Raw genomic sequence first — 124,050 nt, 5'->3', positions numbered from 1 at the left:
CTGGGTCCCGGATCAGCAGGGCTATGCCAGAGAAGCCCAGCCCGACATAGGGAAGCCAGCACAAGGTCCCAAAAAGGGGCATTATGGGGGGGTGTCAGGGAGGGGCTGAGGGGAAGGGGGCTTACACAACATCCAGATCCCATTCGGCTCTGTCCTGCAACACCCCGGTCCCGGCAGACACAGTGGCAGAAGGAAACATGCACACTGTGTCCTTCTGCTATCCCTCCTGGTGTGGCCAGTGTCCTCCCCTCCCAGTAGTTTTATATCCAGAATAAACAGCTGCATGTCCTCCTAAGAAGCTGGTGCCTCTCTTTTGGTGGAAAGCTAGAGAACATCTCTAGAACTACATATACGGAGGTGAATGGCATCTCTCCTTATGCTCCCGAGAAAGCAGAGCCCTCTTCCATTCCCCTCATGCAAAGGACGGGCAGGTGGCAAAAAACAAATGGCTTCCCTGAGGCCCAGCAGTTCAGGTAACAACATAGAAAGGATGGGCAGCTCTGTGTTCCTCCTCCTCCTCCTCCCCATTTTCCTTATGAGGAGCAGGGTTGAAACAACACACTGCTGCTGTTAATATTCTTGAAGTAAAAAAAAAAAAGATGAAGGCGGGAATTACACTCACACAACTTCTGATGTGCGGAAAACAGGAAAAGGAAACTGTTTTCAAGATTTGCAGTGGATTCTAGATCTTGCCTGAAAGCCAGCAAATCTCTTGTCAATCACAACCCTGACTTCACTTATTGGCTAAAAACCTGAAAGGGTGGGGATTGGAGCTACAGGCTTTTAACAGAAGTTGCAAGGGGTAGGGCTGATGTTTTGGTGTATATCTCTTGAACCAGACCACCTAGAAACTTATTTTTTTTAAAAAATGAAAGCTATGAGTCCAGAGATTAAGGTGACTCACCTGGAGACCCAACGAGGACCCCCTGAAATGGAGTCTCTGGGCAAAAAACAAAGACTTGGCAACCCTAGCAGGAAAACAGGAAAGGTGTCAGGGAAACCTTTGAGGGCATTTCTTACAGCAACAGGACATTCTCTCTTGGCATCTGTGGGCTTTAGTTGCCACTGCTGCAGCTGGATGCCATTTTATGGCTGCTGAAGGGATGCGAGTTGAGCACTGGGCCCCAAGCTGTGTTTGAGGAAATAGCAACCACTGTTGCTCACCTCCTCCTCACCATTCAAATGAGTGTCCACACAGGGCCTTCTCTCAGTCCCACCAATGAAAACAGCTAGGTTGGTGGGGACTAGAGAGAGGGCATTCTCAGTGGTGGCCCCCACTCTCTGGAACTCCCTCCCGTTCGATCTCCGCCATGCCCCTTCCCTGGATACATTTCGCCGAGCCTTAAAAACTTGGCTCTTTGGACAGGCCTTTGGGATCTCCGGGGTGGGCTAATTTTTCTATGATTGTTTTAAATTGTTTATTGATTGCCCTACATTGTTTTATACTGCTGCTATTTAAAATGGTTATGGTTGACTGCATTGTATTTTATTCTGTATTTATATTGTATTTTATTAATTTTAATGTGTACGTCGCCTAGAGTGGCTTCGGCCAGATAGGCGACACAAAAATTAAATTTTACTTTACTTACTTTACTGTTGTGAATGTGAATTGTTCCAGAATGATGTACAAGATATAGCTATAGTCAGTCTTAACAGATAGCTAAAAGATGTGCAGGGTACAGCTGTGCAGCCCCCTTGAGCATTGCAGAATGCCAGACATCATGGAGGGAGGGAGGGTATGAAGAAATTGCTTCCCTTCCTCTATTACACCACTGCCTAAGTAACTGCCAAGGCCAAGCAGTAGACAGGTGTAACAGCTTACAACAACTGTGTTTGTATAGCTTACAGGGCTTTGCATGTTCAGTGTCATCTTTAGGCCCCCAATGTGGTTTGGGGACTGTGCCATGATTTTGAATAGAAATAATTTACCATCGTATATCTCTCTACCAGTTACAATACACTGCCTGTCTGTGTCTGAGTTTTGCTTTAAGATACTTTCTATGGACTGATCTACATGACTAGTTTGGGGTCATTTCTCGAGTTGGGCAACCCTGGGTTTCATCATTGGCGATCACTTGTGGCTGAGTAAGATTGTCTTCCAAAGTTTTGTTTCGGTTGGAAGACGCCTGTGCGTGAATTTGTTTTATGTGGGGAGATAGGCGCACAACGATCAACACACAATCTTGACGGAAAAAGGCCTTGACCCAATGGGATGGACACCCCGACGATTGGAAGACTTTTATCTGCTGCAGACTTCATCCGCCTTCACAGCCGTTGTAACATATGCATTGTTATCCTCCGCCTGTTCTGCCATTGAGGACATTCTTGGATTGTTCTTTGTCTGGTTCCTCATCCTGAGAAAGTTAGTTCAGGCTGCCCGACATCTTCTGCACTGAAGACAGATGCAAAAAAATGCATTCAGCTTCTCTGCAATCTCCTTTTCCTCCTTTAGCATACCTTTGACTCCCTTATTAAAGTCGAACTACCTCTCTAGCTTGTCTCTGGCATCTAATGCATTTAAAGATTTTGTTGTTGTTGTTCTACTTAGAGTAGGCCCATTGAAATTAATGGACCTGTGCCAGTCATGCCTATTAATTTCAGTGGGTCTATTCTGAGTATGACTAATGGTGCATACAAACCTTTATGATCAGGTTGGCCCTGATCCAGTGTTACTTATTCACATACTTTATATCCCACACCTTTAACATGAGGATTAGGCCTCGTTTTGCTGCTCAGCTCAGGAACAGTAACCCATTCAATTGCTACTGTTAAAGCTTTAGCTTTCCATGGGGATGAAACCTCAGAGGTTAAAGCCATGAACCAGCCTAGAGAATATGCAGTTATCCCCATACATCTGGTGGTATTTGTCTTTTGCAAGCTGCAGGCCCCTGACGCCCCACTCTGGGAACCTTCAAAGGCAGATTATGATATAGGATTTTTTAAAATGGGGGGAAATGGGATCACGTTGCCAGGTGCTTTCATGGCCTTGGAACTGGACAGGCCTGATGAAGCTCTCTGGATTTTGGCCAGTAACAAGAGGAACTTCAGGCCAATTATACTTTCCTCTTTAAAAAGGAAAACTCCCAAAGGTCTAAATTCTCATTTCTTTGGAAATTGTTATTAAATGTGTCTGCCAGCAAGTAGTATCCAAAGCATGACAGGTTCTCTCGTCCCAATAACAAGGAAGGGCAAGAAACTTTTGGCCTCTGCCCTATCATTTCTTAGGAACTTCCATCTATTAACTGCACTCCTGGGGAGTCAAAAATGCATCCAGTGTAACACATCTGCAGAATGCACGGCTGATAAAAAGCATGGGAGTTGCCAGCAGTTACTGTGTCAGGGTACAGCCCGTTTGACCCAGAAGAACTCATGTCTCCTGATGCCAGTAGCATGGAGGTATGGCTAAAGTAACGCACTGATGACAGGAAGGCACTCTGCACATGTTAAAAAAAATTGGAAATACAGAAATAGCCATAGCCTAAAACAGGTCTGCGTTCCACCAGGGTCTGCAGCAATCACATATAAAATGCTGTGTGTGTGTTTGGAGGAAAAGGACTGTGTTGCTGGAGAGCACAAAACCTTTCCTACCCACCCTCCCATGTTCTACCCCACCCATGCACACTGCCACATTGGGTGCTCTGGGGCATTCCGTTGTGGAAAATATAAAATGATGGCTGCATGGCATCGATTAGAACTCCAAGGTCACTCCAGTTGGACAAATGCTACTTGGACAAATGCCAAAGGTCTGAAGGCCACAGATCCATTGTTTAAACCAGGGATGGGAACCTGTGGCCTTCCCGATATTGTGAGACTCCAGCTCTCATCAGCCCCAGTGAGCATGACCAGTGGTCACAGATAATGTAGTCCAGTGACATTTGGATGGGTTCCCCACTTCTGCTTTAAGCCCTGGTCTGTGCTAATCAGGTATAATGTGGGAAGATTCTGATTTTCGGGGGAACAACAGTGCATGGGTGAGAGCAAAGAACCTTCTGTGGTAACATCTCCCACCCTCAACTCCCCCTTCCCCCATGCTTCAGCCAGCAGGACCCACTTCTGGTATCAGAGCCCCACTGCTGGAGAAACTGACATCAGGACAGAAACTGATGAGCCAGAGAGGTTAGCTTTTTTTTCCGGCTGTTCCTTCCTTACCTGTCAAGAATGTGAGGAAATTTTGTTTTCCCAGGGGCACCTGGTACTGTCACCTAATATTTAATGAATATTTATCTCTTTAAATACATGCTTATAAAAGCATTTTCTATCAAAAATGCATTTTGAATTTTTTTAGAAGAGAACTGTGCTGAAATATTAGGGAAGTGTGAAAACTAATGGACAGCTATGGTCCTATCTGCTCAGTAGTCAGGGATGTATAGATCAGATCGGTTATATTATAATTTTTAAGAACCAAATATTTCAGTCATCTGACTTTCATGCCCCAAGGGCCATCACATGTAACTCTGGATTTTGGCTGTTTCACTTTCAATTTTTCATTAGAAAACAAAAGCCACAATGGTGGAGTTCTATTTCTTTGAAAGTTGCTGATTAATTTGCCTGTCAGTGGGATCCAAAACACATTAGAACGTTGTACAATAAGCAAGGCCAATTATTTTATTGTATCAGGTTTACTGCATTTTATTCTGTCCATTTCCTTTATTTTTTGATGTTTCATATTGTGTTTATTTGATATTCAGGTCATTTAACTGGATGGAAACAATAATTTGTCTGGCATTTTTGGCTGCCGCATTTTAATTTTTACTAGCGCTGATCCAACAAGGCTACCCCAGCTTTGTAAGCAGTGAAAAGGGGCAGTATTTCAACTTCCCAGGGGCATGAGAAAGTCTAAGAAGAAAATAATTTTTAAAATTTCACTAGCAGGGTGGTGGAGGAGTAATACTATTCATGAAAGCAGCAGCATTTGTTTCTTTAATTTCACAATTTGGAACCTGTATAATTTCCCCCACCTCCAATGTTGCTGGACTACAACTCCCATCATCCCTGAAAAGCCTTCATTGGAATAACACTACATTGGGATGTAGCAGCATTTCAGTAGCACTGATGGGGGTGGGGTGGGAAAATGGCAGTCCCCACCGTCAAATCAACTCATTTGAAATGTGGTGTTGGAGGAGAGCTTTGCATATACCATGGACAGTGAAAAAGACAAATAATTGGGTGTTAGAACAAATCAAACCAGAACTATCACTAGAAGCTAAAATGATGAAACTGAAGTTATCATACTTTGGACACATCATGGGAAGACATGATTCACTAGAAAAGACAATAATGCTAGGAAAGACAGAAGGGAGTAGAAAAAGAGGAAGGCCAAACAAGAGATGGATTGATTTCATAAAGGAAGCCACAGACCTGAACTTACAAGATCTGAACAGGGTGGTTTACAACAGATGCTCTTGGAGGTCACTGATTCATGGGGTCGCTATAAGTTGTAATCGACTTGAAGGCACATAACAACAACACAACAGTTCATTGCAAAGGTGTTGTTGTAGCACCAACAACAAAAGTAGTGGTGGAACAATTCATTCAAGAACTCCCCAGAAAATCTGCTACTATCACTTATCACAATAAGCCTGACCCCCTCCCCCAGCTGAAAATGCTGAGATTTTATCCAGTCCCAAAAATGTATTGTGTTTTCTCCCTCCCTTTCTTTCCCCCCCCCATCCCCCCACCCAAGAAAAGCTGAATTGAAGGCTCTGGCACAACTCTGTTTTTTTATGAATATCCCCCATGAAATCTCTTGCTGCATCATTCAAACTTTGACCAGAGTTACCTGTGTCGGGATTATTCTTATTTTAGCATCTGCACTGCTTGCTTTCCCTCTGGCCCCTTCAGTTTCAGCATTGTGGGCTTCCTGGAGGCAATTTATCATTGGCGGACAAGGCAGCCTAGAAGATGCTGGCCTGCAGCAAGAGGGGAAATCATGAGCGTATTTCAAGTTACTGGTTTCTCACAGTGATGCATATACTGTGGCAGGGGGACCCTCTGGCGACAACGGTGAGTATTGCACATCATAGGTCGGGGAAAAATGGGCCGCCTTCGCAGAAATTCCCAAGGGCTCGGTTTGAGACATAGTTTCTCTTTGGAGACTGTTTCTTAATTTATTGCAGAATTTCTAGCCCACCTTTCCAGTTCCAAAGAACTGCTCAAGGTGGTTAAAATCAATTATACAAAACTAAATGCTTTTTTAAAAAAAACATATAAAATTAACAAGTATTAAAAAGTAAAGTCAAATAATAAAGTAGGATTGGGGGCAGAACACAGTTAACAATTGGACTGGACACTTTTCTGAATTTTGTGCTGTAGTTTTTGTTCAAAAACGCGCCCAACACGCATATTTTAGAGAGAGAATGTGTTCAAAATTGGGAGCCTATTGTAGCAGTGTGCTGAGCTCAGTGGCACTTACTCTTAACTTTATTTTAAAATATACCTTGAACCTCCCCTTCCAACCAGTATGCTCTTTCCTATTCCCACATGTTTTCAAAATATATTATACCTGTGCTAGTGTTTCACTCACCTGCAGAAAGAGAGGAGCAGATATTGGGCCTGGAAGTTGGACCTGGACCTGGAAATTGTTGGAAAAGAGGGTTAAGTTTTAAAATGGGGAGTTGGGAGGCTGGGGCAGGCCCTATAGAAAATTGCCTTCCCTCTGTTTTTTTAGTTATTCCCCCTGAGATTTATCTCATTTTCAGGACTGGCCCAACACATTTTGCTGCCCGAGGAAAATAACAAGATGACACCCACTCCCAGGAGCTGCCTTACAAAATGGCCTCCTAAAATTCTCCAAGCTACTTGTTGGCAGCAAAAAGGGTGTGTGTGTGTTACCAGATATTCTTCGGGTTGGTGGCGGTGAAATTATCCAACAGTTTTTCTCAGGAAATCATATTGTGAGAAATTTTGGCTCACTTAACGTTGAATGTACTCATAGTTCATATTGCCAGCTCAGACTGGTGGAAGAAGCAAGCAGTAGGATAAAGACAGCAAGGCTCAAGTCCATTGCTTCAACAACATTAACAGTAAACCAGATGAGATCATATCAAAACTGGATCTATAGCTGCACCCAACATTCACAGATGGTGAATTTTGCCAAATATTCTAGGGGAGAGGGCTTCAATTCTCCAACAGTTTATGAGGAGGTTGAAAAAAATGGTCAAAATTCCTTTCTGAGTAATTTTGGCTCAGTCCTAGAGCTAAGTGAAAGTTGAATCTTACTTCAGCTTTGGCCATGGAACAGTGCCCCTGAGGGAGGTAAGCTAGATTTGGGAGTGCAGGGCAACTCTATCCTATAACACCTCACTGCTGTTCCTTGCCTGTCAGCGTCTTGGCCTAATGATAGGGCCTTCCCTGCTCATTCCTCTGGAGACCCTGAAAGCAGTGGCTGGTGGCTCCATGTCAGTGGCACACAGGAATCCTCTCCGGGTTTTAGTCTGAATTTTCACGGAGCTCCCCAGGGTGCTGAACCCACCATTTCAAATGGGACAAAATAGGAATGTGCTAGAATTCTCCCAGTTTGGATTTGGTACTGAATTTTCCATTAATTCGCTTGCTAGCTATAGTTGTGGATTGGATTTTTATGTAGTGATTTTCCACAGCTATTTTCAGAAATGGATTTTTAAAAAAAATCTGTCTAAAACATTGATATTAATATTTTTTTATAAATATTTCCTTTCAAAACATCAATAAAAAAAAGGTAAAGGTGTCCCCGCACTTGTAGTGCGAGTTGTTTCCGACTCTTAGGATGACGTCTTGCGATGTTTACTAGGCAGACTGTATACAGGCTTACCCCGCTTTAACGTGTGGAATGGGACCGGAGAGTATACTTTAAGCGAAAATAACCTTTAAGTGAAGCAATTGTCTTCACTTGTACTGCACGCAATCACCACTAGATGGCAGCGGTGTCATGCCAATAAAGTATACGTTATTGCGAAGCGCGAGAACGTTAAGCGGGGTATGGGGACGAATGGAGCATGTACGTTATAGCGAGGCAACATTAAGCGGGGCAACGTTAAGTCAGCAATGTTAAGCGGGGTATGCCTGTATATGGGGTGGGATTGCCAGCTCCTTCCCCAGACTTTCTTTACCCCCCAGCATATGCCGGGTACTCATTTTACCGACCACAGATGGATGGAAGGCTGAGTGGACCTCGACCCCTTTTACCAGAGATTCGACTTCCTCCTTCCATTGGAATCGAACTATGGCCATGAGCAGAGCTTTCGGCTGCGTTACCGCCACTTACCACTCTGCGCGTATTAATATCAATGTTTTTTTCCAAGGGGAGGAACAGATCAGTAAAAGCAGCGGCTTGTGGACAAAGAACAAACTTGAATCAATACCAGCCTGTGAAGTCAACTGAATGCTTTCAAACCGGTGCCTGCCAATGGATCCCATCCCTAGAACAAAATCAAATATTATTTTTATCCCTAGGATGAGGGAGGGGGGTATAGATTGGATTGGTTAATGGACATGTATTCCTTCCACCAGTGTGGCAGGTGAAGATTGCTGCATTTATTTTTTCTGTGCCTGCCAGCACAGTTCAGAGTAATACAGGTGAAGATGTCATAGACCAGAACTCTAATCTTCAGATTTTGGTCATCAAGAAGGTCATTTCAGCAGCCTGGATGGATCTACCAGAAACAATCCAACCCTCAGTGGCGACAGTGCCAGTGAAAGGTGGGCTGATGCCAGTACAACATGCATGTCTTGTGATGAATGCAAGCCAATGAAATGCACTGTCTGCTGAGATTTAGCATTGGAGAAGTTTGGAGGTGGCGGGGCATATTAGTAACAAGCCTCTGTAGTGGCAGGGGTGACTTTAGAATTTGGAGAGTTTCGATTTGCCCTGTGAACTGTAGGAGTTCAAAGGGGCTTGTGCTATTTTGAGCTGGCTCCAAACCTCCAAATCTGAAGATGTATGTTCTTTGAAAAATGCACATACCTCAACACTTCTGTGATGTTGCAGGCACACTTACCGGGACATTCCTCTTTGAACCATACACAGCAGCTGTTTGAAGCAGGGGAATGCCTTGGGGAATCCTGATTTGTGTGTGTATGTATTGAGGTGAAGACAGTAAAAGTAAAACCTCAAGCAAAGTTTTAAAAATGTGCTTGGAAAACATTGCATTTACATTTGAAATTTGTTCACCATCCCCAGTTATGGCTGCTTTGAAATGTTAATTGAAAAAGAAAGAAATAATAAACTTTAAAACTACTTAAATTGGAAAAAAATGATACTTAATGCCTCAAAATTCACCATCAAGATGTTGGGCGGTTAAGATGGGAACAAAAGAAAGGGTTGGCCAATGATGAATGTATCCCCCTTCCCACTTCTGCAAATGCAAGATTGGAATAACCTTTAAATTCTGGCCTTTGAACAACTGCACCTTAGCTACTCTGGATTTGCACTTTTGCATAGCTGAGCTGAGCCCATTTCTGTTACAGGAAAATGAGTTCGTCCCTGTTTTACAAGGCTTCTGTAAATATCCCCTAACAGCTCCAATAAAACTAAGTGCCTTCCATATGGAGACTATTTGCACAAATATTTGCACAGTGGTTTAAACAGGCATTCCCTGAGCTGGGATCGGTGGAGTCTCAAAATGTGGGTTTAACCTGGTAATAGTCAGGCTGGCAATAAACCTTTGATTCCTCTGTCATTGGGTTTTAATTATATTAGAGAAAGAAGCGGAAACTACTAGTTCTCAAACTATGATTCAACCATTAAATTTCATTCTTCTCCCAGAGAGAGAGGAACAGGCTTGATAGTCATAAACCCAGATATTTTGACTGTACCTTTAAAAGGTCCCAATGATTATGCTGCTGTGCCTTTTGTCTCATCAGATTAGGGTCAGGAAACTTCACGCCCAAAGGCCCTCCAGCACTCTGGCCCAGGGACTTTTCCCATACTGCATCTCCTATCCTCAAGCTACATCCCTCAATTGCCCTTCTCCACACCCTGGGAAGTTGCCTATAAAGGAATGTGGAAGCCGTCCCTTTCCCGACCTTTGGATCCTCAGATGTGGATGGACTACAACTCCCATCAGCCCCAGCCAGCATGGCCAATGGTCAGGAATTATGGGAACTGCAGTCCAGCAACATCTGGGCCCTTCAAGGTTGGGGATAGGCTCCCCTGGGCCATGTGCATTTAAGTGAAAGTGTAATATAGGCCTGAGATGGGAGTCCTGATAAGAGGCCTTTTAGATCAAATGCAAGGATTTGAGAGACCCCAAACAGGGGCCATTTCAGGGACTGGAGCAGTGTAGCAAAAATTTCCATCAGGTTGGAGAAAGAGCTTGTTTGTGCCAGCAGGTGCTTATGCCTTCTTTCTTTTTTTAAGCTTTCCTTCTTGAACTTCCTTTTCCCCACAGTGCCGAGGTGACAACAGCAGAGCTCTGCTCTCAGTGGCCCAGCCACAATTTTTGTTCTCCCCAGAATGCTCTGGATGCAGTATCATTCTGGGGGCAACAAAGTGGCTCCAGGGTCACTGGGAGAGGAGTTCTGCTGTGGCTGCTGCCACTGTCTGTGTCAGAAAAAAGGTTTTAAAAATAAGGACCACACACATACAAAAACCTTGGTAAAAAGGCACCTTCTCATCTGTGAACGGGATGAATTTTGGGAGGCCATTTATAATAGCCCTACAGGGCACATAAATAGGGATGGATGTATCACAGTGTAATCTTACAACTATTCAATTCATTGAACATTGAATTCAGTGAGTGATTACTCCCAAGTTAGAATTGCAGCCTCAATCTATTTCCAGTCCATGACACTTTTACATGTGTTGATTCATAAGTCTGTTTCATCCAGTTTCTGCAAAAAACAAAAATCTGCATTATAATTTTAAAAAATTAAATAATTTATTTTTAAAACATGTCTTCTCCCAAAATATGCATTTTGATAAGCTTTTAAACTCTGTTGGAACATATCGGAAGTATGAAATGTGATGGGTAAGTTCTGACCTACACATCAGCCTGCTGGATGCTGGTCATAGAATCACAGAATAGTAGAGTTGGAAGGGGCCTCTAAGATCATTGAGTCCAACCCCCTGCAGTGAGAACAATCCTCTTCGATACTAGTTCACCCTGCAGAAAGCACATCCTCAGTCTGTGTGTAACTCCACAGAAGCCCACAGGTTTCCTTATTATCAGACAGGGAATTGCATGGCCATTTATTTCCAGAGTTAGCAAAGCAGTTTAACAGGTGGTTCATTGCTGGAACCTGGGAAAGCATTACCTAATAAAACTCGCTCTGCCCTTTCCCCACCCTCCACCACAAACACAGATTTCCACCTCCCACGGTGTCTTTGGCATTCTGCCAGATCAGCTAAAGGTGAAAAGAAGGAGTGGGCTTGGAAAAAGTGAACAATTTCTAGCAATTCAGAACAGGACCAGCCCAACCATGCAGTAGCATGGAGTGACCTTGAAGGGTGAGGCTTGAGGTATCTGAATGGTGCAGGAAAAATGCTTAAGGTCTATGTCAATTTTACATTTGGCCATTCGTGAGTCCATTCCCTTGTACTCCAACAGTTGTTTTTTTTTTTAAAAAAATGCAAATTAATTTAACATGAAAATTTATATTTAAATATGTATTTGAATACAAGATGCATATTTAAACATTTTCTCTAATATATGCATTTCTAAGTGTATACTAACAAAAATATGCATTTTAAATACCGTTTGGTATGTTTTTGTGTTGACAACTAGGGCTGTGCACAGAACCCCCCATCCGATTTGTAAATACAGATCAGGCTCAATCTGGTTAGGGCAGATTTGGACCTGATCTGATCTGATCCAGATCTAAATCTGGATCACAAACTGGATAAAGCTCCAGAAATCCCATTGGCTTACATTGCCAAACCAAAATGGCAATAACCTTCTTGTTTTTTAATGAAAGGACATGAAATATGGAGACATGGTAGCTATATAGGAGATTAAACCTGCCAAAGAGGCAGAGTGTCAACAGCAGTAGTGAATGAGAGAAAAATAAAAATTATAATCACTGTTGTTAGCTATTGGAAGTTATCATTATCATCTCAGAATGCTGGCTGGAATAATTCTTATAAATGAGAATAGAATTAAATAAAAACTAACATAGGCAACAAACATTTTAAAAAGGTATATAAATAAGGATGGGATTGGGATTGCTTGGGAAAGAACAGAAAACATACAAAAGCTAAACAAATGCCACCTAGCCCCCACCAAACATTCCAAGAGACAGAACTTACAAAAGATTTCTGCACTTTAAGACTTTACCCCTTCCAAGCACTGTGATTGGAGAGTGTTGGGTGGGGTGATAGCGTTCTAGCTTTCCTACCTACCTCCCTCCCTCCCCACCCTGGTGTTCTCCTCATATGTTTTTTGTGGTGGTCTCCTCATATATTTTTTGAATTGCTCCATTTCAGAGATACCCTGTCTGGGTTCATTAGAGACTATCTGGAGCTACAGATCTGTACAAGTCTCTATGAATCGATTCAGGACTAGTCAAACTGTTCTATAGAGATCTCTGTAGAAATGTGTAGTTGCTTCAACCAGAGCTTGGAAAAGTTACTTTTTTGAACTATAACTCCCATCAGCCCAATCCAGTAGCCATGCTGGCTGGGGCTGATGGGAGTTGTAGTTCAAAAAAGTAACTTTTCCAAGCTCTGCTTCAACGTGATCTGGAAGAGGATACAAATTCATCCAATTTGTTTTATGATTTTTGATTTGTACAAATACAGTGCACAGCTCCTGGGGCTGCCTTGAAGGGCAGTCCAAGCATGCTTAGAGCTGCTTTCTTGAAGACCATTTCTCAAAGTACATTCTTTGTAGCTAGCTAGGAAAAGAGTATGGTTTCAAGTTTGAGCTGCTTCGGTTTTTTAAATCAGCATTTGTTAAGAGAGCAATGGTGGACAGAGTGTGTCAGTATCTTTTTATAATATCTATTTTTTACTTAATCATTTGCATTTTTTGTGAATGGGGGAGGCAAATTGTGAGGAGAAAAAGTGGATGGCTTCTCTGTGTTGCAACTTTCAACATGTGTGTTATTGGAACTGTAGAGTTTGTGTTGTCTCTAGGTTTGAGAGAAATATGGAGGTTTTGCATTCCTGTTTTTCTTTAGGTTTAAAAATGCCGTGTGTGTGTTTGGTTGGCTACTGTGAGGATAGGATGCTGGATTCGATGGGCCTTTGGCCTGATCCAGCGGGCCCTTCTACTGGGGTGATTATAAGACGTACTGTTTATGGAAAAGATACTTGTTGTGGAATTGTCTGATTCAATACAAGCAGAGGTTCTTTAATGGTGAGGCATGTGCATCTTGTGCATGCTCATGCAATTTATTTCTGAGGAGTATAGTTCCTAATGTCTCTTCTGCTCAAATGTGTGAGAGCAGGCTACATTTGTGAGTGTCATGGGCCCCAAGGAGAACGTTTGGCAAGATTGGGAACATGGTGAGTGGGTTGCAGATATTGAGGAAGGAGTTGGGGAAATCCTGGGTTAGACATTTTCAGAACCCTCTGGAAGCTCCATGTCTAGTAAGCTTAATGTTGCCAGTCGTCTTGTCTCTGACAACCAAGGAGGAATTCTCCCTGGCACACAGCCCAGACTTAGCTGATGAGCAAATAGAGCCAGGCCAGAGTGAGTGCAGAATTCAGAGGGAGAGTTTACAATCTCTCCAAGGTTATGCCAGCTGGAGAAAAGAGGTTTGCAGTTAGACAGATTTCTTTCTGCTCTTTGAAAGAGCCCCCATCTTGCAGCACAAGCTAGAAAGTGCCAGAATAACTACTGCAAGTAGAGTGCCCACCCATCTCTTTTATATTTAGAGTTGCTGGATGTGATAGGTTTGCTGCCTTCGCATGCCTAGTCTGTTCCTGTTCTGTATCTAGAATTATGCCTAGAGTGTTTGATCCTGTGTTCCTATGCTGACTTCTGGAATAAACCTTCATGGAAAACCCAGTTTTGAATCCTGAGTCTGATTCTCTGGTTGGGAGCCAGGACAGTGACGAGGAGTTGGTGGTGCTAATAGGTAAACACTTTATCCTGATTCTGTGTACCAGATTTTTTCTTTTATTTTTAGGTTAAGCCTTTTTCCTGATTCCAAACCCTGGGTCCTCTCTTCCAATGCAAAATTGAGAGCAGGCAGGCAGGAGAGAAACTTTTTATTTTGTTTGTTCATTTTTTATCAGTATTATGTTTATATCCATTCCACCTTTCCTCCAAGGAGCTCAAGGTGGCATTTATGGGACTCCTTTTCCCCATGTTATCTTTACAGCAACCCTATGAAATGGGTTAGTTTGAGAGACAGTGATTGGCCAAAGGTCACACAAAGAGTTTCTTGGCTGGTCTCCAAGGCCCTAGCCCACAATATTCTTCTAACTCTACCTTATTCTTCATTCTGGGAAAAAGATGTATAAGTTAATAAGCTGGGAGGAGGGTGTGGAATAATATTTTCCCATAGGTCTGAAAATTTATGGTCCCTTGTTAACCGTCCTGTGTGGCATCTTTAAGATTAACCAGACTGAACTGATTAACCAAATCAGGCTGTAATCCCATATATACTTATCAAAGAGCAACCCCCATTGAATTCAATGGGGCCGCTTACTACTGAGTAATGGATAGTTTCTTTGACCCACACTAAACATTTTGACAGCAGGGACCCTTTCTGAACCAAGATAAGACACTTGTGCTAAGTATTAATAAAATGGCAATGTTTCAAGTGTCTACTGTTTCTTTACAAAGGAGAAAGATAGGGAGAAAGCCAGAACAGGTGGGGGCCACACAACTTTTCTCCCAGCTGAGAAGCAACTGTGACAGCAGGGAACCCTTCTGAACCAAAGTAAGATACTTTTCAGTTTAGCTAGGGGCTAACTATTTGTAAAATTGTAGTGCTTAAGTCTTCGCAGTAGCTTTGCAAGGGAGGGGGATGGGGAGAAAACCAGAACAACTTGACCACCCCCCTGTGATCACCATTGGGCTCGCTCCCATGACATCATAGCAGCCCCACCAGCTCTAGTGGGCATCAGCCACCATCGCCTGCTGGAAAAAGCAAGTTTTAGTCTCACGGCTGAAGTTCAGCAAGGAGAGTGCCTGTCTAAGCTCATGCACGAATGTCATGCATAAAAAAAAAATCCCAAACAGATACGGAAGTGGGGCTAACTGCATTTAAGAATGGAAAAGAGAAAGAAATGGAAATGGGCACATTTGTTCATCTGTTCCCCACCAAAAAGCTAGAATACTTAGACTTGCCTCACAGCTAAGAATAATTCTTCCCGTTTCTAAAGCTTCCTGCCTAAAACCTGAATGAGGGTTATAGATTTTAATATCATCATACTAGGGCTGTCTATTGTTTAAATAAAGTTATCAGTATTTACAGATTAGAAACATCTGGTAAAATGCTGCCCTTTCCCCTGCCCTCTTAGAGCATTGGCTGGGCTACTAAAGAGGAAGCTACAATATAAGCCCAGCTACTGCAAGTGCTGAACTAGCCAGATGCATTCAGCAGGTAAGTGAAAGACTTTTCTTTCTTTGCTGAGTTAGCAAAGTTAGTCCCCTCTGAATTAGCAAAGTTAGTCCCCTTTGAATTAGCAAAGTTAGTCCCCTCTGAATTAGCAAAGTTAGTCCCCTCTGAATTAGCAAAGTTAGTCCCCTCTGAATTAGCAAAGTTAGTTATTAGGAGAAAGAGTGCATAAAAATAAATATATTAGTAAAAATATCATTAGAATGCATTATATTAGGTGATTTGCTTGCAAAAATGCATACATTGGTCAACAAAAATTTGTTTATTAGGAGAAATTTGTACTAAAATGCTGACGAATTTTCCTGAGGATTTTTTAAAACATAAAATTGCAAATTACTGCAGAAATGTGGAGAACTCAATTTAAGATTGGAAAAAATTATTTATTTATTTATTGCACTTGTATACCGCCCCATAGCCGAAGCTCTCTGGGCGGTTTACAGCAATCAAAAACATTAAAACATATATACAATTTAAAACATATTTTAAAAACAATTTAAAACACAATTTTAAAATTTAAAACAATATAAAAACAATTTAAAACACATGCTAAAATGCCTGGGAGAAGAGGAAAGGCTTGACCTGGCGCCAAAAAGATAACAGTGTTGGCGCCAGGCGCACCTTGTCAGGTAAGCATTTTTCAGTAATATTCACATTTTGGCAAGCTATTTCTCCTAATATTATGCAGTTTTGTATGTTGCTTTCACTAATTTATGCATTTTTATGCAGACTGTCCCCAAATATATTCTTTTTAAAAACACATTATTTGATTGGGCTACTACCTCACAAAATTTGGAGAAGTGTGAATTTCAAAGCAACAGTGTTTCAGTTTATGTACTGGTTTGAAACATGTGAATTGAATAATTTCTCATTAAAATACCACAAAACCATATTCCTCCCCATTGCTAGCCAGGTGAAGGGGACATGACAGCAGAATTCATATATTGTAATGCAAACTCTGGAAGAGTAGTTGTAGATGTTCAAGAGGCAAATGATCAGAGCAGCGTGTGGGACGGGGTGAGGGAAAATACCTTGAATCTATAGACTATCTGACTATCTTCTGCCATTTTGCAGCCATGGCAAACAGACTGCTGCTGCTTTGGACCTGGCTGGCACTCCTATGCGGTGAGTTTGGTCCTAACGAGGAACCACAGGGGGGACACTGCTTGCACTTTTTTCTCTGTGGGGCAGCTGGGGTTGTTGACAGAACAGGGATTTGCCCAGAGCCTCTCTGCTTGTATCCTGACAACGTTCTCCATGGAAAAAAATGATTCCAGTGCATGATCGTGGCTATCTGGCACAGAGCCTAGGGTCCTGTTGGCTGTGCTAACACATGCTCAGCCCCTACAATGGCAGGGAACCTGTTGCAGATGTTGGACTCCAACTCCAATTAGCCCCAGCCAGCATGGCTAATAGTCAGGGATGGTGGGAACTGTAGTCCACCAAGATCCAGAGGACACTGGTTCCCCATCCCTGAGGTCAAGAATTTACTCTGCAAACTCTGCTGTGAGTTAACACTCTGCTAACAATCCGAAGCCTTGATATATCAGAGAGGGAGCAATTGTTCTTCCATATCTATATCTATCCATCTAAATACACACACAGACATACACCATAATTATTTCCGTTATACAACAATGTGAGTAATATACAACATATAAGAATATACTTAACATAATAACAATATAATGTAAATAATATATAAGAATGTACTTGACATAACTAATATCACAGCAGAGCACTGCAAACAAATAGTCCTTGAACAATTTTTAGTGATTTTAAATCATAATAAAATTTGACCATTGCTCTATAAATCTGTTTGGTTGCCCATTTCTCTCTCTTCTGAAATACGTATGTTTCAATAATGTTACTATATTCCAAATGCTTTCAAACCAATCAAGAATTGGTTGTGCTGTACTCTTCTTCCAGGCTTTAGCAATAGTCAATTTTGCCACAATCAGTAAATTTAAAACAATTTTCAAATCTGGCTTTGGGACTATATCTTCCAAATAATATGTTGGGGTCATTTTAGTAGCCACTCATTTCTGAAATAGGATTTCAAATAGTGATCCAATATATATGAATTAATGCACAACTCTAGAATATGTGCAAACAATCTGACCATCACACACCCAGCATTTACCTTGTGCTGTTTGATATATCCTTCTTAGTCTATATGGGGTCATATACCAGTGATATTGAACATTGTAGAATTTTTTCTTTAAGTATGTAGATATGAGCCATAGCGGTATTTTAACCCATATCCATTATTCCAAAGTCAACTCTGGGTGAAGGTCTCTAGCTCATTTCCTCATAAAGGTTCCAGTTTTGGTATTCAATTTCATCATCATGGAATAATTATACCAATTAAGCCTTTATTATATTCTGATGTTAATAAGATTTCACATTAAGTTCCCTCCCTTAAAGGTCCATATTTCCCTAACAAGATCATGCCTGCCTTTTTGGAAATATTGATATAATCTGTTCATCAGATGAATAATTTCTGTAGATGATTTAATCTCTTGACTAGATTTTTTTTTTTTTAGCCCAGTCCACTTCTGCTTGGTGCTATGGTGACAAGTCCCCAAGCATACAATTTATATGTGATATAAATTCATTATAAAATAGTGATATATGAAATTATTAATCTGGGCTGATTGTGTTCCTTAATTTGAATCAAATTTAGTATAAACAGATGGTTACCTTGCTAACTATCTGTGCCCAGTTTTCTCCCTGAAACCTTAACATTGCCTTTGATTGCCTCTGTAAAATATAATTTTCTGACCTGTGTAACTGGATCCAGTTCATACCAGTCCTTAAGAGATGCTAATCGTACAGCATCATCATAATTTCATAAATTCAGAGCTCCCATTCTTCCATATTTAGTTTTTTAAATATAGTACACTTTCTGCCACACATGGAGGTTTTTTTATCCAGGTGACATCCAAAATAATCTTATGCCATATTTTCAAGGTATTGTATGTTGTGGGACCCATAACGGAATATTCATAAATAGAAACCTCTGTATGTTATTTATGTTGACTATTGCCATTCATCCCATCCAGGAGACTGGCAAGGTGCTCCAGTATCTAAGTTCAGATCCCATCTCTTGGTTCAATTTATCATAATCGATAGTAACTAATTGTGACAGGCCACAGTAACCCATGTTCCAAGGTATTTAACAAGTTATTTGTCCAAGATGCGTTCATTATTCCTACTTATTCTTTTTCCATTTCTTCATCTACATCTAAACCTAACTGTTCAGCTTTTCTGGGATATATTTTATATCCAGATATTTCCCCATAGTCATCCAAGTTCTTCTTTACATATTTACATGAGATATTTGGACATGTTAGTGTTAAGATAATGTCGGCAGCATACAGTAACTTTTTTGTATGCATTAAGCTGGATTGTATTCCATAAATTTAAGAATTTTCTCTGATCAGTTCAATAGCTAGAGCTAGAGAGTTTCAATAGTTAGATGAAACAATAGGGGGTGAAGATGTGCATCCTTGCCTGGTTCCTCTAGGGAAAAAAAGGTTCTGACAGATGACAGTTCACAAATACCTGGGCTGTAGGGTTTTTCATATAGAAGTTGGATCCAATTTTTAAATGTATATCTTTCCCAGGTAACAAATAAAGGTTCAAGCAATCCTACATTCTTTCATTCCAATTTGATAAGTAATTCCATTTTCCAACAAAGCGGTTATCTCTTTCCTACATTCCCTGACCCTAATTATCTGTACTAAATTCCAAACTTTAATCAGCCAGGTTTCCAGTTTGGTTGGTTCTTATTTTTTTCCCCATGCTCGACATAAAGTCATGTGAGCTTCTGTTACATGATGAATTAACATTTTTTGATCTTCCTATCACTTCCTTGATAACCAAATAGCATTATTAAAATGTTCCTTTAATTAATCATTTTTTCTCCATTATCAGTACTGATGATTTTTTGTAAGATGGGACAATCAGATCAGTCTGTACACAGTACGCCATATGTTGCTATGTGATTATCCTAATTATCCCCTCTTTCTGCCTTTCAGGGTATTGTGGAGCAAGTTCCCATGGGAAGGAATTTGTCACAGCCTTCCTGCAGAATTATTTGGCAAACCAACCCAATCCCAAGTTTGAGCTGCTTATCACTGGATATCATCCTGCAACCACTGTCACAGTCACAGTAAACAAGTCTACATTCCAGAAAACAGTTTCTGTCAATGAGAAAGAGACAGTGTCAATTGTTATCCCAACCTCCTTGGAGATGATGGGATCCAACATCTTTGATGGGACTGTGCAGATCCAAGCTGACAAAGATGTCTTAGTCTTTTCCCATAATTATAAGACTTGTTCAAGTGGTGCCACAGTTGTGTACCCGGTTCAGCAGCTGGGTACATTGTATTATGTGGTAACCCCAGTGGGGGATCAGTCAAACACTTTCAAGGAATTTGTAGTTGTAGCCTATAAATTTCCCACTCAAGTTACCATTCACTTGAAAGGGGCGGTGGTATTCAAAGGGCAGGTTTATGCTGCAGGGAGGAAGCTTGTTGCTGACCTCAAAGCCTTCCAAGCAATCCAGCTGCAAAGCTCCGTTGATTTATCTGGTACTAAGGTGGAATCAGGTGCACCCGTGGCTGTTTTGAGTGGACACAGCTGTGCTCTGAAATTCTCATTTTGCGACCATGTTGTTGAACAGCTCTTGCCTGTTTCTAGCTGGGGCACCACCTTCATAGTTCCCTCACTATCCTTCCAAACTAGATTTGATATTGTGTATGTAGTCGCCTCCCAAAATTCTTTGATCAAATACCAATCTGGGCCCACTCAAATCTCCCGTCGTGCAGTGGCTGGGCAAGTCATCCAGTTTGAAACGAAGCCTTCTCAGCCACTTTACTTCACTGCCGATGCAGGGATCCAAGTCCTTTTCTTTTTCACTGGTAACAATAAGCAGTACGACCCATTCCTCATCAATGTCCCAGCCTTAACAAGCTACTGCACATCATATCACATTGATGGGATAAGGGAGTTTGATAATTTTGCTGTCATCATAGCTAAATCTGTAGATTCCAGTGGGGTCATGTTAGAGAAGAACGACATTGCAAACACCCAGTGGAGACCAGTCCCTGGGACAGAATATTCTTTTGCTGAAGTCAGTTTGGGAAAAGAAGCGAGTGCCCTCTCTGTAGAACATCCCAGCACTCCTTTTGGGCTCTTCATCCTTGGAGGTGCACACCAGAATGGCTATGGCTCTGTGGCCCTTTGCTCTTGCAGTAAGTATCCTAAATTGTGCACCTAATTTAGACTTCTGTGCTGTGAATGCATAGTTTGACTGTATAGTTAAAGTAAGCTACATCTTTTTTAAATACCATATTCCTTGCCTGCGGCTTCTTCCACTTCCTATGTTTTCATCTTTTTTCCCTTCAGCATTGCATGCTGCATTTTAACATTTGCTGCATGTTCACAGTTGGGCATTGCCAAGCAACCTTATAGGCAGCAATTGAAGGGCCACAGTGGGACAGGGAATGGAGCTTTAGGTGGCACTGTTGTAGGGTCTAGAATGGTTTGCTAGTTTCCGCTGTTCCATTCAGACCAGAATACTTTCCCAATATAGATTAATGAACTGCCAAATAATCTTAATTTGATGAATTCTGACTTTCTGTATTATTACTGGGACCCAAGCATCCCAATTTTTTTTCCAGAGAGAAAAAAGGTGACTAGAAAGCTGCAGTCAAAGTCCAAGACTGCAGTAACTGGCTGGCTGGTTGAAATCATTATGTGAAATCCCTCTCTCATATTAGCCCCTCCTTAGTTCACTGTCTCCTCTAGCTTGTGTCCTCCAGCCTCTCGCTCATTCACCTACCTGTTTTTTTCCTCCATTGCCTTTATCATTCTTTCAACCATCTTGTATTCCTCTTCCCTGTCTCTCAGGGTCTGCTTCCACTCCTCAGCCTCCCTGAGAAGCCTACTCTCCCCTTGAATCTGTGTAAGACCTTAATCCCAGCCAAACTGACAACTTCCTCTTCCTCCTCAGAAGGCAAGTTGAAAACGCCTCAATTGCCTTGTTCCCTGAACACTTGGAATGCTCATGTGCAAGCAGATAAGCAGCTATTCAGAAGTCTATTTTACTTTGGTATATCCTTTGACTGCTTGTGGTATCCTCTGCTAGTTACTGACAGTCCTTATTTTTGCAATTGTTCCACTCTAGAAACACCAGTATCTCCCTGCAGCTTGATCCAGTGCAGGAAGAAGGAAAAATGTGAGATCATAGAAGGCCGCCCGGTGTGTGTGGCAGAGTCTGAATCCACCTGCAGAGCACAGGGAGATCCTCATTATCTCACCTTCGACGGAAGGAAATTTGACTTCATGGGGACCTGTACCTACACTTTTGCCAAGACTTGCAGCCTGGATGAGATGCTTCCTTCATTCAGTGTTGAGACCAAGAACGAGAACAGGGGAAATACTCGTGTTTCGTATGTCGGCTCTGTGACCGTCACAGTCTATAACATCACCATAAAAGTGGTCAGAAATGAGAATGGATTTGTGAGGGTAAGAGTGGAAGACAATCTTATTTCTGTTTTTCTCTTGCTTTCCTAAACTTCCTTTGTTTCCCAAGAGTAAGTACATCAGAATCTATTCTACTTGCTGCTTGCTTTTTTTTTTTTGCACGCTATAACGGGAGGAAAACGATCTCTAGGATATCCCCCCTCTCACACATGCACACCTGCTTGCTAACCTGAACTGGCCACTGTGCCGCCTGTTGAGGTTCCAGTGAGCTGCCCACTCTTTTAGATTGAAATGATTTTCCCTTCAAAATTCTCACTTCTCTGAATTTTGTAATGCAGCTCTCCAGCCATGCAATGTGTGCCAAAATCCATATACTAGGTGAAAATAACATAAAAAATGCATTATCTTCGGGAAAACTTTTCTGCAAAAATATGTATATTAGGTAAGCTTGCGTACAAGCAGGGAGAAAATTTGCACAAAAACATTGATGAATTTTCATGAGGACATTTTAAAGAAAACATGCAAATTGATGGGGAAATGTGGAAAACTGAACTTAAGAGTATTAAAATGAGAAAATGAGAAGATCCAACACTGGCAGATGTTCCCATCCCTACTGCCAAGGCACAGAAAGAGGACCTCTCCTGTTGCAGCCATTAGTCATGGTAAAAGGGAGATATTAATGACAATGCTGCCAAGTATGACCCCCCTCCCCCCAAAAGAAAAGAGTATTCCTCCATTGTTTGTGGAAACTGATTTTTCCGCTACACCCTGACCAATGCAAGCTGTCTGATTCAGGTGTACTATCAATAAGCTCTAATTTTGAAGTGAATTTGGGCCTCGCTGCTTATGCAAAACACCTGAGGCGTTTCAAAAGAAAGCAAGAGAAGTATGATGAGGTTTGTCAAAACCCTGAGCTGCCTTATACCGAGTCAGACCGTTGGTCCGTCTAGCTTAGTACTGTCTACACTGACTGGCAGCAGCTCTCCAGGGTTTCAGGCAGGAGGTTTTCCCAGCCCTACCTGGAGATGCCAGCAATTGAATCTGGGATCTTTTCCATGGAAGGAAGATGTTCTAGCACTAAGTTACATCCTATATACTACAAAACATATCTTGCACCACTGAACTACACACTATGCAAGTTCTGCACATCCCTGTTAAAGCAATCTATCTTTACTGAGGGGTGCGTGTTTCCCAAACATCTCTATTTTAAGTCCGTCTTGTTCAGAAAAACATATGATGGCTTTGTAAGCAGGGGTGTAGTAGTCTGGGGGAATGGGGTGTGTGTCTTAGACCCTTTAACTTTTGGGAGCAGGGTCACAGCAGGGCTCCTTGTCTCCAGTATCCTACTGCATGAAAGGGGAGTGTATTAACCACTGAGAAGAGTCTTCTAACATGCTTCCTTGTCCTTTCCTGCTGATTGGAGACAATCAGGGTGAAAGGAAGTGAGTCAAACCCTGAGAAGTCTCTTCTTAGCAGCTGACATTCTTCTCTTTCATACTCATTGGTTCCTAGGGATGTCAGTTGTTGTTCTCAACCCACCAGCACAAAAAAGGGGGGGAGGGGTGTGGCTGTGACTATCATGTAGGGACCTTGCTATTCTGAATTTGCCACTGCGCTACTGTTTGTAAGAAAAATGGGTTGTATGTCCAGTTAAGTTTTACTCTGTGTAGACCTACTGAAATAAACGGGTCCAAGTTAGTTGTATTCATTAATTTCAATGGGTGTACTCTGACTAACATTCGATACAATCCAGTGACTCCTGCTGCTGTTGGCTTCATCTCACTTCTGTCTTGCAGGTGAACAACCAACGGTTCCAGCTGCCCATCTCCCTGAATGAAGGGAAACTCCGTTTCTATCAGAGTGGGAGCTCTGTTTTCATTGAGGCCGATTTCTCACTGAGGGTGTCCTATGACTGGAATAGCTTCTTAGCAGTGAAGATCTCAAGCAGCTTTTCAGAAAGTGTGTGTGGCCTTTGTGGCAACTACAATGGAGACCCTGCTGATGACTTCAGCACCCCTGAAGGGTCATTGGCTCCCAGCCCTGTGGAGTTTGGGAAGAGCTGGAAAGTGGAGGATGGGGACAGGTTCTGTTGGGATGACTGCCACGGGGAATGCAAAAGCTGCTCACCACAGCTGATTGAGCAGTATAAAGCTGAGCCATTCTGTGGCTGGATCAGTAAAGGAGGGGATGGCCCATTCAGCAAGTGCCATTCAGTAACTGACCCAAACCCCTTCCTGGAGAATTGTGTCTATGACCTCTGCATGAACGATGGCCTGAAGGATCTGCTGTGTGAGGCACTGAAGAGCTACGCAGTTGCTTGCCAGGAAAAGGGAGTTGCTCTCTCTGACTGGAGGACCCTCACTGGTTGCTGTGAGTGTCCCTGAGAAAAGTGTAGCAGATTTTGCTTTAGTTGTATCGCTAATATGCTTGTCCTCAGATGTCATGAAATTCATCATGTCTAGCCAGGGCATTTCATCTTCTGCAGTTCTGCGCACAAGGACTTACACAATGAGCCCAGCTCAGAATTGGATTCTTGAGGGGGAAAATAGCTTATACAAGACAAGTTTCTTGTCCTCACTGTTACAGAGACATGGTTTGAAGTGACTCCAGAATGAGAGGATGATAGAGGCAGAATCTCTGTTAATTCTCTAACTGAAAAAAGTCACCCATTTGTATAAATATAATGTAGATGCAGCACATCCAACATGAAAACCAGACTATATTAGTCAGGAATAGGGAACCTGTGGCTCTATGGATGTTGTTGAACTTCAACTCCCATAAGCCCTAGCCAGCATGATGGACAGTAAGGGATGATGGGCATTGTAATCCAGCAACATCTGGAGGGCCAGAGGTTCCTTATCCCTGATAGAAGTGATCATAGCAGCAGCAGCAACATCCACAATAGCATCTGCAACCACAGGGGAAATTTGCTTTTGTTGATCTTGATGGCCATTTCCATGTAGCAGCAGCAGAAGGATTGAGTTAGATGGGCTAGGAAGGCAAAGTGAAGTCCATTATTACATCTGTAAAGACAACTTCCTCCAAGAAGCTCAGGGAGGTGCATATGAGATTATCCTGTTTTATGTCTGCGATACCGTGAGAGGTAGGTATTCAACCTTGATTGCGGCCCCTATCAAGAATGTCAGTTGCCAGATGGCATCCAGAAATGCCACCCTGTTGGCAACCCCACCTGTCCTGCTGCTGGTGACCCTCATTCAATGGACTGGCCTTTGATTTCCAAGGCACCTGTGCTAGAATCCAACACTGTATTTTAGTCTTTAAATCTGTCACTGTTGACTGGCATCTTTTCTCTTTTGACAGCTGAATCTTGCCCTGAGAATAGCCATTATGAAGCCTGTGGGTCTCCATGTCCTGCTACCTGCAACGACCAAGCTGGGCCACAGAACTGTTCCTCGTGGTCCTGCGTGGAGACTTGCCAGTGTAAGGAGGGCTTTGTGTTGGATGGTGGGAAATGCATTCCCAAGGCTGCCTGTGGGTGTGTGTTTGAGGGGAAGCCCATCTCTCCTGGTGAGCAGTTCTGGGGAGACCACACGTGCACGAGTCTCTGCATCTGTGAACCACAGAGCAAGCAAATGAAATGCCAGCCTGCCAGCTGCAAGGATGGGGAACAGTGCAAGGTGGAGAATGGCATCCAGAACTGCTACCCAACCAGCTATGCCACCTGCTCTGCTTCTGGCGACCCCCACTACATTACCTTTGATGGCCTGAGGTTTGACTTCCAGGGCACCTGCGTCTATCAGTTCACCGGGCTATGTGAGAAGCAGAAGGACCTGGTTGATTTCCTGGTTCTTGTCCAAAATGAGCATCGAGGCAGCCAGTCCGTGTCCTTCACCCGACTTGTAGAGATCAAGGTTTATGGGACATCCATGGTGATTAGCAGAGACAACCCTGCAAAAGTCATGGTGAGTTAATCATAGAAGTGGGGAGCCTCAGGGCCAGAGGCCAAATTTATCCCCTCAAGCCTCACACCACACCCTCTCTCCAACCACATCCCTTCATTCCAAGCCACGCCCTTCAGCAGCCATTTCTCCATTTTCTCACAGTATCAGTTCTGTCTATTGTTGGTGAAGTATTTCAAGAAGAACAGGTTGATGGATTCACTTGACCCTCATAGATCCCTACAGCAAGGGTGGGGAACCTCAAATCATCAGAATGGTGTGTTGTGTTGTAAATCTCTATGCTCTGAAGCAGCCATCCTCATCCTGGTGCCCTCCAGATGTTCTTGGACTCCCATCAGCTCCAGCCAAGGGTCAGGGATGATGGGAGTTGTAGTCCAAAACACCTGAAGAATATGACGTTGGGGAAGGCCGCTCCAGAGACATCATGGATTACAAAGACACTGCTGATATTCTGAGCTCTCCCTTTTTGAATGGGCCTCTAGGTGAACGGCTTGCTGACCAACCTGCCGTACAGCATCGGAAACAACAAAATCTCCATGTTCCGGGTAGGGCAAGAGGCAGTGATCCAGACTGACTTCCAGCTGACAGTCACCTTTGACTGGGAAAGCCGGATCACTGTGACTGTGCCCAACACTTATGCTGGTGCCCTTTGTGGTCTCTGTGGCAACTTCAATGGCAACAAGCAAGATGAGATGACCACGAAAGATGGTAAAGTGGCTCCAAATCCATCAGCCTTTGGTCAGAGCTGGAAAGTGCAGGAGGTTCCAGGCTGCAGCGAAGGGAACCAGGGAGAATGTCCTGCTCGGTTGGCCATACAGAAACAGCAACGGCAACTCAGCAGGGAGTGTGGGCTCATCCTAGCCGAGAGCGGCCCTTTCAGAGAGTGCCACAGCAAAGTGGATCCAGAGGGATACTTCCAAGATTGCGTGACTGATTACTGCTTCTTTGAAGGCCAACAAGCTGTGATCTGCCAGCTCATTGCCAGCTATGCAGCAGCATGCCAGGCAGCTGGGGCAACCCTCTATCCTTGGAGATCTGACACCTTTTGCCGTAAGTTCACATAATCCTGAATTATTCCCTGAAATGTCTCGAATTTTCTTAGAGAGAGCACATGGTAATTTATCTGAAATGACACACACAGACACTAATATTGCTTCTTTGTTTTTGTGTCATTTCAGATAAAACCTTATGTCAAACCTCTCCCAGCTGAAAGAGTCACATAGGGGTGTTGCATTGCCCCCATGCTAGGCCTTCAGTTCTTGAGGGATCCGATGGAAAGGAGGATGGGACTTCTGTAAATCAGGTGGAGGTACATATTATATAAAAAAAGAGACTACCACTGAAAAGCGGAGGGGAGAGATGAAAACGTATTGTTTGGTGGTACATAGACGCAGATGGGATTAGTAGGTCAAAGCACAACTTTCAGTCTGGAAACTGTCTATGCCATACTTGGGAATCATGAGTCGGAGAATGCTATTGTGCTCACATCCTGCTTGTGGATTCTGGTTGGCCACTGTGAGAACAGAACGCTGGACTAGGTAGGCCTTTGGTGTGATTCAGTAGGGCTCTTCTTATGCTTATAACCCCATTTAACATGTTGTCCCTGATATTTTCCCCTCAGCTATGTTCTTCCTTTCAGTTGATCATTTTCCTGCTTCCATTTGGCAGGTCCTTCATGTGCTCCAAATAGCCACTACGAGCTCTGTGCTAGAGGCTGTGCCCAGACCTGTGTCAGCATTTATGTTCCTGTCCCTTGTCCAGCTAAGTGCCAGGAAGACTGTGTGTGTGATGAGGGCTTTTTGTTGAGCAGCAATCGATGTGTTCCTGAGTCCCAGTGTGGCTGTCTCCATCAAGGCCACTACTACCTGGCAGGAGAGACTTTCTACCCAACATGCCAAGAGCACTGTGTGTGCCAAGCTGGGGGGACTGTGAACTGTGCAGCATTCTCCTGTGGACCGAATGAGGAATGTCGGTTGTCAGATGGCATCCAGAAATGCCACCCTATTGGCAATGCCACCTGTTCTGCTGCTGGTGACCCTCACTATCTTTCATTCGACAGACTGGCATTTGACTTCCAAGGCACCTGCACATATACTTTGACTAAGACCAACTCAAGTAACCAGATCCTGAGATCCTTTACTGTTAATGTGGAAAATGAGGCCTGGGGAAACAGGAAGGTCTCAGTTACAAAGATGGTTTCTGTCACAGTCTACGGTATTACACTTACGTTGCTGCAGAACAAACAGGGTCAAGTCAAGGTGAGTCCATGATACAAGGGCAGGCCAATCTTTAGACCTTTAACCATCCCTTTAAAACAATTAAGATGTGGTCCTTGTTCACTCATTCTAGCACGGATGAATAAATCTGACAATTTCTGTTTCTCTCAGTTTCTAATTTTTAGTTTAGTTTAGTTCTACAATTTAGTTTAGTTCTACAATTCAGCATCAATTTTTGATTTTTTTAAAAAAAAGTTAGTATGAAAATTTGTCAGCATTTTATTGCAAATTTCTGCTAATATACAGTTTTGTATGTACTTATGTCCAATATACACATTGATGCAATCAATTTTCCCTTACCGCGATTCATTTTTGTGTGTCATTTTCACTAATATACACATTTTTGTACACATTATTTAGTTGGAGAACTGCACTGCAAAATTCAGAGAAGTGAATGACATTTTGTGTATGGTTTCTGGAAATGTGAATAGTGTAGATCTGCATTAAAATGCAAACCAAACTGAATTTCTCCCTTTACCTCCATTCAATACATCCAATTCAATAGCATAGTGAAAAGCAGTGTGACACTCTTCTTTTCACCATGAGAAGAACATCCCACTTTAAGCTGGTTGCCTGCACAAGGGAATGATCCTGCAAGGGCTTTGTTTGCATGGTTCTTTCCCTCCTTTCTCGAAGAGGAAAAAAGAATGAAACTTGGTCCCCCATGTGATTGGACACACTAATGCATAAGGCCTGATTGACACTAGAGTTATCCATACAGGAGACGGGAGGATTTCCCACTATTCTTCCATTATGTTGTTGTGATGTTGTCTATGATAAATCTATGAGAGGGCACAGAGTGCTTAAAGCAGGAATGGGGAACCTGTGGCTACAACTCCAGTAATCCCTGACCATTGGCTATGCCGGCTGAGGCTGGTGGGAATTGGAGTCCAGCAACATCTGGAGGGCCACAGGTTCCTTGTCAAGAATAGCAAAAGGTTGATTGACCTCAGTGATATGTATGTATATCACTATATTTCAACCTTGGGTCCCCAGATGTTGTTGGAGACCCCTGCACATTTTGGAATCCAGGAAAATCCACAAGTACAAGAGGCTTCCTCACTGCAGACAGTTGCCCTGGACCATGTGGAGGGTGACAGTGATGAGGACTGGATGGGCATGGAGCTAGCATGCTCATGCACAGACTCTCTTCTTCTCATGGTTACTCAAGCCCTATGCATAACCCTGAATAGGGCTAATATGATTGAGAGAACTGGGATGAAATATGATCCCTCCATTTGCTTCATGAACATTCTTCCAATGCTTAAAACCTCACCCCTACTCAACCAGAGAATGTGCTGCTTCCTTCCTGCAGGTGAACGGTGTGATCCACATCCTCCCCATAACTGTTGCTGCTGGGCAGATCAGAGCCTATCAGCATGGCACTAAAGTCCTGATACAAACTGACTTTGGTCTCATTGTGAGCTACGACCTGGTTTACCATGTGACAGTCACCGTCCCAAGCACTTACCAGGGCCAGACGCGTGGCCTGTGTGGGAACTACAATGGACGGAAAGATGATGACTTCCTTCTCCCTGATGGCAGGACAACCTCTGATGTAGCTGCATTTGGTGCTGCCTGGAAAGTTCCAGTCCCTGGGGCAGATGGATCTTGCTCAGATGGATGCTCTGGGAACAGCTGTCCAGTCTGTGAGGAAAAGAAAGCAGACATTTTCAAACAGCGCAACTACTGTGGGATCCTCACTGCATCTGACGGTCCCTTCAGTGCTTGCCACAGCAAGGTGGACCCGAGTGTGTACTTCAGCAACTGCATCTATGACCTGTGCCTGGGCAACGGGGACAGCCAGGCCTTGTGTCAGAGTATCCAGAGCTATGTGTCTGCTTGCCAAGAAGCCAGGATCCTTGTCCAGCCCTGGAGGAGTCTGTCCTTCTGTCGTAAGTACTGGTGACTCAGCATTGGGATGGGCATAACTGGAGAAATGAAATGGGAGCAGCATCTGAAGTGACTTCCTATGACTTTGGGGCACAGTTAAAGGTGTGTGTGTGTGTTCATTTGTAAAGCCCTAAATGCCTTAGGCCTTGCATACTTTATCTCTGCCCTCTGACAAGTTATCATGGTAGTACAGACTGAAAGGCACCTGGGTTGGTCCCACTGCTAAAATGCTTTCCCCAAGAAGTCAGGAGCACTCTACTACCTCCATTTATGGAATCCCTCCCATCTCCTACAGACATCTAAACATTTTAAGAACCACCATTATGATTGTCTCATATGGGCCAGTTTTCAATGGCTGGAGTAAAATGAGATAAGCAAAAAAGAAAAAAAGATCAGCCTAAATTTTCACTCCTACTTTCTGTCTTAGAGTTGCGGAATAAAACAGCAGTCTTATGCCACATCCACACTAGATACTTATTCCAGTCATGTCTTCCTTCAAAGAATCCTTGGAAGTGTAGTTTGTGAAGGGTGCCAAGAGTTGTTAGGAGACCCATATTCCCCTCAGGGAGCTCCAGTTCCCAGAATTCTCTAGGAAGAGGGGCTGACTGTTAAACCACTCTGGCCATTGGAGCTCTGTCAGAAGAGCAGGAGTCTCCTAATAACACTCAGCACCCTTCACAAACTACACTTCCCAGGATTCTTTGGGGGAAGCCATGACTCCTTAAAGTGGAATACATGTCTGGTGTGAATGTAAGAAAAGAAATGTTCCATCCTTTTCCAGTCCCTGTCTCTGACTTCGCTTACCAGCCATCTTAAGTACCATTGGGAATTTTTTAAACTTACACATATGTGTTTCTTTTCTGATTCAGCTCTGAGCTGCCCAGCCAACAGTCACTATGAGATCTGCACCACCCTCTGCTCCACCACTTGTGCCAAGATCACAGACCCTGCACCATGCCCAGAGACCTGCGCTGAGGGCTGCCAGTGTAATGATGGCTTCTTCTTTGATGGCCTTGGCTGCGTTACTGCCCAAAACTGTGGGTGCTTAAAGAATGGACGCTACTACAAGGTAGCTGGCCTTCCTACCCTCCTTTTTAATATAATGTATTAATTAATGTATTAATGCTTCTTCTTCGACCAATGATTATGGAGGAGGTTATATTTATCTGCTTTTCTAACCATGCTTTCTCAGTTTCACATTCTTTTCCATCAAAAAGCACAAGCATCTGTGCTCATTATGGAAATGTTCAGTGAGGCTTACGAGGAATTGCTGGGAGTCATCTGCCACCTGAGACAGTTGACTTACTTTGCCTAATGGTAGGACTGGCCTTGGTGACCTGATAAATTAATGGGTTTCTCCTTGAAATGTGATACTTGTGAATATGTTCATGACATTGCTTTATAGCTTTTAGAGGAGAGGTGGTATTTTTTTATATCACCTCTTCTAACATGCAATTATGATGTGCTTTAAAGAAAGTTCTCGGCTTTAGGACTAGTTGTGACAGAGAACCATATTCAGAACTCTAGGTGGGTTCTATGTGCAGTCCTCACCTATGCCTCAGTTGTAGCTCTGATTCTGTCCTAATTCTGTTCCTGCTATATTTCATTGTTTCCCAAATCTCCCATCAGCCCAATGAGAAGGTTCTGCTGAATGGGTGCCAGGAGAGCTGCCTCTGCATCCCAGGCAAGGGGGTAACTTGTGAGGTCCACAGTTGCGCCGCCGATGAGAACTGCGAGATCCGAGATGGAGTCATGGCTTGCATAAATAAGGGTAAGGAGAGATTAATTCAAGCAAGAGGTAGGGAAGCTGTGGCCCTCCAGATGTTGTTGGACTGTAACTCCCATCAGTCCTGCTTGTTGCCCATGAATGCTGAGCCTGATAGGAGCTGTAGTCCAAAACATCTGGAAGGCAGCAGCTTGGGGATTGCTGGCCTAGGGAGCCACTGCTAGTCATAGACAACACTGGACGTTTTTCTGTTTTGTCTTCCTCTTTCCAACAGCTTCTGGAGGCCATCATGTTGACTACCCTTGCTCTTTTGCTACAACTGAAACTCACTCCCTGAATCACATCTAGCATTCACTCACATTTCCTCCTTTCATTTCAGATCCATGCAAAGCCCTGAAGTGCCGAGAAAAGGAAACATGCAAGATGGAGAATGGCAAAGCCAAATGTGTCCCTGACTTCACAGGAAACTGCTGGGCCTGGGGGGACCCACACTACCACACCTTTGACGAGCTGAAGTTTGATTTCCAGGGCACCTGCTCTTACACTATGGCCAAGTATTGTGGGAATGACACTGTTCTGGTGCCTTTCACTATAGATGAGAAGAATGACAACAGGGGCAACCAGGCTGTGTCCTATGTGCGTCTGGCCAACATCTATGTTTACGGGTACAAGATCTCCATCCACAAGCAGGAGAATGGACGAATCAGGGTATGTTAGACAGCTTGGGGGGGGTGACCACTCTGAGCATAATAGAATTTATTCCACTGTACAGCCATATTGAGCTAACGTAGAATAAGAAGAATAAATGTATCAGCATGGAGATGATGCACCAATGATTTCAGGTCCCTCTCTAGAAATTCAGATTTCTACCCCACTCTGAAAAAGAGAGATAATGACCATCATACTGCTTCACATGAGAAAAAGCCCTTAATTATCCAGGAGCTCTATCTCATTTTCCATTGTGCCTGGCTAAACATGGGGAACTGGGGGAAATCAGACACTGCTGTGAATATGGCTGCAATCCTATATGCAGACATGTTGTTTTCAAATCTGGTTACCTGAGCTAGCAAGATCAAATCTTCCTGATGCAGGGAGGTGCTTTGACATGACAAAAATGAACTACGGGTCTACTCAATAAGGGTCCAATGAGAAGCTTGTCTTGTGGTATAGGCACTGAGTAATGATGCTATAAATACTGCAAGATGGAAATTGAATAGTATACAAATAAATACAATCTGAGTCCCTTTACCTCATGGGTTGAATCCAGAGTATGAGGAGCTGCCAGTACAACTGGAGTTGGCTTGGTGACATGGTATGACGTGGCTTTGACCCCCTTATGTGACCACACTGTCAAAACAGAAGTGATCACTTGGACCATTTAAACCAGTCAGCCTTGCCTAACCTTCCAAGTAATATTCCCAAGGACCACTGAACAACTTAAGGTACCAGAAGAGATAATTGGGGACCTTTGGTCATGTGAAGCAGTACAATGGACAGAGGATAGGTAGTGGAACTCTGAATTTCTTGAGAGCAACCTGCAATAGTAGGTTAGGGCAAGGATTGGGAACCTGTGATTGTGTATAACTGTGACTTTCAGCCAAGAGGGGAGAGTCAAAGTTCCCTGCAGGACAAAAGTGGGGAACCTGTGGCCCTCCAAGAGTTGCTGGACTACAACTCCCATCATTTCTGACCATTGGCCTTTCTGACTGGGGCTAACGGGAATTATAGTCCAAGAACATCTGAATAGCCCACAGGTTACCCATTCCTGGGTTAGGGGCTGTGGCTAAGATACCTGCAAATTTTCCAACCTTTGAATAAACAAGGCCTGGCAATGACTCAGAATGTTCTCTGATCATGAAATCAGCTAATCTTCATGGTCACTTGGGATGAAATGAGCCATGATTACCCAAGACATAAATGAGTGAGAAAGTAACAGTGACTCAGCTCAACAAACATAAACGATGGTGATGTCAACCACCACCAAGCCCAAATACAAAGGCACAGTGCCAAGTCAAATAAGAAAAACATCCAGGCTGGATTTGGTGTAGTTTCCTAAATTATTTTAAGAGGGTTAATTCTTTCCACACAGTGGACACTTTCTTTCTTTCTCTCTTTTTAAGGGATACAATTTGCAAACAGCCAGCTTCAATATTATACATCTCACTCCCATCCTTTGGGGACATATTCTAGAATAGTAATGTGTTAATGGCTTTATTGTAATTTTAAAAAGACAGAACCTCATATAGCAGAGGTCACAATTTTCTTTTAGCCTCCTGGACACATTTGGATTCTTGAGTGGGTGTCATGGGTACCACCTTCTCTGGCCTCTTCTCTCTCTCCTCTCTTCGTTCAACCTCCCCCCAACCCTGAGAGTCAGGAAAAGAGAAAGCAAGCAAACACACACTTTGTGTTTCCAAGAGATCTGGGGTGAAATGGATCCAGCAGAATTAATCTGAGCCTTGAAAAGCACACATAGTTGAAAGAGGAAATTGGAAAGACCATCATTCGTCGAACTTCCTCCTTCAGCATTATGTACTTTACAAGGGAGAAAAAGGTAACATCCTCATCAACTCATGAGCAGTGGGGTGGGGAAAACACTTAGAGGCTTTGTCAAAGACCTCAAGGGTCCCATTGCATCCATGGGCACCGTGGTGGTGACCCCTGCCAAAGAGGGATTGTTTGCTGATCCAGTTTTTAAAGCGAACCAACCCAATTGCACTTCCCAGGCTAATACATGGATTGGAATGTACTTATTAGGGCTGTGCATCTACTTCAGCCAAGGCCCACACTGAATCAGGCCAAAGGGGGTGGAAATGCAGGCACTGCTCAAGTTGGGTTGAGATAGACCTGGATTGTCACAGGTTGGGTGGCCTAGAGCGATCCAAGGCTGTCAGAGGGTTAGGGTGTCAGGCAGGGAGGAGAAATGGCAGAAAGAGAGCAGGAGGAACCTACCTGACCAGCTGCATCTTTCTTGGAGATGTTGGGGGGCATGCCTTTGGATGTGGGGTGCCCAGCCTCCCCTATTTCCCACCCAATGCCCTGCCTCCTAAAGAAGCACTGCACAGGATGGAATCCTCTGCTTACCAGCTGGGGTGTAGAGTGCTTTTCCTTTGTGAGGGCCTTCCTCATAAGGAAGCTGCTCACAAAAGAGCAGCACTGCACAGGATGCAATCCTCTGCTTACTCCCAGGTAACTGGGGTTAGAATTGCAGCACGAGACTAGCATTAGCTTGGTTGTTCCTGTTTCCTTGGCACATGGCTGAATGCGATGGTGTGGCACAGTCTCCAAAGAGCATAACTCTGAGAAGACCAAAGGAATAATTCCTCTGCATGTGTTTGTTTTGCCTTTCTGCCTCTAGCTAAATGACATCACTACCAGCCTGCCATTGACTCTTGAGGATGGCAAGATCAAGCTGTACCAGAGTGGCTCCAGTGCTGTCCTGGAAACAGATTTTGGCCTCCAAGTGACATACGACTGGAATTGGTACCTGGTGATCACTCTCCCCAGCAGCTATTATGGGGCCACTTGTGGGCTGTGTGGAAACTTCAATCAAAACCCCGGAGATGACATGACCTTTCTCAATGGCACCAAGGCCCCCTCCATCGTAAGCTGGGCCAGCAGCTGGAGAGTCAAGGACCGGGACCCCTTTTGCTGGGATCAGTGCCGAGGGAATTGCCCGACGTGTGACGAGAACAAGAGAGGACTGTACGGAAATGAAGAGTACTGTGGGGTGGTCAGCAAAACCTCAGGGGGGCCCTTCAGAGAATGCCACACCAAAGTGAATCCAGAAGAGTTCTTTGATAGCTGCATCTATGACGTGTGTCTCAATGGAGGGGCCAAGAACATCCTCTGCCAGGCCTTGGAGGCCTATGCGAAAACCTGCAGGAAAGCTGGTGCCGTCATATATGACTGGAGGACTGCATCTGGCTGTGGTGAGTGCTCTTCCCCTGTACCAGGTGTGCGGAACCTTTGGCCCTCCTGATGTTTCTGAACTACAACTCCCATCAGCCCCAGCAAGCATGGCCAATGGACAGGGATGATGGGAGTTGTAGTTCAGCAACAACTGGGAGGGCAAAGGTTCCCCACACCTGCCCTATGTACATAAGGAGTTTACATAATGGCACCCATGGCTTAGAGCAGGGATGATTATTAATAGCCCACAAACCTTCAAATTCCATAAAATCCTTAACTACTCCATACAAAGAGAAACTTTTTTAACAGCATTTGAATAGCACGTTTTTAACTTGCCTATCGGTTTTTATGGGTTTTAATTTGGTATCGTTTTAAATTTATATACTTGTTTTTAATTGTTGTAAACCGCCCAGAGAGCTTTAGCTATGAGGCGGTATATAAATGCAGTAAATAAATAAATAAACTCACAAAGCAGCCCACCAACCATGTTTTTTCATTGCTATAGATAAGATTAGGACAAAATGAAAACCCTCAATGGCAGACCTTGTTAGCTTGGCATGTGAACCTCTGGTTGAGAGAGTAGCTTGGTTAGCGTCCAACGCAAGATAACCTCCAACTGCTTTAGCACTTCTTCAGCAACAGAGCTTTATGGCTCTCTCTGAATTTTGCAATGAAGAGAGCCATGGCTGGCCCTAGACACTTTGCTGCATATGGCACAAGAACACAAGAAGAGCCCTGCTGGATTAAGCCAAAGGCTCACCTAGTCCAGCACAAGGAGAAGCCTATGGGAAGATTGCAAGCAGGACCTGAGTGCAACAGTTGGTCTCCCCGCTTCTGATTCTCAGCATCTGCTGTTCAGAGATGTACTGCCTCCCACAGTGGAGATAGAACACAACTATCCTAGATAATAGCCATTGATAGCCCTCCATAAATTTGTTTAGTCCTGATGGTGCCATTCCAAATACAGAAGCTGACCAGACTGGCAGCTGAGCCTTATTTTATGCTGCCAGTAGGTAGTATCTTCCACCATACTTGAGGGCAGTTTGCCTTGCCCATGAACTCCCAAAGTCCCTGTATACTCATACCACTTTAGCAACATCAGCCACGTCGAGGGACATTTTATCCGTTGTTAATTTTCTGCTATTCTTCTCCCCCTTCCAGTCTTGCCGTGCCCTGAGAACAGCCATTACGAGTTCTGTGGAAATGCCTGCCCAGCCAGTTGCGCTGACCGCACGGCTCCCTCTGCCTGCAAAGAGCCATGCGCTGAAACCTGCCAGTGCAATGATGGCCATGTCCTCAGTGCCGACAAGTGCGTGCCCATAGGCAGCTGTGGCTGCACCTACAATGGTTTCTACTACAAACCCGGGGAGGAATTCTGGGCCGATGAGACCTGTGGTTCCCGCTGCAGGTGTGATTCCACCCTGGGGATAGTGGTGTGCAAACCAGCGGGCTGCAAAGTCAGTGAGAGGTGCACTGTGGTCAATGGAATCCGGGGCTGTCATCCCATCAGCTCTGCTACTTGCTCAGCATCCGGGGACCCTCACTATACCACCTTTGATGGGAAGAAATATGACTTCATGGGCACATGCATCTACCAGTTGGCTGGACTGTGCTCTGATGACCCGACTCTGAGGCCTTTCACTGTCAATGTGGAGAACAACAACCGAGGCAACAAAAGGGTGTCATATACCAAAGTGGTGACACTAGAGGTTTACAATGTAACCATCGTACTGAGCCAGGAGCATCCACGTAAGATCCAGGTACTGACATGGGCAATCGGTAGATGTATGTAGCTGTTCTTTATGTCATTACAGAACCCTTTTGGAGGATGGCTGTGGCTCTTGGAGTTAGGGGTGTGTGCTTTGCCAATTTTGTAAATACTCTTTGAAGTAGTTCCTGCATCTTGACAGAGGAGATGGGTTTCTTTGTAAGAGACTGCAGTAAAGATCTTTGGATGTGTGGTCACTTTATCTACTGGGTCTGTTCCCATGCAGAGTATAGGGGAAGTAAGCCATGATCCAAATCCTTCATTAAATATATGCAGTTGATGGCCATCTGAGATCCAGCTCCTGAGGATGGGTGAAAGGCAAAGGTGGTTTGAAGCCAGTGAGAGCTGTTCAGAATAGGGAATTAACCTGATCCAGAAGCTTTTATGTGGAACACAGTAAACTGTTTTACTCATCCTTGGCCTATCTAGCTCAGTATTGCCTACACTGCTGTTCTTCAATCTTGAGCCCCCAGATATTCTTGGACTACAACTCCCATCATCCCCAGCCAGCTTAGCCACTGGTCAAGGGATCATAGGAATGTAGTCCAACGACATCTGGAAACCCAAGGTTAAAGAACATTGGTCTACACTAACAGGTAGCTGCTCTCCAGGTTTCAGACAGGAGACATTCCCAGCCCTACCTTGAGATACCAGGGATTAAATCTGGAACCTTCTACAAGCAAGCCACATGTTTTACCACTGAGTTACAGCCCTTCCCCACATCATCATCATCATCATCAGATTTCTTACCTGCCCTTCTCCATAAGGTCCCAGGGCAGGTTGCACCAATACAGAAAATACAATAATTAAATCAGTTAAAAACAATTTACAGTCAGAAGAATAGGGTAGGCCTTAAAAATGTATCTCAGGTATGAAACACCAAGGTAAAAACGTGAGTCTTCAGCATATGACAAAAGCTATACAGTGGTGTAGCTGTGTCAGGAGGGTATTCCACAGCTTCAGATCTACCATAGAGAATGCCCTCTGCCAGGGTGCTACCATCTAAGCTTCCATGGGTGGCAGAACTACCAAGAGGGCCTCCTCCACTGATCAAAACATCCAAGAGGGTCTGTAGGTGAGGAGACGGTCTTTCAGATATCATCTAATCTAGTCTGTCCTGTTGAGCCAAGAAATTTTCTTTGGTTGGTCTCTCTGCAATCCTTTCTTTTGACCCGAGGTAGGTGGTGGGACACTGGCCAAATCCATCAGGGTTAGCACTTCATGAGCACTAGAGGGCATGACTTCTGACAAACACTTCTAACCTTTTTCCCTCTAGTGCAGCCTTAGTCAAGTTGGTGCCCTCCACATGTTGTTGGACTACAACTCCCACCATCCCTGACTATTGGTCATGCTGGCTGGGGCTTACAGGTATTGCAATCCAAAACATCTGGATGATACTGGTTTGGGAAAGGCTGCTTTAGCAAATGGTCACCTCACTCCCTTGGCACAGCCAATCTGGAGTTTTTCTTACATTATTCTTAACTGGGGCTTGATTTTCCTAGCATGTGACAGCTTTATCCATGTAGGTTTATTTATGTTGCTTAGGCTCCCAGAGAAAACTCTTTCTGCGTTATATGGAGGCTTTTTGGAGCCTGCTTTATGGATCCTATTAAAATTAAGATAGAATGAGGCATTCTAATAGCCTCACCATCCATTTCCCTCTTTTTAAATCCACACATCTATACAGGTGAACTCAAGAATGTGTTTTCATATAGGTCTCTCTCAAGGCAGCTTCACTAGAGGGGGCTTTTGAACCCAAGTTAAGTCTATACCTAATGTCTATAGATCTTGAGTTGTACTAAGCTTTCTACACAGAGTAGATCCATTGAAATTAATGGGCCTCAGTTAGTCATATTCATTCATTTCAATGTACATTGATACAACCCATTCACTACAGCAGTGGTGACAGTCCCTATTGCTTTCCATTCCAGGTTAACGAAGTCTTTGTGAACCTGCCTTTCTACCACGAAGACAAGATAAAGGCTTATATCAGTGGGAGTGAGGGTTTGATCAAGACTGATTTTGACCTGACAGTAACCTTTGACTGGAAGAGCTACGTCAAACTCATTGTACCTGGTACATACGTCAATGCTGTCTGTGGCCTCTGTGGCAATTACAACTTGGACCCCAAGGATGACTTGATTATGAAGGATGGGAGACAAGCATCCAGCATATCCCAATTTGCAGAGAGCTGGAAGGTGGCAGAGGTCCCTGGTTGCTCAGAGGGTTGCACCGGCGATTGCCCACCATGTGGAGAGGCACAGAAGCAAACCTATAAGGGTGACCAATACTGTGGGATCCTCATCAAAAAGGATGGGCCATTCAGCAAATGCCATGAGATCATTGACCCAACACCCTACTTCAACGATTGCGTCTTTGACGTCTGCCAGTATCATGGTCAGCATGACACACTTTGCAATGTCATCACTGTTTATGTGGCAGCCTGCCAGGCTCTCGATGTTGAGATTGAAGAATGGAGATCGGACTCTTTCTGCAGTAAGTATCACCTCTTGAAGCTGCTTTAGCATAGGAATGTAGGAAGCAGCCTGATGCCAAGTCAGTCCATCTATTGTTTACACTGACTGGCTGTGGCTATCTAGGATCTCAGGCAGTGATCTTTTCTAAGTCATACCTGGAGGTACTAGGGCTGAAGCCAGGACCTTTTGCATGCAAACCTGCTCTCTAGCACTGAGCTACAGCTCCTCCCCTATAGTGTTTTGTTGGCAAGTGTTTGCTAAATGTAAACATTCATCAGTTGAAAGTATTGCAAAAAGCTGACATATCTAGAATTTTGAAGTTTGGAATTTCTCCCACACTAGAATATTTGAATATGTTGCAGTTCATGAACAGGCTTCTGTTTCTTACTCGGCAAAGGCAATGTCTTAAAATCTGAACACTTTTGTGTTCAGATAATACTGGTCAGTCATCCTCAGAATATGGGCTTACTCTGAGTAGAATTGAACTGGATACAGCCCAAAGTATTTAAGATTTAAAATAATATCTTGGATTTCAAAAGATACTTGGAATTTTTTTTGATTGTGCTTCAAGCCTTGTCAGCAACATCTACTGTATGTCCTGACACATACAGGGCAGTTAAGAAAAATTCAATCTGAATCAAAAATACTTAAAGCAAATTGGACATTTAGGTTTGAATTGTTTTGAATTTACTGATCTCCAAATTCAGATTCACAGCTTGAACATTTAAGTGTCAAAATCAATTCAACTCTGATCATTCATGCACCTGTGTTCAGATCTCTTCAATGTTAAATCTCGATAGCGAGTGGAAGCAGCACAACACTTTCTTTCTTAATCTTATCCATCCAGACATAAATGGTGTCGTGCTTCTAACAGCTCTGTTTTGTATTTTTCAGCAATTTCAAGTGTTGCAGGACAAAGCCAGATATCTTCTTCTTCCTATTGTTATTATTATTATTATTAACACTAAGAGACTTCCGTGTTCTTAAACTACTCTACTAGTAGTAGTCAGAAGTATTTTTTATTCAAATGACAGTCTTTGCTAATATCTCCTCTAACCAGCAGATGTCACTCCATAAACAGAAAGAGGAACAAAGCCCAGCAGACCTCTTCCGCTCCCGGTGCCCAAAGAACCATCTAGCCTCTGAAATAGCTTCTATGTTTGCTTGAAATTCTCCACGTTCTGTTTTTGTCCTTTCTTCCAGGCCCTGCCTGCTCACTCAACTCTCAATATGAGCTCTGTGGAAATGGCTGCCCTGCCACTTGCCTTGCCCTCTCTGCTCCGGATTGGTGTGAGATGTCCTGCAAAGAAGGATGCTATTGCAATCCTGGGTTTGTCCTGAGTGGGGACCAGTGTGTCCCTGTTGGCAATTGTGGCTGTGTGCACCAGGGCAAGTACTACAAGAAGGGAGAGGATTTCTACCCTGGTTCATTTTGTGAGGAGCGATGCCACTGTACAGACAACGGAGTCGTCAAATGCCAGAACATCTCCTGTGGGGCTCATGAGGAATGCAGGGTGGAGGATGGTATCCAAGGCTGCCACCCTAGTGGGAATGGCAAATGCAGTTTGGCTGCAGGCTCCCACTACTTGACTTTTGATGGACGGGCCTATGACTTCCATGGAACCTGCACTTACACTTTAGCTAAAGTCCAAGGTCAGGATCCTCAGCTGGCAAACTTCTTGGTTTTGGTGGAGAATGAAAGGTCCCTGACCAAGATGGTTGTGGTCTCTTTTCATGGATACACTGCTGTCATTGAGAAGGCAATGAAGTGGAAGATCAAGGTAAGCCCTGTTCTGCATTGAGTCACTTTGAAATAGAAATGCCAGGAAAGTTCACCCATAGTTCCTACAATTGCAGGGAATGAAGCGTTCCTTGGGAATACATTTCCCATTGTCCCCTGCACCCTAGTGCATCACTAGGGATGGATGAATCTGCCAATTTTGATTTCTCTCAGTTTCTCATTTTAACAATATTCAATTCATTTCTCCAGATTTCTGCAGCAATTTGTGATTTTTTAAAAAAAATAGTCATCAGCATTTTAGTGCGAATTTCTCCTTGCAAACACATTTTTGTATGCAGCTTTGACTGCTTATTTTTAAAGTATTGTGGTTTATAAACGCTTTAAATAATAACATAAATAATATACACATTTTTGCAAACAATTTACCCCAATATGATGCATTCTTGTATTTCACCAACATACGGGTTTTATGCTCATTCCCCCCAAATATATGCATTTTTGTACACAAGTTTGTACACGTTTCGTTGGAAAACTGCATCACAAAATTCAGAGAAGTACAACTTTTGAAGCAGAGATGGTTCTCACGTTGTTTCGGGAAGTGAAAATTAAGGAGTTTCTCATTAAGATGCAAAAAAAATCAAATTCCTTTCCCTTCCCTACCTATCACACGGTTAGGAAGTGTGATGGAATGTGATGGGGAAGGGTGGAGAAACATCCCCCTGCTTTCTTCCCTGTGTTCCACAGCTGCTGTTCTTGCAAAATTAAGGGAAGTGAATGAAGAAGTGTGGGGCTGACGTTGGGTGTACAGATGGCAGAGACAGGCATAGGGTGGCATCATTGCAAGCCCTCAGAATAGCTCAGGGTATTTTCCAGGCTTTTCCAGTTTTTTTTTTCCAAGAAAAACTCAGGAAAATCCTAATCCAATCTATGAAGAGCCTTGGAGGACTCACTCACCTCAATGTTATAGTGTGTTTCCCTGTCCCTTTTCTAACTGCAAAAAGTCTCTCTCTTTCTCTCTCTCTCTCTCAGTGGATTTGTTGTACTAGGGTGACAGGGTGCTTTCAGTCACTTGAATTGCACATACTCAAATTTCTGGTATGTGCTTGAATTCCACACACACACACACCGCAAAATAGTGATAGTCTGAAGGTACCTTTACTTTGTAAACTGCTCTGGGAGACATTCTTTTTGCCTGAAAAGTGGTCTATGGGTAGTATTCAACAAGTCGTACTCAGCATAGACTCATTGAAATTAATGAACCTAACCTACAGAGCGATCCAACTCATAGGAAGTCGGCAGAAGGGGTGCTGGCAGAGGAGGAGCTGGCAGGAAGGTCTACAGCATCCACTTGCTGTTCAGGAATCTCCAGGCTTGCGAAAAGTGGGCTCAAATGGGAGCTGTGTGCAGGGACCAACAAATAAAAGACAGCTTTCACAAATACCTCTGCTGGGGAACAAGCACTCTCTGCATACTTGCATTGCAATTATTTTCTTAGACCAAGCTTTTTCGTGGCATAACTTTGGCCTGGATTGGGACCCGCAGGAATGCTCCGAACATGAGCTGGATGTTGCATAAGTCGCACACACCCCGGCACTCCTCCAGAACATCCCTTTTTCAGGCATTATACCGGCTTCTGCTGGCGCCCCTTCTGCTGGGCTGGGCTTTCTCACTGGACCCCCGGCTGAGCTGTCAGGGTCCTGGCTCTGCTGCAGCTGAGCCAGGGTGAGGGGCTTCTGCTGGTGGAGCCCAGCTAAGCTGGGACCCTGCAGCTTTGTCAGGGATCTGCCACATCCAACTCTCCTCAGCCCTCACATAAATATGAGTTGGATTGTGCCCTTAGTCATGTACATTAACATCAATGGGTCTGCTCCGAATAGGACTAGCTTTGAATACCACACTTTAAATTAATTAATTAAATAATAATAATAATAATAAACAGTGTCCCTACTCGCCTTCTTTGTGGTTAATACAGGTGGATGGAGAACTCTACACTTTGCCAATGAGGACAACCGATGGGAAACTCTGGGCCAACCAGGAGGGCAACAATATCATTGTCCAGTCTGACTTTGGTCTCAAAGTCCTTTCTGATGCCTCCTCGTACGTCTTTGTGTCTGTCCCCAGCACCTATCAAGGACATGTCAACGGCCTATGTGGCAATTTCAATAATGACAGGACCGATGACTTTACTCTACCCAGTGGGAAAAGCACCCAGAATGTGGATGAGTTTGGGGCCTCTTGGCAGTTTCCCATTGATGGTGTCAATTGCTCCAATGGTTGTGGGGATCAATGTCCCATCTGTGATGCCTCCAAGACAGAGCCGTACCAACCTGAGAGTTCCTGTGGAATGATTCAAGCTGAATCAGGCCCATTCAAAGACTGTCACTCCTTGGTGGACCCTGCTGAATACTTCAACCACTGTCTGTATGACATGTGTGCAGCCAATGGTGCAGGAGAAACTCTCTGTCAGAGCATCCAGGCTTATGTAGCTGCGTGCCAAGCTGCAGGAGTTACCATTGGAGCCTGGAGAACAAACACCGTCTGCCGTAAGTTTGTACAGTAATCTTCTAACCTTCTCCCTGCCCATCCCCATACTGTCACTTCAGATATTGATCCTGTTATATTAGCCAGATTTTGCTGGACTACAACTCCCATCATCCCTGGCCTATATGCTATGGTGAATGGGGCTGATGGGCATTTAAGTCCAGCTTTGTCTGTAGGGTATTACATTGGCTGTCCCTCATATTAAATCAACAGCAGTATTGACTGATGTCATTTGGTGTAGCATAGTAGTAGGAAAGTGGTACTCTACCTGAAGAGACAATGGACAGCTTGCTACAGTCAATCTTTTCTTTACATCCCTTCTATTACTGAACTTTCTATCTTCCATGAGGATGTTTATATAGATTTTGAATAGTATCCATAGAATATGAATGTTCATTCAAAATTGTAAAAATAATAAAGAAGTGTCTAGCACTCCCATTTCTGGAGCTGCATATAAAAAAAATGTTGCACCTCCAGCATTTGGATCAGGGGTGGGGAACCTCCTGCCTGCAAGCTAAATTAGGCTTGCCAGCCCTCCTCATTTGGCCCACAAGACCATTTCAGTCAAGCCACACCCACCTGCCTTACAATGGCACCAAATATGATGTCGGGTGAGGGGCAGATAGGGTGAAGCTTCACTGCAACACAGTCCCTGCAAAGCCCCTTGTGCAGCACTTCCCGAGTGCTTGACAGCCAGCTGATTGTCAGGTACTTTGCAAGTGCTTTGTAAGCCATGTGCTTGGTGCTTAACAAGCACTGAACACAGGGTTTGCAAAGCAGCTCTTCCCAAATGTCTGACAATCAGCTGGAAACTCTCAGAGCTTCTCAAGCATAGGGCTTGCAAAGCCCCTTGTGCAGTGCTTTCCAAGCACTGAAGAACCAGGTGTTTGTCAAGCATTTGGTAAGTGCTGTGCAAAGTGCTACACAAGCTCTTTGACCATTGACAGGTGTCAATCACCTGGCATCATTATGGGCTGTATTAAACTAAATCCTACAGATTCACTGAAATTACTGAACCTAAGTTGAGTTGTGTCTATTAACTTCAGTGGGTCTACTCTGAATGCCACTCAATGATGGCAGATGGTTGACAGGTGGGTGGTCCCACTCACTTGTCAAAATTGGCCCACAAGTGTGGGGGAAATAAATATCTGGCCCACCTGGCCAAAAATGTTTCACACCCCTGATTTAGATGGTGCAGCAGCTGTACCCTAGAGTAGAGGGAAACCTATTGTCCTGCAGGTAATGCTGGACTCCAACTCCCATCAGCCCCAGCCACCATGGCCAACGAGCAGGAATGATGGGAGTTGTAATCCATCCACAATATAGGGTCACAGGTTCCCCACTTGTGTCCTACAGGGAACTCTGCCCCTCCCCTCTTGGCTGAAAGTTAGTCACACACAGCCTACTGTCTTCCTTTATCCATCTCTCTCTTCTTGCTAACATATTGTTCATTGTTAAGAAAAGAAATCAAAGTTAATAATTCAAATACAGTAGTCAGGTAATTTTATGCAAAATTAAACAATTTTATTTTTAAAAATGGAACTGTTTTACACTGTCTGTTCTGGAGTGCGAGGGGCTTTAGCACAGAATACATACAGGCCTGCCCTGAATGTAATTAGAGATTACAGGTAAGCCACCACCCTGATTTATTATGATAAAGGAATTTATCCATATGAGGGAACAGAAGGAGATCATTTAGTGTTTTCTTTCATCTCTTCTCTCATTAGTTTCCACAAGTTTTAAAAATGGAGTGTTTTACTGACTTTTCATTATATTTTGCCCCTACATTCCAATGAACTTGGGTGAAATGTTCCCCCCCCCAAAAATTTAAGAATGTTTAACTGCTGGTCCACACCTGCCTGGACTGGCTCTGCCTGCCTTTCCCACTGGTCTCCTCTCTTTTTCTTTTCAGCTCTCACCTGCCCTTGCAACAGCCACTACGAGTTGTGTACAAGGACCTGTGACTACACCTGCACCAGCTTATCCACTCCAGGCCAATGCACAAAAAAATGCTTTGAAGGCTGCCAGTGTGATGGTGGCTATCTGTTTGATGGTGAAAGATGTGTGGCAATGGAGAACTGTGGCTGTGTGCATGATGGGCGCTACATCAAGGTAAGCACAGCAGATGTTGAAGTTGGGATGCCTATGCATAAGTGTGCACAGCTCTAAGTAAGCCTGCAAAAGGTAGTTTCTCTTTCCTCCCTAGAATGGCTACAGATGCATTGTCAGTGGCCAGAAGCAACAGTGTATGTACGGATGGCACCCTCTCACACTCATGGCAGCCTCATCAAGGACAGCTGGCGGGGGTGGGAGAGGGTGATAGCATCAGCAAAACGCACAGAGAAGATGAGGAGGAAGGGTTGCTGATAAAGACTGCAGAGCAAAGGAGAGATAATGAGGCAAGTGGGGGAGAACGTCTGGTCCAGCAAAGCTGATGGAGCAGGGTACTGAAGGAGAGAGGGATCGAGGGAAGACAGGTGGAGAAAGCTGGCTGCTGTTAGAGACCAAGCAGGGAGGCAGAGTGAGACAGCTGTGAGAGTTAGGAGGGGAAGGAAGTCTGAGGTTACAACCTCAGCGGTGAGCCAAAGATATCAAGGGGAGCTAACAAGGGCTACATATCACAAAAGAGACCCTGTGATGAGAAGGGCATGACTGCTCACTGGGGCAGGGCATCACCAACATGTTACCCCATTGCTGAAGGAATTGCACTGGCTGCCTATTAGCTACCAATGTTCAAGGGCCAAGTTCAAGCTTCTGGTTTTGGTGTACAAAGCTCTATGAAGCTTAAGACCAGGATACCTGAAAGATAATCTTACAACTTACTGTATTTACCCTGTCGATCACTGTGCTCTGCAGGTGAGGGCTGCCTGAAGATACCATCTTATCAGGACGCCCATTCCGCACAACGTAGGAAGCATACCTTTAGTGTTGCGGCACCAACACTTTGGAATTCCCTCCCCTTAAATATTAGACAGGCGCCATCTCTGTTATCTTTTCGGTGCCTGCTAAAGACCTTACTCTTTCAACAAGCCTTTGAATTAGAGACCATATCCCAGAATGTGTCTGTGCTGGAACTGGAATTACTTTTTTAGATGTTTTTAAGGCTTTTTTTTTAAAAAAAATGCTTTGTTTTAATGTTTTGAAGTTTTTTTGTTTTTTTTTTAAGATGTTTAAGAGTGTTGTTAATGTTTTTGTTTGCTGCCCTGGGCTCCTTCTAGGAGGAAGGGCGGGATATAAATTTAATAAATGAATAAATAAAGAATAAGGGTCATTTCCTCGCTCAGGAGTTGAGAATCCAGCAGGCAGAACCTACTTCAGCCAGTTCCTTCAATACTCTAGAATGCAATTCTTGATTTGAACTTGTTCAAATTATCAAGAAAGTTTAGAAAGCTGGAAACCAATTGTGAAATATGAGTAGATTTTATGCTAATATAAGTAAATATAAGAAGTAAATGTAACCTCTTTTTATCTATTTATCATTTTTGTAGCATTGGTGTACTATTTAGAACGTAGTTGTAGAGAGGAATGTTTACGAGGAGCACACATTCTGAATACATCCTTACATATGGAATTTTAGTAAAAGTTGTACTTAAAATTTGCATTATCATTTTTAACCTCTTTCCTTTTCCTTTTCCTTTCTCTCTCTCTCTCTTTGTGTGCTATAAATCTTCCAGGCTGGAGAGAATATAGTCTTAGAAGGTTGCTTGAAAAACTGCACCTGTCACTCATCAGGCCAGCTGGTCTGTGAAGAAACCATCTGCCAGGCAGGGGACATTTGTGCCCTCCATAACAGTGTGCGTGGTTGCATAGGGCAGAATGGCGAGTGCATCATCACCCCTGGGGCACGGTTGACTTCTTTTGATGGTACCTCCGGGGAAATCCTCTATGAAGGCGTTTATGAGGTGGCTTCCTTTTGCAATGAAAATGATCCCTTTTGGTTCAGGATTGTAGCAGCTGTCCAGGAATGCAATGAATGGGATTTGCCAGCTGTGTCATCAATACATGTATTTTTCCAAGGGATGTTTATCACTGTAAAAACAAACAAGGAGACATGGGTAAGTCTGTCTAATGCTTGTCATACATAATGGGCATGACTAACGTAAGTGCATTAATTTCAATAGGTCTACTCTGAGGAGAACATAATTGGCTACAACCCAACAAAATAAATTTGTTTGCTTATTTTCTGCAATTATGTACAGCAACAATACATAGAATTCTCTGGGCAGCTTACAATGAAAATGTGAAAAAAGCAATTTAAATTCAGAATAAAACATAACACCATGATGTAAAAAATACATAAAACAGCAAAACACAGAACTCACACAAAAAAACACTAACCCAACATCTTTCACCCTTCTTTTCTGCATTTCAGGTCAATGGGCGACTAGTGACACTCCCAACAAAGGCCTCTGAGGATGTGTCTGTGAACCACTCTGAGGATGGGATTGTGATTAGTTTGGCCTCTGAAGTAAAAGTTTTCCTCAAGCCCTGTGGGGAAGTGACAGTAGAAGTCAGTGACAGCCTGGCAGGGAAACTTTGTGCCTCCTGTGGGAACTTCAATGGAAATGGTGCCGATGATCTGAAGCTGCCTGATGGGAAGTTGGCAGGAAACATAGCTGAGGTCATTGATGCCTGGAAGGCCAAGGACTTCCCTGGCTGGTGAGTGGTTATGGGAAAGGTCTTTGCTTTCAAGAAGATCAAACAAACACTTTACAGCTCAGTCCTATTAGAGATGGAGGAGAAATTCAGGGAATCCACAGCCTACTTTGAAGCCACCAGCCCACACTGCAGATTGGAACTACGGTCTGCTGTGGATTCTGCATCCCAGACAAATCTGCTAAAGTGGCCTGAGGGCCGCCCTTTGATTATTTAACATCCAGCATTAGTCATATTTAGAGCAGGCTCACTGAAATGAATGGGCATGACTAACTGAAGTCCACATTCCAGTGAATCTACTCTGAGTGGAATTATTTGGAAACGACCCATTATTTCTAACCCTGCCTTTCACCAACAATTAAACAGCAACAAATAATTAAAACAATAGTCATATATACATGATAATGAAAACATCCTTTAAAAATGTAAGATCAGTTAGTAGCAGAGAAATAACTTCAGTCTGAGTGGTTTGTGACAGTCTTTCGTTCTCACTCCCCACCCCCTTCAGAGGCCCAGGGGAAGAGTTGTGCCTTCTTCACCAACCGATGAAAAGTCAGCAGTGTCAGTGCTGTCATCTTTTTTCCCATACAAAGCCTATGTGAGGAATAGTATACCACTAGCATGTCCCAGGGGAATCTCCTAGCCCATTGCTACCCACATGGAAGTTGCTGGGCTTTCTGGAAACTCCAAACTATTTGGGGAGGTTGTTTTGAAAGAAAAAAATGTAGAAGACATCCCTCAGCCCACCTCATGAACTTGTAAATACCTTTGTTCCCCCTCAACCAAAAAAAAATTCACGCAGATTTGTTTAATACCCACACATGCCACTTAAAATGGGATGGAACAGACTTAATAGCAATCATGTGCAAAATCAGCACAAATTGAATTGAGCCTCATGCATCCTCTGCTTGAGTTAAATGGGACTTACTCCAATTAAGTGTATTCCAGCTTGCAACCTGTATTATTTATAGCACTTATACCTACCCTTTAGCTCAAAAGGCTGTCGACTTACAAAAATCAGGATTAAGATAGTTCCTGCCCTCAGGCATGCAGTCTAAAAAGTCATGACACACAAGGAAAAAATGAATGTGGGGGGAGAGGAAAGGAAAGCAAGGTTGGTCTCAAGTTCTTCGTGTTCTTATAGCACAGCTCCATAGGTTCTGGGTGTCTTGTCCTTGACAAAGAGCAGCCCATCTCTGGAAGCCCTCTTCCCCCCAGATCAGATCCAGAAGCAGAGCTGGTGGCAGTGTCCAAGCCAGGAGGACAAGGCAGCTCCTGCCGCACAGGTCTTCCTTCAGACAGCTGACTTGATGGCAATCAAAATTATTCCCTACCAACGGCTGCTAGCATCTGGCAGCATTCAGCAGGTTGTCAAACCAAAAGGGATAGCTGAATTACATGCAGATAGCAAAATACTCTTAAATGCATCCATTACATGTTAAATAAAATTCTACAATGGTGTGGGAAGCATTGGGAAGATTCACACTGAGGCACAAACAAGCTCACATTATATTCTTCACACTGTTCCCTTCCAGTGAGGAGTAAAAGCCGTCTGGACCAAAGTGGACCCATCCCTCTGCTGCTTAACCACTGGGGAGCAACTCTTTGCTTCAAAGCTCTAGAGCAGATGTCTTCGTCAAGTATCCCCTGGCTTTACATTTTCATGTTGCTCAGCCTGATAGCAAGTTTACTCTGATTACCAAATAAAATGATTTTTATGTTGTAAACCACCCACAGAGCTTCAGCTATGGGGCGGCATACAAGTGTGATAAATAATAATAATAAATGAAATGATGGCACTTTTTCTTAAGAATCAGTCAAAACCATTTCTAACTGTCTGAATATGCAAAGAGATGGGGTGGGTGGCTGGGTGGGGAAAAGATTTCTTGGCTCTGTTCAAGCAAGGAAGCAATGTGATCTAGAGCTTGGGTCCCCAGATGTTGGCAGACTACAACTCCCAACATCCCTGATGGCTGGGGATGATGGGAGTTGTAGTCCAACAATATCTGTGGACCCAAAATTGAAGAACACCGCTTTACAGGAAACGAGTATTGAATTTTGATCTAGGCTCTAGTCTGTGCTCAGCCACATTTGAGTGGCCTTGGCCATCACTCTCTCTCTCTCAAGTCCCCAAATAAGGGGAACCCTGCTGGATCAGACAAAAGGCCTATCTAGTCCAGCATTCTGTTCTCACCCTAGCTAACCAGATGCCCATGGGAAGCCCATATGAGGCCAGTAGCCTTCTCCCATTTGTGTTTCTGGTATTCAGCGGCATACCTAATACATAGTGTTATGGTGAGGTTGATATAAGACAAAGTTCATACCATGTAACATAGCCAGATTTCAACAACTACTTTCTTTCTTCCTTTCTGGCATTTTCATTCTAGGATGATGTGACAGAAACAGGGAACAGAAGTGAGGCAACAACTGGCTTTGATAGACACAATGCCATTATCTATTGACTGGGCTGCCACTTGGTATCATAGCGCGATTGATTGGATTGAGCGCGGCATTGCTCCAGGCAGAGCATAGTCAGGGATGAAGGAAGGTTGTGTTGTTGCACACAAAAGCACAGCCTTCCAAAATTAACAAGAGTGTTATATGTGGGAAAAGCATCAAATATATTGAATCTCTGTCTCTGTCTCTGTCTCTGTCTCTCTCTCTCTCTCACACACACACACACAAACACACACACACACAGAGAGAGTTGATCAGAGGTGTGCAGAAGCAATAGCAATAGCATGACCCAATGGCAAGCCTGCTCATGTGCTACTCTGACCAACCAGAACAAAGAGGGAGTGGAAAATAGATAGGGTGTCCACCAATGGAAATGCTGGACCTTGCTTGCTGTTGAACAGTGTCCTCCTGTGAGGTGAGCAAAGGGCAGCTCTCACCTGGCCTGAGGCTGGCTTTCTGTCATTAAACTGCCTTTTCCTCCTGCTGGCTGGCTGTGCTTGGTGTTGGGAGAGTAGTTTGATTCCATTCACACTGAAAGGTGAGCCTACCTAATTCACACTTTCCAAAACAATATGTGAACAGAAACATGGACATCCTTCAAAAGTCTCTCTTCTCTGAATTTTGCAATGCAGGTCTCCAGCCAAGTTATGTGTTAAAAAATGCATATATTCACTAGCAGGCAAAAAAACCTGGTGGTTTAAGAACGTACCTATAGCCAACATATATTTCTATTAAACTTTAAAAAGCAGGGAAATTGGGCAGCTATAGTGAATGCACCAGGGGAACAGGAGACCTAACCTCCCTGAGATATTGTACTGCCCTACACATTTGTCAAAATGCAAAAACAATTTGGGTTGGTCTTTCACAGTCCAATCCAATTCCTATGTAGAATTTGGTAACGTGCCTCTGAGCAAAATTTGTTAAATTAATTAAAAATCAGCCAGGCATTTTTTAACTTTTAAACTGCAGAAGATGAAGGTCAGAATATGGGGCAAGGTCAGTAATAGGATTACAGGTACTCTGTGAAGATGGCTGATTTTTAATGAATTTCAACAGATTACGAGAACTCTGACAGAAAAAAGTCCAAAAGAGGTCTGGTTTCTCTCTCTCTCTTTTTTACACTTTGAACTCTCGATTTTCTCTGCCATGAAAATTTAGAGGGTTGTTATGCAAGCATTTCTAAGTTCAGGACTATAAGTTTTGTAAGGTTTTGTTTTGAAATGAGCTTATGGGAAGCATCAGAATGGCATGGGGGTATTTTCAATTTAACATTGTGGAATCCAAAAAATCCATGCCGACTATAGTATACAGCCACTCTTGTGGCTGTATAACTAGGGTGAAATGTGCAGAAAAATGCATGCATTCATGAAAATAACATAAAAATGTATTATATTAGCGGAAATTGCTTTGCAGAAAAAGTGTATACTAAGCAATATGGCATACAAAATGTGTATATTAGGAAAAGTTTTCACTAAAATGCTGAAGAATTTTCATGAGGACCTTTTTTAAAAAAATAATAAAATTACAAGCTACTGTGGAAGTGTCCCTGCTTTTTTCCTCCAAAACCATTCATTATCCTAGAGTTCTCCAGGGAACAAACCATATTCTAAAAGACTTACAGTCTACACTATTTGTTGAATGGCATATAGTTGCATTGTGACACAGCTAATGCTCTACCAGTTTTCATTTCTAACCCATAACCTGGGAAAATGAACACTTAATATCTTGCACTAATAATTGCCATATATGCCAATTTACATAAACTGTCCTCCAATCCCCTCCCCATTGTCCAATTCCTGCTCCTAAGTTATTAAATAACTTATTTATAAAATCAATGTCCTGAGCGTTCAATATACCTGCTCCACGTCCTATTCCTTTAAAATAGTACGTAAGACATTTCTTTTTATACTCTGGTGCCTTGCACCTGAACCTCAATCTTGGAATTTATTTCACCAGCCTTCAAATATAGGGTTAACTATATTGCGATTTTGTGAATAAATTCTAGTAATGTTCATATCACTAAAATCCGATAAAAAAACTATATTGAGAAATCTGGTGCTTCTAAAATTATTTCCTGCAATTCTGTTTTGATTATTTAAGGTGGTACTACAGTTACAGTGGCACAGAAAGATCCTCCATGGCACAGAGTGGTAAGCGGCGGTAACGCAGCCGAAAGCTCTGCTCATGGCAGGAGTTCGATTCCAACGGAAGGAGGAAGTTGAATCTCCGGTAAAAGGGGTCGAGGTCCACTCAGCCTTCCATCCATCCGTGGTCGGTAAAATGAGTACCCGATATATGCTGGGGGGTAAAGAAAGGCCGGAGAAGGAACTGGCAATCCCACCCCATATATACGGTCTGCCTAGTAAACATCGCACAACGTCACCCTAAGAGTCGGAAACGACTCGCACTACAAGTGTGGGGACACCTTTACCTTTACTTTACAGTTACAGGAGGCTTAAGAGAATAATAACAACAACAATAATAATTATCACAATGACACAACCACAAATGCATCTTACATAATTCGGGATGGGGGAGAAATTAAATTCAGTTTGCATTTAAAAGTGAACCTACCTAATTCATACTTTCCAAAATAATATGCGATCCGAAATACAGTCATCCTTCAAAATTTGCACTTCTCTGAATTTTACAATGCAGTTCTCTAGCCAAGTAATGTGTACAAAAATATATATGCCATGGTAAAGTGTGTATAAAAATGCATAAGTTACTGAAAACATCATATAAAAATGCATTATATTAGGGGAGATTGCTTTGCAAAACTGTGCATCTTATGCACACTTGCATGCAAATGTGTATATATTAGGATAAATTCGAAATGAAATGCTGATGAATTTTAATGAGGATTTAAAATTTATTTATTTATTTATTATTTAATTTGTATCCCGCCCTTCCTCCCAGCAGGAGCCCAGGGCGGCAAACAAAGCACTAAAACACTTTAAAACATCATAAAAACAGATCTTAAAATACATTAAAACAAAACAGCGTTAAAAACATTTTTTAAAAAAAACTTTAAAAAAAGTTAAAAACATTAAAAACATATTAAGCAATTCTAACACAGATGCAGACTGGTATAGGTCTCAACCTAAAAGGCTTGTTGAAAGAGGAAAGTCTTCAAAAGGTGCCGAAAAGTTAGCAGAGATGGCGCCCGCCTAATATTCAAAGGGAGGGAATTCCACAGGGTAGGTGCTGCCACACTAAACATCCGGTTCCTATATTGTGCAGAACGAACCTCCTGATAAGATGGTATCTGCAGGAGGCCCTCACCTGCAGAGCGCAGTGATCGACTGGGTATGTAAGGGATAAGACGGTCTTTCAGGTATCCTGGTCCCGAGCTGTATAGGGCTTTGTACACCAAAAAAAATTGCAATCTGATGTGGAAAAGTGAACCTAAAAGTGGAAAAACGAGAAACTAAGGGAAACCAAAATTGACAGATTTGCACATCCTTGTCTAAGATATAGGATTTGCAGGGCTTAAGTGACAGACATAGGGCACCCCACCCATAAGCACCCCAATCATACATCAGTCCTTCACTGCAGGTCCTCTACTCACATATTCCTTTAAAGTTCTGCCCTTTGAACATCTGCATCCGAGTTACTCCTGATTTGCACTATTGCATATCTGAGCCCATTGGCATTTCAGCTAAATGACTCCTGCCTCATTTTACATGGCTTCTGTCAATATTTCTTAAGAACCTATTGTAAAATGCCTTCTGAATGGAAATCATTTGCTAGCACAAATATTTGCATGGTGGTTTAAGCAGGGATAGTTTGGGCTGGTACAATGGGTGGGGTCTCAAAAGATAGGTTGACCACAATCTTAATAATCAATATGGTGATAATAAACCTTTGTTTCCCATATTGTTGCCTTTTATTTACATCAGAGACAGAGACCCAGGAACTAGCAGTCAAACTATGATGTAACCATTAAAGTTTATTCCTCTCCCAGAGAGAGGGGGACGGATGGTAGTCATAAACCCAGATACTTTGCCTTCACCTTTAAAAGGTCTAAAGGCAGGGCTGGCACCATGCCACAGCAGTCCCCTGGTTGCCCCTACAAGCATGCCACCTTCTTTACAAATTCGCCAACACACATTGCCATCTGTTACATATAATTCTTTATCACCCAGAATGTCTCTGAATGTGCATTTTTTCCATTCATTGACAAGAAACCTGACAAGTTCTGTTTTGTTTTGCACTTCTCAAATGAACTGTCTCTATCCCTTGATTTTGTTTGACCCCATAATGCTGCTGTAAATTACCCCTGATGGTGCAGCATTCTCTGATCTGTGGTTTCTCTCAGCGTCTTTAATGGAAGACATGTTGTATATTTCAAATACCACATCTGCTGTGCTCCTTGGCCCCCATGTGACCTTCTGGAATATCTTCTGTGGCAATGAGATAAAAGTCTTACCCTGGGCAGGCAACGTGTTCTGTAGAACAGCCATTCCGTCAAACACTGATATGGCAAGCTCTGGGTACTTGTCTTCGACCTGAACTTCTTGAATGAGATAGTTGAGGAGTTATGCTTTGTTTGTCTTCCTGGGATGAGAAAATGCATCACTCAGAGACCAGGGCAGAAGTCCCAATGGGTATGAAAAAACAGATTTCTTACAGATTTTTCGTACCTGCCGCAAAACAGCCATTTTACCAAAGAGTGCATTCAGAGTCTTATTCTAAAAACAGTTAAAACCTTCTAAAAACAGAAATATCTAAAACAGTTAAAAACATTATCTCATACAGTGATCTCAGGGATGCCAGGAAGAGTGTCCTTCAGCCATCAAATGCCTAGATATACAGGAATGTTTTCAAATTCCTCTTGAAAGTCAGTAATGATGGAGACAGGAGCATCTCACTAAGGGCATTCCACAAACAGGCAACCATCACTGAAAAGGCCCTCTCATGGGTCAATGCCAATCAGGCAGTTCTTGGTGGCACCACCATTACCAAGGCCTCACCTGAAGATTGTAGGGTCCAACATAGTTGATACTGGTGAAGGCACTCTTTTAGGTACTTGGGCCCCGAGCTATTTAGGGATTGATATGCTAGTACTAACACCTTGAACCGGGCCCAATAGCTAACTGGCAGCAGCCAGTGAGTGCTTTCTGGACAACTGACACAAGATACCATGAGGCTGACCCACTCACCAGCCTAACAGCTGCATTCTGCACTAGCTGCAGCCTCCAGACCATCTTCAAGGGCAGCTTCACATAGAGGACATTAGAGTAGTCCAGATGGACACCAGAGCATGGAAACTGTGGCCAGGTTACTGTGGTCCAAAAACAGCCATAGCTGCTGAATCAACCTAAGCTGGGCACAAGCACTCCTAGCCACAGAAGCCACTTGTGACTCTAGTGAAAAGTTGGAATCCAGGTGCACTCCCAGACTACAAAACTGTTCCTTCATGGGGAGTACAGCCCTCTGAGAACAGGTGATACACCTGCTTCCCGGACATAGGAATCACCCATGCACAGCAGTTCTGTCTTATCAGGATTCAGCCTCATCCAGCCTATCGCTGCTTTCAACACCTTCACAGCCTCTCCTGATTCTGATGGACATGAGAGATAGAGCTGTATGTCATGATACCATGCTCCAAATCCCTGGATGACAGCTCCCAACAGTTTCATATACAGTAGACGTTAAATAGCATAGGAGACAGAGACAGCTCAAATGCCATGAAGCCAAGCAACCATCTCCCAGTACTAATTTTTAATAGTGACCCTGCAGGTAGGAGTGGTGGAACCACTATAATCCAAGACCTCCCATCTCCTTGAGTCACTTGAGAAGAACATTATAGTTACATGGCTTGGGACCACAATACTTGATGGAACGCCTCTCCCGATATGAACCCACCTGTACACTACATCAGAGCTTGGAAAAGTTACTTTTTTGAACTACAACTCCCATCAGCCCAATCCAGTGGCCATGCTGGCTGGGGCTGATGGGAGTGGTAGTTCAAAAAAGTAACTTTTCCAAGCTCTGCACTACATTCAAGATCAAAGGCCCTCCTCCGGGTGCCTACTCCAAGGGAAGCTTGGTAGCTGGCAACAAGGGAGAGGGCCCTCTCAGTGGTGGTCCCCAAATTATGGAATGATCTTCCTGACGAGGTGCACCTGGCGCCAACACTTTTATCATTTTGGCGCCAGGTCAAGACTTTCCTCTTCTCCCAGGCATTTTAGCATGTGTTTTTAAATTGTTTTTATATTGTTTTGAATTTTAAAATTGTGTTTTAAATTGTTTTTAAAATATGTTTTTAAATTGTGTATTTGTTTTAATGTTTTTGATTGCTGTAAACTGCCCAGAGAGCTTCGGCTATGGGGCGGTATACAAGTGCAATAAATAAATAGATAAATAAAAGCCACTGAGAGGTCAAGGATATGACCTCAGGGTATGGATTTCCCCCCTCTGTCCTAACGCAACAGCTCAGTTCCTCAACAGGAGAGCTCCTTGTCACATTACCACCCACCAAACAGCCTGCATACACACATTCTCTGTCTGCATGCAATTTCCACAGAAGCCGAAAGATTTCCTTGTACTGAATTATGAGATATTAGTTATTGCATGGCCACTGCTTTCCGAGTCAGCGAAGCCTGTCCCATTAAATATTTAACAGGTAGTTGCCTCCTGGGAAGACAATACTGCATTTCCCAAGAATACTTTAATTACCTTTCTCTTTTCCCCCACCCAGCACCACAAACACAGATTTCCATCTCCAAGTGTGTGTTTGGCACTGTGCCTGATTGGCTGAAAAGGTGTACAGTGGAGAGAGGGCTGGGCCCATACAGCTCTGAGGCTTTTGAGTAGAAGGGGAAATTCCACCAGCTCTGTCTTTTCCTATTATTCTCCTATTATTGCAGCCCTGTGAAAGGAAAATGTGGGATCTGCTGAAGTTTTGCCCCCTCCTATGCAATGCCTAAAGCAGAGGTGGCTAACCAGTGGCCCTCCAGAAGTTGCTGAACTACAGTTCCAACCATCCCTGCCCATTAGTCATTCTGGAAGGGGCTGATGGGAGTTGGAATTTGACAACATGTGGAGGGACACAGGCTAGCCACCCAAGAGGGGTGGGGAACCTCCAACCTGGGGGCCACACCTGGCCCACCAGGGGTTCAAATGTGGCCTGTGATGGCATTTTCCCCAAACCATGCCCACCTGCCCCACCACACCTAATGTCAGGTGTCTTCATTGAGCTCAAAAAAGACAACAGAGATGGTGCCAGTCTGCTATGTAATGGAAGGGATTTCTAAAGGGCGGGGCTGCTGCACCAAAGAACCAATTCCTACATTGTATAGAATGGAGCTGCTTAGATAGTATTAACATCATGGCATATCCAAGGGTATAGTCATCTGGAGTTTCGGAGGTCTTAGACCTCTTACTTTTTTGGGAGCAGTGTCCCAGTAAGGTCCCTAAGTCTCCAGTATCCTACAAGCCAATCAGCACGAAAGGGGAGTTTGTTAGACACTGAGTCTTCCAACATCCTTCTGTGTCATTTCCTGCTGACTGAAGCCAATCACAGTGAAAGGAAGTGAGTCAAACACTGAGAAGACTCTTCTCAGTAGCCAACACTTTCCCCTTTCATGCTTATTGGCTCCTAGGGATGTCTGTTGTTGTGGGAGAAGGCATTAATAAGGATCTCTTTCTCAACCCCGCAGCAAAAAGGGGTGTGTGGCTGTGACTAACATGAAGAGACCCTCTTCTTCTATCCTGCCTTTCCTCCCAGAAGGAGCCCAGGGCGACAAGCAAAAAACACTAGAAACACTAGTCTAAAACATCTTCAAAACAGACTTCAAAATATATTAAAACATCTTTAAAAACATCTTAAAAAGCAATTCCAACACAGACGCAGACTGGAATAAAGTCTCTACTTAAAAGACTTGTTGAAAGAATTTGCCACTATACTACTGGTCATGTCACATCATACCTAACACAAATTAATCATAGATGAAAACCCTGTTATTCTCCTTGTCTGTTGCCACAAATCTCCCCCTGCCCCCAGGTTTTCATACATAGAAATGCCCCCAACCACTCTGCCAGTATAGTCTCTAGGATTTATGCCTGTCACTAACTCTTAGCTCAGGATCGTACCTGCACTACCCATTTGCTCTCTCCCCAGGGGATATTATACGGCTACCAATAACTTTTGCCTTTTTGAAAATTGTCTAATCATAAAACATATTTTGCATGCTAAGTTCTGCATGGGAATTTGAATGTTTGCTAAGCAAATAGTGTGGTGGCACCTTAACTCCCTATCCTTAAATATTAGACAGGTGCCATCTCTGTTATCTTTTTGGCGCCTACTGAAGACCTTCCTCTTTCAACAAGCCTTTTTAAGTAGAGACCTTATCCCAGTCTGCTTCTGTGTTGGAACTGCTTTTTAATATACTTTTAAACCTTTGTTTTTTTAAAAATGATACGTTTTTTAACCTTTTTTAAAAAAAGACTTCAAAGCTTTTTTTAAAAAAAATGTTTTTAAAGTTGCTTTGTTTTAATTTATTTTAGTGTCTGTTTTTATGATGTTTTAAAGTGTTTTTAGTGCTTTGTTTGCTGCCCTGGGCTCCTGCTGGGAGGAAGGGTGGGATATACATCAAATAATAAATAAATAAATAGTTCCCTTCTTTAATTTTACCGAACAGCAGAATCTCCATAGGTGAAGTCATTTTATTTCTTGATCAACTAAACCTGAAGAGAAATGCCGATTGTCCGTTAAAATTAAAACTAGAGGCATTTCACTCTAGGATTGCCTTGCCGCAGAACTCATCCTAACTCAGTGTCCTGACTCAAACTAGAAATTAGTCCCTAATAACTAAATATGGCTTCAACGATGGAAAAGGGACCACAGACCTGGGGACCAAATGCAGCCCTCCACGCCTCTCTATCTGGCCCTTGGAGTCTCCACGGACACGTCCTTTTCCCCAAAGTCACACCCCCATTGGCTCCACTTTGCACCCTCCTTGAGTGTGTTTGCCTGACTAGAATGTGTCCTTGACCTCTGATAATGCTTCTGCCTTGCCTGGATGGGATGTGTGTGTGTATAGAAAGAAGCATATTGTGCAAAGTTCTGACATTTGTTGCTCCACCCAGTTTTTCTCCTTGCTCCACCCACCATTGGAAGGGTGCTTAGAAGGGAATGTGACCCTTGAGCTGAAAAAGATTCCCCAGCCTTTCTTAGATCCTGTTATCCTCATGGAGGCATAAAATCTTCTGTGCTGAGGGTAAAAGCTTTAACTGCATCGTTGCTAAATTTCTTCCATCAGGAATTGAGAAAAACGAACAACTGTAAGTTTGCATGAGACTAAAGAACAGGAAGGAAGCCAATATAATATAATATAATTAAAAAGGGTTCTAGGGAAATTCAGGATATTATGAACCTCTCAGTCCAACATCTGTACTTTTAAGGTAGGAATAAATAAATAAATGTAAAAAAAAATACTGCTAATTCTTTGACGGCGTCCATCAACAAACACGAGAAGAGAAGTTATTGGGCACATAGTATATTTACATGTTCAACTGGCATTTAAGAAACAAGTTGTTCAAAGCCACCCCCACCTCCCCACTATTTCATCACTTTATTTACAGGCTGCAAATTGGGAGGGCATTCTGGTTATTTTTCAGGGGAGGTTTTAGATTTTGGAGTGAAAATACACCCAGCCATATTGTGCACATCCTGGCTGCTCTCCCCCATTTTATTCTCTCTCTCTCATGCCCTTCAAAAATCAATATGAAGATTCATATTTAAATCCATGCTTAATTACATATTTTATCACAAAATCCCATAAAAATGCATATTTTATCTCCAAGTACTTTTGAAGTTGTCACCTGATGTTATAATGATGTCAGGAGAGTAACAAGTGAGTGGTCTGCAGGGGTTGGGGAGAGCTAAGAATTCAGCCCGTGGACTGGAAAGTGCTCCCTGCTCCTCTGCAATATGCAAACCAAAACAGGTATTCAAAATTCACTCTTTTCTTGCTTTTGTGATGAAGGTCTCCAGCCAAACACATGCACACAAAGTGCATATATATTCATGAAATTAATGTACAGAAATGCAGTATATTGGAGAAAATTATTTGCAAAAATTGATAGATTAGGAAAGATTCTGTACAAAAATGCATATATTGTGAGAAATGTGTATGAAAATGCATAGGAATTGCCATTCAGACGTTAAAAAAAATCCCAGACACATGTGGAAATGGAGCTAACGGCTTTTGAGAATGAAAAAGAGAAACAGAAATGGACGCATTTGTCCATCCCTGCCTTGCCAAAAAACTACAAAAATCTACATTTGCCTGACAGAGGAGAATAATTCTTCCTGTTACTAAAACTTCCTCGAAAACCTCCTACCTATAACCTCAGTGAGGGTTATAAAGAATATATTTTGCATATTTTCATACTAGGATTATTCATTGTTTAAATAGATTTATCAGTGTTTCCTTGTCAGAAAAATCAGATAAAATGCTTTGTTTGCCCTGTTAGGACACTGGTTATGTCATGAAAGAGTAAGCTACTATATAAGGTGAGCTACTGCGAGTACTGCCCAGATGCATTCAGCAGGTAAGTGAACTTGTTACCTTTCTTTGATAAGTTAATGATGCTTTGATATGGAGAGAGGCCTGCAGAAAAGCCATTTGGGATCTATGTAGCCTAAGGCTGCAATCCAATACATGTTTACTCAGAAGTAAGCTCCCTTGGGTTCAATGGGACTTACTCCCAGGTAAGTGTGTATTGGAATGCAGCCTAACGCTACAGCCCATGGGAGTGGCTGGAGAGTTAAGACAACTTTTGCCAACCTGGTACTCTCCAGATGTTTTGGGCTACAACTTCCAGCAGGCATAGTCAGCACAGCTGCATGGACTGGGACTAACAGGAATTGTAGTCCCACACATCTGGAGGGCACCAGGTTGGCAAAGGTTGAGTTAAGGCATGCCCATCTTTTAGAGTCCTATATCATAACATTTCTATTATCAAATTGGGAGAATGTTAAGAACATAAGAACAGCCTGCTGGATCAGGCCAGTGACCCATCTGGACCAGCATCCTCTTTTCACAGAGGATGATCAGATGCCTTTGGGAAGCCCACAAGCAGGATCTGAGCACAACAACACTTTTCCCTCCTGTGGTTTCCAGTAATTGGTATTCAGAGGCATGCAGCCTCCGACACTGGTGGGAGAATGTAGTCCACATAGCCAATAGCTCTTGATAGCTTTATCCTCCATGAATTTGTCTTATCTGGTATAGTGGTTAAGGTGCTGGACTACGACCTGGGAGACCAGGGTTAGAATCCCCACACAATCATGAAGCTCACTGGGTGACCTTGGGCCAGTCACTGCCTCTCAGCCTCAGAGAGAGGCAATGGTAACCCACCTCTGAATACCGCTTACCATGAAAACCCTATTCATAGGGTCGCCAAAAGTCGGAATCGACTTGAAGACAGTCCATCTTTTACAGCCATCCAAGTTGGTGGCCATCACTGCCTCCTGTGGGAGTAAATTCCACAGTTTAACTATGTGCTGTTTGAAGAAGCACTTTTTTGTTTCTACTGCCCTGAATTTTCCAACATTCAGCTTCATTGTATGTCCATGAGTTCCAGTGTTATGAGAGAGCGAGACAAACTTTCTCCATCCACTTTCTCCATGCCATACCTAATTTTCTACACCTCTAGTGTGTCACGTTTGACTCGCTTTTTTCCTCTAAACTAAAAATCTCCTCATTAGGGATTGGCAAGTAATTTGATTCAGTTTGCATTTCAAGCCAAATCTATCAAATTTGCCCTTTCCAAAATAATATGACAACCGAAACGCAGCCATGCTTTGACATTACCACTCGTTCGAATTTTGCAGTGCGCTTCTCCAGCCAACCAATGCTTACAAAAATGCATATATTAGGGGAAAGTGTGCATAGAAATGAGTATATGAGTGAAAATAACATACAAAAATGCATTATATGATGGGAAATTGCTTGCAAAAATGTGTACATTAGTCAAAACTACCTACAAAAATGTGTTTATTAGGAGGAATTTGCACTAAAATGCTGGAGAGCTTTCATGAGGATTAAAAAAAAAGCAAATTGCTGCAAAACATGGAGAACTGAATTTAAGACTGGAAAAATGAGAAACTGAGAGAACCACAGTTGACAAACCTTTCCAGCCTTATTCCTCGTAGGGGAATTGCTCCATCCCTGTAATCATTTTGGTTGCCCTTTTCTGAACCTTTTTCCAACCCCACAACATCTGTTTTGTAGTGAGGAAACCAGAATTGTAAACAGTACTCCTAGTGTGGTCACACCATAGTCTGCAGTCAGATGGCACTTTATTCTGTCTTCCGAACATTTCCTTATCTGTTAATTTCAACATTTTATGTGATCTTTCACCCAACATACAAGCTGCTTCTAGAAATGCAGCAGAATCCAGTAGATGTGTAGTAGTCAAGTCTGTGTTAAGTGTTGCTGGGGGAAAAAAATCCGTGTTTAGCCCTAGAACCTGGAATATTGTGGGAATTTTACATTGTAAGTTTCCTGTGGTTTTCAGGAATCATGCCCCTACCCCTCATGTAATGACATTTTAGGCAGTGTTTTGGCATACCAAGCAGTGAATCATGCAGAAAGCGTGGGGGAATGGCGACATGTCAATTGACGTTCCTTGTTGTGTCACACCACAACTACTGGTTTTGAATGAAATTCAGTGCAACATGGCAGTATATGGATCAACAAGCCACAGGTCCATAATGCAATAGGTACTGCAGAGTAAAAGGAATGTTAGAAATCAGGACAGAAGTACTTGCATTATAACCAGTAAAACCAATGCAATAAAGTATCCAGATCACGGTCTGAAGTATCCAGATCACGGTCTTGTCCTCATTTATTGGATGAGTTTCAGTCTGTGCAGCTTGAGGATGTTGACAGGATCCTTGGACTGGTGCGGACGACCACGTCTGTACTGGATCCTTGCCCCTCTTGGCTGGTGAAAGCTGGCAGGACCGGAACCGCTGGTTGGGCCAAGGAGGTAATAAATGCCTCTTTAAGAGAGGGAGTGGTCCCTGACTGCCTAAAAGAGGTGGTGGTGAGACCACTCCTGAAGAAACCCTCCTTGGACCCAGACAACTTGAACAACTATAGACCTGTGGCGAATGTTCCGTTCCTGGGCAAGATCCTGGAGCGGGTGGTTGCCGGCCAGCTCCAGGGGCTCTTGGATGACACTGATTATCTTGATCCATTTCAATCCGGTTTTAGGCCCGGTTTTGGCACTGAAACAGCCTTGGTCACCCTGTATGATGACCTCTGTCGGGAGAGAGACAGGGGAGTGTTGATTCTCCTTGATCTCTCAGCTGCTTTTGATACCATCGACCATGATATCCTTCTGGGAAGACTCACGGAGTTGGGAGTTGGGGGTACTGCTTGGCAGTGGCTCCGCTCCTACTTGGTGGGTCGTCACCAGAAGGTAGTGCTTGGGGAACATTGCTCGACACCCTGGACTCTCCATTGTGGAGTCCTGCAGGATCGGTACTGTCCCCCATGCTTTTTAACATCTACATGCAGCCGCTGGGTGCGGTCATCAGGAGTTTTGGGGTGCGTTGTCATCAGTATGCTGATGACACGCAACTCTATTTCTCCTTTTCATCCTCTTCAGGTGAGGCTGTTAACGTGCTAAACCGTTGCCTGGCCGCGATAATGGACTGGATGGGGGCTAACAAACTGAAGCTCAATCCTGACAAGACTGAGACGCTGTTGGTGAGTGCCTTCACTGCCCAGATGGAGGATGTTCATCCTGTTCTTGTTGGGTTACACTCCCCTTGAAGGAACAGGTTCGTAGCTTGGGAGTTCTTTTCGATCCTTCCTTGTCTCTCGAGACCCAGGTGGCCTCGGTGGCACGGAATGCTTTCTACCATCTTCGACTGGTAGCCCAGCTACGTCCCTATCTGGACAGTGACGACCTCGCCTCAGTTGTTCACGCTCTGGTAACTTCTAGGCTGGACTACTGCAATGCGCTCTATGTTGGGCTGCCCTTGAAGATAGTTCGGAAACTACAGCTAGTCCAGAATGCAGCGGCCAGATTACTGACGCGGACCAGAAGGTCTGCTCATATAACACCTGTTCTGGCTCGTCTGCACTGGCTTCCTATTTGTTTCTGGGCTAAATTCAAAGTGCTGGTTTTGACCTATAAAGCCCTACACGGCATGGGACCGCAATACCTGGTGGAACGCCTCTCCCAATATGAAACTACCCGTACACTGCGCTCAACATCTAAGGCCCTCCTCCGGGTGCCATCCCATCGAGAAGCCCGGAGGGTTGTGACTAGAACTAGGGCCTTCGGTAGTGGCCCCCGAACTGTGGAATAGTCTCCCCGATGAGGTACGCCTGGCACCGATGCTGCTATCTTTTTGGCGCCAGGTGAAAACCTTTTTATACTCCCAGGCATTTTAAAGTGTATTTTAAATTGTATTTTATAGTGTATTTTATCAGTATTTTCATTATTGTTGTATTATGACGTTGTTGGTTCTTTGTTATTGTTTGTTTTGATCTTTGATTTTGTTATACTTATTGTATTTATATATTGTGCTTGTTTTATCTTTTATGTACACCACCCAGAGAGCCTTTTTGGCTTAGGGCGGTATATAAATAAAATAAAATAAATAAATAAATAAATAAGCCCTATGTCTAAATGCAGCCATAGATTTGCATAACACCACTGTGATATTAGCAGTTTTATCTTCAATTTCTTTCCTAATGATCCCTTCCATGTCCTATTTATAGTCATCCTCACATTGTCTTGGGGGAGAGGAATGGCTGAGACCAAAGCCAAATATTTTACATGAACTCTGAAATGAAATCCAGCAAAAATTAACTACGTTTACAGACATATAAAGCCTCCTTATACTGAGTCAGACTGTTGGTCCATCTCAGCTCAGTATAGTCTACACTGACTGGCAGCAGCTCTCCAGGATTTGAGTCAGAGCTCTCTCCCAGCTTGGGGCTGAACCTGGGTTTTTCTGCATGCAAAGCAGTTGCACCACCACTAAGGGCTACAGCCCTTCCCCAAATGTTAAAGAGTTGTATATAGAATACTCTAGTAGAACCAACTGGAACAATAACTTTAAAAGCAGGGGGAACCTGAAATAAAAATAAAGTGGCTTCTTTCATAGGATTGGTGTAGACATTACTGAGATATGTGAGGAGCTTTTTGGACACCTTAAATCACAATTACATTTTACCATCTCCTTTCTCCCTCAAACACTGAGTGCTTATGTAATTTAGTGAATTTTCTTAAATGACAAAGAAATTATAGGATCAAAACATGTTTCATTTAAGAGAAAGATGACGATTTTGCAAGTTCATTCATGCACCATATAATAATAATAATAATAATAATAATAATAATAATAATAATAATAATAATAATAATAATAATAAATCAGTCTTCTCAGTGGCTGACCCACCTCCCTTCACTCTGATTGGCTCCAATCAGCAGGAAAGGACATGGAATCATGTTAGAAGTCCCTTCTCAGTGGCTAACATGCTCCCCTTTCATGCTGATTGGTTTGTAGCATGTGAAAACATAGGGACCCTGCTGGGACCCTGTTCCCAAAAAAGCAAGGGGTCTAAGACCCTCCAAACCCCTGGAAGGATACATCACTTAATATAAATATATGGCAAAATGATATCGATATAGGTCAAAGCCCCTAATTAAACATATGGCTGGGAGAGGGGCAGGGGAAGGAGATGTGTCTCAACTCCCCCAACCAAGAGCAGGCATCAGTTCTGCAGGTTGCTGCCCCACAAGCGGTTTTCCTACTGCACCCGCACCCAGCAGGATTGATGCCTCTACTCAACAGCTGTTGAGTGGAGGCCTTGAATCTGCAGGGTGGGGCTCAGGCATTGGGCCTGCCTTCTCCTTGGAAGATGCAGCAGGTAGGTCTCAGCCTTTATGCAGGTTTTCCTGCCTGATGCCTGCTTCTCCTTCCTGCCTGATGCTCCACTCCCTGATAGCCCCAGATTGATCTGGGCCATCCAACCCAATCTGTAGCAATCCATGGCAATCTCTCAACCTAGTTTGGCCAAGACCCAAATCCCTCTGAAGAGGCCCAATTTGGCTTGGGCCCCACTTTAATCCAGCAGAGAGCTCTGGAAAATGCATACCCTCGATATGTAGATTACCTGAACATCTTTCTTCCGCTGTTTTGTAGCCATGGCAAAGAGACTGCTGCTGCTTTGGACCTGGCTGGCACTCCTATGCGGTGAGTTTGTTACCTAATGAGCCTGCAGGATGCCCCCCCCCCGGGGACACTGTGTGCACTTTTGTCTCTGTGGGGCAGTTGGGGATGATAACAGGCCAGGGACCTGCTCAGAGCCTGACAAAATTCTCCTTGACAAAAATGAATTCCAAGGCATGACTATAGCTATCTGACACACAGCCCAGTGTCCTGTTGGCTAAGCTGACTCATGCCAAGGCCCTACAGTGGTGGGGAATCCATTGCAGATGTTGTTGTGTTCCAACTAAACCACAAAAGAGGAACTATTATTTTACTACATAAATGCACAAAAGAGAAAAGTCAACGTATGGAGCAAACTGTCCTTTATAACTAACATGAGGTATACATCACTCTTTCCCTAAAATTGTAAGCTGCTGAATAGGACCCTTTAATATAGACCAGTATTTCATTAAAATATTATATCACATCAAAAATCCAAAAGTATAAATGTTTACATGAAGATGAATTGTGTCCCGAAACTTAAACACATATCTGGAGCAATGAAGAACATGAATCAACTATTTTATAGATGTACATGTGAATATAAAGGTGAATATTTGTTGGAATTCTGAAGTGATATATTTTAATGAGAGAGTTGTTTATATGAAAGGGTACCATTCAGTAGCTCAGAGTGCAATCTTACTGGTATTCATGCCAGGCTGAGGGGATCCAGGATATGGCAGATCTCTGGCTGAGCCAGCTGGTTCTGGCTCCATGGGGCTCCACCGGCATAAGTCCCTCATCCCGGCTCAGCTGAGGTTCAGCTGAAACCATCACCAGTTAAGCTGGTATAGGTCCCCAGAAAGAGGCATTCTGGGTATGTGGTGGGAGTGCAACTGGCAGGAGGGTTTTTTTTACACCATATCCTACTTCCATTCAGCTTGATTAAATGACCTCCTGGCGTAAGTTAAGCTGGGGAAAAGCTCTGCCAGTTCTCCCCTCCCAAGGGCTCCTGAATGGAGTTAGGTTCTATCATATTTGAAACTGTTTTAACCTAATTTATAGGACTATGCCCTTAAATTATCCCAGCTTCCTCAATGAAGGATTGCTCCCATAGGCTACTAGAATAATTATAGGGAAAGAGTGATATATAGCTCATATATTAGTTATAAAAAACAGTTACTTCATACCTTCACTTTGGCTGTTGGACTCCTGCTCCATCAGCCACAGCTAGCCACAGCGAATGTTCAGAGATGATAGGAGTTGCAGCCCACCAACATATGGAGGACGCCAGTTCCCCATCTCTGAGGTCAAGGCTTTACAAAATGGAACTCTGCTGTATAAGGACCTGACTGATTTACTCAGCTCAGTTTACACTACACAACCACAAGCCTTAATAGATGAAAGAGGGAGCAATTGTTCTTTCTGTCAAATCTCTCCACACTGTTTTCAGGCTCAGACACTTAGCCTTTCCTTCTAGCTAAGGTGCTACAGTTTCCTTTCGTATTCTCCATGACATGACAGCACCCCAGTTGTGGCAGACCTTCCCCAAAGAGGCCTGCCTGGCATTTACTTTGGATGCTTTTCAGTGTCAGGAACATCTTTTTTTTTTTTTTGGTGGTATAGAAATAGCATTAATTAGTTATTGTCTTTCCTTTTTTTGAAAAAAAAAATGAAATGAAGTTAAGGATAAGTACATAATGATATGTTTGTATTATACAGCCACTCTTGTGGCTATACTATACCCAGCATGGATTTTTTGCATTCTGCAATGTTAAACTGAAAATAGCTCATTTCAAAACAAAATTTTACAAAACTTATAGTCCTGAACTCAGAAATGCTTGCTTAACAACCCTCTAAATTTTCATGGCGATACACAAGACAGTCAGAGAAAATCAAGAGTTTAAAGTGTAAAAAGAAAGAGAGAGAAACCCAGACCCCTTTTGGATTTTTTTCTTTCAGAGTTCTGATTATTTGTTGAAATTAATTAAAAATCAGCCATGCTCACAGAGTACCTGCAAATGATCTGACCTGCCTTGCTCCTCCCCCTCCCTCCTCTACTTCCACTTCTGTTCTTCCCCTGTCCTCCTCCTCCATCCTATTCCCTCCCTTTTGCCCCTTCCCTCCCCCTTCCTTCACCCCTTCCTCCCCTCCCCCTCCCCTTCCAATCCCCTACCCCCTCCCCCCCTTCCCCCTGCTCCTCTTCCATGGTCAGTTTTACCTATTCAATGTATGATTGCATAGGAGTAAATCCCTTTGAACTCAATAAGCATGCAAATGATCAGACCTGCCTTTCCCCTCCCCCTCTCCTTTCCTTTCCCTTCTTTTGTTTCCCTCCCCTGCTTCTCCTCTCCTTTCCCTTCCTCCTCCCTTCTTCCTCCCTACCCTCTTCTTTCTTCCTCCTCCCCTGCCCACTCCAAACCTCCCTCCCTCCCTCCCTCTTCTCCTCCTCCCCCATGGTCAGTTTCACCTATCCTAACCATTTTCACAGGAGTAAATCCCATTGAACTCAATAAGCATGCAAATGATCAGACCTGCCTTTCCTCTCCTTCCACTCTCCTCTCCCTTCCTTATTCCTCCCCTCCCCTCTTCCTTCCTCTTTCCTTGCCCAGTCAAGCCCTCTCTCCCTCCCTCTTCTCCTCCTCCCCCCTCTTCTCTTCCCCCCATGATCAGTTTTACCTATCCTAAGCATGATTGCAGGGGAGTAAATCCCACTGAACTCACTAAGAATGCAACTTGTCCTCCCCCACTCCCCCTCCTGCCTGCTCCCATTCCCCTCATTCCCTCTGCCCTTCTTCCTCCCCTCCCTCCACCTCCGCTACCCCTGCCCTTCCTCTTCCTCCCCTCCCCGTCCCCCATGGTCAGTTTCACCTATCCTAAGCATAGCAGGGGAGTAAATCCCATTGAACTCAATAAGCATGCAAATGATCAATCCATTCTCAGCAAATTTACACAGAATCCCATTTCCTACCTCTGAGATTAAAAAGCAGAGAAATTCACTGATCGGCAAAAAAACCTTGTGTTTTAAGAATGTACCTATAGCCAACAGATATTTCTATCAAACTTTAAAAAGCAGGGAAATTGGGCAGCTATAGTGAATACACCAGGGGAGCAGGAGACCTGACGTCCTCTCTGAGACATTGGACTGCCCTACAAATCTGTAAAAATGTAAACACAATTTGGGTTGGTCTTTTACAGTCCAATCCATTTCCTGTGTAGCTTGAAAGAATTTGATAACATGTGCCTCTGAGCATAGGGTGTGGTGGCAACACCTGCAATCAGCTCAAATAACAGAAACAAGACAGGTACTGTGCTGATCTTGTTTTAGCATGGAGGAAGCAACAATATTAAGACAGTCGACATAGTTCAGATAATCACTTTAAATATGTTTGATTTACTTTGCAATTTTAGTGGTTTCCTATACTAAATCATTTTCTTTTGCTTCTGAATATGTGAAGTACAGCAACACTTCATGTAATTTACACTAAAAGAACCTCCCAAAACAATTGTAGAATAATGGCACTGACTATTCTGCACAATAGTCTCCAATGTACATGAGGAGTGTCTCAGTTTGCACAAGATAAAACAGTGGGAGGTGAAATGTATTCTAGCAAATTTCTAGGTGTGCTCTATGTTTTTAATTGACTATGCCCACCCTTCCTCTAGTGGATTCGTTTAAGCAAAGCAGGCTAAATACATGCATCTTGGGCAGGTCAAGTTTGTTTTTTCCCAACACCTAGATTCATTTCTTAAGTAGCAACATATTGTAATCAGTCTGACTTTACATCAAACTGCAATTTCAGATTCAACTGTTAATGCACCCAAAATAGAAATAGAACATAACCTCCAGTTTGAAACACTAAAGGCTGTCTTCACCATTATATGACATTGACCAATAAAAGGCTTTGAAATTAATAAAAATAAATTTGATACAGATTTTGAGGGTGAATAATGAGAGAAATATAATTTTCTAGATTAGATTTTCTGTAGAAAGAATAGTAACACAGGAAAGAAGCAAAGTAAGAAGAACACCAACAAACATACAAAAACTGTAATTTTCCATCTTTGGAGATGTAGTCCCGCTTGCAGGTGTTGCTGCTACTCATCATATGCTCAGAGCAGAGCTTGGAAAAGTTACTTTTTTGAACTACAACTCCCATCAGCCCAATCCAGTGGCCATGCTGGCTGGGGCTGATGGGAGTTGTAGTTCAAAAAAGTAACTTTTCCAAGCTCTGGCTCAGAGGCACTTGTTACCAAATTCTTCCAAGCTACACAGGAAGTAGATTGGACTGTGAAAGACCAATCCAAATTGTGTTTGCATTTTTACAAATGTGTAGGGCAGTACAGTATCTCAGAGAGGAGGTCAGGTCTCCTGCTCCCCTGGTGCATTCACTATAGCTGCCCAATTTCCCTCCTTTTTAAAGTTTGATAGAAACATCTGTTGGCTATAGGTATGTTCTTAAACCGCAAGAGTTTTTTTTGCGTATCAGTGAATATACATAGTCAAACTCATTGTGTGTATATTAGGGATGTGCTAGAATTCTGCCCAATTCTGATTTGATGCTGAATTTTCCATTAATTCGCTTATTCTGTTGGACGATCGGATTTTAATATAGTGAATTACCGCAGCTAGTTCTGAAAATGGCTTTTTAAAAAAAATTGCTTCTAGAACATTGATTGTAAGAATGATAATTTATCAAGATTTCCCTTTGAAATACTGATATTTTCTTCAAGACTATTTTAAAGGAAATATCAATATTTCCATCAAAATATTGATATTTCCTTTAAAAATATCAAGATTAATATTGCTATTTTTTCTGAGAGGAAAAAAAATGGATCCGTAAAAGTAGCAGTTAGTGGATACAGAACAAACTTGAATCAATGCCAGCCTGTTAGGTCAACATAATGCTTTTGAACTGGCACTGGCCAACGGATCCCATCTCTAGTGTGTATATATATTTATAAGGGTTCAAGGCATCTTGCATTGTGTATATCAAACTGGAATGAAAGTAACTCCATTTTTCAGTAATTCTTTGATCTCTTTGCCTACTTTTCCTGACCATAATTCCCAAGCTTTAATCAGCCAGGTTTCCAATTCAGGTGGATCTTGATTTCCCCATGCTTGACATAAAATCATGTGAGCTGCTGCTAGAAGATGAATAATAATTCCTTGATCTTCCTGAGATATCAGTTCCTTGATATAACCAATAGCATTATTTAAAGTTCCTTTATTAATAATTTTCTGCTTGTTTCCGAGGTATTTCCCCCCCCCCTTGGTAAGATGGCCCCATTATCAAGATCAATAGTTTTGGGGTGTTTTTTTTGTAAGATGGGACAACCAGATCAGTACACAGTATTCAAATGCTGCCACATCATGTGGTTATAGCAGAGCATTGAGATACTTTTACTTTCCTAATAATCCCCTCCTTCTGCCTTTCAGGGTATTGTGGAGCAAGTTCCCGTGGGAAGGAATTTGTCACAGCCTTCCTGCAGAACTACTTGGCAAACCATCCCAATCCCAAGTTTGAGCTGTTTATCACCGGATATCATCCCGCAACCACCGTGACAATCACAGTGAAGAAGCCTACATTCCAGAAAACTGTTTCGGTCAAAGAGAAAGAGACAGTGTCAGTTGTGCTCCCAACCTCTCTGGAGATGATGGGGTCCAACATCTTTGATGGGGCTGTGCGGATCCAAGCTGATAAAGACGTCTCAGTCTTTTCCCTCAATTACAAGCTTGCTACAAGTGGTGCCACGGCTGTGTACCCGGTTCAGCAGCTGGGTACACTGTATTATGTGGTAACCCCAATGGGGGATGGATCAAGTCTTTTCAAGGAATTTGCAGTTGTAGCCTATCAATTTCCCACTCGAGTCACTGTTCACTTGAATGGGGCTGTGACATTCAAAGGGCAGTCTTATGCTGCAGGCAGCAGGTTTGTTGCTGACCTCAAAGCTTTCCAAGCAATCCAGCTGCAAAGTCCCGATGATTTATCTGGCACTAAGATTGAATCAGTTGCACCCGTGGCTGTTTTGAGTGGGCACAGCTGTGCTTGGAAATTCTCAACTTGTGACCATGTTGTTGAACAGCTCTTGCCTGTTTCTAGCTGGGGCACCACCTTCATAGTTCCCCCACTGCCCTTCCAAACTAAATATGACATTGTGTATGTAGTTCCATCTCAAAATACTTTGATCACATACCAATCTGGGCCCACTCAAATCTCCCGTCGTGCAGTGGCTGGGCAAGTCATCCAGTTTGAAATGAAGCCCTCTCAGCCACTTTACTTCACTGCCTATGCAGGGATCCAGGTCCTTTTGTTCTTCACTGGTAGCAGCAACCAGTACGATCCATTCCTCATCAATGTTCCAGCCTTAGCAAGCTACTGCACATCATATCACATTGATGGGATAGGGGAGTTTGATAATTTTGCCGTCATCATAGCTAAATCCTTAGATTCCAGTGGGGTCATGTTAAAGAAGAGACCCCTTGCAAACACCCAGTGGAGACCAATTCCTGGGACAGAATATTCTTTTGCTGAAGTCAGCTTGGGCAAAGAACCCAGTGCCCTCTCTGTAGAACATCCCAGCACTCCTTTTGGGCTCTTCATCCTTGGAGGTTCACACCGGGAAGGCTATGGCTCTGTGGCCCTTTGCTCTTGCCGTACGTATTTATGCATATAATTTAGGCTTACATGCTGTGAATGAGTAGTTTGACTATATAGTTAAAGTAAGCTACATCTTATTTAAATATTTTATCCTTGCCTGTGGCTTTTTCCATTTCCAATATTGCAACCTTTTTGCCCTCCAGCACTGGATGCCATGTTTTAACATTGCTGCCCATTCCCAGTTGGGCATTGTTAGACAAAGTGGCCCCTAAAGGGCAGTAACTGAAGAACCTTAATGGCACAGGAAATGGATCTTCAGTTTTCCATGTATAAATTAAGGCGAGGGTTCCCAGACTGTGGTCCATGAGCTCCATTCAGGTGGTCAAAGGTGTGCCTGTGAAGAACACTTACCATTTGAATTCTATTCTGTAGAATTCAAATTGTTGTAATATAATAAAATACAATGGAAGAAATAAAAGAAGCAATAAACATCCAATAAAATTAAAAAAACCCCATATAGCATCTAGCACAGCCCATGACAATTGCTAAAAGAGGAGGAAAAATCATTAGGTGGTCAAGATGCTCAGCAATTTTCAAGTGGTGCATTGGGGGGGATGAGAACCACTGGATTAAGGAACTGCTAAATTGTCTAATTTGATGAATTTGACTTTCTGTATCAAGCCCAGAAAATCTTACTGAGACCAAAATGCTTAGTAAGTCAGTGTTCATGTGCTCATTTTTTGGAGAGAAAGAAACATCTACATCCTAATCCACGACTGCAGTAAATGACTGATTGGTTCAAATCATTATATGAAATTCAGGGCCCCTTTCTCATCTTAGCGCCCTTTTGTCTGCAGTTCCCTGTCTCCTCTGCCTGCGTTAGGGATGGGGGAGAAATGCATTTTTAACGAGAACCTCTCTAATCTGCCCTTCTTGAACCAATGTGTGAACCAAGACAATTATCCTTCAAAATCCACGTTCTCTGAATTGTGTGATGCAGTTTTCCAATCAACCAAAGTGTATAGAAATGCTTATATTACGTGAAGTGTGAATAAAAATGCAGATATTTGTGAAGACTGCATACAGAAATGCATTAAGGGAAAACTCCATGCAAAAATGGGTATATTAGTCAAAACTGTGTACAAAAATGGGATTTTTTTTAAAAAAAAATTGCACCAAAATGCTGATGAGAACTTTAAAAAAAGTTGCAAAATTGTGGAGAATTGAATTTAAGATTAGAAAAATGAGAAACTGAGAAAAAACAAAATGGACAGATATCTTGAGCCTGTGTCCTCCAGCTTCTTTCTCATTCATTTCCCTTGAATTCTTGTTTCTCACTCCGTTGCCTACTTTGTATCATTCTTCCAGCCACCATCTCTCCCTGACCCTTAGTTTCTGTTTCCTAGAGTATCTTTCCACCTCTCAACCTCCCTGAGAAACCTGATCCCCCCTTAGATCTGTGCAAGGTGTTACTCCCAGCCAAATTGACAACTTCTTTTCCTCCTCAGAAGGCAAACTGAAAACATATTGATAGCCTTGTTCCTGTAGCACTTGAGATGTTCATGAGCAACCAGATAAGTGGCTATTAGGAAGACTATTTTAATGTGATAGCTCCTTTGTCCTCCTGTAACATCCTCCACTAGTCCTTGCTTTTGCAGTGACACAACAATTGTTCCACTCTAGAAACACCAGTGCCTCTATGCGGCTTGTTCCAGTGCAGGAAGAAGGAAAAATGTGAGATCATAGAAGGCCTCCCAGTGTGTGTGGCAGAGTCTGAAGGCACCTGCTGGGCACAGGGAGATCCTCATTATCTCACCTTCGACGGGAGGAAATTTGACTTCATGGGCACCTGTACCTACACAATCGCCATGACTTGCATCCAGGATGAGACTCTTCCTTTCTTCAGTGTTGAGGCCAAGAATGAGAACAGGGGAAACACTCATGTTTCTTATGTCGGCTCTGTGACAGTCACAGTCTATAACATTATCATCTATGTGGTCAGAAATGAGAACGGATTTGTGAGGGTAAGACTGAAAAACAACTTCATTTCTGTTTCTCTCTTGCTTTCCTAAACTTCCTTTGTTTTCCAAGAGTAAGTACATCAGAATCTACTCTACTTCCTGTTTGCTTTTTTTCCCATGCTGTGATAAAGGGATGGGGGGGGAAGAAGCTCTGACAGGTTCTCCCCCACACCATCACACTTGCTAACCTGAACTGGCTACTGTGCCACCTGTTCCAGCAAGTTGCCCGCCATTTTAGATTTAAATGATTTCCCCCAGAGTCCAGCAGTGAGACAGATTTAGCTATAACTGGCTTAAGACCTCATCTACACTGTACATTTAAAGCAGTATCATACCACTTTAGGGATGGGGGAGAATTTCTATTCAGTTTGCATTTCAAACCGTATCTATCAAATTTGCACTTTCCAAAAACAATATGAGAACTGAAAAGCAACCATCCTTCAAACTTCACACAAATTTGAATTTTGTGATGCAGTTGATCAACCAGTGTTCACAAAAATGTACATGTAAGGGGAAATGGTGCATAAAAATGAATATATGAGTGAAAATAGCATGCTAGAATGTCTTACATGATGAGAAATTGCTTTCAAAAATGTGTACATTAGTCAAAACTGCCTACAGAAATGTGTTTATTAGGAGAAATTTGCACTAAAATGCCCAAGAATTTTCATGAGGATTTTTTTTTAAAAAAAAATACTGAATTTCAGGTTGCAAATATGAGAAACTGAGAGAACTGAAATTGACAGATCTTTCCATCTGTATACCATGTGATACAGTAATGGCTTCCCTCAAAGAATCCTGGGAATGGTGGTTGGTTAAGGGTGCTGAGAGTTTTTAGAAGACCTTTATTTCCCCTCACAGAGCTACAATTCCCAGAGTTTCCTGGGGAAAGAGACTGATTGTTAAACTACTCTGAGAATTATGGGAGAAACAAAAAGTCTGCCAGCATTTAAAGCGGAACCTACCTAATTCACATTTTCAAAAAGCAAACCAAAACAGCCATCCTTCAAAATTCACCCTTCTCTGAATTTTGCAATGCAGTTCTCCAGCCATGCAATGTGTGGGTAAAGTTTGCAGAAAGATGCATTTATTGGTGAAAATAACATACACAAAGGCATATTAGGGAAATGCTCTGCAAAAAATGTGTATTATATTAAGCAGAATCGCATACAAACATGTGTAGTAGGAGAAATTTTGCACAGAAACGATGAATTTTCATGAGGACTTTTTAAAGAAAAAATTGCAATCTGGTGTGGAAATGTGGAGAACTGAACTGAAGAGCACAAAAATGAGACAGTGAGAGGACTCCAAACTGAGAGATTAGCCCATCCTGAAAGCCAAAGCCCAGAAACTGGAGCTGTGCTGTTGCTGCCACCAACCGTTGTAAAAGGGATACATTAATGGCAATGCTGCCAAATATGCCCCCCCTCCAAAAAGAAAAGAGTATCCCCCCTTTCTGGGGAAACTGAATTTTGCTTTCCCCCACCCCCGACCAATGAAAGCAATTTGACTCAGCTATGCTATCTATAGGCTCTAATTTTGAAGTGAATTTCCATAGGGAGCTGCCTTCTGCCGAGTCAGACCATTGGTCCATCTAGCTCAGTACTGTCTACACTGACTGGCAGCAGCTCTCCAGGGTTTCAGGCAGGAAGCTTTCTCAGCCCTACCTGGAGATGCCAGAATTTGAATCTGGGACCTTTCCATGGAAGGAAGATGAACTACAGACTAAGCAAGTTCCGCACATCCCTGTTAAATCACTCTCTTGACTTATGTGTGTGTCACACACATCCCTATATTAAGTCCATCTTGTTCAACAGAATATATGATGGCTTTGTAACAAAAACAATGGATTTTTGTTCTAAGTGCTATCCTGTAAAGACCCACTGCAGTTAATAGACCAAAGTTAGTTACATTCATTAATTTCAGCAGTTCTGCTCTGAGCATGATTAACACTGGATTTAATTAATGTCTCCTTCTGCTGTTGGTTGTTTCTGATTTTTCTTGTGCAGGTGAACAATCAACGGTTCCGGCTGCCCATCTCCTTGAATGAAGGGAAACTCCGTCTCTACCAGAGTGGGAGCTCTGTCTTCATTGAGACCGATTTCAGGTTGAGAGTCTCCTACGATTGGGACAACTTTCTGGAGCTGAAGATCTCCAGCAGCTTTTCAGAAAGTGTGTGTGGCCTTTGTGGCAACTACAATGGAGACCCTGCTGATGATTTCAGCACCCCAGAAGGGTCATTGGCTCCCAGCCCTGTGGAGTTTGGGAAGAGCTGGAAGGTGGAAGATGGGGACAGGTTCTGCTGGGATGACTGCCATGGGGAATGCAAAAGCTGCTCACCACAGCTGATTGAGCAGTATAAAGCTGAGCCATTCTGCGGCTGGATCAGCAAAAAAGGAGATGGCCCTTTCAGCAAGTGCCATTCAGTAATTGACCAAAATCCCTTTCTGGAAAGCTGTGTCTATGACCTCTGCATGAATGATGGCCTGAAGGATCTGCTATGTGAGGCACTGAAGAACTACGCAGTCACTTGCCAGGGAAAGGGAGTTGCTCTCTCTGACTGGAGGACCCCCACCGGCTGCTGTGAGTGCCTCTGACCTAAGTATACCAGATTTTACTTTAGTTATATAGTTTAAAATATGGTGTTGTGAAATGCATCATGTCTAGCCAGGGCATTTCATCTTCTGCAGTTCTATGCACAAAGGCTTTTATACTGAATCTACCTCAGGACAGATTTCTTGAGATTAATCAAGCAAGTTTCTTGTCCTCACTGATACAAAGAGACTTGATTTGAAGTGACTCTGGAATGAGAGGGTGAGCACAGTGGCAGAATCTATCTTAATTCTCTAACTCTCTTAACACCCCTTTGTTATAAATATAATGCAGCTGCAGCACATCCACCACTGAAACCAGACTATATAAGTCAGGACTGGGGAGCCTGTGGCAATCTGGATGTTGTTTAACCCCAACTCCCATAAGCCTCAGCCAGCATGGCAAATAGTAAAGGATGACAGGAGTTGTAGTCCAGCAACATCTGGAGGGCCACAGGTTCCTCATCCCTGGTAGAAGTGATTGTAGGAGTAGCAGCAGCAGCAGCAGTTTCCACAACAGAGGGAAAATTTGCTTTTGTTGAATTTTATGGCCATTTCCATGTAGCAGCAGAAGAGGGACTGAGTTACATGGGCTAGGAAGGCAAAGGGGGGAACATTGTTAAATCTGTAAAGACAACTTCCTCCAAGCAGCTCACAGAGATGCATATGAGGTTATTTTGGTTTATGTCTGCCTGAGAGGCAGGTTAGGCTGCCAGAATCCAGGTCACATTGGTGCTAGAATCCAACACTGTATTTTAGTCTTTAAATCTTTCACTGTTGATTAGGATTTTGTCTCTTTTTGACAGCTAAATCCTGCCCTGAGAACAGCCATTACGAGGCCTGTGGGTCTCCATGTCCCACTACCTGCAACGACCAAGCTAGGCTCCAGAACTGTTCCTCGTGGTCCTGCGTGGAGACTTGCCAGTGTAAGGAGGGCTTTGTGTTGGATGGTGGGAAATGCATTCCCAAGGCTGCCTGCGGGTGTGTGTTTGAAGGGAAGCCCTTCTCTCCTGGTGAGCAGTTTTGGGGAGACCGCACATGCACGAGTCTCTGTATCTGTGATCTGCAGAGCAAGCAAATGAAATGCCAGCCTGCCAGCTGCAAGGATGGGGAACAGTGCAAAGTGGAGAACGGCATCCAGAACTGCTACCCAACCCAGAACCTGACTGACTACGCCACCTGCTCTGCTTTTGGTGACCCCCACTACATTACCTTTGATGGCCTGAAGTTTGATTTCCAGGGCACCTGCGTCTATCAGTTCACCGGGCTGTGTGAGAAGCGGAAGGACCTGGTTGATTTCCTGGTTCTTGTCCAAAATGACCATCGAGGCAGCCCGGCCGTGTCCTTCACCCGGCTTGTAGAGATCAAGGTTTATGGGATATCTATTGTGATCAGCAGAGACAACCCTGCAAAAGTCATGGTGAGTTAATCATAGAAGTGGGGAATATCTGGCCCTGGGGACTGAATCCATCCTCCTAAGCCTCTCTATTTAACCACACTCTTTCCTAACCACACCTTTCATCCCAAGTCACAACCTTCAGCAGTCCTATTCTGAAGGTTTTTGCCTTTGTGGAATGTAGCTCTTGCTTTGATAATGCTTTTTGCTTGTCCGGATAGAGGTATGAGCCTGTGTAGAAACTAGCCTGGTGTACAAAAGTATAATTCACATTTGTTGCTCCTCCCACTTTTGCCTCCAGCCCCCATCAACCACTGGCATGGGGCCCCAACAAGGTTGCCCAGAAAGGGATGAGTAGGATTGCCATGCTGCCCAGTTAGCCAGGTTTTACCTGGATTCTAGCCATCCTACCTGGTGTCCACTTAGCCCATTATGTGACCTGGATTCCCAGCTTTCATCCTCTCCCCCCCCAAAAAAGCAAGTCTTTAGCCCTTGTAGATCCAGAGATACAAGGCAAAAATGTGGATGCAATTTTCTGACCAATCATTTTGTAACAAACCAGTCCCTCCTGCCTTTCGTTGTTCTTAACCAATGAGGGACTTCATAGCTGTCCTGGGAAAATCAAGAATTTTAGCCTGCCTGCCTCCTACATATGTAGAATCTAGGCAGTTTAGAAAACTGCACATGCTCTCTTGATTGACATGTGCAGCTCTGCTCCTTATATAAATTTAAGGCTGAAAATGTAAGTTTTTTTAAAAAAAGATTCCTTATATTTCCCCCCAGTTTTTCTGGTAATTACTGGTCACAAAAACAAAACAAGTGGCCTATGCAACCATTAATAGGCTTAATTTGCATAATTAGCAAATAATTTGCATAAAGTCCAAATTAGCCTGCCTGGATTTGTGGAACTGGAATATGGCAACCCTAGGAAAGAGACCTTGGGCCGAAAAATGTTCCTCATTCCTGGTTCCTCAGATACTCATTTCTTTTTGATGGCTAATTATTTATCCACTTCAGTAATGTCACCTGTCCCCTTCATTTCCATTACTTGTTGCTTACCAGATGCCCATCTAATGATGGGAAATTTTGGGATATGCAGTCTGGTCCTGTTTTCCTTAAGTCTGGAATTGTTTTGAAACATGTAAATAAAGGAGAGAGAGAGGTGGGGTATCTACTGGCTGGTGATGTCACATCAACCCTTAACTCTGCATTGTGTGTTTGGGGTATGTGTGTTATGGTTCCTCCTAGTGGATGAAACATGTGCTGCCCTGGGCTCCCTTTGGAAGGAAAGGTGCAATATGAATTTAACCAATAATAATAATAAATTAGGAATGAGATTCTTTTCCAGGCAAATTGTCACAGGCTTCCCAGACTCTTTTCATTGCCTCTCCATTTTCTCACAGTATCAGGCCTGCCTCTTAGTGGTGAGATATTTCAAGGCAAATAGGCTGATGGATTCTCTTGGCCCTCATAGACAAGCTTCATAGCAAGCGTGGGGAACCTGAAGTCGGGACGTTTTTCAAAATGATGTGTTTGCTGTGCTCTGGAGCAGCCTTCTTGGTGCCCTCCAGATACTCTTGGACTCCCAACTCCCATCAGCCCCAGTCAGCATGTCCAGGGGTTGAGGGATGATGGGAGTTGTAGTCCAAAAATATCTGAAGGGCACCAGGTTGGGGATGGCTGCTCCTGAGAGATCATGGATTACAAAGACACTGCTGATATTCTGAGCTCTCCCTTTTTGAATGGGCCTCTAGGTGAACGGCTTGCTGACCAACCTGCCATACAGCATCGGAAACAACAAAATCTCCATGTTCCGGGTAGGGCAAGAGGCAGTGATCCAGACTGGCTTCCAGCTGACAGTCACCTTTGACTGGGAAAGCCGGATCACTGTGACTGTGCCCAACACTTATGCTGGTGCCCTTTGTGGTCTCTCTGGCAACTTCAATGGCAACAAGCAAGATGAGATGACCATGAAAGATGGTAAAGTGGCTCCAAATCCATCAGCCTTCGGTCAGAGCTGGAAAGTGCAGGAGGTTCCAGGCTGCAGCGAAGGAAACCAGGGAGAGTGTCCTGCTCGGTTGGCCATACAGAAACAGCAACGGCAACTCAGCAGGGAGTGCGGGCTCATCCTAGCCAAGAGTGGCCCTTTCAGAGAGTGCCACAGCAAAGTGGATCCAGAGGGATACTTCCAAGATTGCGTGACTGATTACTGCTTCTTTGAAGGCCAACAAGTTGTGATCTGCCAGCTCATTGCCAGCTATGCAGCAGCATGCCAGGCAGCTGGGGCAACCCTCTATCCTTGGAGATCTGACACCTTTTGCCGTAAGTTCACATAATCCTGAATTATTTCCTGAAATTTCTCAGGTTTTCTGAGTTATAGAGGACTTGGTAATTTATCTGGAATGGGACACATTTAAGATAAATGCTTCAAAAATAAAATAAAGTAATTTTGTTTTTGTGCCATTTCAGATGAAACCTTATGTCAAACCACTCCCAGATGATAATCTGTCTTGATGCAGCTTGGCGGGCTGTCACATTGCCCCTAGTAGCACCCAGGTGGGCAGCATCGGCAGGGCTTCCTAATGCAGAGCATCGCTGCCAGTTACTGAGAAGGGGAGAAGCAAAGTAGTGGGGAGGTCAGTGCAGTGCAGCTGCAGCTACAGCAATGGAGCCAACCTGACACTCCCATTGCTGCATCTGCACCATTTCTGCACTGTCCCAGCTTCCCGCTGCCTTGCCCTTTTCCCTCTCAGTGACCAGCAGTGATGTGCAGTATTAGGAAGCCAGGTAAGCAGTGCCACCTTGCCTGCTCCGCTGGTCCTTGCTGATTGTCTCCCTCCTCCCCAAGCTGGGCATTCAGCTCTTGAGCGATCAGATGCAAAGGAGGATGGGACTTTTGTAAATCAGGTGGAGGTACACATTATGAAAAATGCATAGGCTACCATTGAAAAGGGAAGAATCTAAATATATACTTGGTGGGACAAGGACACAGATGGGAGTAGTAGCTCTCACTCTGGAAGCTGTCCATGCCATGCTTGGGAATTATGAGTGGGAGAGTGCTATTGTGCTCATGTCTTGCTCGTGGGTTTCTCCTGGGCATCTGATAGGCCACTATGAGAACAGCAGGACCCTTTTTACACTCTTATGCTTATAACCCCATTTAGCATGTCATCCTAGACACTTTTTCCTCAGCTATGTTCTCCATTTCATTTTTTCATTGCCTCACTTCCAATTGGCAGGTCTTTCTTGCACTCCAAATAGCCACTACGAGCTCTGTGCTAGAGGCTGTGCCCAGACCTGTGTTCCAGGCCCTTGTCCAGCAAAGTGCCAGGAAGGCTGTGTGTGCAACGAGGGATTTTTGCTGAGTGGTGATCAATGTGTTGCCAAGTCCCAGTGTGGCTGTCTTCATCAAGGCCACTACTACCTTGCAGGAAAGACTTTCTACCCAACATGCCAAGAGCGTTGCATGTGCCAAGCTGGGGGGACTGTGAAATGTGCAAGATTCTCCTGTGGCCGCAATGAGGAATGTCGGTTGTCAGATGGCATCCAGAAATGTTACCCTGTTGGCAGTGCCACCTGTTCTGCTGCTGGTGACCCTCACTATCTTTCCTTTGACGGACTGGCCTTTGACTTCCAAGGCACCTGCACTTATACCTTGGCTAAGGCCCGCACCAAGAGACCCTTTACTGTTAATGTGGAAAATGAGCCCTGGGGAAATGGGGCTGTCTCTGTTACCAAGATGGTCTCTGTCGCAGTCTATGGCATTACACTCACATTAGTGCAGAGTAAGCAGGGTCAAGTGCAGGTGAGTCCATGCTACAAGGACAGGGCAATCTTTAGATCTCTGCTATCTCACTTTCTAAATGTAGGCATTGTCTTAGTTCAATACTACTACTACTACTACTACTACTACTACTACTAATTTATTGCCTGCCTGGTCACAGGGCAGGTTACAACCTGAAACTGGCAAGACAGTCCCTTTGTAATGAATACACAGGATTGGGGTTCTTGCTTTCTCCCCTTTATTTGTATCTACTCAGAGTCCTTACATGTTAGACTTGAGTTCACCTAAGCTTGCTGGTGTTCAACAGCAGTTGTGTGAATAGGCAGATTGTAATGGTTGGAAACCCTACCCAAGGATTCTTGGGTCTTGGGAGTAATCAGGAAAATGAATGGGGAGTCAGATAGTGGAATATTATTCTAATATGCTATTTATTCATGCCTTACACACTACAGCTATTAAATACATTCTAGGTGGCTTTGGCCATCATATCAGAATCATAAATCGTATCAGAAGCAGGTATATTGTTGTATACAATTAATATATAAAGTATAGAAAACTTGGATTTTAAAGCATAAAACCTTCAAGGTATAGCACCTATTAGGCTACACTGTTGCAGAAGACTGAGTCCAAGCTCTAAGTCTTACTAAGACAGAGTTACAAACTAGTTGGAAATACATACAATTATACTTCTCACCATCAGATGACATGGATGGATGGTGTCTTGCTTTGACCAATACAAAAGCACTGGTAAAGGACTGTTCAATCAGCCCTCCTTTTATATGTGTCCAAGTTTATGCCCTATGTCACAGCTCAGAGTGTTATCTGACAGGTGACTGCATGAGGTCACAACTCAGACTGAAGTGTGTCAGTTTGTTGACCTTGCAGGTGTTTCAGAGAGCACAGTCCATTCCCACAGCAGTCCCCATGTCCTTATCTTCAGAGCTCGGAAAAGTTACTTTTTTGAACTACAACTCCCACAGTGCCAGCCAGCATGGCCACTGGATTGGGCTGATGGGAGTTGTAGTTCAAAAAAGTAACTTTTCCAAGCTCTGCTTGTGTTAACTTCCAACTTGGCAGATTGCCTGGAACATTGGCTGCTGCAACTTTCCATTTCCTGCAACTCCATATAAGGCAGTCCCTGGGACTTCATATAAGGCTGTTCCTCCCAGACAGTGTTTTAACACCAGACTTCATACTAGTTATTATACAAAATACATAATAAGATTGGTACATTGATACATAATGTTATTTATCTGGCTAATCAAGGCTCTTGGGGGGTAAACAATACATAAGAAATGGGAGGAGCCCGTAACAAACCGTTTAACATTCAATGTTCAAAACCATTAAACATACAATTAGGGATGTCTTCTCGATCTCAGTTAGGATCTCTTCTCGATCATCTCAGAGTGCAGGACACAGAATAATGGGCTCAAGTTAAAGGCAGCCAGATTTCTGCTGAACATCAGGAAAAACTTCCTAACTGTTACAGCAGTATGTCAATGGAACCAATTATCTTGGGAGATGGTGGGTTCTCCAACACTGGAGACATTCAAGAGACACCTGGACAGCCACCTGTTGGGTATGCTTTAACTTGGATTCCTTCACTGAGCAAGGGGTTGGATTCGATGGCCTTACAGACCCCTTCTAAAAATACTATTCTATGATTCTAGGAGTGAATCTGTTTTTCAGTTTTCCTAAGTTCAGTTTTCTACATCAATTTGTGATTTATTTATTTTTTAAAAAAGAATCCTCATAATCCAGAAGTGTTATGAGGCTATTATTGCTCAGTGGGAAATATCTCCTCCAACTTTCAGCATGCTTGCAGGAAACCGATTACTTGTATCCAATCCAGTCTTCAGGCCTGGCCATGGTACTGAAACTGCCTTGGTCACTTTTGGAGTAATTGGGGCCAAACATCTGTTAGAAGACTGACAGCATTGAGTCAACAGCCCTGTCCAGCAGCTCTGGATCGATCTAAGGCCAGCCTGTGCCAACCTGGCACCCTCCAGATGTTTTGGACTACAACTCCCAGCAGTTTCAGACAGTGTGCTGAGAGTTGTAGTCCAAAACATCTGGAGGGTGCCAAGGCAAAGGCTGGCTTAAGTAAATATACATGGAGGGAAAATGTGTCTGAGCTCTTGCTATATAGCTCATTCCTCTCTTCATTGCCCTTGTGTGTTTAAGGACAAGTGTTTGCAGTGCAGAAGCCTCCTGTATTCATGGAGGCCCCTGCAGGTTTTGGAACCCAGGAAAATCCACAAGTACAAGAGGCGTCCCCACTGCAGACAGTTGCCCTGAGCATGTGGAGGGTGACAGCGGTGAGGATGGGCATGGAGCTAGCATGTTCATGCATAGTCTCTCTTCCTCCAAGGATTACCTAAGACCTTTTCAGCACACCTGAACTAGGCTAAGAGAACTGGGATAAAATATCATCCCTTCATGTTCTTCATGAACATTCTTCTACTGTTTTCTCCTAAACTCAACACTACTAATCCAGGGAATGCTTTGTTTTCTTCCTGCAGATGAATGGCCTGATCTACACCCTCCCAGTAACTATTTCTGATGGGCGGATCAGAGCCTATCAGCATGGCACTAAAGTCCTGATACAAACTGACTTTGGTCTCATTGTGAGCTACGACCTGGTTTACCATGTGACGGTCACCATCCCAAGCACTTACCAGGGCCAGACGCGTGGCCTGTGTGGGAACTACAATGGACGGAAGGATGATGACTTCCTGCTCCCTGATGGCAGGACAACCTCTGATGCAGCTGCATTTGGCGCTGCCTGGAAGGTCCGTAACCCTCGGGCAGTTGGATCTTGCTCAGATGGATGCTCTGGGAACAGCTGTCCAGTCTGTGAGGAAAAGAAAAAGGATGTTTTCAAGCAGCGCAACTACTGTGGGATCCTCACTGCGTCTGACGGCCCCTTCAGTGCTTGCCACAGCACAGTGGACCCCAATGTGTACTTCAGCAACTGCATGTATGACTTGTGCTTGGGCAATGGGGACAGCCGGGCCTTGTGTCAGAATATCCAGAGCTACGCGTCTGTCTGTCAAGAGGCCGGGGTCTCTGTCAAGCCCTGGAGGAGTCCATCCTTCTGTCGTAAGTACTGGTGACTCAGCATTGGGATGGATTTAACTGAAGAAGTTAAATGGGAGGACATCAAAAATGACTTCCTATGACTCTGGGTCATAGTTAAAGGTTTGTGTGTTCACATCCACACAATGCGTTTAAAATACTCTTATACCACTTTAAAAGTTAGGGCTTCTGCCAAACAACTCTGGGAATTGTAGCTTGTCAAGGGTGCTGAGAGTTGTTAGGAGAGTCCTTAAGAAGCAACAGTCCCCCGGATTCTTGGGGGAAGCCATGACTGCTAAAGCGGTATAAAGCTTTAACAGTGGATGTGACCTTAGTGTTCATTCCTAAGGCCCTGAACGTCTTAGACCCTCTCAGGTATTCAGAGAGATCAGTCCATACCTGAGTGACAAATCAAGAGTCCCAGGAGCCAGACCAGAGTCAGCAGTTTTATAGACCAATTGGTGATACTTCGTGGTCCATTTCTCTTAATAAAGATCAAGCCAACCCTTAAGATCTTCAGAGGAAATCCTGCTGGTAATTCTACAACCAGCAGATTGTCACTTGGTGACAACACAGAAGCGGGCTTCCTCGGTAGTGGCACCTTCCCTTTGGAATGTCCTCCCCAGATGATTTGAGGAGTCAGTAACCAGCTTTAAACACCTCTTAAAGACATCTATGGTGCAGACTGAAAGGCACCTGGGTTGGTCCCACTGCTAATATGGCATTTCCAAGATCTCAGAAGCACTCTGCTAATCCCATTTATGGAATACCTTCCTTTCCCTGCAGACACCTAAGCATTTTAAACACTACCATTATGGTTGTCTTATATGGGCCAATGGCTGAAGCAAAAGAGTATGAGATAAGCAAAAAAAGAAACACACACACACACCAACCTAGATTGATCCCAGCTCTAACTTTCTGTTTTAGTGCTTTGGAATAAAACAGCAATCAGTGATATGTTCCATTCTTTATCAGTCCCTCTCTCTGATTTCACTTGTCAACTTCCCAGCCATCTAAACTAACACTGAGAATTTTTTAATCTTACATGTATGTGTTTCTTTTCTGATTCAGCTCTGAGCTGTCCAGCCAACAGTCACTATGAGATCTGCACCACCCTCTGCTCCACCACTTGTGCCAAGATCACAGACCCTGCACCATGCCCAGAGACCTGTGCTGAGGGTTGCCAGTGTAATGATGGCTTCTTCTTTGATGGCCTTGGCTGCGTTACTGCCCAAAACTGTGGGTGCTTAAAGAATGGACGCTACTACAAGGTAGCTGGCCTTCCTACAGTCTTTTAAATATAATGTACTAATTAATGCTTCTTCTTTTGCTGTGACCAGTCATTATGGAGCAGGTTATATTTATCTGCTTTTCTGACCATACTTTCTCAGTTTCACATTCTTTTCCATCAAAAAGTACAAGCATCTGTGATCATCTCCAGAATTTCTCAGGAGCATGTCTTCAGTCTATGTTGAAATGTCGGAATGCTTTTCTTTTGAAATGCGGAAGAAATAAAGGCCTAGCAGATTAACTGCCCTCAGTATAAAGAGGTGCATCAGATGGTGGAATCATGCATTTTAAAATATAAGGATATGATAGAATGTCTTATTTACACATGCACGCACATCATTTGACTTGGTTACTGGCAGCAGAATGTGTGAATCATCTCCACTGAAAAGCCTTGAGCTTGTTGTGGAGTTGTGAGTTGACATGAAAAATAGGTGAAATGCAATTTGTGATGACTCATTCACACAGCCATCTGCCTGTGATGGTTCAATATGCTTGGAAGAATATAAGAGGAGCCCTTCTGAATCAAAGCTAAGGCCTATCTAGTCCAGCATTCTGTTTTCAAGGTGGCCAACTGAATGCTTGTGGGAAGTCTGCAAGAAAGACATGAGCTCAATATCCTTCTTCTTTAGTTACAGTAAGTTTCAGGAACTTATATTTCTCAATACTCAGTGTTCAAGTCTTCAAAGACTAAGTCATTCAATTCATGGAACATAAGGCTACTAGCCATCATGACTGTGTACTACTTCCAGTGTTGTATGCCTCTGAAGACCAGTTGTTGGGAATCACAAATGGGGTGAGTGCTGTTACACTCACAGGCTTCCTGTAGGCATCTGGTTGGCCACTGTGAGAACAGTATGCTGGACTAGATGGGACTTTGATCTGATCCAACAGGGCTCTTGCTATGTTCTTAAAACAACGGAAACAATGGGTGTCAGACCTGGGAAAGGAGGCTTGTAGAGCTATGAACCATTTCTGAAACTTTCCTTCAATGATCTTTTCTCCCACTGTCTATTTGTTTAAGTGCTTGTACTTGGTTTCTCTTTTATTTAAAACATCAGAGTATAAAATGAAACATCAATAAAAACAATCAAATCAGAATAAGAAGCATTCTGCGTGAGTAGCACTGAGCCCTTTCTGTTAACTGGAGCCTAGCTCCTCTGATGCTCAGTCCATTCCCATTCAAACTAGAGCTGTGCACAGATCACCTAATTCACCCAGTTGCTCCAATGTGGGACTCCTGGATTGGATTGACTACCCTGTATCTGGTGCCAAATCAATTCAGGGGGCAGGGCTAATGTTTAATTAGCTGCATCTCCTCACTCCCCTCTCAACCGAGAGCAGGAGGGTTCAATCCCGTGCAGTGCTGCATGGGATTTAATAGGGGTTCTGCACTAACAGAGTCCTTTAATAGGGATGCCAGGGTTATCAAAACCTTAGGTCTACCTGCAACAGAGAGCCAGAATTCTTGGGTGGATACAATTTGCAGTCTTCACCTACATCTGTCCTGTAGATTTGATTCTGCCCTGGTTCTGTTGCTGCTATATTTCATTGTTTCCCAAATCTCCCATCAGCCCAATGAGAAGGTTCTGCTCACAGCATGCCAGGAGAGCTGCCTCTGCACCCCAGGCAAGGGGGTAATTTGTGAGGCCCACAGTTGCGCCGCCGATGAGAACTGCGAGATCCGAGATGGAGTCATGGCTTGCATAAATAAGGGTAAGGACAGATTCATTCAAGCGAGCGGGAGGAGCCTGTGCCCCACCCCCAGCTCTTGTTGGACCATGACTCTCATTGTCTCTGACCATTGGCCATAGCACAGGTATGCTGATAGAATTATTCCCTTTGTCTATAATATGCTGCCCAAGTATTGACTTTTGAACACCGTTTGATGTTTTGGGCACCTTTTGTATAGCAGTTGATACGTAAGTCCCTAAATCGGGGGTGGGGGTGGGGAGACTGTTTTCAGCCTGAGGGGGCTGCAGTTCAATGATAGAAAACCTGCCCTGCATGCAGAAGGTCCCACATTCAATCTCTGGCATCTCTAAGTAGGGCTGGGAAAGACTCACTCTCTGAAATCCTGGGGAGTTGCTGCCAGGCAGTGTAGACAATATTGAGCTAGATGGACCAGTAGTCTGACTCACTATAATGGAGTTTCCTATGTTCTCTTCTGGGCAACTTTCTGGGGCCACATGAGCCTGTGCCCCCCCCAATATTGCTGGACTATGACTTCCATTATTCCTCATCATTGCCCGTGACACAGATATGCTGGTAAAATGACCCTCTTTGTCTATAATGTGGTCTGGCTGCCCAACTCCTGAGTTTTGGACACTGTGTACTGTTTTTAGCCCTTTTTGTGAAGAAAGTCACATGCCAGTCCATTTTCAGCCCAAGGGCCACATTGTCTTCTGGGGGCCATATACCAGTGCTGGATAGGGGTAGAGGCAAAAGTAGTCAGAATGTACAATGAATGTACATTTACCTTTGTACATTAGGCTAGTTTCTACACACCATCACTCACTCCTCCCTGTCCTCCCTCCAAGAAGCGTTATCAGAGTTCAGGGACCCATTCCAGCCTAATATAATTGAGGCAAGGCTGTGTCTTCCTCTTGTCTGCTTTGTGTCCTCCTCTCACAGGGATAGCCAACATAGTACCCTCCAGATGTTTTTGGACTACAGCTCCCATCAGCTCTGAACGTCGGCTATGCATGATAAGGCGGATGGGACTTGGAGTCCAGCATCATCTGGAGGGCACCATGTTGGCTACTCCTGCCCCTTCACTATGGCTAAAACTCACCTCTACCTCTGCACCATTATTCACCCTAAATCACATCTAGCATTCATTTGCATTTCCCCTTTTAATTTCAGATCCATGTAAAGCTTTGAAGTGCCGAGAAAAGGAAACGTGCAAGCTGGAGAATGGCAAAGCCAAATGTGTCCCGGACTTCATAGGAAACTGCTGGGCCTGGGGGGACCCACACTACCACACCTTTGACGAGCTGAAGTTTGATTTCCAGGGCACCTGCTCTTACGCTATGGCCACGTATTGTGGGAATGATGATACTCTGGTGCCTTTCACTATAGATGAGAAGAATGACAACAGGGGCAACCAGGCTGTGTCCTATGTGCGTCTGGCCAACATCTATGTCTACGGGTACAAGATCTCCATCCACAAGCAGGAGAATGGAAGAATCAGGGTATGTTATATAGCCGGGGAGGGGAGAATGACCACACTGAGTGCGATGGAATTCATTCTGATATAGAGAATCATAGAATAGTAGAGTCAGAAGGGGCCTATAAGGTCATGGAGTCCAATCCCCTGCTTAGTGCAGGACTCCAAGCCACTTTGAGAGGTCAGTATTGGGCTAATGTAGAATAAGAAGAATAAATGCGTCAGCATGGAGAAGATGAACCAATGATTTCAGGTCCCTCGCAAGAAATTCTACCCCATTCTGAATAACTGAGGTAATGACAATCATACACCTTCATGTGACAAAAAGCCTCTAATTATCCAGGGGCTCCATCTCATTTTCAGCTCATTTTCCATTGTGCCTGAACGTGGGGAAGTGGAGGGAATCAAACATTAATGTGATTAAGGCTGCAATCCTATATGTAGATATGTTGATTTGTTACCTGAGCTAGCAGTAGGCACCTTCACGTGTAAAAAATGAGCTCTGGATCTACCTAATAAGAATCAAATGAGGAGCTTGTCTTGCTGTGTTTGCACTGAGTAATGATACTATAAATACTGCAAGATGGAAATGGAACGGTATACAGTTAAACACATTCTGAGTCCCTTTATCTCATGGGTTGAATCCAGAGTATGAGCAGCTACCAGTATATCTGGAGTTGGCTTGGTGACACGGTATGAACTGGCTTTAACCCCCTTATGTGACCACACTGCCAAAACAGAAGTGATCACTTGGACCACTTAAGCCAGCCAGATCTGTCTGGCTTACGAAATAATATTCCCAAGGATCATTGAACAATTTAAGCAACCAAAAGAGATAATTGGGGACTTTTGGTTGTGTGAAGCAGCACAATGGACAGAGGGTAGGTAGTGAAGATCTAAATTCCTTGGAAGTGACTCACAATAATGGGTTAGGGCAGGGATTGGGAACCTGTGGCCCTCAAGGTGTTGCTGGACTACAATTCCCATCATCCCTGACCGTTGACCATGCTGGCTGGGGCTAGTGAGAGTTGTACTCCAAAGACATCTGGACGGTTCATTCTAGGGTTAGGCACAGTGGCTAAGGTGCCTGCAGATTTCCCAGCCTTCATATAACAAGTCCTGGTGATGACTTAGAATATTCTCTGTTCATGTAAATAAGTTAATCTTCAGGATCACTTGTGACAAGATAAGCCATGACTACCCCAGATATAAATGAGTGAGAAGGTAACAGTGACTCAGCTCAACAAACATAAATGATGACAATGTCAAGTACAAACACAGTCGAATACAAAGGCATGATGCCAAGCCAAGTCAATTAAGTAAGAAAAACATCCAGGCTGGATGTGGCAGAGTTCCCTGAATTATGTTATAAGGGGTCATTCTTTCCACACAGGGAACATTCTCTCTCTCTCTCTCTCTGTCTCTCTCTCTCTCTCTCTCTCTCTCACACACACACACACACACACACACACACACAGCCGGTTTCAATATTAAATTTCTCACTCCCATCCCGTTTAGATGATTAGCTGTGTTAGTGACTCTATTGTAATTTTTAAAAGACAGAAACCCATATAGCACGGACCACCATTTTCTTTTAGCCTCCAGGACCCATTTGAATTTTTAAGTGGGTGTCATGGGCACCACTCCCTCTGCCTTTTTCTCCTCCCCTCCCCAGGATCAGCCTCCTACTCCCTCCCCAATAGTCAGAAAAAGAGAAAGCAAGCAAACACACACTTCACTTTCCCAAGGGATCTGTGGAAAAATTGATGTAGTCGTATTAATCTGAGCCTTGAAAAGCACATAGAATTGAAAGTGGAAATTTGAAAGAGCACTTAACTTCCTCTTTAGCTCTTTGTACTTACAAGGGAGAAAAAAGTAACCATCCTCACCAGCTCTTGACCAAGGGGGCAGGAAGGGGGGGGGCTCAGAAGCTTTGTGGTTGCCCAGGGAAGGCCTCAAGGACACCATTGCACCCATGGGTACCATGTTGGTGACTCCTATCATATAGGGATGGAGAGGCATTTCCTTCAATCCACTTTTTAAAATGAACCAACCCAATTTGCACATCCCAGGAGAAGAACATGGATCAGAACAGCATTGTCCTCAAGATTACGCACTTCTCTGAAATTTGTGAGACAGTTCTTGGTTTAAACAAAACATACCAAAAAGCGTTTAAAATAATATTCTAGGATAATTTCAGAAATGTGCACAGTGAGATAAAACATGTATTTAAATATGCATTTTGTGATAAAATATGGATTTAAATATTGAATTTTGTAGGGTTTTTTTAAAATCACATATTAATGCAGCAACAGGAAGGAATGTGTGAAAGAATATATTGAACTGAAAATAGCCAGATTGTTTCATCCCTAAGACCGCTCAGTAGTGGTCTGTGTGGCAGGGCCCACTTGACCTTACATCATGGATGTCACTGTGGCTAACCAGGAGGGAGAAGAACAAGGTGGTGGAGGGGTCAATGCAGTGCTTATGCATTGGCAGGAGCACTGGATTGGCTCCACTGGTGTGCATGCACCACTCCAGTCTCACGGCTGCCATGTTCCTTCCTCTCTCCCTCTTGGGAAGCCATAGCGATGCCGGTGATGGGAGGCCAGGTAGGTGCTGCCACGCCACTCACTGCTACAGCTCCCCATGACACCTTAAACAGTAAACAGTGCAATCTTAATCATGTCTACTCAGAATTAAATCCCACTGAATTTGGTGGGGATTACCCCTAGATAGGTGGTATAAGGACTGCATGAAGAACAATGCTATCAATGGTTACAATGCTATGCTCTACCTCCACAGTTGGAGGCAGTATGCTTCTGAATACCAGTGGCTGGAAACCATAGAAGGGGTGAGCACTGTTGCGCTCAGGTCCTGCTTGTGGGCTTCCCATAGGCATCTAGTTGGCCATTGTAAAAAGAGGACGCTGGACTTGATGGGCTATCGGCCTGATCCAGCAGGCTCGTCTTATGTTCTTGTGCAGCCCAAGACTAGCATCAGCCTTTGCTGTACCTGTTTCCTAGGCACAGGGCTGAATGCGATGGTGTGGCACAGTCTCCAAAGAGCATAACTCTGAGAAGACCAAAGGAATAATTCCTCTCTATGTGTGTTTGTTTTGCCTTTCTGCCTCTAGCTAAATGACATCACTATCAGCCTGCCATTGACTCTTGAGGATGGCAAAATCAAGCTGTACCAGAGTGGCTCCAGTGCTGTCCTGCAGACAGATTTCGGCCTCCAAGTGACGTACGACTGGAACTGGCACCTGGTGATCACTCTCCCCAGCAGTTATTATGGGGCCACTTGTGGGCTGTGTGGAAACTTCAATCAAAACCCCGGAGATGACATGACCTTTCTCAATGGCACCAAGGCCCCCTCCATCGTAAGCTGGGCCAGCAGCTGGAGAGTCAAGGACCGGGACCCCTTTTGCTGGGATCAATGCCGAGGGAATTGCCCGACGTGCGACGAGAACAAGAGAGGACTGTACGGAAATGAAGAGTACTGTGGGGTGGTCAGCAAAACCTCAGGGGGGCCCTTCAGAAAATGCCACGCCAAAGTGAATCCAGAAGAGTTCTTTGATAGCTGCATCTATGACGTGTGTCTCAATGGAGGGGCCAAGAACATCCTCTGCCAGGCCTTGGAGGCCTATGCGAAAACCTGCAGGAAAGCTGGTGCCGTCATATATGACTGGAGGACTGCATCTGGCTGTGGTGAGTGCTCTTCCCCTGTACCAGGTGTGCGGAACCTTTGGCCCTCCTGATGTTGCTGAACTACAACTCCCATCAGCCCCAGCAAGCATGGCCAATGGACAGGGATGATGGGAGTTGTAGTTCAGCAACAACTGGGAGGGCAAAGGTTCCCCACACCTGCCCTATGTACATAAGGAGTTTATATAATGGCACCCATGGCTTAGAGCGCGGATGATTATTACTAGCCCACAAACCTTCAAATTCCATAAAATCCTTAACTACTCCATACAAAGAGAAACTTTTTTAACAGCATTTGAATAGCATGTTTTTAACTTGCGTATCGGTTTTTATGGGTTTTAATTTGGTATGGTTTTAAATTGTATACTTGTTTTTAATTGTTGTAAACCGCCCAGAGAGCTTTAGCTATGAGGCGGTATATAAATGCAGTAAATAAATAAATAAACTCACAAAGCAGCCCACCAACCATGTTTTTTCATTGCTATAGATAAGATTAGGACAAAATGAAAACCCTCAATGGCAGACCTTGTTAGCTTGGCATGTGAACCTCTGGTTGAGAGAGTAGCTTGGTTAGCATCCAATGCAAGATAACCGCCAACTGCTTTAGCACTTCTTCAGCAACAGAGCTTTATGGCTCTCTTTGAATTTTGCGATGAAGAGAGCCATGGCTGGCCCTAGACATTTTGCTGCATATGGCATAAGAACACAAGAAGAGCCCTGCTGGATTAAGCCAAAGGCTCACCTAGTCCAGCACAAGGAGAAGCCTATGGGAAGATCGCAAGCAGGACCTGAGTGCAACAGTTGGTCTCCCCGCTTCTGATTCTCAGCATCTGCTGTTCAGAGATGTACTGCCTCCCACAGTGGAGACAGAACACAACCATCGTAGATAATAGCCATTGATAGCCCTCCATAAATTTGTTTAATCCTGATGGTGCCATTCCAAATACAGACGCTGACCAAACTGGCAGCTGAGCCTTATTTTATGCTGCCAGTAGGGTAGTATCTTCCACCATACTTGAGGGCAGTTTGCCTTGCCCATGAACTCCCAAAGTCCCTGTATACTCATACCACTTTAGCAACATCAACCAAGTTGAGGGACATTTTATCCGTTGTTAATTTTCTGCTATTCTTCTCCCCCTTCCAGCCTTGCCGTGCCCTGAGAACAGCCATTACGAGTTCTGTGGAAATGCCTGCCCAGCCAGTTGCGCTGACCGCACGGCTCCCTCTGCCTGCAAAGAGCCATGCGTTGAAACCTGCCAGTGCAACGATGGCCATGTCCTCAGTGCTGACAAGTGTGTGCCCATAGGCAGCTGTGGCTGCACCTACAATGGTTTCTACTACAAACCCGGGGAGGAATTCTGGGCCGATGAGACCTGTGGTTCCCGCTGCATGTGTGATTCCACCCTGGGGATAGTGGTGTGCAAACCAGCGGGCTGCAAAGTCAGTGAGAGGTGCACTGTGGTCAATGGAATCCAGGGCTGTCATCCCATTGGCTCTGCTACTTGCTCAGCATCCGGGGACCCTCACTATATCACCTTTGATGGGAAGAAATATGACTTCATGGGCACATGTGTCTACCAGTTGGCTGGTGTGTGCTCTGATGACCCGACTCTGAGGCCTTTCACTGTCAATGTGGAGAACAACAACCGAGGCAACAAAGAGGTGTCCTACACCAAAGTGGTGACACTGGAGGTCTACGATGTTACCATTGTGCTAAGCCAGGAGCATCCGCGTAAGATCCAGGTACTGACACAGGCAACTGGTTGATGTATGTAGGGGTTCTTTGCATCATTTACAAGACCCTTTGGGAGGTGGCTGTGGCTTTTGGAGTTGGGGGTGTGTGCCTTGCCAATTTTGTAAACATTCTTTAAAGCAGCTCCTGCATCCTGAGAGAGGGAATGGGTTTCTTTGTGGCAGACTGCAATAAAGCTCTTTGGATGTGGTCACTTTAACTACTGGGTCTGTTCCCATGCCGAGTATAGGTGGGGTGAGGTAGACATGCTACAAAGCCACAATCAGAGTTCTGCAAAGCCATGATCCGAATCCTTCATTAAATATATGCAGTTGATGGCCAACTGAGGGCTGTCATATCCAGCTCCTGAGGACGGGTCAAAGGCAAATCTGGTTTGCAGTCAGGAAGAGCAGGACTCCCAGCTGCTCAGAACAGTGAGTAAGCATGATCCAGAAGCTTTTATTGGGAACACAAGATGATAGGAAGCTGCCATATACTGAGTCAGACCCCTGGTTTGTCTAGTCAGTATTGTCTACACCAGCCTTTCCCAACTAGTGGGCCACCAGATGTTGTTGGACCACAACTCCCATCAGCCTCAGCCAGCATTGCCAATGGTCAGGAAAGATGGGAATTGTGGTCCAACAACATCTGGTGGCCCACTAATTGGGAAAGGCTGGTCTACACCCTCTGCCATTAGAGCTTGGAAAAGTAACTTTTTTGAACTATAACTTCCATCAGCCCAATCCAGTGGCCATGCTGGCTGGGGCTGATGGGAGTTGTAGTTCAAAAAAGTAACTTTTCCAAGCTCTGCATCAGAGACGGTCTGCAGGGAAGAAGATGGTCTTTCAGATATCATCTGGTCTCATCTGCCTTATTGGGCTGAAGAAGTTTCTTTGGCTGGTCTCTCTGCAGTCCTTTCCTTTGGTCAGAGCTAGGTGGTGGCACACAGGTGAAATCTATCAGGTTTACCAGGTTATGACCTGCAGTGGGCTTGAGTTCTGACAGCAGCTTGTAGCTTTAATCCTCCTAGCACATCCTTTCCCAACTGGGTGCCTTCTATATGTTGTGGGGTGACAATTTCCGCCATCCCAAACCATTGGTCAAACTGGCTGGAGCCTATGAGTGTTGTAATCAATCTGGAGGGCACCAGGTTGGAAAAGGCTGCTCTAGGATAAGGTTACCATGCTGCCTTGTCACTGCCAATCAGGTAGGGGGTGCTATTTCTGTGTTATTCTTAAGTGGGTCCTGAATGTATTCATGTGTGAAGGCTTTATTCATGTAGCTTGTTCTTCAAGGTACTAGTGAAAATTCCTTCTGCCTTATATGGAGATTCTTTGGAACCTGCTTTAAGGATACTATTCAACTGAGGCATTCTAATAACCAAGCATGAGCATCAGCCACTTTCCGTTGTTTTTTTTTTGGAAAGCATGCATTTATTAATGTGAACTCAGATTTGGGGGTTCATATGGGTCTCAAGTCAATTCCACTAGAAGGGCTTTTGAAACCAAGTTAAGACTATACCTAATGTCTATAGACCTTGGGTTGCATCCAGCTACGTTCTACTCAGGGTAGATGCATTAAAATTAATGGACCTCAGTTAGTTATGTCCATTCATTTCAATGAACGTATGTTGAGTATGTCTAATGTTGGATACCACCCATTCACTACAGCAGTGGTGACAGTTCCTATTGCATTCCTCTCCAGGTTAATGAAGTCTTTGTGAACCTGCCTTTCTACCATGAAGACAAGATAAAGGCTTTTATCAGCGGAAATGAGGGTTTGATGAAGACTGACTTTGGCCTGACAGTAACCTTTGACTGGAACAGCTACGTCAAAGTAACTGTACCCAGTACATACGCCAATGCAGTCTGTGGCCTCTGTGGCAACAACAACTTGGACCCCAAGGATGACTTGATAATGAAGGACGGGAGACAAGCATCCAGCATATCCCAATTTGCAGAGAGCTGGAAGGTGGCAGAGGTCCCTGGTTGCTCAAAGGGTTGCACCACCGATTGTCCACCATGTGACGAGGCACAGAAGCAAACCTATAAGGGTGACCAATACTGTGGAATCCTCATTAAAAAGGATGGGCCGTTCAGGCCATGCCATGAGAGCATTGACCCAACACCCTACTTCAACGATTGCATCTTTGACGTCTGCCAGTACCGTGGTCTGCATGTCACTCTCTGCAATGCCATCAGCATTTACGTGGCAGCCTGCCAGGCTCTGGAGGCTGAGATTGAACAATGGAGATTGGGCTCTTTCTGCAGTAAGTGTCACCTCTTGAAACTGCTTTAGCAGGGTCCTTTTCTCAGATATACCTGGAGATATTGGGGACTGAACCTAGGACCTTTTGCATACAAAGCATGCTCTTTGCCACTGAGCTACAGTGTTTTGTAGGGAAGGGCACGCTAAATGTAAGCATGCATGAGTCAAAAATAAAGTATTGCAAAAAGCTGACATTCCTAGAATTTTTAAATTTGAGGTTTGAAATTAGAATTTATCTCCCAAAATGTATTTTGGTTTTAACTAGAATATTTGAATATGAAGCAGATCATCATAGAAACAATGACAACAGCAACAGGTTTCTCTTTCTTGCTCAGCAGAGGCAAGGTCGTAAATATGTCACACTCATGTTCTGGTAATACTGGGTTGTATTATTAGCTATGCTCAGAGGAGACTCATTGAAATTAGTGGACATGGCTAACTTAGGTCCATGAATTTCAGTGGGCCTACTCTGAATTGAACTTAGCTGGATACAACCCAGGGTGCTTAAGATTTTTATTTTTTTTAAAAAACTCTTGGATTTCAAAGGCTACTTGGGATTTTTTTGATTGAGCCTCTAGATTTGTCAGCAATATCTATATCTTATAGATCTATATCTATAGCATGTGTTCTTTAAATTGTTTTAAATTTTTTAAATTGTGTTTTAAATTGTTTTTAAAAGATATGTTTTTAAATTTGTGTGTTTGTTTTTGATGTTTTTAGTTGCTGTAAACCACCCAGAGAGCTTCGGCTATGGGGCGGTATACAAATACAATAAATAAATAAATAAATAAAATAAGTCCTGACACATACAGCTCACTTTAACACTAACATCCACCTGAAAAATTCAATCTGGATAAAAAAAATACATATAACAAATATGAGATTAGATTTTAAGCGTTTTGATTTTATTGCCCCCCTCCCAAATTCAAATTCACAGTTTGAACATTTAAGTGTCAAAGTCAGTCCAACCCTGATCATTCATGCACCTGGGTTCAGATCAGTTTTTAATCTTGATGCCGAGTGGATGGTGCAACACTCTCTTTCTTAGTCTGATCCATCCAGACATTATAAATGGTGTTACATCTGTATTTTTCAGCAGGTTCAAGTGTTGCAGGACAAAGCCAGATATTATTATTGTTATTATTATTATTATTATCATTATTATCATCATCATCATCATCATCATCATCATTATTATTACTGAGAGACTTCCATGTTCTCTAGCTACTCCATTCATAGGTTGAATATAGAAAGTTGTTTTTTATTCAGATGACAGCCTTTGCTAACATGTACTCTAACCAGCAGATGTCACTGATAAACAGAAAGAGCCCAGCAGACCTATTCTGCTCCTGGTGCCCAAAGAACCATCTAGCCTCTGAAATAGCTTCTGTGTTTGCTTGAAATTCTCCACGTTCTGTTTTTGTCCTTTCTTCCAGGCCCTGCCTGCTCACTCAACTCTCAATATGAGCTCTGTGGAAATGGCTGCCCTGCCACTTGCCGTGGCCTCTCCGCTCCGGATTGGTGTGAGATGTCCTGCAAAGAAGGATGCTATTGCAATCCTGGGTTTGTTCTGAGTGGGGACCAGTGTGTCCCTGTTGGCAATTGTGGCTGTGTGCACCAGGGCAAGTACTACAAGAAGGGAGAGGATTTCTACCCTGGTTCAGCTTGTGAGGACCGATGCTCCTGTACAGACAACGGAGTCGTCAAATGCCAGAAAATCTCTTGTGGGCCCAACGAGGAATGCAAGCTGAAGGATGGCATCCAAGGCTGCCACCCTGTCGGGAGTGGCAAATGCAGTTTGGCTGCAGGCTCCCACTACTTGACTTTTGATGGACGGGCCTATAACTTCCATGGAACCTGCAGTTACACTTTAGCTAAAGGCCAAGGTCAGGATCCTCAGCTGGCAAACTTCTTGGTTTTGGTGGAGAACGAAAGGTCCCTGACCAAGATGGTTGTGGTCTCTTTTCATGGATACACTGCTGTCATTGAGAGGGCCATGAAGTGGAAGATCAAGGTAAGTCCTTTTCTGGGTTTAGTCCCCTTGAAGTCAAAATGCCAGCAAAGTGCACCCACAGTTCCTACAGTGGCAGGAGCCCTTGGGAATGCTTCATCTCCCAAAGCCCCCTGCGCCCCATTACTAGGGATGGATGAATCTGTCTATTTTTGTCTCTCAGTTTTACATTTTTCCAATATTCAGTTCAGTTCTCCATATTTCCACAGCAATTTGAGATTTTATTTTTTAAAAAGACCCTCAAGAAAATTCATCAGCATTTTAGTGTGAATTCCTCCTAATAAAACACATTTTGTATGCAGTTTTGACCATTTAGAGATGTTTTTAAATATTAAGTGATTTTATAATGCATGCTTATTGTCACCAATGAATACATTATCTATGCACATTTCTCCTGAATATATGCATCTTTGCATGCATTGTTTTGATGGAAAACAGCATCACAAAACTGACAGTAGTATCAATTTTGCTTCCCATATGATTTCAGGAAGTGTGACTTAAGAAGTTTCCCATTAAAATGCAAAGATACATCTCCCCCATTCCCTACCCATCACACTGTTGGGAAATGTTGTTGGTGCATGTGGAATTGCGTGTCCGGCTCTTTACAGGTGAACAGCACGACGTTCAAGTAATCCAAGCACAGACAGAGAACTTGTTTAAGAGTCCTTTACTTTGGACATTAAAGTAGCAAAAACAGCATACAAGGCTTTCTCTTTCCCTCACGATTACAACACCTCCTAGCAAGAACTTTCTTCCCCCACAGAGCTTCTTTCGGTTTCTCTCCAACCTTTTGTAGATAAGACTGGCCTCGCTGGGCACAGCTGCCTGCCAATGTCCTTGGTGCTCATCCTGGCTGGATTAACCCCATAACTACAGTTTCTGCTCTTCAACTCATGTGAGGCACATACGCACGTACACACATATCCAACAAATGTGAGGCAATGAGATGGGGAGGGCAGAAGAAAACGTCCCTCTGCTTTCCCTCCTGTATTCCATAGCTGATATTCCTGCTAAGTTAAGGGAGAGGATAGAAGGAGAATAGGAGCAGACAAATGGGGACAACGACAGAGACAGGCGTGGCATCCCATCATTTCAAGCCCTCAGAATGGCTTAGCAAAGTTTCCAGGTATTCCTGGTTCTTTTTTTTTATGGGAAACCCAGGAATAGCCAAATCTAATCGAAGAAGAGCCTTTAAAGATGCTTTTGCATACACTGACTGCACATATATGCATATAATCCTTCCATAGGTGAAGAATTTGAGCCCTTAGGAGGTCAAGCAAAGCCCATCCCTTAATTCTTTTAAATGGGCCTCAAGGACTTATCTTTTGACCATGGTCTTTAGTGGCTAACAAATTAGGATTTAGTCTGTAGTAATGGCATTGTGTGGCCTGGCTCTGAAATATTAGAGTTATACTGGGTTATTATTTTTATATGGTTTCTCCTGGATTTTGAAAGAAATTAGTATTTTAAATGTGTATGTGTTGATGTAGGGCTCCTTCAGATAACCTGTTTATTCAGCATTCATCCTGATTTGCTTGCTCAAAGCTTGTGCAGTGGTTAGACTATGTCTGGTCTAGGGATGGAAAGATCTGTCAATTTTGGTTGTTCATTTTCCCAGTCTTAAATTCAGTTTTCCATATTTTGGCAGTAATTTGCATTTAAAAAAAAAAAAAGTCCTCATGAAAATTCTCCAGCATTTTAACGATAATTTCTCCTACTAAACACACTTTTAAATGAAGTTTTGACTAATGTACACATTTTTGCAAGCAATTTCTCTTAATATACTGTAGTTTGGTATGTTATTTTCACAAATGTATTAATTGTTATGCATGCTTTCTCCTAATATATTTGCAAACATTGTTTAGTTGGATAACTTTATCACAAAATTCAATGCAAATTTTGAAAGGTGGCTGCATTTCAGTTCTCGTGATTTTGGAAAGTACGCATCTGATAAATTCAGCTTTAAATGTGAACTGAATTTAATTTCTTCCTCATCCCTAGTCTGGTCTTCATGTTCTGATTTGTTTGCGGGGAGGTTCTCCCACAACAAGCATTCATCCTGATTTGTTTGTGCACTGTTTACATGTCTTTCCATTAATCATTTGTTCATGCAATATGTTTCAGTGCATTTCCCCATTGCTTTCCTATATGCAAAAAGTCAGCTTTTTAAAAAAGTAGATTTGTTCTGCTAGGGTGACAGGATGCTTTAAAATTCTTTAATTGCACAAAACCTAATTTCTGGTGTATGCATGAAGCCCTCCTACAAAACAGCAACTGTCTGGAGGCACCCTTAGTTTGTAAACTTTTGGAGTGATCTATAACTCCATTAAATGGTTGTTGTTGTTGCTGCTGCTGCTGCTGTTATGTCATTATTATTCTTCAGTGTCCCTAGTCACCTTCTTTGTGGTTAATACAGTTGGATGGAGAGCTCTACACTCTGCCAATGAGGACAACTGATGGGAAACTCTCGGCCAACCAGGAGGGCAACAGTATAATTGTCCAGTCTGACTTTGGTCTCCAAGTCCTTTTTGATGCCTCCTCGTACGTCTTTGTGTCTGTCCCCAGCACCTATCAAGGACATGTCAACGGCCTATGTGGCAATTTCAATAATGACAGGACTGATGACTTTACTCTACCCAGTGGGAAAAGCACCCAGAATGTGGATGAATTTGGGGCCTCTTGGAAAGTTCCCACTGATGGTGCCAGTTGCTCCAATGGTTGTGGGGATCAATGTCCCATTTGTGATGCCGCCAAGACAGCGCCGTACCGACCTGAGAGTTCCTGTGGAATGATCCAAGCCAAATCAGGCCCATTCAAAGACTGTCATTCTTTGGTGGGCCCTGCTGAATACTTCAACCACTGTCTGTATGACATGTGTGCAGCCAATGGTGCAGGAGAAACCCTCTGTCAGAGCATCCAGACTTATGTAGCTGCGTGCCAAGCTGCAGGAGTTACCATTGGAGCTTGGAGAACAAACACGTTCTGTCGTAAGTTTGTACAGTAATCTGCAATTACATCATGTAATCGTCCGTCCCCAGCTGTGTCCTACAGCAGAGGAATGGAACTTGTGGTCCTGTAGGTCAGCCTTTCCCAAGCAGTGTGCCTCCAGATGTTGTTTGACCACAATTCCCATCTTTCCTGACCATTGGCAATGCTGGCTGAGGCTGATGGGAGTTGTGGTCCAACAACATCCGGAGGCACACTGCTTGGGAAAGGCTGCTGTAGGTGTTCTTGGCTTCCAGCTCCCATCAGCCCCAGGCAACATGGCCAATGGTCAGGGATAGGGATGGGTTTCACTGCATCATTCTGATCCGCTTGTATTCCAATAGTCCATCATTTGATCCTGATCCGCCCTCTTTATGTTCCCGCTTGCTCTGGCACTTGCCGATTCGATCTGCTGTGTGTGATTTTGGGGTTTCAATCCGCGGTTTTGTTTTTTTGCTGGTGGTAAAATGTTTTTCTAATTCTTAACTTAAATACTTATGTAAATGATGACAGTATTCAACGTGGGTTTTGGCAGCGGGGAAAAAATTGCATAATTTTTACGTGGCTTACATGAATAATCACAGTGTTCCACGTTTTTTCCTATTTACACATCAATGAGGCAGATAATCACCTCTGAATCTGTCTCTTGCCTCAGGCTAACTGATGTGCTGCTTAAAGATTCCCTCCCTTTCACTATTCTAAAATTAGACTGTCAGCAGTACTAAAGCATCATTACCACCACCACTAGTACCATGTATTTTTGTTCACACACACACACACACACACACACATTTAGCACAGAGAGGGAGAGAGAGAGAGACCTTGGTTAGCTCAGGACAGCTGCAATGAAAGTGGGGTGGGGACGGGGTGGGTAATGTGGGTCAGTCTCATCATCGTAATGTTTGCCGCGCAAGAGAATAGAGATTCAGAATGCTCTGAGATGTCTTATTTGAAAAACAGGAAATTGCAGGATGATTTGACAATTAACATTGATGACATATATAACCTAGGGCAGACCAGACAGCCAATATTTTTTACGTTATGTGTGGCATAGTGGTTAAGGTGTTGGACTACGACCTGGGAGACCAGGGTTCAAATCCCCACATAGCCATGAAACTCATTGGGTGACCTTGGGCCAGTCACTGTCTCTCAGCCTCATGAAAACCCTATTCATAGGGTCGCCATAAGTCGGAATCGACTTGAAGGCAGTACACATGCACACACAGAACTTAAGAATGTTTAGCTAATGCTCCACACCTGCCTGGACTATTTCTGCCTACGTATATCATTGGTCTCCTCTCTTTTCCTTTTCAGCTCTCGCCTGCCCCTCCAACAGCCACTACGAGTTGTGTACAAGGACCTGTGACTACACCTGCACCAGCTTATCCACTCCAGGCCAATGCACAAAAAAATGCTTTGAAGGCTGCCAGTGTGACAGCGACTATCTGTTTGATGGTGGGAGATGTGTGGCAATGGAGAACTGTGGCTGCATGCATGACGGGCGCTACATCACAGTAAGTTCAGCAGATATCAGAGTTGTGATATCTATGCATACGTGTGTGCAGCTCTACTTGAGTTTGCAAGAACTTGTTTCTCTTTCCTCCGTAGAAACAACAAGAAACAATGCATCACCAAAAAAGAGAACACTGATTTGAATAATACTAGCATATGCTGAACTTACAAGATCTGAACAGGGTGTTTCATGACAGATCTTGGAGGGCACTGATTCATAGGGTCGCCATAAGTCATAAGTGCCTTTGAAGGCACATAACAACAACAACAAGCATATGCTAATTTATATGTATATATGAGTGGCCAGAAGCAGCACATCACAGCAAAGGTGTGGGTGGCACCCTCTCACACTCCCTGCAGCCTCATCAAGGACAGCTGGCAGGGGTGGGAGAGGGAGATAGCAGGTGCAGTAAAATGGCCGCCTTTATGCCCTATCAAGCACTCAGTGACATCACTACAAAACATGGCTGTGACTTAAAGGTTATTACAAGGCATGGATGGGCCTTAAGCAGATATTCTGTTTAACGGCTGAGTTACCTTTCCATGCCACCTCCTCCTTCAGCTTCTAGTCAGAGCCAGAGGAAAAGACTGAAGGACAATATTTTCTCCGCTCTGCTGAGATTTCATGGATTTCATGTGAATCTCTTCTCCTTTCCCCTCTTATTAAAATAAAATGGCTGCAGCCTCTTCCTGATGTCCTGAGGGAAGTGGGCCATTGGGCATGTGCAGGGGAAAAGAGCATAACTACAGGTCCTTACACACTGCTGATGAGGATGGATCTGCCTTAAACGGGAGAAAGACCCTCTCCCTGTGTTTTTGTAGGGAGGGACTTGCTTGTCTGCAATGCTTTTGAGTTAAACAAAAATAAAGCAGGCAGGCAGGATTCTGTCCAAGATTGGAGAAGGGGCTAAAGGGGTTGCCCAAAAGCCACAACTGCTTGGATGTACCACACATGCTTGTGAGCATCCAAGATGGCCCTTCTTAACCCGGATGGAATCCTCTCTGTCCCTGCCACCCCCTACCTATGGTAAGTAACTGAGATGTGGGTGGTGGTCAAAGCTTGGAAAAGTTACTTTTTTGAACTACAACTCCCATCAGCCCAACCCAGTGGCCATGCTGGCTGGGGCTGATGGGAGTTGTAGTTCAAAAAAAGTAACTTTTCCAAGCTCTGGTGGTGGTAAGGATGGTCCCATCCAATCTGGGAAGGGCAAAGGCTGCAGGGAAGCCTGTAGGCCCCTGATGACATCCTTTGTATGAATTTGTTTTCCACAGTTCAGTTCCAAGCTGAATGGCGGGGAGGCAGCCCATCACTCCCATACTATTATATAATTATTTTAAGGACCCTGTTCTTACATTGTAATTCTCAGAAATACAAAATAACTAAGACAGACTTCTTAAAAAACATATGTTGATGCACCTATGGGCATAATCTTTTGTTCTTCCTTTAGACCAGGAGTAGCCACACATGCCCTCCAGATGTCGCTGGACTATTGCTCCATCATTCCGGACCATTGGCCATGTTGGCTGGTGCCGATGGGAGTCCAGCAACATCTGGAGGGGACCATGTTGGCTACCCATGCTTGAGACATGACAGGGTATGTTTGTGAGAAGCTCTTTACCTCTCTGTCGGTTCAGAAATGCTTCCAAAGGCTTGGAAGGATAGCCATAAACCAAATAAGAAAGAATGAGCATGGCAGCAGAGGGCAATTGTCAAACTGGCAATAGTGTTAAAGGAATACGGTAATTATAAAGATAGATTAGACAGTTGGAAACCAGTTGTGAAATATATGGAAAAAGAACTTGGGATTGCAGGGGCTGGAGTAGATTTCATGCTTGTATAAGTAAATGTAAGAGAGGCTAAAATGTGATCTCTTTTAATATTTATTTTATTATCGATTTAGCATTTCTGTAGCATTGCCACACTCTTTGGAATGCTGTTGCTTAGAGGCATGTTTAAGTAAGACTGCATAAGGACTGCACATTTTGCATGTCTGTTTGCATCTGGAATTTATACTTTAAAAAGTTTGCATTTTAATGTTAACCTCTTTTCTTCTCACTTTTGTGTACTGTCAATTTTCCAGGCTAGAGAGAATATTGTCTTAGGAGGCTGCTTGAAACAGTGCACCTGTCGTCCATCAGGCCAGCTGGTCTGTGCGGAAACCAGCTGCCAGGAAGGGGAGGTTTGCACCCTCCAGAATGGTGTGCGTGGTTGCATGAGGCAGAACGGCGAGTGCATCCTCACCCCTGGAGCACGCTTGACCTCCTTTGATGGTGCCTCCGGGAAAATTCCAAACAAAGGGGCTTACGAAGTCACTTCCTTGTGCAATGAAAATGACCCCTTTTGGTTCAGGATTGTAGCAGTTGTCCAGGAACACAAGGACTGGGATCTGCCAGCTGTGGCAATGGTACATGCATATTTCCAAGGGATGTTTGCCATCACTGTAAACACAAACAAGGAGACACGGGTAAGTTCCCAAGGCAGAGATCTTGTGTGGGGTACAATGTCAGTCATAAATAATAGACAAGATTAGCTTAGGTCCAATAAGTTCCATGGGTTTACTCTGAGTAGAAATTAGTTGGTTACAAGCCATTATTTATCAGTTTTGTGTGTTGCCCCAATACATAAAGTGTTCTGGGCAGTTTACAGTAAAGATGTATATATATATATTCAAAATAAAACATAAAACCATATCAAAAAATGACATAAACCAACAAAAACTAAAAAATAAAATATCCCAAATTAAACCACAGATTTTAAAAAACCAAGGCTGCAGTTGCATCCAACACCCTGCGAGATTCTAGCCAACAGAGAAGCCAGTTTTCTCCTGCTTTTTAAAGAACGAGCCATCATGACCCATTGTACAATGATAAGAGTCCATGCATTGCCCCACCCACTCTGGCTCCACCCACCACTTTCATGTGGCTCCCAGAAGGTGTCAATGAGAGAATGTGGCCCTTGGCCTGAAAAAGATTCCCTCCTGTACTCTACGCACTACCCCAACCCATTTCCCCCTCTTTTTCTGCATTTCAGGTTAATGGGCGCCGAATCACACTCCCAGCAAAGATCTCTGAACATGTGTCTATGAGCGTCTCTGAGGATGGGGTTGTGATTAATTTCACCTCTGAATTAAAAGTTATCCTCGGACCCCGTGGGGAAATGAAGGTGGATGTCAGCAAAAGCCTGGCAGGAAAACTCTGTGCCTCCTGTGGAAACTTCAATGGAAATGCTGCTGATGACCTGAAGCTACGCGATGGGAAGGTAGCAGGGAGCATGACTGAGGTCATTGATGCCTGGAAAGCCACGGACTTTCCTGGCAGGTGAGTGGTTCTGGGAATGATCTTTGCCTCAAGAGGACATAGGCTAAAACAGGCACTTTACAATGCAATTTTATTAGGGATAGGGATGGGGGAGAAATTGATTCCATTTGTATGTAAAGCTGGATCAATCAAACTTGCCCTTTTGAAAGCAGTATGAGAACTGCAACACAGCCATGTTTGAAATTCACTTATTTGGCAATGCAGCTCTCCAACAAAACAATGTTTACAAAATGCATCTAATAGGGCAAAGTGTGCATGAAACTAACATATGAGTGACAATAATATACAAAATATTTATATTAGGGGAATTGCTTGCAATAATGTCTACATTAGTCAAAACTGCATACAAACATTTTTGCATTTATTGGGAGAAATTCACAGTAAAATGCTGAAGAATTTTCATGCAGAAATGTGGAGAACTGACACTGAGATTGGAAAAATGAGAAAGTGAGAGAACCAAAATTGACAGAATCATCCACCCCTCATTAGGGATGGAGGAGGAATTCAGGAACTCTACATCCTGGACTGAATGTGGACTGCTCTGGAGCCACTGAACCATTTTTCAGATAAGAATGTCACCTTCTCTGGATTCTGCATCCCAGGCAAATCTGTTGCAGTGGTCTGATGCCTGCCATTTATTTTAATTTTTTACAGGTGGCTGTCTGCAACTTTATTTGGAGTGCACCTGTTGACATTAATGGAGATGACCAACCTAGGCCCATTAACTTCAATGGGTCTATGCTTAGCATAACTGTCGGATGCAACCCATTATTTCTAACCTGCCCTTTTCAACTGGTCCCAGGTGGGGGGAATAGGGGTAGGGAGAGAGATGACAGTAAAACAACAATAATTAACAATAGAACAACATAACAATACAGCAATAACTGTACAGACATAATAATTACAAGCATTCTTAAAAAAGTAAATTCAACTAGCAGCAGACAAACATCAAACTGAGCAACTCAGGACAGTTCTCATTTCTCACCCCCGCCCTCCTCCAAAGGTCTGGGTGAAGATTTGTGTCTGTCTTCACCAACCTACAAGATGTCAGTAATGTCAGCTCTGTATTTTTATTTTAAAAAAAAGATGCATTGTATGGAATCTGTACATGGTATGGGGGGGAAGATGGCTGCCTCATCACTGCATGTGGGCACTCATCTTTGTGTCCACACGAAGTCTGTGTGGGGAATGGTACATCATTGGTGCACCCCAGGGGAATCTCCTGGCTCATTGGTACTGGGAGGAAGGGTGGGATATAAATAAATAAATAAATAATAAAAAGCCATGTGGAAGTGGCTGGACTATCTAGCAGCTCCAAGCAACTAGGAGGAAAAACATTGTTTTTTAAAAGAAAAATATAAAGAACATCCCTCGGACCACCTCGTGAACTTGCCAGTACCTTTTTACCCCCTCCACCAAAAGAACGTTGCACCGATTTTTTATTTTATTTTTAAAATCCACACCTGCTGCTTGAAATGGGATGGAATGAACTCAGTGTAGGTCATGTGCAAAATCGGCACAGACTAACTTCACCCTGATCCCTCCATCCTCTGCATGTCTGCAGTCACGCAAGCCCCGCTGAGTTCAATGGTACTTACTCCCAGCTAAGCGTATTTTGGTTCACAATCTGTATTATTAATAGTATTATTATTATTTATGCCACTTTTGACCTGCCCTTTAGCTAAAAAAGCTTTCAGAACGGCTTACAAAAAACAGAATTAAGGCAGTGCCTGTCCTCATGCATGCGGTCTAAAACGTCATGACACACAAGGGGAAAAAGGCACGAAGGAGGAGGGGAAAGCAAGCTCATTCTCAAGTTCCAGTTCTTATAGCACAGCTCTCTATGTTCTGGGTGTCTTGTCCTTAATAAAGAGCAGACCCTCCCTGGAAGGTCTCTTTCCCCCAAATCAGATCCAGGAGCAGAGCTGGTAGCAACGTCCAGGCCAGGAGGACAAGGCAGCTCCTGTTGCACAGTTCTTCCTCAGACAGCTGACTTGATGGCAGTCAAAATTACTCCCTACCAATGGCAGCAGTCAACATGTTACAAAACCAGAAGCGATAGATGAATTACATGCAGAGAGCAAACTACCCTTAAATAATAAAACTACAATGGTGTGGGAAGCAGTGGGAAGATTCTGAGTGAGGGATGAACGAGCTCACATTACATTCTTCACAATTTTCTCTTCCAGTGAGAAGTAAAAGCCTTTTGACCAAAGTGGACCCCTACTTCTGCTGCTTCACCATTGGAGGCAACTCTTCGCATCTGAGCTCTGGAGCAAACGTCTGTGTCAAGTATCCCCTGGCTTTACATTTTTATGTTATTTGATCTGCTATCAAGGTTGCTCTGACTGCCAAATAAAATGATGACACTTTTCCCCCTAAGAATCAATAAATCTTTTTTAAAAAACTTTTCTACAGTGATGCCACTTTATCAGCATGATTTTAATCTGTGGATGTATACCCTGGGGCATGTATGTGATTGCTATAACCATTATGCAAGGCTGCCTTATTGCTTTTATATGTATAAGTGCCTTTAGGAGGGTAAGATCTAATAGTTAAGCTCATAATGTTGTCTTCTGTAGCTTGGACACCTGCCAGAGAACTAGTTTGTTAGAAGATGAGGTTGCGGAACAGTCAATGTCCCTCAGCTGGGCCTTATCTATGAGGAGGCTAGATGTAGCCTCAAGGACACCTCTTTGAAGCTCATCTAGATAGCCACTAACAAGCTGCATGTGCTGAGAACCGGGTCTGTTCCACTGGGTAGGCAAGCCTGTTGTGGCCCAGCTCAGCATACAGACTGCAGGTGCCCATGTGGGAACCTTGCAGCCTGTTCCATTTATTGGGTATGCTGGTGTGCTCGCTAAATTACTCAAAAAAGTCTCATAGAGAGTAAACCATTGAATCTTCCTCCTTGATTCCATGGTACTGATCCTTACAGTTTGAAGCAGCCCACAGCTGGGGCTAATACAGTGGATATGCAAAGAAAAGGGGGGGAGATTTGATGGTTCTGTTCAAGCAAGAAAGCAAGGAAACAATATGATCTAGAGAATATCCTTTGCTCTTGGGTGCCCGATTGTTGGTGGACTACAACTTCCACCATTCCTGACCATTGGCTAAGCTGGCTGAGAATGATGGGAGTTGCAGTCCAACAATGTCTGGTGATCCAAGGTTGAAGAATAGTGATCAAGAGGCAAAAAAAATTGAATTTTGTTCTAGGCTCCAGTCCGTTCTTAGCCATGGACCATTGCGTGGACAGAGGCTTGGTTGACTGTTCTCTATCTCTCAAGTCCCCACGTAAAGAGAGCCCTGGTGGATCTGACAAAAGGCCTATCTAGTCCAGCATGTTGTCCTCACAGTGGCTAACCAGATGCCCATGGGAAGCCTGCATGAGGGCAATAGCCTTCTCCCATTTGTGCTTCTGGTATTCAGAAGCATGCCTACCACACAGTCTTGTGATGAGGACGATATAAACCAAAGTTCATGCTACACATAACATAGCCAGATTTTAACGATTTCTTTCTTTCTTCTGTTCTGACAGTTTCACTCTACAATGATGTGACGGAAGTAGGGAACAGAAGTGAGTCAATAACTGGCTTTAGGACACACATTGCCTCTCTCCTGGGTTGACTGGGCAGCCATTTGGTATTATAGGGTCTTCAGTGGATTGAGGCAGGCATTCCTCCAGGCAGAGCACATTCAGGGATGGGGGAAGGTTGTGTTGTTGTGTATCAAAGCCCAGCCTTCAAAAAGCTTAGGTGGCCACCAACTAAGGAGTTTAGAGGGAGATGGAGCCAGGCTGTGGTGGCTGTTTGTTACCCAGGCTGCATTCAGATAGCAGTTTATTCCATTTTTCCAATTTCCTTGCCTGACAATTTCTGCGTTTTATTTGATCTTTCACATGACATAAAGGATACTTCTGGAAATTTAGTGGAATACAGTGGAAGTTTAGCACTCATTTCCGCATTAATTGCCTCCATAAAAAAAATCCATGTGCAACTCCAGAACTTTGCGGGGGGTAAAGTGACAAAATTTGGGGCGGTATACTGGCATAAAGTTCTTTCCCACTGTTTTAATGGGGAAATTAAGGGACAAGGGTGCATGTGCCCAATGACGTTTATGGTTGTGTCACACCACCACACCCACTGGTGTGAATGAAGTTTAGTGTGACACGGTAGCATACCGATCAAAAAGCCAAAGTTTCATAATGCAACAGGAACTGCAGTGGGAAAGGAATGTGAGGAATCAGGACAAAAGTGCTACCATTATAATCAGTAAACCTAATGCAATAAACCCCATGACTGAATGCAGCCCCAGTCGCCCTCTTCACTTGTCCTTTGCAGTCCTGATCAAAGTCTGCTCAGAATATCAGAATGGTGTTAGCTCTGTAAACCAGGCAGCCAGGTACATTGTTGATCCTGGGGTGTTCTTCCAGGTGGAGGTCACTTTTGCAGGGGTCTGGCTAGAATATCTGCTAAATTGGACTTGGTACTGGTTTTTGACTGAATCTGACAGTCCACTCTTTTTGGACTGGCACTGATTTCTTGTGGTGGTCAGCAGTTGTAATCTGCACGGCTTTTTAAAAATCCCCCCCCGATTTTACATAATTATCTTCGTAATTACAATTGCTGTTATCCATTAACTTCCATGGATTTACATAAGCATTTGTGTTAAAAATTACACAATTTTTTTTCACCTCCAAAAAAACCCAGATAGCAGATCAAATCAGCAAGTGAAAAAGCAAGCAGGAACAAAAAAAAGGCAGATTGGGATTGAACGATGGACTATTGGAATACAAACGGATCGGAACTAGGCAGTGAACCCCACCCCTAGGCTGTACACTGTTCTTTGTAGTTCAGAGCAGATTAAGCATCTCAGGCTTTGAAATCTGCAATTGTCTTTAGCCCTTATCTTAGCTCTGATGATCTAAGAACAGGGCTGCAATTAAGCCCTCCTTAGCTTGTTTTGGTTATGTTCAACACACAGAGTATTCTGGCATCAGATATGATATAACCCGGCAAGCCTTTCTCTTTCATTGCTCTTTCATTCGTCATTCACTATTAAAACATTCATTAAATGTCTACATAGAAAACGGCTGAAGAGTACAAGAGGTGTTTAATTATATGCCAATAGCCTGCAAACTGCTATAAAACTTGTATAGGAAAAGGGTTGACATCAAAAAATTATAGAAAGAGGGCAAGGAGGCTCTACAGTGCCCCAGCCAGTGAGTAAATCTCGATGTCGAGCTTATCTGCATGGATTTTTTCTAATTCCTATCTTGTTCTTGAGCTCAATGAGAAGCAAGTTATCCCCCACTTTCCACTAAAACACATGCAATTCCCACATATTATATGTATTATTATACACAATATTATAAATATAACATTATATGCATATAACATATATAACATATAATATTATATCAGTGATGGCCATTTTTTCTGTATGTTATGATTTTATGATGTTTTAATTATTATTTTATTGTGTACCGCCACATTTTTTTCTGAATGAGTGGGTGGTTTAAAAATATTCTTATAAATAAATAAATAAAAATAATATTATTCATTTATGTATTATTTGACAAGATTATATACCACTTAATTGACAAAAACCTCTAAGTGTTTTATTAATGTATGAGATTTTTTACCCACCCTTTCCCATAAGGTCCCAGGGCAGGTTACAGCAATAGAATATACAGTTATAAAAACAGATAAAACCATTACAATGATAAAATAAGTAAAGCCGTTCCAAATGGAACAGGACAGTATAAATTCTGCAAAAGAGGTTGGTCCCACAAAACAATGCTTTGCATAAAGCGATATAAAATAAATAACAATATAAAATATAAGTGTAAAGCAATATACTGTAAAATATAAGTTAAACAACATAAATTATACATATATGCACTCCAGGTTTCCTAAAGAAACCAGCATAAACAGATGCATTAAAAATGCATGTAACTGTATAAAAATACTTATATATTAATACTAACAAACTTACAGGTTTCATCTGTAATTCTCCTAAATACCCTCTTCCCTTCAATCATTTCTTCCCGTGTTCACATTTTCCTTTCATTTCCATGATTCTTATACTGTAAATCATGTTATGTTAAAAGGAGATTATTTGCCAACTACAACGTTCCCTCAAGGCACCATCTGGTTCCGCTCTCCTTCTTCCAAACAATGATGAACAAATGTTGGCTCTTGGGCCCAGAATGACCCATGCAGGCCTCAGACAGACTCCCAATCTGGGCACAGTCCAGGGAAATCCTGAATCTTCTTTCAGACAAACCCATGACATTTGGCTTCCACGCTTGTTTGTTTAACTTGGCAGCCACCTCACCAGAATCTCCTGGTTTGGAATGGGATACCTTGATTTAGCTTAGTCCTCAGATCTATATCCTGTGGTTTCTAGTAACCCTTGGGGGAGGGTTGATCATTGCACCGGACTTGCTAACTACGGTCACATCCATAACATATGTTTAAAGCACATTTAATTCACATTTAAAGCACATGGCTGGAACAGTAGTTTACAGGTAGAACTGGGAGAGGCCCCTGTCTGAAATCCCAGAGAGCCAAAATGCCTGTCAAATGGGTTGCCATCCTGCTTCTGGTCTTCACTGAACTGGGGCCCCAGATGCTGAGCTTTCATTTAAAATATAAATCTCTAGCCCTCCTAGAGAAAGTTATGAAGCAAAAGGTACAGGTACCCCTTTTAGTGATTTCTGTCAAAAGAGACAGTCTGGTTGCTCCCACCTGCCAGTGTTTTTAGCCAGTGAGTGAATTCAGAGCTGTGACCGATACGTGACTTGTTAGGACACCAGGCAGTAGGAATCCCTGGGGTCCTTCCTAAAGAGGTGTTGTTTCTACCTTCCCTTCAGTGCACTCTTCTGGGTGGTATTAAATGAGAGTCCTATTCAGAGTAGCCGCGTTGTAGTTCACAGACATGACTAAGTAATCTTAATTAATTTTAATGGGCCAGCTCTGAGCAGGACTGAATTGAATACAACCCATTGTCTTCTTTTCTAGTCCTTGGAATCTCCATGATTGGCCCTTCATTTTTCCCTAGCAACCAGGATGGGTAGAGGATGACAGCCTAGGCTTTGGTTTGGGGTTGGCACTGGGGAAAAACCATGGTTCTTGTGCCTTTAGCAGTTATGTAGAAGGCAGAAATTCAACATGTTAAACATTTTCTAGTATAGAAATACAATAATGGAGAAAGCTTCACCATGACAGTATTCTCTGTGTGTTATGCCCTGCTCCCCTCAGCAGCCATTTTGTAACGGTCACCCGCAGTACTCTCTTGAAATTCAAGATGTGCCCACTGGTCCAGAAAGGTTGGGGACCCCTTGCTCACGTGATCTGGCAGGACGACTTCTTCAAGAATATATTCAGTGGTGAGAAAGAGTAGTTGAGGAGAACTGAACTGGCAGCCCTCCAGATGTTGGACCACAACTCCCATCATTCCTGTCACTGGCCATGCTGGCTGGGCCTGATTGGAGTTGAAGTCCAACAACATCTGGAGGGCCACAGCTTCTCCACGTCTATTGTATAGCAGGACGTAAGACATGGGCTATAACAGGGATGGGGGACTTGTGGCTCTCCAGATGTTGTTGGATTCCAACTCCCATCGGCCCCAACCATCAGGGAGGATAGAAGCTGTAGTCCAGCAACATCTGGAGGACCCCAGCTTCCCCAATCCTGGGGTGAACTTCAAGGTTTAGCCATGAATGAAAGGGACTGCAGCCAAAAGCTGACCATCTCAAGGGATCACCAGCATTCTAGGCTGGGGTTGCTATTTTGCCTGGTCAGCTGAGTTTTATTCAGGTTCTAACCATGCCACCAGATGCCCATTTGAAATACTATTTGGCTCGAATTCCCGACTCTCAGTTAAAAAAATGTCTCTATGAGGTGGAATGTTCAAGCACTGTCCTCTCCGACAGTGTTGTGAGAAACACGCCTGCTGCCAACTTACAGTGTTTTTAGTCAATGAGTGAAGTCAGTAGACAGGGAAAAAAATCAGACTTCATTCCAGGAAATGAAATATAGAGATCAAGGCAAAACGAAGGGGTTTTTTTTCTCCCCTAACTAGAAAAATGCCCATACTGTATCTGACAAGTTGATTGTAGGGATTGTTCAAAGAATTCAAGGTGTGTTTGTTTGTGTGTGCGTTGAACACATTTCCTGCCACTCCACCCCTCTTTACTTATGAGAAATAAGTGCACACCAAGCATATAATTGTCTGGCTATTGTAAGAGATGACAAAATGCTAATAGTGGTGATCTCAAATGCTGACAGACAAGCAAACCTAAGGAAAACCCACATCACCCGACAACCTGAGTGCAGGCAAGACAAAGAGAACGTGCGTCAGAAGCAGCAGCCCTGGAATTTCCTAATGCTATAACTAACTTTACTTACTTGAGGCAGTCTCTTTTCTAAAAACCCTATCCCTGGTAAATTGCTTCTTCTACAACATCATGTTTGACAACAACTCCCATTATCCCTGACCACTGGCCATGCTGGCTGAGGCTTATGGGAGTTGGAGTTGAACAATATCTGGAGGGCCACTGATTGGCTACCCTGTCCTATGATGTCCCTATTTTTGGCTTCTCAAAATTTTGACAGTGAGAGTTGCTGGAGATCATTCGTCTGCAAGGTTCAGCCACTTCCCCAGGCTCTCTCTAGAACAGGGATGGGCGACCTTTCCGGCTTGCAGGATCTAGTTTTGACTGCATCTGTCTGAAGATGCATAGGGAGAATGGAATAGTGTTGTGGCAGACAGCATGAATGACTGGAACAGTGAACAACAGCATTCCACACTGCAACATTTGGTTGCAGGTCCCACTTGCGTCATGATTAATAGGGCTTTTTTCTAGAAGCAAGATGCAATTTTATTAATTTTGCAAGTAAGCCAGCATGGAAATTGCAACCGATACCTTTCACGGTTCCAGAAGCGGAGAAAGGAATAGTGTGGTTTGGTCAGGAGCCCTGAGAAGTATAGCTCTAGGCTTCAGTGGGAAGGTGTTAGACAAACAAAGACAGGTGCTTTATTTGTCTTACGCCTTCAGCTAACACAGGAGAAGTTTCTGTTTAACTCTGCTCTGGTAATGTAAACTTACACCGTGATTTACAAGCAATGTAAATTCCCCAGTAAGAGCTTTGTCATGGAGCCACAAACAACAGAATAATTGAAACTCTCAGACTTTTGTTACACAGGAACGGAATAACATTGGGCTTTTAAGCTATGACCTAATGTGCACGGAAAGGTTCCTCTGCACACAAGCAAGTCTTCTGCACCTCAGAACTACGGATGGGTGAGAATTTCGATTCAGTTCACATTTCAAGCAGAATTTATCAAATTCGCAATTTCCGAAACAATATGACAACCGAAACACAGCCGTCCTTAGAAATTAGCATTTATTAGAATTTTGGGATGCAGTCTGCCAACTAAACAGCATTTACAAAAATGCATATATTAGGGGAAAGTGTGCATTAAAATGAATACATGAGTGAAAATAACATGCAAAAAAGGCATGAAAAAACGAGAAATTGCTTGCAAAAATGTACCTTTGTCAAAACTGCCCACAAAAATGTGCTTATTTGGAGAAATTCACACTAAAATGGTGGAGAATTTTCATGAGAATTCTTTTTTTAAAAAATTCATAGATTGCTGCAGAATTGTGGAGAACTGAATTTAACACTGGAAAAATGAGAAACTGAGAGAACCGAAACAGACAGATCTTTCTATCCCTACTCAGAGCACAGAAACGTATCTTTTGGGGAATCAGACCATTGGTTTATTTAGCTCAGCACTGTCTATGTCAGGGGTGGGAAACCTACAACGTATGGGCCAAATGTGGCCTGGCAGGGGTCCCAATTCAGCCTGCGAGATCATTTCTCATAAACCATGCTCTCCCACTCCTCACCTGACATTTATGGAATGTTAGATATCGGGCAGGTACTGATATGGTTCCAAAAGAACAATCAGAAGCTTAAAGTGAGCTCTCAGTGGCTTCTGTACTGGAGCAAGACATGCTCCCACTGGCTATCAACTGATAGTCAGTGGGAGCGCGCCTTGCTCCAATAGCACAAAACAGTTTGCACTGAAATGGCTGCTGATCTCTGCAGAAATCAGGCTTGAACTCACCACCAATCAGCTGATAGGCTGTGAGTTCAAGCCCATTGGAAAGAGCTTTGCCCTTCCACAGAGCCACACAAAGGGCTGGCAAAGCCCCTTGCGCTGCAGTTCCCAGCTGCCCAACAACCAGCTGCTGTCAGGACTTGGGAAGCATTGTGCAAGTGGTGCACCCATGTGTCAAAGTTGGTCAGTGGGGCTGGGGACAGATAACCAAGTCCTCACTAGCCAAAAGATTCCCCACCTGTGGTCTATGCTGATTAGCCCTACCTGGAAATGCCAGGGATTGAACCTGGGACATTCTGCATGCAAGGCAGATACTCTACCACTGAGCTACAGTTATTTATTTATTGTTGTTGTTTGTTGTTGTTATTATTACACTTTCCATGCAAAGCAACCTAAAGTGATTTACAACAATAAGAATAAAACCCATTAAAACAACCAACACAACACAACTTAAAAAACAGATCAGTACAAATAAAGACAGGCCTTGCCGCTTAAAAGAGGCCATTGATACCTAAAGCTCTTCAAAGTAAGGGCCAAAAGCCTGGGTAAAAAGAAAGGTTTTTGCCTGGCTCTTAAAAATACATAATGATGGTGCCAGGCATACCTCCTTGGGGAGAGCATGCCACAAGCGGGGACCCACCAGTGGAAAGGCCCATTCTCATGTTGCCACCCTCCGTACTTCCCTTGGACAGGGTACACGGAGAAGGGCCTCAGATGAAGAATGCAGGGTGCGGGTTGGTTAATGTAAACTGTCATTGGATCCCAAGGCCTGTGATGTTCTTATGTGTATCCCTTGTGCATCACAGTCAATCTCCCTTAAACCCCTTTCAAATTATATGTACAGGGCCGGCACCAAAGGGAGGCCAGGTTGGGCCCTGGCTGAGGGCCCCTGCGGCCCTGAGGGGCCCCCTCATCAGGGTGGGAGAGTAGCGCTCCCCTTCTGCGATCCATGGCAGGGTTCCTGCCATGGATTGCAGGGAGGGAGCTTCCAGGCTGCCCGCCTTTTCGCTCTCTCCACCTACCTCTCTCCTGTCTTCTGCTGCTGCATGCACTGCATGTGCTGGGCTACCATTAACCAAGATGGTGGCAGAGGCTTCTTTAAGGGGCTGATGCCTCTATTGCCATCTTGGTTGATAGCAGGTATGTGCATGCACGTAGCATACCGCACATGTGTGCCATCAACCAAGATGGCGGTGGGGGCATCAGCCCCTTAGAGAAGCCTCTGCTGCCATCTTGGTTGATTGCAGCCCTGCACACACAGCACAAGCAGCAGCAGAAGACAGGAGAGAGGTAGGTGGAACAGGCAGGAGCTGCGTGCCCAGGGCAGGCAGGTGCCCAAGGACCCAGTCATGCCTCGCGCTGGCCCTGCATATGTACCACAAAGTTTGGAGGGGAAAGGACCAGTCCCATCACCTCTGGAAAAAATATGATCTCTGGGTTTGCTGCTTTCTCCATCTGTGGCTTCACAGCTAAGTTTGTGCCCCAGGGCCAGCACCAAGTTTGAGGGCAAAATGCACTCTAGTGGACCCTCTCCTCTACTGGTGGGCTCTGGTGGCCTTATCTGGCAGCAGTGAAAGCCAGCAGCAGGTCATTGTTGCAGTTGCATTCCGAGCAGTGTCAGATGGCTGCAGTTGCATTCCGAGGCTGCAGTTGCATTCCGAGCAGTGTCAGATGGCTGAGGACCCCAGTGGGATTTCCCATAATGCCCCCAGAGTGATGAAACATCAGGAGCATTGTGAGAAATTAAAAAGTCAACTAAACTCAGAAGCCCGATGTTCACAGCACCTGTTGGGGAGGGAAGAAAGGGTCTAGGGAAGGCGTCAATGTGGGGCCCTTGCAGGGTTCAGGCAGCTGCCCAGGAATGCCATGTGCTGATGCCAGCCATAGATCATGGTCTTGGAGGGCAGGGAAGGTGATGGTGTGGGAGGCAGCAGAAGCAGGCATTTGGTGTGAGAGCTTCTTAGTCTTCTGTGAGTGCTTGACGGTTTGTGGATCAAACTATGGGATAGTAATATATCCTTACAGATAACTGAGATTTGGACAATGGAGTTTGGCTCTGAAAGAAGCCTTGAGTCAGCTGGGGAAACTTTTGTTGCCCTCCTGACTTTGAAATGTTTCCTTCACAAATGGAGCTGTTTGGGGATTATATGAATCAGGAAGGAATAGGAAGTAGTTTATGCTGATTGCACAACTGCAATTGCTTTAATTGTGTGAGTTAAAGATAAGGGTTATTGGCTTATGGGGAGAAAGTAAACAGAGCAATAACTGTTTTGCCAGCTCCACTGATAATCATAATACTAACAGCTCATAAAAGTGCAAACAGAGATGCCTAAGGCCAGTTGCATGGTCTGTTACCCTGCAGTAAGCAGGAAACACCCAACATAAAATTAATTCCTGTCTAATTTGAGTCATTCTGGATATATTACAGCAGCAGTTTCCTGATTACACCAGAGTGAGAAGCAAGCTTGGATCCACTTTTATTTTCTTGACTATAACCTGATTCTGCAAAGCCTGCAACTCATGATGGGTCCATGGACTAATTTGTCAATTTCAGGCTCAGGCGATAGTCTGAAGGCACATGCGGGCACCACTTGGCTGAAGCTAAGCAGACGTGGGTCTGGTCTTTACCTGGATCAGAGTCTGCCTGGGAACCAAATGTATACTGCCTTGGGTTCTATGGTGAAAGAAAGGTGGGGTATAAATGTAACAAATGAATAAATAAATACTGGTTTGTCTCACTTCCTCATTTTTCCAGTCTGAAGTTCAACTTGCTACTTTTCTGCATCAGCTTTTTTGGGGGGAGGGGTGTTCAGTCTTTATGCACATATTTTCTATGAAATTTTTTGTATGTTATTTTCATGACCGTATGCATTTTTCTGTACACTTCCCCCTAATAATTTGGTACACCTTTTTTTGGGTAGAAGAGCTGACTGCAAAATTCAGAGAATTGCTGATTTCAAAGGAGAGCTATATTTCACTTTGTGTGTATCGTTTTCAGAAGGGTGAATTATGTTGGTTCACATTAAAATGTAAAACCCAAATGTCTCCCCCATCCCCAGCATGTACAGCATGACATCCTATGGCAGCAGAACATTGTGTGTGTATGTGTGAGAGAGAGGTATACAGCAGCCTTTCTGACTGACCTCATGCATCGTGAATCATGACATATCCCTTCTTTGATTGGCTGTTTCTACATGTGTTACAAGATCCTCTGTGGCGCAGAGTGGTAAGCGGCGGTAATGCAGCCGAAGCTCTGCTCACTGCCAGAGTTCAATTCCAACGGAAGGAGGAAGTCGAATATCCGGTAAAAGGGGTCGATGTCCACTCAGCCTTCCATCCATCCGTGGTCGGTAATATGAGTACCTGGCATATGCTGGGGGGTAAAGAAAGGCTGGGGAAGGAACTGGCAATCCCACCCCATATATACGGTCTGCCTAGTAAACATCGCAAGACGTCACCCTAAGAGTTGGAAATGACTCGCACTAGAAGTGCGGGGACACCTTTACCTTTTTTACATGTGCTGCATAGGAATGGAAGGATCTGTCATTTTCAGCTCTCTCCATTTCTCATTTTTACAATCTTAAATTCAGTTATCCACATTTCTGCATCAATCTGTGATTTTTTTAAAAAAAACTCCCCATGAAAATTCCTCAGCAAATTTCTTCAAATTATATGTTTGTATGCAATTTTGACTAATATAGACATTTTTGCAAGCAATTTCTCCTAATATAATCCCTTTTGTATGTTATTTTCACACACACACACATTATCTATATCTATTTCATGTTTAAGCACATTTCCTATGAATACATGTATTTTTAAAACAGTGTTTGGTTGGAGAACTGCATCACAAAATTTGGATAAGTGAATTTCGAAGGGTGGCTGTGTTTTGGTTCTCATACTGTTTTGGAAAGTGTGAATTTGATATAATTCAACTTTAAATGTGAACAGAATCACATTTCTCCCCCATCCCTAGTGCTGTGTTTATTATCTCAAGCGTCATGAAGCTCCTGTCGTGGTACAAGCTGCATGGGCAGCAGCAGGAACTTACAGAATGCTGAGGACTCTGGCCAAGGACAAGGCTGCTCCTTCCTATCAGGCAAAGAGTAACTGCAGGGTCAAAGGAAAGGAATTCATTGCACATGTGCATTGCAAATGGGATGTTTCCATTTCCTTCAGAAAGTAAAGGGTTACAGCAACTAAAACGATGCGCCACACGGCAGCGTTTGAATACCTAGTCATACAGACCACACATGCACAGAAAATATGGATGAATTAACTGGGAACATTGGAAGCATCCTTCTACTGAGTCAGACCATTGGTCCATCCAGCTCAGTATTTAGTGCTTTGGTTTGACACTCTGGGCTCCTGCTGGGAGGAAGGGCAGGATATATTAAAATAATAAATAAATAAAATAAAGAAATATTCTCAACCCTTACTGGCAGCAGTTCTCCAGGGCTTCAAACATCAGCCTTCCCCAGTCATCCCTGGAGATGCTGGGAACTGAACCTCGGACATTCTGCATACGAAGTAGATGTTCTACCACTGAGCTATGGCCCTTCTCTGAACCAGTAACCAATCTCAGTTTAAATTCTGACAATATTATAGTTCATTGGATTGAAGTCTAGGTTCAATACACATTTGGGCATGATGAATCTAATAGAGTCAAGCTATGAACAAACCAGTGCTGAGTTTCAGTGGCATTCTTTGCTCTGGCAGATTGGACACAGCACCAGTCAGTCCCAAATTCTGGGTGGATGTCATTACTTGATGTTTCATTAGGGATCTTGCAATCTTTCTCATTTGTAGTATTTGACTTTACTGGAGAAAGGCCCATGTAGAGAGAAGGTGGGGCTGGGAATATTTGTCTCACAGCTTTCAACAGACATGTTTTTGTACCGGATGCACTATC

General features: G+C 43.6%; 1 protein-coding gene across 1 annotated transcript; it reads left to right on the top strand.

Annotated features, from left to right (window-relative positions):
* Nucleotides 1–16,562: 16,562 nt before the first annotated feature.
* LOC133370842 (IgGFc-binding protein-like) lies at nucleotides 16,563–111,374 on the top strand. The gene is made up of 40 exons (XM_061597719.1): nucleotides 16,563–16,611; nucleotides 19,530–20,747; nucleotides 21,683–22,023; nucleotides 23,778–24,351; nucleotides 25,303–25,904; nucleotides 26,384–26,951; nucleotides 27,570–28,159; nucleotides 29,493–30,072; nucleotides 30,940–31,139; nucleotides 31,700–31,841; nucleotides 32,176–32,504; nucleotides 35,155–35,728; nucleotides 36,870–37,468; nucleotides 39,408–39,972; nucleotides 41,157–41,734; nucleotides 43,667–44,237; nucleotides 46,148–46,347; nucleotides 47,910–48,290; nucleotides 48,608–48,894; nucleotides 53,449–53,498; nucleotides 67,535–67,585; nucleotides 72,981–74,198; nucleotides 75,826–76,166; nucleotides 78,173–78,746; nucleotides 79,561–80,174; nucleotides 81,905–82,472; nucleotides 83,390–83,955; nucleotides 86,457–87,036; nucleotides 88,084–88,283; nucleotides 89,874–90,015; nucleotides 91,165–91,493; nucleotides 94,605–95,178; nucleotides 96,320–96,918; nucleotides 98,612–99,176; nucleotides 100,612–101,189; nucleotides 103,603–104,173; nucleotides 105,486–105,685; nucleotides 107,765–108,148; nucleotides 108,715–109,001; nucleotides 111,191–111,374. The coding sequence occupies exons 1-40, from the start codon at nucleotides 16,563–16,565 to the stop codon at nucleotides 111,198–111,200; spliced, it is 17,949 nt and encodes a 5,982-aa protein (XP_061453703.1). The 3' UTR covers nucleotides 111,201–111,374.
* The last annotated feature ends 12,676 nt before the right edge of the window (nucleotides 111,375–124,050 follow it).

This window comes from Rhineura floridana, chromosome 15, assembly GCF_030035675.1.
Source record: "Rhineura floridana isolate rRhiFlo1 chromosome 15, rRhiFlo1.hap2, whole genome shotgun sequence".
NCBI classification, from domain to species: domain Eukaryota; kingdom Metazoa; phylum Chordata; class Lepidosauria; order Squamata; family Rhineuridae; genus Rhineura; species Rhineura floridana.
The sequence above is the reverse complement of the archived record's forward strand: the minus strand, read 5'-3'. Positions and strand labels throughout refer to the sequence as shown.

Coding starts and splice junctions, on each gene's coding strand:
- LOC133370842 (XM_061597719.1), top strand. CDS start 16,563: ATGGCAAACAGACTGCTGCTGCTTTGGACCTGGCTGGCACTCCTATGC. Junction 96,919..98,611: donor AGCATCCGCGTAAGATCCAG/GTACTGACACAG, acceptor ATTCCTCTCCAG/GTTAATGAAGTCTTTGTGAA. Junction 101,190..103,602: donor CCATGAAGTGGAAGATCAAG/GTAAGTCCTTTT, acceptor TGGTTAATACAG/TTGGATGGAGAGCTCTACAC.